Here is a 114,663-nt window from a genome sequence, read left to right as displayed (position 1 = left end):
CGCGGAGCAGAGTGGAAGAATTACTTCTCAGGTCTTGTTTACAACACTCCTGCTAATACATCCCAGAAGGATGTTCGTTTTTTTGAAACAGTGTTATACTGTTGACTCATATTTAGCTTGTGGTCCACTATGACCCCCAGATCCCTTTTCGCAGTGCTCCTTCCTAGGCAGTCATTTCCCATTTTGTATGTGTGCAACTGATTGTTCCTTCCTAAGTGGAGTGCTTTGCATTTGTCCTTATCGAATTTCATCCTATTTACTTCAGACCATTTCTCCAGTTTGTCCAGATCATTTTGAATTTTAATCCTATCCTCCAAAGCACTTGCAACCCTTCCCAGCTCGGTATCGTCCACAACTTTTTAAGTATACTCTCTATGCCATTATCTAAATCATTGCTGTAGATATTGAACAGAACCGGACCCAGAACTGATCACTGTGGGACCCCACTCGTTATTCCCTTCCAGCATGACTGTGATTATGGTCACTATTACCAAGCAGTCCAGCTATATTCACCTCTTGGACCAAATCCTGTGCTCAACTTAGGACTAAATCAAGAATTGCCTCTCCTCTTGTGGGGTCCAGGACTACCTGCTCCAAGAAGCAATCAAGTAAGGTGTCAAGAAACTTTACCTCTGCATCCTGTCCTGAGGTGACATGGACAGAGTCAATATGAGGATAGTTGAAATCTCTCAGACTCCCAGCTACACTAGAGGCTGGGTCCCTATTTACTGGGAGACGGGCTGAAACAAGCAACGTTTCACACAGACTAGTCTTCAGATGGTGGTGACTGAACACTGTTAATAATCTAGGTGGCATTTGAACCATGTGACCTAGAGACAAAATGCTCCACCCCTGTCCTGAGCCATCCAGTCCCCTTGGCCGACTTGACTTTGGTGACAATTCTGCAGTCACTTAACTCCTCATCAGGCATAACAAAAATCTATTCTAAAGCTTCCAAAAGATACCGATCCCTTTGCTTCACGGAGATCCTGTCTCCGGTTTGCTAGTAAGGGCATCGTGCGCCGGTGGTCGGTGGGGATTACGATGTCTTCTAAGGTCACGGATCCTTTATCCTCTAAACAATGCCCTGTCATGGCAAGTGCTCTCCAGCCACTGGAGGCCTGGAGTGAAGTTGTCCTTCCCGTGAATCAGAGTTATGTGCACCTAACAAGCGCTGGCAAGTGCTGTTGGCACTGTGCTGAATATCCAGAGTTAGTTTATGTTTATTAAAGTGCTCCCAGTAACAGACTCACATCTTTGTCTTAATCTTTATGTCTTGTTTTCTCTGCCAGGAGATGTTAGTGTAGTGAATTGGGAGGTTTATCTGTTCTCCCTGTAGCAGCTATGTCCTCTTGCTAAAAACCTACCACATAATTTAGCAGTGAATCGCAGCTGATATCCCTGAGCCTCCTACTTCAACTAGTACACTAGGGGGCGCTATTTCTCCCTCTTTCTCCAGCAGTGGGACGTCTGTGTTACAAACGCTCTCCTGGCATTAGGGTGCTCTGATATAGAAACCCCAACTCTCATGGAACGACTCCAGAGTTCTCATTCACAGAGAGCTGTAAGCACACACAGGGCTTTGCAAAACATTTAAAAGACCAGGTCCCTGTCCTGAACGGCTTGCAATCTAAATTCAGGTAAAACAGCAACCATGAGATCACCACCTCACTTTAGCGACACCAGGCAATTTTTTAAACTCACTTCAAATGGGGACTATTAACAGAATCTTGGGAATTAAAGAGGGAAAAGGAATCATCGGCCAAATTCAACCGGTGAGCATATACGATAAAGTCACTTGTCCAAACTCAAGTCCTGGCATAAATTGATGCATGCAACTGCCTGTGAAATCCTCCTCATATGCCCTTGGCTCTCACCAATACACCCTCTGATGCCATTGTCTTCCCCTTAGAACAGGACTCCGTTTGGCCCATTAGGTCACAAATATTCTACCTCCCCCAGATGGTTCATTAAAGCTTGTACAATGCTCTGAGAGCCTTAGATGGAAAGCACTGAACAAGTGCACAGTATTATTATTTATTCTGATTCACATTCTGTGATTTCTTAGTCTGGGTTGTAACTGTCACCAATGTGCTGTTCTGTTTCTTCTCCAGCCCCTCAAACTGTATCCTCCAGTTCTTTTCAGAAACAGCAGCATCTGGTAATCACCTGCAGACGTCTCCAGCTATGACTTGGCTCGCAGCGCTGACATTTCCAGTGCAGTTTTTGGGTGCTTCAGGGGTTAGAATCATCTGAGCGTTAATAGGGTGGGTTCCACTGGAACAAAAGATCATCTTACTGCTTCTCTGCCTGATTGAGATTCCTTATCAGCTTAATCTTGTGCCTGCCTCTCAGTCCCTGCGTTTTGCTGGCACTCCTGAGATTGCTGATTTTAGCTAAAAAAGGCCTTAGTGCAAAATTGGAAATGACTGAAGTGGCAACGTTTCAGAGAGAGACTGATGGAAGGACCTGTGCACTTTTCAGTTAAGTAGCCAGAGTGTTCCATAGAGTTAGACCAGACTCCATATTCTACAACTCAGGACATGTGTACGGACATATTTAATTGAGTAAGTTAGTCTGTGGCAGTATTATTTCAATTTCAGTGATAAAATGTTCCAGGGTGAGGAAAGAAACAAGATGCCGAGTGCACTGCATCAACATTTCCCCATTGTCAAGCAAATGTTGGGTGCATATTAACCCTAAAACTGCCAGTTGAAGGTCCAAATTACTCTGACAGATACAGGGTACAATTTTCAAAAGAGCCTATGTTCCATTTTCAAAAGTGATTTGGAATTGGCCATTTGGAATTTTGCAGCCACAGTGAGGATGTAACTTGAATTCTCTTATGCTACAAGCCAAATCCACTACCACCGGAGCTAAAGGAAAATCTCCATGAGCTGTTAGCAGTATAGGACCTATGACACACAGGCCAGCAGTTCCAGTCCTGCCCAGCAGAGGGCAGTAGTATAAAAACTAGTCACTTGACACCTAGTCACATTCTAATCATCAAACAAAACTCCTTTCCCAGTGTATATTGGTTCATTCTCACTGGCAAGTCACATAAATAAGGTGTTGGCTTGTTTCCACTGGGATATTTTTTCCCCCCAGCGTCAGTGCACTGTGCAGGCTTGAGTAAACTGCGCAAGTGAAGGAGGAATGTTATGGAGGAGAGAGAGAGAAAGAGTGTTTTGAGAGATTTCTCTGCCAGTATCAATGCAGAGATGTACCCCATCAGGTGCTGAGATCCCACAGAAAAAGAATGAGCACTAGCAGAAAACTCCTTACACCATGACCTTTTTTGACATGACATGACTTGACAAGAATACCATTGCAAATTTCAAATTTAGGGCCTGATGCATCCATCTGTTGAGTGCCTGTGACTCAGTGGGAGTTAAGGGCACCAAGCAATGCACAGGATCAGGCCATTGGAAAAGGGAAAACTTTAAGCAGCATCTGTGACGCTCAAATGATGTATAGAGATATCAATATAGGGTGTTTCTCACTACATGATAGCTGCTGTGGCAGACAAGAGGGAGTTCTGGTGGAGAGGACAGTGGTGTGGGTAGCAGGAGTCCTGGGTTCTTTTCTTGATCTGCCACTGACCTCCAGCGTGACCTTGGGCAAGTCACTTTGCCTCTCTGCGTGGCTCAGTTTTCCCCATTTGGAAAATGGGGATGTTTGATGCCTAGATTGTAAAGCACATTAAGATCATCTTGTCATAAGTACTAAGTATTGTTATTTATTGCTTCCACCAAGACACAGGCTCTTACACTGCTGTTCCAAGAGGCAACATTCAAAAGATGTAATCCATAGAACAGCTTGATTCAAATCCCGCTTGCCTTACTCACAAGAGTAGTCCCAGGGACCTCAGTGTAGGACATACATTGAATACCAGGGGCGTTTCAGAAAGTTAAATCAGACCTATTGAAGATGAGCAGGGTGAATAGGTAGAACCCTGCAAATCTGCAGATATTTGCTTTATATCCATCATGGACTATGTTTGTGGATTGGATGTGGATACAACTGTTCTAGAAATGTATAGTCAGTAGATCTTGTGCTTAAGTCACTATCATTGGACTCAGAAAACCTATGCTCTGCCACAGACTTCCTGTGTGACCCTGGGCAAATCATTGAACCTCTCTGATCCTTAGCTCCCCCATCTATAGATGGGATGATAATATTGCTTTGTCTGTCTTGTCTATTTAGATTGCAAGTTCTTTAAGGCAGGGTTGTCTCTGTGTGTTTGTAGAGTGTACAGCACAATGAAACCCTAATGAAGCTAGGAATTCCAAGTGCTACTGCAATAGAAATAATATAATACAGATAGTGTAGTAAGAATGCACTGACTTTTCCATGAGAAAACAGCAGACAGTTGTTTTGGTTCTCTCTGAGGTTTGCAAAAATGTATTTTTAATGTGACCCATTTCAAGTATGCATTTGATTTTGAAAAAAAGTCCCACGTTATAAATTGTTTCCTTTTAACTTGTTTTGCAAGCCCTAAGGTAAGTGAATAAACCTTTGAATTGTTTTCCCCAAGCTGAATATATACATGCAATGTATTTATACTTATACATAAGAGCTGATGCGGTATAATTAAAACTGACTTTCTCAGTGTTGATTGTTAATTGCATGGCATTTGGCTATCATCACAATCCTTATTGTTTATTTAAAGCATATTTTCCCCTTTGATTAAAAACTCTGCAGTAAAAAAAAGTTTGTTGTAAATCCCTTTGCATGATGTAAGTGATTTAAAACAATAATTAGAGTGCCATAAAAATGAAAACATATTTAGTTAATCTATTGTAGGCTGTAAAACATTTTTTTACCTTCCAGTTTTATTGGTATTCAATCTCTGATCTTCATTTAATTTCTGTCTTGGGGAAAAAAAACTAGTAAGAGACAAACTTTTCAATTTCCACTTTTTGTCGCTGTGGGAGTCCTGGTCACTTGGGAAGGAGGCAGTTGGAACGTTGAGGTTTGTGCAAAATTAGCAGAATGCTTTTTGGCGCAATGCCCCACCCCTATTGCATGCATTGCAAATGGTTCAGTGGTACCCATAGATGCTGTTGTCATTAAGGCTGATGTGGTATTTTCATCATAATGTTGTACTTTGGTGCTCAGCCCATGTCGGGGGCCTGTTATGTCATAGTCGCACACCTTTGCATACATTCAGACACTATGGTCATCACAGGGAGCTGAACCAGAATTTTTCAGTGCCAAAAGCACAGATTGCTGCTATCTGAGTTAGGGTCTAATTCTCATCTGGTCCAAGTCGGCTTAGTTACTTTGACTTTAATGGAGTAATGTGGATTTACACCAGCTGAGGATCTGGACTGAACCTAGTAAACAGCAGGTGCTTGTATCCACTGGGGCCAGCCGCTAAAGAAAGAGATGATCATATGCTCTAAGCCAGTGAGCAGAAATGTTCCTCTCTGGGTGAGCCAGGAGTGGTGTTCATGCACTGCAGAAGGAATGGCAATCAGCCCTTTGTGACACACTGTGGTGTTATCCAGACCGGGGGGAGCTGTGTCATCACCTTCCCCCTGTTAACTGGAGGGCCCTGCAATGTTTTACTGCTGGTTATCCCAACCTGGATCACTCATAAACAGGCACAAGCATGCAGGGGCCCCTAAGTGTCTAAGTGTCACTGCAGCCTGCAGGCCACGCTGGGGCTCTCATCAGCCTTGGTTACTACTGCAGGGTGACCCCAACACACTCCCAGTCCAAAACTGTATGTTCTGTACTATCCAGCCCACTCCTGGACAGTCCAGAGGTATTAGGTCCGTGGTCCCTCAATGGGAACAATACACAACAACTTGCCACCTTAAATGGAGTTACCCAGACAATTTAACTTAAACACACTGGATTGGATTAAACAATACAGCAAGTTTTATTAACAAAAGAAGAGAGGATTTTAAGTAATGAGGCATAAAAGTCATAAATGGTTACACAAAAAATAAAGACAAAACATTTCCTAGTGCCTAACTTAACAAACTATACTTGATTCAAGGCAAAGTCCGAATCACATCATTCAACAGCATTACTTACCAAAATTTTCAGGTCAGGACCCCTCCCCCAAAGTCTAATCACTGTTTGGTTTGTCTTCCTAGGTGCAGGGAGTGAGATCAACAGGGAGAGAGATACCTTGGGGGGGTTTGCCCCTCACTTTTATAGTTCAACCCCCCTCATAAAGTTCTATCTATCTGAGCAGAAGGAAATATGGAGTCTAGTGAGTAAAGATGCTTCATGTGGTTTTCTTTCACTTGTGTGTGCTAAGATGCAGATTTTCTTTCTCTCTTGCTGTCTGAGGACTCTGTTTACAGCTTATATACAAATTGAAGTAACTTTACACTCCTTTCTTCAAGACATGTTTGACTCATTGTGCCTTAATTTGTGCAGCCTGACTTGGAACATGTGCCTTTAACATTATGTACGGGGGATTTCATAACTTTACACCCAATGCTGCCGTATACATTTCACCATGATAGTGTTGACCAGCAAGTTATTCGTTTTCAAATGTTACCTCACAAGGCCTATTTTGTACGAAGATTATTATACTAGTGTGTAGGGTGTGAATACAGGTGTGGCTATTGCAGGGGGGAAGGAATGTGGCAAAGCCATATTTCCATAGCCCCTCAAGCACCTCCTGCTCCATGCTGGTTCTGACTAGGCGCCTTTTAATTTAACTCCCTGTGTTGCCTGGAAAATATGAATGGACAATAGCCTAAATTTTGGCTCTGTTATCCTACTAGGGATTTGTACTGGGAACTCTCTATTGAATTCAATGGAGAATTTCACACATGGATCAATAGCAGGTCTGAGCATTCATCCTGGAAGCTAATTTCCAGACTTAAGGAAGCAGCTTGGTTTAATTATTAGTGTAATAATTAATGTTGCATCTCTTTTAGGGTTCAATAATAATATCGTAAGAGTTTGCAATGTATTTATGCATTATTGGCAGAACTGGTAGCAACACTTAGAGAGAAGATTCCATTATAAAGACAGTTTTTCAGTTGCATATACCTTTGCAGAACTTTAACCATTTGGGTCAAAAATTTCCAAGCTGGGTGTCTGCCTCAGGCTGAATTTTTGGGGAAAGTTTTGAGCAAAGATGGTGTAGCCATTTCCAAGATGGGGGAAAACATGCTGTTTTGCCCCTGATAACTACTGTTACAAATGTTATCTTGAGAAACTCTAGCTCCTCTATGCTTTGGAGCAGGGAGGGGAAATTTGGCAGGGGATCACCATGGGAAATTGGGCAGGGGATCACCCTCTGCAAGCCACACAGATCTGTTCAAGTGATTAGCATGTGAAAATGGCCAGTTGCTCATACACAGCAGAGGTTTGTTACAGATTGTGGCAACAAAATTCGTTGAAAGATTCTGCCTGGTATTGAGCATGCTTCACTCCTACCCAGCTGACGGAGCATGCTCCCTGCCAGGGCTGCAGGGGCTGAGCCTGACTTTACCGCTTGTGCTCCTCCTGGCTGCCCGTGTCTCCTGTGGTGCCAGGTACTGGAACTGAGAACAATCTCAGACAGAGAAAACAGTTTTCCGTGGGCGCTCAGTGTCCCTCCTGCTGCTGCCCGAGTTGAATGCACAGGGGTGAGGAGGAGCAGAGGGGGTAGGCTGGAGTGATGGTCGGGGCAGAGTGCATCAGGCCGGGGTGTAGGAAAGGGGACGCCAGGTCTGTAAGCATCACTTGAACACACCCCACGGACCCAGGACCCCAGCCTCAATAGTCCTCTCTTGTCTAGGAAATAGCTGGCACATGGGGTTCCTCACCCCCACGCCTAGAGTCTGGTGCCTCGCCTGTCAAGACAAGGTGTGTTTTTAAATGGCTAAGGTGTCAGACTCCTAGTGTGGACAGGGCAGGGTGTAGATTTAACAGGTGCTAAACTGCTCAAGCCCCTAGGGTGACCAGCTGTCTCCATTTTATAGGGACAGTCCTGATTTTTGGGTCTTTTTCTTATATAGGCTCCTATTACCCCCCACCCCCTCCCCATTTTTCCCAGGTGCTGGCTGGTCACCCTAGCTCAAGGTAACGCCTAGGCTCCCCCATGAACGGTAACTCCCCCGGTTTCAAACGCTGCCTTGTGTGCTAGCTCACCCCCTCCCTCCCCGCCTAGCCCGGCCAGCGCCGGAGGGTGACATCCCGGATCCCCCGCCCCCGTCCCATGGACCTCACTGGAGTCGGGAGTTCATTCTCGGGGTCTGCCCCAGCAGGGACCGTGCGCATCCCGCAGCCGCAGCCCGGCACCCCCGCCCCTGGGGCCGCCCCCTGCTCCGGCTGAGTGGCGCGGGGGGGTGGGTGCGTGTCAAACTCCGCTCGCTCAGCCCGGCGCTTCGTTCGCAGGCGCATCCCGCAGCGCCCCAGGAGCCCGGCTGGCCCCTGCCTCCCGCCCCGCCGCTGCCCGCGCCGTCTCCAAAAGGGGAGGGACTTTGCCAACTCTCCGGCCCCTGTGCCCGGGTCAGGCACCCGCCGGGCTCCCCTGCCCCGCCCGGGACCGGCCGGCCGCGGACTCCGAGAGGGGACGAAGCAGCAGCAGCAGCTCCCGCCGCCTGCGCGCCTTTGCGGGGTGCGCTCGGGGCTCCCCGCGGCAGGAGCAGGGGACCCGCCCCCCCGCGGGACGGTGGCAGAGGAGGAGGAGGAGGAAGGCGACGGGCGCCGGCTCGGAGGTGGCTGCGCCGGTGCCCAGCGCTGGCCCCGGGACCGGGCGCTGCATCCTCCCGCGGCTGGGCAGCAGCCGGGGGGGCCCCGCTGTGCCGGGCTCGGCCGGGCCGGCGGGGAGGCGGCGGCGGCGGCCGCGGGGAGCATGTGCCGGCCGGGCGGCGCTGGCCGGCCCCCGGCAGCAGCAGCAGCAGCGGCGGCGCCCCATGGGAGGTAGCCGCGGCGGGCTGGCGGGGCAGCTGGGCGGGCTGGTGCGGGCGCAGCCCCGCGCCTCCCTCGGCCTCCCCATGCTGCTGCTCGGCACCTACTTCTTCTACTGCCTGACGGGCTCCTGCGAGCCGCTGCCGCCCGCCGCCCCCGAGCGGCCCGAGGAGCAGGCGGCGGCCGGGGGCCGGGCGGGGCCGGGCAGCCGGCGCTTCCCGCAGGCCATCATCGTGGGGGTGAAGAAGGGCGGCACCCGGGCGCTGCTGGAGTTCCTGCGGGCGCACCCCGCCGTGCGCGCCCTGGGCGCCGAGCCCCACTTCTTCGACCGCGGCTACGAGAAGGGGCTGCGCTGGTACAGGTGAGACCCGGGGCAGCCCGCCCCGTCCGCCCCGTCCCGCCCCGGGGATTCCTCCTCCGTGTACCCCGGGGCAGCCCCCTTCCCCCGCACCCGGCCCGGGGCAGTCCCGTGTAACCCGGGGCAGCCCGCCCGCCCCGTCCCGGGGATTCCACCTCCGTGTACCCCGGGTCACATCCCTTCCCCCGCACCCGCTCTGGGGCACTCCCGTGTAACCCGGGTCAGCCCCTTCCCCCGCACCCGGCCCGGGGCACTCCCGGGTAACCCGGGTTCGCTCCTGCTCAACCCGGGGCACTCCTGCGTTCTGGCTGGTTTCGCTCCTTCTCCCACCCCACTCCGTCCAAGCGACGCATCTGTAATATACACCGGGTTAGCCCCCTTTCCCTGCACTCAATCCAGGTCACTTCAGTGTAATCCGGGTTCACTCCTGCTCCCCCACCCAACCCGGATCACTCCAATGTAATCCTGGATCGCCCCTGCTCCCACTCCACTTCATCCAGGTTACTCCTCTATAATGTACTCCCGGTTACCCCCTTTCCCCACACTCAACCAGGGTCACTTGAGTGTAATGTGGGTTCACTCCTGCTCCCACCTCCACTCAATCCAGGTGACTCCTTTTTAGTGTAGTCCAGGTTAGTCCCCTTTCCCTGCACTCAATCCAGGTCACTAATCCGGGTTCACTCCTGCTCCCACCCAACTCCATCCAGGTTACTCTGTTGTAATCCGGGTTACCCCCTTTCTATGCACTCAGTCCAGGTCATGCCAATGTAATCTGGATTCACTCTTTCTCCCCCCCACCTCAATCCAGATCACTTCTCTTTATTGTAATTCAGGTTCACTCCTGTGCCCACCTCACTCAATCCAGGTTACTCTATAGTAATCTTGGTTAGCCCCTGGTCCCTCCACTTACTGCAGGTTACTCTTCTTAAATGTAATCTGGGTTCACTCCTGCTCTCCCCACTTAATCCAGATTACTCCAGTATAATCTGTGCTCACCCCTGCTCACATCCACTCAATCCAGGTTACTCCTCTTTAATATAATTCAGGTTAGCCCTTGCTCCCAACAATTCAATCCAGACTAACCACCCCCCAATCCATGCAATTCAGGTTGCCCTCTTGCTCCCATTCAACTCAATCCAGGTTGCCCCTCTAAAATTAATTACTCTCTCTTTAAAATTTTTCTCTGGACACTTTTTGAAGGGGTTGTGGTGTAGAAAAATGACCTGGGTTGCACTGGTTTTTTCCCATCCCTCCTCCCATTAGAAAAAGGCAATAAAAACCTTTCGAGGCATGAATGGGCTGTTAGTTTAAAAAAAAAAATCGTGGCAGGGAGTGTGTATGTGGGAACCCCGTGCTTAGTTTTTATTAGCGGAGTGACTAAAATGCCACTGGTAAATCTACCGGTTGGGTGGGGGCAGATTATTTACTTTGTGTATGGCCTTTATAGAAGCGGGCCCAGCCTTTCCCAATCTCTCCCTCCTTGGGAAATCATTCACCTCTTTGGGTCTCTGCGGATGCTGCTTTTTCATAGCACAGCAGGACTGAATGCCCCATGTGCATAATAAATCGTGAGCCGCTTCTCTGCAGCATCAGACAGTTTAAAGTGTGCCATCCTGTGTCAGGCCAATGGTGGGGTATCTGGCAGTGCCTTGGTCTCTGCTCTCGTGCGAAAGCAACAGGTTTACTGTGATCAGACTTTCAGGCGCAGACTGTGCCGTCCTGTGTGCTTCGAAAGCTCTTAGCACATGCTGGGTGCTCTCTGCTTAAATAATAATAATCAGTCTATTTTTTTAATTCTTAACTCTTAAAAACAACCTTTTGTTGACAGAAGGAGGTTGACAGAAGTTCCAGAACTAAACAATATTTAAAATGACCTTTCATGCCTGCTAGTTGCAAGGCTGGCTTTCTCCGCAAACATGTTTATCAGAACAAAACCTGTCTTTGTGTTGCAAATCCGATGACTTCTTGTTTCCTGAGTCTGAGTGTTATTTCAGGGATTCAGAGGCCAGTGATCAACAAATCAGTGTTCTTAATAAAAACAAAAATTAAATTGCAGGCGTTGATGGGAACACACCATTGCAAGTTTGTTGGTTAATGTCAGCATTAACCCAGTGAATCATACATGATAGGAAGCCCTGGGTCTATTTTTCAGAGGAGCTGATCACCAGCCGTCCTTACTGCCTTCAGCTGGAGTTGTGAGCGCTCGGTAACTGTGAAAATCAGGCCCTCTGTTCTTAACACACCACACTGTACCTATATGTGACAGGCTTAGTTGGTTCTGGGACAGATGGCAGAGTCTAAGGAAAGACTGATGAATCTAGGATAAAGCTGGAGACTTGGCTTCTGAATTACCTGGGATTTATGGTTTGAACCCTTAATATTTTATCCTTGATACACCTGCAATTTTTCCCCATTTCCTTTTACAGTATTTCATTTAGGGAGTTTAGAAAAGACTGAGTAACCATTAGCATTGCATGACATGGTTGAATCTATCAAAGGAATCACTTATTTACAGTGGGTTGGAAATATTGTCACAGTGGAGAGAAGAGGGGGGAAAAACCTATTGTCTGAATTCCCTGATACGTTACGGTTGCCCCGTTGTGTCAAAGGGCAGAACCATATTGATTCAAGGGAGTTTTTTGGTTTCAAGGGTTTCAATGGAGTTGAATTTTTCGGGCGATAAAATATTTGGAAGAGCAGCTACTGTGCATGTGGTGTCTATTAAACGTCCATGTCTTGGCCAACTGAAAGTGTCTGGGCCAAAGTCACTCACGGTGTAAGTCCCCTGAAGTCAGTGAATGAATCTAGCCTGTTAGTTTGAAGAAAGCCAACATGTGCAGATTGATAAAGTGTCACTATTTTATTCAAACATCTGAAAGTAATAAAATGGGGAGCCCCGTCTGTCTTTCTGTCGGTCTGTCTGTTCAGCTATTGTTTGCTCTTTTAAACCAAAACAAAAAAAGATTTTTTTCTTTTCAATTACTTCATCTTTCTTCACATTTCTTTCCGTTGCGGGGAAGGTTTAAGGTAATAATTCTCCCTGAAACACAAACCCTTGAAAATCAGGGCTTTAAACGGAAAGTGAGGTAACGTTAGCCCCACAGTTACAGCTCTGTAATGTCACATCTGGATTGTAAAGTTGTTGTCTTAGTGCACCTTCAAGTACAGTCAGCAGCTAAGTTATTTTTATGATTGTATTAATGTTACAATGATTTATGATTTCATTTCTAAGTTCCATATAGTCCTATGGGGTTGACAATAATCAGTAGTCTCTCATTTTTGTTGAAAACTAATAGATGGACCTAACCAGCCAGAAAAACATTTTAATGACAATTATACACATTATTAAACCCAGTATAGAAGTTAGAATATTCTTATATTGTTAGTAGTGGAGCCAAGAAAAAGTTGCAGCGTATGCCGCAGAGGTATAAAATGAATAAATACTATGCTTAGTACAACATTAGTTGTGAATTTTGAGGGATATAAATGTTTGCAGGGAGTTTAGGTGATACCAACGAAATGTTTTAAAATGGTTCTGAGCATTGTGGAGTCAGTGGAAGTACAAGTAGAGAACATTTTTATATCATTAACTGAATCACAGAAATGAGTGCAATATTCTAGAAAGATGTGACCATTTTCTCTCTGGTAAAGAAGAGTCTTTAAAGAGACTTCACGGTGATTCAGAGTAGAGCAAGTCTGCATTCAAAACAATGTGCATAAGAATATTTTGTCTATTACTCTTTGCTCTTCCAGTTTTATTTTCTTATAAAAATGTATTTTCATTGTTATTTCTTCATCAGACTGAGCTAAAGTTGAGGTGTGCCTGTGTGAAAAGAAACGGTGGATGAAAGTTTCAACTTTTCCTAGGACTATCTCAAAGTGGTGTAAACATTTTTTAAATATTTGAATGAGCCAAGAAACTAAAATTACACCAAAGCTTTTAATGCCAAGACATTGGGCCCTGGGGCACCTGTAGAGTTGTTGCTTGTCTTAAGTAAATTTAAAAAAATTCCTCTAAAATATGGACAATCCCAGATTCCCTTTCTTCATAATCACAGTTCAGTCTCTCATGCTCGGAACAATTGCTGTACTGAAATGAGCAGTATTTAGTTGTAGTTATGGAGTAGTTTATATTATATTACCCACTTAAAGCATTGTTTAGTTAATTGATTACAAACATTCATTCTAGGTTAGTCTTTCACTGTGTATTTAAATTTAATTTATCTGCTCTCCCTTTTTGAAAAGGGTAGGGTGGGGTGGGGGTCTTTGTTAATGACTCGAAAGCCTTCAGCATAAACCAACCAAATATCTAATGTGACGGTTTTCTGGTTACTATAGCTTTAACTCATAATATGAGAATAAACAGCTTTCCTTTCTGGATTATAACATAAATAACCTAATGGACAATCCAAGCATGAAGTGAATTTTTATCCTAAAGCAAAACCACTTTTTTCTTTTTTTTTTCTTTTTTTCGCTGCACTTAACACTGTGTAAACTAAACCTAAATGGAAAGCAAAGCTGATGTTTGTAGTTAGCTTGGCTACTGGGGGAAAAGTGCACTGTCTTTCAAAGGAGAAGGAGTCCTTTTTTTTATTTAAATATTAGCACTTTATTGTCTCTCTGTGTAGTTATTTCTCTGCTTTATGGAAAAAAAGAAAAGGGAAAATGTAAGTTGCATGAAGATGTAAGTCGACAAGTGATTTTTAGAATTCTAGCAGGAATATTTTTAGGGATGCTAACAAACCATGAAGACATGGGGGCAGTTCTGCACTCATTTGGATTGGTGCATATATCCACTAACTCTACTGAAGTACAGGGCCAGATCCTCAGCTACTGGAATAAATTGACAGAAATCCTTCATTTCACTGGAGCTGTGTCTATTTACACCAGCAGAATATCTGGCCCAATGCAGTTACTCTGTATTTGCCATGTAAATGAGATCAGAATCAGAGCCACAACCTGTATTGGAAGGGTCTGGATAGAAATAACCATAGAATATTTCAATTCAATACAACTTTTATGTGGAGAGTTTCTAGTTTTAAAAGGCCGTGGCTGATTTAACATACAGCAGAAATTGCTCATCTCTGATTGTATAACTGGGGATTGTTTGGGGAGAAAATCTATTTAAAATGTTGCATTTGATTTTTTTGTTTGTTTGGTTTTGTTACTAGTGCTGAGATTTTTCTTTCAGATTGTTAGATCTTAGTTTGTCCTCATCGCAGCTATAACTTAAATGGATTCTCTAAAATCTCCCAGTTCCTTGCGTCACAGCACGGCCTCAACGATTCTAGTGTCATGGGGAGAATATGGAAAAGTTTGGAATATGGGGATTTGGGGTAACTTAGGGAAGTTTCAATGGAATGACTAGATCTTTAGAGACATTGTTAGATAGCAGGGAGCTCTGGGTAGTTAAGGTTTTTAAAATCAGCTGATGCAAAGGGCAGTTTCCCTGCACTGAAGCACTGCAGAATGCAACAGTGCAGACTAGCCAGTTCATTGTCAACTGAATAACTAGAAGTGCATTTTCTACTTCCTCATCTTATTTACGATCCTCTTCGTCCCGCAGCCTGTACTTTGCTACCTAAAGGAACAGAGTTTTATAGATGCAGGATAAGTGCGGTGCTGCGCCGAAGCACTAGATAACTGATCACATCTTTGTTGCCTCTGACAAACACTGAAAGTGCAGCTGCTGAAAGATTAGCCTCTTGCACCACAAAATTTCACACTGCGGATGTTGGCCCACATCAGATTTTTATAGGAACTTAAAACAAATGCATACCTCATTAATTTTTTGGGGGCATAAATAACAAAGCCACACAATCATGGCTGCGTGTATGCAATGGTAACAGCTGGCAGGCCCTTGTGTATGAATATCAATGCTTGATCTGTGGACCGTGCTATAGCAGAGAGGTTATGCATAGTAGCTGTGCCCTTAGGCCTCCATCAATTTAATAAAACAATTTCAACCTGCTGAATTTCTTTGAGCCTCTCCCCCCAAACTTTGTATTTCTTAATTTTTCCCTTGTTCAAGAACAGTGCCCAAAGGCCAAAAGGAGGAGCTAATTATTAATATTGTTCCTGCACACACCTGTGTGTGCATATGTGTGTATAGAATGGCACTAGAGACAGTTAAACCTTGCCATCTGCAAGCGTTTCTTCTGTCTCACTGGTGGAGGCAAGTGACAATCTTATAAGGGAGCTGGGAGACAGGATTTCTTGGGGCAGGCTTTCTGATCTGTAAATCTTGTCCTTAAGTCTTTGCGCAGCAGCCGGAAAAGATACTCAAAAAGACACTCTGATCCCAGTGTTGCTCTTTTGACATTAGCTGAGAATGTTATTGGCACTTGAAAAGCAGAGTTAAGTGGATGCCTCAAGGGTTTTTGTGTGTGTTGTGATTTGTGCAGCCAGATCAAGACATCCTACAGCAGGATCCGTTCAATAAATGGACAGTTTAGCTTCCTAGTGATCGTCAAGATGCATTTTGGCATGAAACTCACGTCCTTGCTTGAGGAAAGCTTTTCTTAGAAGCATTTAAGTAATATATAGGTAGGGAGAGACAAAGAAATGGTACAAAATAAACATGGAATCAGCTGACAAAACATCCAAGGAGCTTGGCTTTAATTCATTATCTTTATTCGTTGACAAAGGCTAATCTGCTTTCCTAATGAACTAACTTCCAAATCCTCAAAGTTTGAGAGCAGCCTGCCTTTCACAGTGTCTTTCTACAAATTGAGTTCTGGAGCACATTTCTTATTTATCATTTTATTATCTCATTTTTTAAAATGTCAGAAGTAGAGCCCATCTTCACCACCTCCAAACCCCTCACATCAGGTCATGACAATCCAATAAATAAATATAAAACACAAACAAAAAGACAGAAAAGCCAGTCAGGCTAGCCCCTCGTTAAGAAATATTAAGCTTTGCACCTTAAATTATCTGGGTCTGTAGAATAACAATTTAACTTTCTTTCAGCTGAAATAGTAAAATTAACTCACCTGAATAGCAACCCTTTTGTGTTCTTAGCATGCTGTTAGTTACATAACATTTAGCCTTGAGCTCTGCAGATACCAAGCCAAATGATCCTCATATGCATAAGTGTTTGCAGGATTGGGCCCTCTCTGGGTGCTATGCCCATATTTTGCTGCTTCACAATATTTGGTCTAGACAGTAATTCTGAAGCAATCCGTTGGGATGCAGAACATGCAGATTTTGGCATTTTGCAAACTGCTTTCAAATGGGATTAAAAATAGCTTTTATTGCTGCTACGATGGGGAAGAAACATTTGAAAATGTTTAAGATGATCACAGGGCGGGCATTATTCATGATGACCGAGACGGGCTATGCTGTTGCTGTTTAGAAAACTCTTTGCAACTAAAGCATAATCAGCTCTGAGGCAAAGAGCCTGATTCTGATCTCACGTACATCAATTTCACACAAGCGTGATGCTGTTGACTTTAATGGGGTGGCTTCTGGTTTTGGCCCCAGTCCAAACCCCATAGAAGTCAATGAAATTCTCTTCACTCACTTCAACAGACTTTAGATCAAACCCTTAGACTGGTGCAACTGCAAAGGAATTAGGCCTGTTTATTCTCTGTGTTGTTAAATGGACACCATCAGGTTAAAACTGATTAAGGCTGCATGTTGCTATTAGCTATGGTCTTCCTGATAAAAGCTATGTTCTTTGTAATCAGCTGCGCAAGACTTTTAATTAATTTTTTTAAACAAATTTGCAATGTAGTGAAGCCTTGGGGAGTGACATGGGTTTTTACATGGTTTAAAACAGTGCTGCCGACCCTAAGCATTCAAAAACCATGAGGCAGGCCCCAAGAAATCATGTGATTGTGTTAAAAATCACGAGATTTAACAAATAATACACTTGGAATTCTTTTTATATTTGCTTTCTGACTTTTGAACCTTTGGAATTCAGGTTTTCAAGCTTCTCTCTGCAACCACAAGGATTAAAACTTACTGTTTTTATACAAAAACTCAGATTCTTGTGTATTCACATGACTTCAGGGTCTGAAGTTTTAAGAAGAACCTCAAACATTGTGAAACTCGACTAAAAAAATAGCAAAAGCTGCAGCACTGCTGTTAGTTTAATTATTATAGAACAGTTTTAAATAATTGTCATTGTAAAATAAATTACATTCAACACAAAACGATGTGCCTCCGTGACATTTGTTCATATTTTCTGTGCATTTGTGAATTTTGATTTTGTGATGTGTCATGATTTTTCTGCTATGACAATCAAATCAATGTTACAGTTAATATATTTATTAAAATCTTACCTATGTTACAGATAACTTCCTAGATTAATAAAACTGAAAGAACTTAAAAAAAAATCCAATTTACTCTTTGCACTTTATGCTGTTTGTTTACTTGGTGCATTTCTCTATTTGGACAATGAAAATAAACTAGTCAGTTTCACATTTGTTTCTAGTCATTTTCTCTTTCTAACTTTCATGATTTCATGCAGTGCTGCATTGTCTGAATTGCAAACACTACCTTTATTTATAAACTGTTTTCATTAGCATAAAGGCCATCACGGAAATATTGGGGTCTTCAACTTTTTGAAAGCTTTTTTTAATACAAAATATTAATTCTGGATCAAATTTGTCCTGGGTCCCTTTAAGAAAAAGGACTCTTTAAAAGTAGCATTAAAGGAAAAGTTGGGGTTGGTTATCAGAAGTTCTGAGCACCTGCAGCTCCCGTTGAACTTCTTAATTGTAACATGGATAGATACAATGCAACATTGCTTCTGTAAATGGGGATGGTACATTGCAAAGTATTCTTCTTGTCTTGATGATTTTAAATTGATCTATCCAGTGTATGATCATGCACATTGTATCAGATAACATGAAGTAATTGCGATTGTCCAGAAAGACAATAACGCCTTTCTTAGCAGCAACACTATTTATTCTTGAAAATATCGTGTTTTTTTTTCTCTCTCTAGACAGCTTCTACAAGTAAATAATGACAGGAAAGTGGAAAAGGCTAATGGATTTAGATGCTGCCTAAATGCAAATGGAATCTGTTACTTCAGACTGTTCAAAGATTTTTAAAATAGTAATTATAGTCACTCTGCGAAGGAAGTGGGCTGCTCAGAGGAAGTTGTGGAGGGAAGCACAAAAGTTAATTGGAGAACATGCTTAAAAGCTTATTCCTGACCCTTTCAAAAACTCTTCACTGTATTAAGCTTGGGTGGGGATTGAAAACTTGGCTAATGAAAGGCCTGGTTTAATACCGGATTTAGCTCTAAATGGCTTTTCAAAGAGCTTTCAAAATCCATCTGCTTACAAAGCTCATCAGCAAGGGACTGAGTCTCTGCCCCCTTCTGCAAAATGGTGGCCTGCCCAAAGCAGAAGCTGCTGCATAAGAGTTGTCTCTGATGGCAAATGCTTTAACGAGTCAAGGGGTTAACTTCAGATCAGCTACCCCACCCCCTTGCACGGGTGCTCAGGGGAAAGGCTATAAGCTGACAGCTTGGGAGGCCGTGGGGAGAAGGGAGTTTGGGTTTCACGCCTGGGGTCTAAGGGTCATGCTGAGCCCCAAGCAGGAGAGTTTCCCCTTTTCACTTCCATTGCTTACTGACCCTACAAGGTACTGATCATTCTGGCCCCGATTCCAGCAAAGAACTTAAGCATGTGCTTAACCTTAAGAATACGATTAGATCCCCATGAAGTCAAGGGGAATTTACTCACATGCTTAACATTAAGCAGTGTGGAGCGCCACTTGTCCTCGAGGGAGGGACTTGGGAGACCTGGCCTGCTGGGTAACCTTGGGCAAGTCACTTCACCGCTCTGTGCCTCAGTTTATTCATCTGTAAAATGGGGATAATGATACTGCCCTCTTTTGTTAAAGCCCTTTGAGATCTACTGATAAAATGCACTATAGAAGAGCTAGGGATTGTTGTTGTTGTTCTTTTATTATAACACATACTGAAAAACAGACCTTTCTGCTTGCATCTGAATATTTCTGCTGCGTTTCTCCAGTCAGTCTCTATGTGCCACACAAAGCAACAGTATCAAATCCCAATCCCTCCTTCCCCTTTTTTCCCTTCACAGTCTCCTAAAATGAAACCAAAACCGGGGGTTACACAAGGGAAGGGATTTTTAAGAAATGCCCCCAACTTGCTTATAGTTCCAAAGCTACTTTGATTCTTTAACTTTCCTTCCTGCAAGTCCCTCCCTAACTTTTGCAGCTCCATTTGCGGTTGCTGTTGTGAAATGGTGACGTGCATTAATCCAACAGGAAGGTCTCTTGGTTCTAAAGCACATCAGGCTAGGGATAAAAGGGAACTATAGATGGTGAATGTCAAAATCTCTTTAGAATTCACTTCCTTTGTTAGATATTTGACTTGTGGGAGAAGGAAGTGAGATGGGAATGAGAGGGAGAAGGGGCCAGGGGAGGCAGCCGTCAAACAGGTTTAGGGTTTTAATTTTGAAAGCTTCAAAACTTGCAGAGATTATGGACCAAATCCTGCTCTCTCTTAGGGTGTAAATCTGGAGTAACTCCAGTGAAGTCAGTGGTGAGAGTCTAGCCTCTTGTCTCAGGTTCCTAGGTCAGGTTTTAATGCCGTGATCTTATTTTCAAGTGAGCCTTTATTTTCTAAAAGATCTATGGACGTGCTCCAGGAAATATTCACCACCAGGCACAGGCTTTACTACCACAAACAGTTGCATTGGCTTCAGTGGGACACCTTGCGATACTCTCCTGAGTAGGGGTTTGCTGGATCATGCCCTATTTCTGCTGCATGTAACAGTTACATCCAGCTCATGCCCAACAGAGGGTTTTACAATAGCGGTACCCAAACTTTGTTCCGCTTGTGGCAGGGGGCGTCGCGGTGGCACTGAGGGCTGCACTGTAGTTTCAGGAAATAGATTGCAGCTTTCCTCAACTTCAGTTTGGGACTCATATCTACTGCGGGTCTCAACGTGCAGTGCCCTGCCAGTCTGTGGCTCTGATGGCATGAGCCTTGCAGACTGGGCTCCGAGGGGTCTGTGGGCCAGAACCCTTGTGTTAGGGTCCCGCAAGCAGAGAAGTGTTCAAGAGCTGCGATTTCCCCATTCGTTTCACTTTAGCCGCCACCCCCATCTATGTCTCTGTGGTCCCCAAAGTGTCCATGTTGGAAGGTACAATGTGCTCACCCATTACTCAAAAGTTGCAAACCCTCATTTTGGGTGAATAATTCACATCAAATAATGCGGTTTGACAAATTGTGGCATGTTTTTCCCCCGGTAATTAATTGCTTATGAACACACACATCTGAAAGGTGTCAGCAATTCCGAATTATTCACAACTCCCCTTGGTAAATAGTTCTTGGGCTGCAGATTGTCCGAAATGCAAACGGGGACTGCTACAATTCAGCGTACGGTTTGCTCTGTAACTTCAGCACCTAACTCCTGCCGGGTGTCTGACTAACTTACTCTGAAGGCTTCAGTGGGCCTTTAAAGGGGTGTGTGGAATGGGATGTCAGGCCGCACATTTCAAATAGTAAATTGCACGTCGTGGCTGTCAATTAAATAATAATTATTTATGATTTGTGTTACCGTCACACCCAGGTACCCCGTGCTATGGACCAGGACCTCACTGTGTTGGTTGCTGTATAAACACTGCACAGGAAGACTAGCCCTGCTGTGTAATCTTCCATTTGTGTGGTGTGTGTTGTTCCGCTAAATCGTCCAATCAGGGAACAAGGCACAATACCATGTGACTGATATAACTAATCAAGACGGCCCGAATTTTGCATTTTGAATAGTGTAATCAAATATACAAAATTTGCTTCCTGCAAATATTCTCATTGCTCGTTTGCCTTTTGTGAGTAGCGGGGCTAGGAAAGCCTCAATACACAAATGACAGGGCCGCAAACATCTTGTAATCAAAGCACACTGTCAAATTCGATTAAATATTCACTGCAAATATTTGCCTCTCTTTATCAAGCTGTAGTATTGAAGATGTTCCAAAATGAAGAAATCGCGGCACCAACAGGACATCATAAGTGTAAAATTCTTTATTTGAAACAGCTGATCTAAAGGAGCTGGTGTGGGGGGAGGGAGGGAGAGACAAGTGATTTCAGGCCTCAAAATAGCTGTGAATTTTAACACAGAACATTGATTACAAGCAGGAGAGAATTACATTAATGTAGTCACTTGTCACTGGGGTCTTATTAGTAATCTTCACTCATTAGTCTGGAGAGAATAAGAATGTGACCTTGTTAAGCGTCCTTGCTGTTGGAAGTACTGACCATTCTGGTATTGATTTACCACTTAGATTCATAAATATGCCGCGTTCTTGCATGCATATGCAGCAGGTGTATTTGCAGCTATAATGAAGAATTAGCAATCTCCTAACCTGCCACCATTTGTACTCATTTGGTAGTTCAGCTGGCGAATTAGCAGGTGTTTTGGACGTGTACCATATTGTGCAAAAAGGAGTCTCTGGTGATTGATGGGAAGGCACAAGAAATCTGACAGATATGGTCCCCGGAGACCAAATCATCTTTCCTTCTCTCCCCAGCTTCTTGTGTTCTGTGTAGGGACCTGGATGCAGCAGGCCTGCTGCTGCTGCTGCTGCTGCTGCCAGGGGGTAGGCAGCATTCTGGGAGCCCCTCCATGGTGTCTGAACTCTGCATGTGCAGCAGAGCTGTGAGAGCTCCCTAAACCCCGTATTGCCAACGATGGAGCCCTTAGCACTGGGGCTGGGGTGGTTGATCCACTGGTCACTCCCCACCCTGGATTCCTTCTGACCCTTGTGGATTTCACCATCACACAACCTGCTCACGTGAGCTGTGGGCTGAGGGCAGAATCGACCCCTACGTGACTTTAACATTCAGCCTTCCCTGGCCCCTTGCACCAGAGGTGACCCTTATCTCAGAACACTCCACAAACGTTCACTCAGTCTGGCAGTCCCCGTGTGAGGTTGGTACATATTCTCCCCTTTCACAGATAGAGGTAAATAGAAGCACAAAGAAGCTAAAGTGACTTGCCCAAGGTCACATGCAGAGTCAGTGGCGGACCTGGGACTAGCAAACCAAGATTCTTGTTTTCCAAGCTCTGTTTTAACCACGGGGCAGTGCTGCGCCAATAGAGAGCTTACAGCTTTGGATTTGTGATTACTCTTACCTTTCCCCTCGTGCTTCTCCCTTATGCCCTCTCCCCTGGTTGGCAGGGTTACCTGGCTCTAAACAGACTCTGTCCTGGCTATAAGGTGACGCAAGCCACGTGCACCGTGATGTAGTTTTTAACTTCCTTGAGCAACTGGTAGGCTCATTTTGTTTTCCTTCAGTCTTTTAGCAACATGCCACCTTATCTAACATGCATCTCTCTCTAAGTGCATCTGCTGGGGAGATTGTAGGGGTGCGGAAGTCAGCCTGTTGTCCTTCTGTCCAGGTGTATAAATGTGCACTTTTCAAATGGCTGATTGCACCCCAACAGATGTGCTGGTTTTTTTGAACACCTAAATGCCGAGTCGTCGTTGCTAATCTTGCCCTGTGCCTTGAAGTCGCACTGTAATTCCTAGTGACAAGTCGTGTGTCAACGCCCGATGGAGGAATTGTCAGTAATGATGGCAGTGAAAGCAGCCCTCCGATTACCGGGTGCACAGAGCCGGCTGTTAAAGGAATATGAAGAAGGCTCAATACGTGTCATTGATCAGGTGCTCGACTAGGAGCTCTCCAGCACATCCGTACACAGTCCCTCATTACTTACACTTGTCAATTGATGCTTGGGGTTTGGGAGGGAGCCATTGGCAAGGGACTGAATAGGCTGCCAATAAAATGCTGTCCATCGCCGCCGCCTGCTCAACGAGAGTGGCATGCTGAGGTCTCCTGGGTTATTGATGGCAACGCAAACCTTTTCATGGACTGTCCTAACCTTGCTCGCGTTTGCCTGCCAAGTCCCTTCCCTGAAGTGACAACTCAGTGGGGTGTGTGTGCTGGGGCTGCATCGGAGACACTGAGCTTTTGGCATAACCGGAGGAGGTTATTCTCTCCATTGAGCGCGTACGCTGCTTCCTCTGGCCGCTTTTATATTTCAGAAAGTCATGTTCCAAAGCCACACAAACGGTGAGAAAAATGCAAGGGCCGCTGCCAAGTCAGTTAGGGTCAGAATTTTGGTTTTGTTGAAGGAAAGAAATGTTCATTTCAATGAAAAGCTTTTTGGGGGGTAGATTTAAACATTCGCCTGCCATGTTGGAGACCCAAACATGAGGAAAAACCTATGTCTGCTTGGGCTAATATTCGGAAGTGAAATTGGTTCCACTTTGCCTGGCTAGTCAATCGATTTTTATTTTGTGTCCAAGTGAATGAAATGCAGCAAGTGAACAGGCAGGATGCGGAATGGTTATTGGTTTCTAAAAAGGAAATGAAAGTTCGTCATAGGGGGCCTGGTTCTCCTCCGACTTCCACATGGTTTTGTCACTTATGCCTGTGCAACAGGGGTGTAAAATGTTACTAGATCAGAATGTGCCCATGTTGTACAAGCACAAATTATTATTCATTTCGGCTACGGTAGAATCTAGGTACAGTAGAAGCTCAGAGTTAAGAACACCACAGGAATGGAGGCTGTTTGTAACTCTGAACAAAACGTTATGGTTCTTTCTAAAGCTGAACATTGACTTAATACAGCTTTGAAACTTTACTATGCAGAAGGAAACGCCGCTTTCCCCTGGGTTTTGTTAGTAGTTTACGTTTAACACAGTGCTGTACTGTACTTGCCTTTTTTCTTTTTTGTCTCTGCTGCTGTCTGATTCTGGTTCCAAATGAGGTGTGTGGTTAACGGGTCAGTCTCTTCACTCTGGTGTTCATAACTCTGATGTTCTACTGTACTTCAGTCCAGGATCAGGGCCCATGGTCTAGGCAGACAAGTAATGAAGAAGACAGTGTCTGCCCTGAGAGCATATGTGGTGACCACAGTTGCAGGTGAGAATCATGCTCAACTTCTCTAGCACTATATTATGTTGACTAGAATGAGCCATATTTGGATTTCAGCTACATTGGTGTCACTGTCAATCCTCTTGGCAAGTTGTACTGCTTATTTAAAGTAGTACAACTAAGAGCAGAATTTGGCCCCGGGTGTTTCACTAACGAGGTCTGACCTGTTTGTCAGGATTTACTGTGAACCTGCTGGGACTTTTTAGTCTGAGGTAGCTACTGAAGTTGTTACTTATTTAATATTTACAAAGCATCATTAATGTATATGGGATTTCACAGAAATAAAAGACACACATTACCCAGTGTGGACCTGCATGTTTTTACCCACTCAGATATTTATTTGCTTTCTGCAATATGGCTTGGATTGAGGGGAGGTCAATCTTCTTGGCTGCTAGACAGGCTTTGTTACAGAATGAGGCACGGTTTGGTACTAATTGACGGTATTGCTCACCTCCTTTTCCTGTCTCTTCCTCTGTGACACTGTCTATAGACACTTTGGGTACAACATTGGAGGACAAACACAGAGATCCAGTCTCCCAGCTACCGCACTGCCGAATGGGTGTTGGAAATATTCTGCCAGTGTAGACGGTATCACTTGCATTGAGTCCCATTCTAAGGAACTGTGCTTGACCCCACAGTTTAAACAGGGGCTGATCATATTTTCCACCCTGGGGGTTAAATAGTTTGTTCCCTGCATATACCAGCACCCAATCCAATTCAACCAGTCGACGGTCCTGTACTGCTGACAACTTCCTGCTGTGACTTCAGGTTCCACCCAGGTCACATCGTTTTTTGTTACAACCAGAACTGCTTAAAAGGGCACAGAAGATTCTGAGGTCGAGTGGAACACTGGACATGCCTATTCATTTGCATATTGTTACCCACAATGCTTTGCAAGCTCGCCATTAATCTTGCAGCAGATGCTGGTGGTAAATCTCTGTTCACTTTTGTATAGCACATTTCCCCCCCTCCTGATTTTCTTTAATCAGTGCAGAGCATCTCAGGTCTCCAATTTTACCTCTTTTACATTATTAGTTAAAAGTGACTCTTGCACTCAATGAAAAGCCATTGTTGGCTGATTCAGCATTTCCTGCTTTTTAATGAATTGGCAGGTCTTTTTTAAATGCAAGCTTTTTTCCTGCCCTAGTTCTGTCTCTGGCCTCACTCATTTCAGAACCTGCCTGGGCTCCTTTAAACCAAGTAATGGGAGAACCTCCAGAGACCTCTGTTTGGATGATTAGCCAAACCTCTTCTGAACCTCCTGCATCTGATAATCGAAGAAGGTGGTCTCCTGAGATATGAGGTGTTCTGGAGAGATTTCTGGTGTTTCCAGCTTCTGATCCATCTAGAAATACCAAAAAAAACCCCATGCTTTTATTTTTTTGTGGTATTTCAGCACATCTGTTCCTGGTCCCAGCCTCATCATGAAAATGCAGAGGCCCCAGGAACAGACTGAACAAGTATTTGTCTGAAAGGCTTCAAACCTCAAAATAGGAGATGGCTGTTGAGGTTGGTTTTGAGTCAATTCCTGTGTTACCTGAACACAGTCTCCTTGCAGCTTGCTTTCATAGTCGGAACTCTTCCATCCCTATTTCTACAGCCCCGAGTTTGTTCCTTAAATAGGAAGTAACCAGTGCTCTGGTCATTGCTTAATCCTCATTGAGAAGCCAACATCGCCCATCCCAGATTTTAAGGGTTCAGTCCAAGCCTATTGTATGACCCTGGCGGCATGGGCAGCAGCTAAGGCCAGCTAAGCACAGGTACGTCCTCCAGCAGCCAGCCCAACTCCCCGTGGTGCTGGGACCATGTTCAAGCAGAGCAAGTGTGTGTGTGTCTATCCTTGCTGGGAATTACACCTCCCACCTGCCATGTAGACAAACACTAAGGGACCAGATTCTGTTCTCATTTACACTGGTGTATATCTGGAGTAACACCACTGATTTCAGTGGATTAACACCAGAACAACTGGAATGAGACTCTGGCACAAAGTCAATAATAATAATAATAATAATAAAAGATAATACCACAGCTGATTTGGCAAAGCAAAGCAAAGAAGCAGCTGCCAAAGTTGTTTGAAACTACAGAGTCCCAATGGGTTGTCATAATCAGTCTGGACAGAGTCTTGGAGTTTGGTGCTCTGGCTAATTTCCTAACATACAAATGCAAGAGAAACTTAGTGGTCCAACATAATCCAGATCTCTCTTCATCTAGGGAGATTCTATATAGGGACTTGATTCTGATCTTGTTATAAGGCAGATACAAGGGCTATGTGTTTATAACTTCAAATTCATTTGGTTTTGAGTGTCCTAAGAAACTAATTAAGGGCCAGCTTCTGCAGCCTTTATTCATGTGACTTAACAGAGTAAGGACTAATCATAGGAGTAAGACTTTGTAAGATCAGAGTCCTACATGCAAAGAGTGAGTTATTGAATGTGTAACATGACCAAATATGTCAGTGACTCAATTCCACGTTTAACGTTGAACCTCCCGATAGCTCTACTAAACCGTTTTTCTAGTGACATGTTAATTGAAAATAACTGAAAATTTAGGTCCCAGTTTATCTCCCAGCAACGTCTGTAATTGGCAGCTAGCTGATTTCAATTCTGGGTTTTTAACATTCGTGACCCAATTGAGGAACCCTTACATGCACCCTCGCTCACTCATCAGCTTGGGTAAGGGGTAGAGACAACCTGCCCCCGCTGATAGTGAGGGGCGGGGGCAGCGGGACGGCAGAGTGTGGGCAGCTGGCTTCAGCAGTGTTACTGAGCATGCTCAGTACAAGCCAAGCAGCAAATCTGGGGAGGCATGTGATCCCCCCACATGCCCTGTCCCATGCGTTGCCACTGGTAAAGGGTTCTACAATCTGACCATGATGTTCAGATATGGAGCTGATGTTACCTGGTCTCTAATAGGCATGACATTCCTGGCCAGTGCATTAGACAGATGATAGTGTGTAATGCACCTTGTGTTTACCGGAGTGAAAAATACATTTCTGTTTAAATGAAATGAGGGAGCCATATTCATTTCCAAAAAAGAGAGAAGTAAAAACCATGCTCTTTGGGAAGGATTCTGAGCATAAAAGTTCAGCTTGGATTGTTTAAGCAAAAGATACTTCTCTTAATGTCACAATTAGATTATAGTTTGAACATTAATTCTATGTGACATGCAGCGGTGCAAACTCCTGCAATTGTATTATGAGTCTCATGATATTTGTTAAAAGAACTCTGAAACATGATACACCTCTACCCCGATAGAACATGAATTCGGATATAACGTGGTAAAGCAGTGCTCCGGGGGGGCTAGGGTGACCAGACAGCAAATGTGAAAAATTGGGACAGGGGGTGTGGGGTAATAGGAGGCCTATATGAGAAAAAGACCCCAAAATCGGGACTGTCCCTATAAAATCGGGACATCTGGTCACCCGGGGGGGGGGGAGTGGGGGCTGCGCACTCCGGCGGATCAAAGCAAGTTTGATATAACGGTTTCACCTATAATGCAGTAAGATTTTTTGGCTCCCGAGGATAGTGCTACATCAGGGTAGAGGTGTATTTGTTGTTTTTCTTAAAGCCCGAGGTCCTGGAGTCATGTTATAATGGGAGAATCTCCACTGTCACTTAAAAAAAAAAGTTTCCTTAAAAGCGTCAACCCTAAAGGCTCAGAAATAAGGAGACTCAGACAAAAATTTAAAAAAATACTCCGTGATTTTTAAGCCAGTCTCATGGTCTTTTTGGGGCCTGGCCCCTGACTGGGTCGGCAAAACTCAAAACGTTCTGTGCCAAAAAACGCTGTTGACAGTTGGGGCAGTCGAGCATAAATGGGAGCTGCGTGACGTCCTAACGGGTACGACTATTGCAGCCCGCCTAGACAGACACGTGCGTTAGCTCTGCTTGAGCGACTGGGCTCAAAGTAGCCGTGTGCATGTGGCTTAGGCAACCCAAGTACAAGCCTGCCTGACCTGCCGGCCCATCCTCGGATGGCTACTCTGTGCCACTGCCTGGGCTGCTGGCCTGCCCCTGTCCTTGTAGTTTCTTGGTTACCAGGTGGGAAAGGCAAGAACGCGCTAAAGCACAGGTAAAAACTGTCGTCTCAGGAACTGTCTCAGAATTGATGCCAGACTAGTGATGGTCCTTTACTCTCCTTTGAAAGCAGCAGAGAGTCCTGTGGCACCTTATAGACTAACAGACATTTTGGAGCATGAGCTTTTGTGAGTGAATACCCACTTCGTATTCACCCACGAAAGCTCATGCTCCAAAACGTCTGTTAGTCTATAAGGTGCCACAGGACTCTTTGCTGCTTTTACAGATCCAGACTAACACGGCTCCCCCTCTGATACTATTCTCTTTTGAGTTGATTTCTTTGTCTCTATCTGAGCATCCTGTTAAATTCCCAGCTGCAATCCGAACACTGCAAGCAGCAAGGCACACATTAGGAATAGACTGCTCCAGCCGTCTTTAACCTTCCCGTATCAGTTACTTGTGTTTCTCTTGCCCTGCTATAACACATCTGAAGCGTGCTGGTGTAATGTGGAGATCGGTTGTTGGTTTTTGTTTTGTTTTTCCGTATGAAGTATGGTGTATGCAAACTCTCAGACTCGGAGTTCTCAGCAGGCAGGTCTATTGTCCCGACAGCTTCGTACGGTGGCGTAGAAAAAGGGCCCCGATAAACCTGTTTAAATACACCAATGAGTAATGTGTACAGCCACCTGAGAAGTGCCTGATGATATATGCTGTTATTAAAAAGCTATCGGAAGAGGAGAAAAGATTTGTCACATCTGCATATGAAATCCAGCCCTGACCCTAACACCCAAGGTACTGACCTATGAAATATCCAAACAGGCACTCAGGCGTGCAGCTCCCTTGGAGAGATCCCTACACATCTGGTAACACTTGGTCTGAGACGTAAGACCGTGAACAGTGTGTAATTAAGTGTAATACACTCCCTGTCCCATTGTGGAGCTGCGCTGACGCTCCAGGCTCCCAGTTCTCTTTGAAGCAAGGTTCCACAGGCCTCATGAAAATTGAATGAGAGGCCGTGTCAATCCCAGCGTTAAGTGTCCAGCTGGGCGTCTGACACAAGCGCTTTACCAGGGATGGCTAAGAGGAGAGAGTCATTTTGCAGAGAAGCTGCGATCGCTGGGCTGGGAAAGGATTCAAGACCCGTGTTTTCAAACCCGGGGGTCTAAATTTAGGGACCTAAATATCCCTAGATAGCTGAGCTGATTTTTCAGAGATGCTGAGCACCTGTATCTTCCTGTTGGCCTAGTGTATTGGGGCGAACGTAGATGTGAAGCAAAATCCTTAGCTCTTAACTCTCTTCCCTAGATGCCGTCACCTTGTTCTGTGTAACATGGATGTGTCAATACTTGTCACTGCTGTCCACTCGCTCTTGTCAGCCTCTAGAGACCTGCAAAGAGGATATGAGCAATCGGTTCTTAGCACCTAAAGTAGATGTCTGTTAACTTTGGCGGCAGAAGCCTGTGTCTTTGGAGCAGAAGGTTCCTGGGTTGCCTGTGTAGAGTTTAGCTAGTCACCTTTGCATCTGTTGTTTGCCACTATAGGTTCATGGCACCATCAAACTGCTTAGCTGACCAGACAGCAAATGTGAAAATCAGGACGGGGTGGGGGGTAATAGGAGCCTGTATAAGAAAAAGACCCAAGAATCGGTACTGTCCCTATAAAATCGGGACATCTGGTCACCCTAGTTCTGCTAGAGAAAAATTCACAGCAGGAAACAAGACCAGTGAGGAAAGGAGAGAGAGAGAGAAGAATAACCATAGTAGAATGGTGCTGAAGCAAGGCCTGGCCTTATTACCATTATCCAAGGCACTGGTGAGACCTCCTCTGGAGTAGCGTGTGCAGTTCTGGCCTCCCACGTTTAAGAAAGATGAATTCAAACAGGAACACGTGCAGAGAAGGGCCACTAGGATGATTGGGGAATGGAGAACCTACCTTGTGAGAGGGGAATTAAGGAGCTTGGTTTGTTTAGCCCTAACCAAGTGAAGGCTGAGGGGACATATGATTGCTCTTTCTAAATACATCAGAGGGATAAACACCTGGGAGGGAGAGGAGTTATTTAAGATAAGGGCCAATACCGGCACAAGAACAAATGAATATAAACTGTCCATCAATAAGCATAGGCTTGAAATTGGACTACGGTTTCTAACCAAAGAGGAGTGAAGTTCTGGAACAGCTTTCCAAGGGGAACAGCAGGGGCAAAAAACTTCATTTGTTTTAAGACTGAGCTTGATAAGTTTACGGAGGGGACGGTGTGATGAGGTGACCTACAATGACATGTGGCCTGTCTGCAACTGCTAGTAGCAAAGATCTCCAACATCTGGAGATGCGACGCTAGAGTGGAAGGCTCTGAGTTATTACGGTGAATTGTTTTCTTGGTGTCTGGCTGGTGGGTTTTGTCCACATGCTCAGGATCTGACTGATCATCATATATGGGGTCGGGAAGGAATTTTCCTCCAGGTCATATTGGAAGAGACCCTTGTGGGAGAGAGGAGGGTTTGCCTTCTGCAGCATGGGGCACGGGTCACTTGCCGAGTAAATGGTGGATTCTCTGTAACTTGAAGTCTTTAAATCAAGATTTGAAGATTTCAGTAACTCAGCTAGGGGCTACAAATACACTCCTACCTCAGGAGTGGGTGAGTGAGGTTCTGTGGCTTGCGATGTGCGAGAGGTCAGACAAGATGGTCCCTTTTGGTCTTAAAGTCTATGAGTCTTTGAGGTCTGACTGATCCTTGGGGTAGGAATTGTGGGTCTTTTGAATAGTGCTTCGTGCTCGGAAGTTGGTCTGTGATATTCTGAGTGCTTCTTAACAGTGTTTTGGGAAAGGGTCTGCTTGCCTTGATGTGTATGTCCAGCAACTACCATGAACAGAACTGTAGGAAAACAGACTCAACTTGAGTGGACATCTAGGCATGGACCCTCTGTGATGTAAACTGACAAAGCTCCCTTGGCTTCAATGGAGTTATGCTGATTTACACCGGTGGAGGATCTGGTCCTCAGTGTGTCTGACTCAAAAATTCCACCACGGGCCAACAAGAGCAGCCTTATTTCTTAGCAAAGACCCTTTTCCTCTTTGTCACCAACGCTGGAAAACTGCCCTTGTTGGTGAGAACCACTAGAGCAAGTGGGTGCATTTGTCACAAAGGCTAAAATGTGCCCAACACTTTACAGGATTAGCACGGAGCAGGTTCTGAGAGGGAGGGTGGAAGGGGTGACGCGCATGTGTTCAGAGAACAGCGGGGAAGCTGGGGGTGGTGAGCGGGGATAAAAGCAACATACGTTGAATCATGTAGCTGGCGAAATGCAGGCCAGATGGCTACAAATACAGAGAATTTGTTTAACAATTTGTAAGATATTCGCTTTATGGAGCAAGATCACAGGGACCCACACTCTGTTCCTCAGTACTTGGGTTGGGCTCCTGGCTTGTTAGCATTAAGCTTTTGGCTGCTAGGTAGAGATCTTAGTAGGGATTTTTCATCAGCTTCAGAAATTTGAGGCATTGTCAATGTATACAAAGCTCAGCATCCTCTGGGAAGCAGGAGATGGATTCTAGTAAGAACGGCACCTACATTGTCAAGTGAGGGGCGCTTTTGAAGTGCCACTGAGAAACTGGCATCTTTTGTGGAGTCAACATTCCCATATGGCATGCACTGATTATAGCCAGAGGCAATGTTCTGTAGTGTCACCCTGAGCAATCGTCTGCAAGGCCTAGACCCACTCGGTTAGGTTCTGATCTCACTTGGCCTGCTACCTCTGATTGATGCTGGTGAAAGTGAGATTGGGACCAGGAGAAATGGAGTCATGCCATTGAAATCAATGTAGGCTCCTCAGTGTAAAACCGGAGTAAGCGTGATCAGAATCTGGCCACTTGAACCTGCGTTCTTTGAATCTACAGTACCTAGCCTGAGTGCTAAGCCACTGGGCCTGTGGTTGAGTCTCTTCTGTGTGAGTACTTCAAAACGGAGGACCTGTCTGTTGGCTACCCCCTCCGCTCGAGAGACGGCTGGATTTCTGGGTTATATCGGGATATATATTTCGTGAAGCACTTTGGGATGAAGGCAAGGGCACTACATTACAGAAATGTAAATGATGATTAGACTCGTGATGGATCTAGAGCATATTGCAGCCCGTGCGGTTCATCCTGCTGAACGCACCAGACCAACAGGTTCTGTTAAGAGCCCAAGGTACTTTGAAATATGAGTTCATGCTTATGCAAGGGGGCTGCTTGGTAAGTCTGGAATCTGTCCCCAGAACTCTGTGGTGTTATCCATAGAATAGCTACAGCATGGGCTGCTGTATTGCCAGCTTCCCGCCCTCTGCCAATGTCCCTCCATCTTGGCCTGAAAGAAGGCCCGTTAAGGAAGAAGGGATATTCTAGCTTCCATGCCAATGCGTTCATGGAGATTGCCCCAAAAGGCTAATTACGGAGCTGGCTGTTGTGAGATGGACACCTGTCCAGTCCATAATGAAGCCAAAGTCACCACCTCCTGTCACAGAGCTCTGCACAAAGAAGTGTTTTTCCTTTTATTAGTCTAATGTGTGTATTGTCCTAGCTATGTCCCAGAAATTTTAATTTTCCCTGCAGTCGATAGGAATGTATTTTATTTAACCAAATATTCCACCTGAGTTATGGAAAGGCAAGGATCTTGTGCAAACGCGCTGCAAAGCACAGTGAGATGCTAGTAACTGCCAACTCTGGCGAAATGTGTTATTCCAAAGTATAAAAGGAGAACATGGGGTGTAGCAAGCCTGCAGCAGCGTAGCACCTCGGGATGCGATCTTGTCAGTTGTCACAAGCTGAGCAAGTTTTTGCATGGTCTGAAATAGGTTTGGGCAAATTGATTTGGATTAAAAGAAAAATAGCCCCACCCTCTGACCTTGCACCTGTTTGTTAAGAACCAACCCGCACAAAACCGGGGAGGCTCTGAAATGTTTGGAGAAGCCGGTTTTCTCTTTAAGTTTCCAAGATCAGCTGGAAGTGCCAAAATACCCTGGACTCTAGGTGAACTGGAAGTGGAGATGTTAGAAATCCTGTTCTCATAAGATTTCCCAGACCAGTTCTGCACACTTGGGAGGCTCGGATCATTCAGAAAACCATCAGATTCATCCTTTAGCCTAACTAAACTTGAATTCTGACCCTTTGGAGGTTCCCCCGGCCCCAGCCTGTCCTCCAAAGAGTACCCAGTTTGTTGAGGGAAGTAGTGTTGATGACTCATTTGAACTCCAATTCAGGACAGCATCTTTATTCAGGGCAGCATTTAAGCACAATCTAAAGCCCTACTGAAGTCATTGAGATTCAAGTGCATGGTTAAAGGTAACCGTGTGTTACATACTGTCCTGAATATAGATATAGACTTAAGCATTTACTTGAATTCTTTCCTGGGCTGGGAATGGACTGGAGGATGCTGGCCATAGCATACTGTGAGGGGCTAGTCTCCTGCAGGAGTATATATAATAATTAATAATACCTAGCTCTCATATAGTGTTTGTCATCCACAGATCTCAAAGTGCTTTACAATCTTTAATATATTTATCCTTGCCACCCACCCGTGAGAGATAGGAAAGTATTATCCTCATTGGACAGCTGGGGAACTGAGGCACAGAACGACTAAGTGTCCTGCCCAAGGTTACACAGGATGCTCTGTGGCAGAGCAGGGAAGTGCTCCTTGCTATTAGTGGAGGTGCAAAACTATTTTGGTGAAGCGTCGTGCAATAGTGTATGCATTTTCATTCCATTTTAAGCCCCGCACGTTTTGGTTTTTGTGAACTGTCCACTTTTGCATTGAAACATGGGGAGACACCGATTTTTTGTTTGATGCAGAAATGGATCTTTATTCAGATGAGATTTTGAATATCGTGAGTGTTGGTGGTTCTGCTTGAAAACAGGGCAGTTTTTGAGCAGGACACCTATAATTTGGGGCGGGTTTGGGGCAATGTGGGATTGTTTTTTGTGAATAAACACCAAAATGTAAAGTCCTTAATTTCATTGTGAATATTTCACTAATTCTTAGAAACAGAAACTATTATTACATGAGACTTTCTGTAAGATGTTAGCTGTTTTGTCCTGGCCAAATTCCATTTGGGGTGATAACATTCTGCTGCTTAAGGGATCCCTCTTGTCAACACTAATGGATATGGTAAAGGTCTGCAGGATTGGCTCCTGCTTATGTGCTGTTAAAAAGAGCTGCCATTTTTCACTCTAGAGGTGGCTGCACTTGAGAATCGAACAAAGTATTTTCTGTATATAATGTTGATAAAAGTCTGTAGCTTCCTTCAAGATGAAAGGCGCTATAAAAATGTAAGTTCTTATTCCAGTACACTGGAAATCCCCAGCATGGATAAAAATAAACAAACTTCAGATTTGGAAGGGCTAGCTTTCTGTTCGCACTCAGTTTAGCACCTCTCCTCATGTATAACATTTATTCTGTGGGACATGAAATGGCAAATAAGAAAAATAAATTCAAATATTCAGATTCATTCTTGTATTCCGAGCACAACTCCAGGTAGCATTCTAAACATCGAGGGATTCAGGGAACGGGAGACACTGTCAGTGTTCTTTTTGGTAACAAGTATAAAGTGTAGTGAGTTAGAAAATGTGAGAACCTGTTTCTGATTAATTTCTCTTCTTTTGACAACTTTGTTTTTTCTTTTCAGAAAAGAGAGGGAAAGTTTTTTTTGTAACATAGCTGGGTTAAAGAGGAAAAATCAGTTTAAAATATGCAGGGAACTGAAAAAGTCTTGAGTGAAGAATAAATTTAACTGACCTTAAAATATCCCGTTGCCATAAGGGATTGGAAAGTAATACTTCACGTGGATTTTGATGAGGCATTTAAGGCTGTGAGGAAGAGAATATTTTACTCAAAATATTTTCTGATCTAAATTTTTTTTAGGATATCTATGAAAAAAACCCAACCCTGACATGCATTAAATGTTAAAAAAAAAAATTACTGACAGAGGAGAAAAAAGCAATTTTCCTTAAAGTGATTTTTTTCCGATCTCGGTTCCTAAAGCACAACACAGTCAAACTGTGTGGTGTGTGTGTGTGTGTGTGTGTGTGTGTACAGATCCTCAGTTGACATAGTTGTATTGTACTGGATCTCTGCTGATAGCAGTTTGGGACTAGTGCAGCACTAATGTTAATCAAACATTCTGGTAAATATTCCCACCTGCTTCCTTCACCAAGAGCTCGCCACTGCTGGTCAACCGCGAGAGCTTCTGCAAAGTCCATGCTAAAACTTACTGCCCCAGGACTGCAGTGCATGCTCTGCGTGCTGTGTGGAGCTGCAGTTTGCCAATTCGATCTGATAAGTACAGTCTCTTCCCTTGGCATGCACATAACTCACCTGGGTTACGAGCGTAGCTTGGTGCTGCGAACATGCCCTGAGAGATCAGACCCGCTGACAGCCTAACAGCGTTCTGCTCGGTGATGGAAAATAAGGGTCTATCAGTATTTCCATTGTAGGGCTGGGGTTATGATCCATAGGCCAGTAAACCAGTAGGAGGTGAAGGTTTTCCACACCTAGCAGGATCGAGCACTAGAGGAGCAGGCACTGGACTAGAGTCACGAGATCCTGGTTTTCTCTTCCCAACTCTGCCACTGACGTGCTATATGGCCTGGTCAAGTCCCTTTGCCTTGTCTGCCTCATCTGTAAGCTTTTCAGTGCAGCAACTGTCTCTCCCTGTGTGTCCGTACAGTGCCTAACACAACAGGGACTTCATCTCAGTTGGTGCATCTAGGTGCTACCATATTGCAAATAATGAATAGCAGTAGCGCTTGTGCAGGAGACAGGGAGTCTGCCACTGACTTCCCGTCACGTAGCCGCTCTGTGCCTCGGTTTCCCCAGCTATAACTACCCAGATATAATTCCCTCCCTCCCAGGAGTGGCAGGATGGTTCAGCAGTTAAGGTTTGGAGAGTGCTTTGAAATCCTTGGTGAAAGGTGCTTGAGGAGGTAAAGCATTAGTATCGGTAGTGCAGAGAGGGATGCTATAACGCAGTAACCACCCATGCCCTGTAATGGCTCTTTCAAATTAGGTCACCTTCCTCCCATCTGAGAGCCCAGATTCAATTTAAAACAAAAAGAAAAATGTCTGGCTTCCACAATGGCTGGCAGAAGCCCTGAGCAATGGATTTCGATAGGTTTCCGGTGTGGGGGGAAGCCCAGTGGATTGTTTTCATTCGATCCAGCCCACATCACATTCCCTCCCCCTTTAAAAAAACCCACCAACATAAAACAGCATTTACACCCCCCCACCACCACTAAATCCAACCCTCTGATCCCAAGTCTGTTTTGGACCAATCCCCAGATTCAGGAGTGAAACTCCAAAGCTCTGCCACTGTAAACACGAGTTGGTATTTGGGGCTCAGTGGTGAGTGCTATTCAATTGCAACTCCCATGAATTACGGACACATTATTGTCATCAAAATACTGGGAAGCTTTCACAGTGTGTGTGTGTCTTTTGCCTTTGAAATGGTTCTGACGTGCGTACTCTGGATTCCAGTTGGCTGCCATTAAAAATGGGAGCTTTATATTCTTCTGGCACCCGTTTATACACAAGTGCTGCTCAGCTCCTGACTGTGTGCAGTGGATGTGGGTTGGATTTTTTTAAACACTGAAATCATTTCCTTATGCTGTGCCTATGGCTAGGCCAACTGGAAATGCTGAGATTTCAACTCCTGGCTGGAAAACCAATGGACGGATCAGCTCTAACTGCCTCGCCTTGGAACCGTCTGCTAGGTCTGTTTGGGGAAGAGCCTGGATGAGATTTGGAAGGGAGCCGACTGTCCTGTTCCAAAAGCCATGATTAGGAAAACGTGCTCGGTGAATGTCAGCGGCGTGAACGCCCTGCTACCGCCCGGAGATAAAAATGGATCCACTGAATCCGCGAATAGAGTGTGAGTGGTGGAGTGAAGGAGTGGAAGGGATGAGTTCAGCAAACTGAGCAAGTGTCCTTGTTAAGAGCTGAGACATCGCCCATCTCCTCTCTTCTCTTAAAGGGCAGCATTTCCGGGTGGGCGACTGGACGGGTATTTAAGGTGGAGTAGAGCAAAAAGTTAACTGCCCGGTGCAAGCCTCATTTAATTCCTTCTCGTACCCTACGCCAGTGCTCCCATGTCCTCCTGCAATGTTCTTATGACTTGTTTTACAGTTGCCTTGAGGCCCCAACTGAGATCAGAACGGCGACGTGCGAGGCGCGGTACCCGCGCACAGAAGAGATGCTCCCTGCCCCAGAGAGCTTGCAAGCTAAACAGACAAAGCGTGGGAGGGAAAGCAAAGCTATGGAGGGGGAAGGGACTTGCTCAGGGTCATCCAGCAGGTCAGTGGCCGAGCCAGGAATTGAATCCAGTCTCTGATGTCCAATCCAATGCCCCCCGGACTAGAGAATGATGCCTTGCTGAGTTTAAGGTGAGAAGGGACATGACCATCTGCACATCACAGGCCTCCTGCGTTTCTCCTGCACTGAGCCCAGACGCTTGGATTTGGACTGAAGCATTACAGCGCTCCGGAGACTAAAGCGCTGTGTGCCATGGCAGAGAAGAGGAGAGAGGTGCACCGGTGCCCGAGGCCCCTGAAATGGCAGGGAGTTGGTTAGGTGAGCTGTGCCCAGATGATGCTAGAAAGTGAGCTGCTCTCCGTGCTGCAGCAGAAGGTGAAAAAACGCCAAAGTCTCTGCCAATCTGATATGGGGGCAGGAGGGGGAATCCTTCCTGACCTGGAGAATGGCAAGACCTACCAGCCAAGCATCTGGGAAGGAGACGTCTCTATAGCTCCTACCAAAGCTCCTTGATATCAGTGATACGCCCAGCATGAAATCTTGGGGCTAGAGGAATATCCTTGAACTTTTAGAGATGGGCAAAAATCAGCGGTGGATTTTGCCTGTCAAAACTAAGACCGGGCAAGTTTCAGATCTGGGTCACAGTTCATCAGACCCCATTGTTGAGGAGTTGTTGGATTGATGGCTCCATCTCTAAAAAGAGTATATGCGGCGGAGCTAGCAAAAAATTTTGTCTGAAACTTTTTTGGCAAATAAATAAATAAAATGCAGACTCGGCAACACTGAAACAGTTTGTGAATTCATGTTGATTTCTCTGAAATATTTGTTTAAAAAAACCCCCTCAAATCCTGAAAAGATCTAAATGTTTTGATTTCTGGGTCTAAGCGAGTTTTAGTTTAAAAATGTCCTTTAATTTTATTTAAAAAAAAATAAAAAATGTTTAAAAATGGCCAAAATCAAAATGAAATGTTTGTTCGACCCAAAACAATTTTTTTGTTTACTTTTCGAAATCGCAAAACATCTGTTACTCCCTGGCTCTAATTTGCAAACTGTTTTACTTGTGTTCCCCTCCAGGGGTTAAGTCTCCTCTTGCTACAACAGGTACTCTGTCATCCTGCCTGTGTGTGTCTAACCTTCGCTGTTTAGATCACGCTGCAGGTTAAGAGCCATTTAAAATGCAATTTGCTATGCTCTGCATTGCACGCAGGAAAGGCTGAAATCTAGAATCCTGCCTGCGAGTTCCTATCATAGTTTTTGCAAACTCTGATGAAAATCAACCCTGGATTAATTTGACATATGCTCTCAATTTCCTCAGTATGCAGTTTGGTGGAGATCCAGAACTGTGCTGGTTTCTTGAATGTAAAAAGCACCATTTCCACTATCTGTGGGATTTTCTCACTGTAAACACCTGAGTCTGCAGGCCTGGCACAGATGTGTCCTAACGTCAGATGCCGTGTATCCGTTGCTGACTGATTTACCCTCCCTGAAAGCATGAGGGCAAAACCAAATTCACCAAAGACTCCGGCTGTCACAGTTGTGGCCACTGGGAACTTAGCAGCAGCTGGGAGAGAACTCTGATCCCTCCCCTCCCCTCCAAAAGCCTCCCCCTCCATCACTTGGGCTAAAGAAGAATCTTTTTAAATTGCCCTCCAGGATTTCCCATTAAAAAAGAGGGAGACTTGCTGTCCGAAAGAGAAGAGTTCCTGCCTTTCCCATGGGGACTGTAAGAAGATCCCACAAGTAATATAAAATGGGGCTCTTGGAAATATTTGTACTCAGTTGTAACTCACCACCCCGCCTAATGTACAGAGCAAGCTCCCACCATACTTAGTGTTTTAAAACCCCAGATGAAATTCCCAGGCTTGCTGGACAGCTTTATAATTAGCTGCGTGCGCATTACAAGGAGACCCGCTCCGTGACCGACCATTTAATACTCTCCAAACGTCCCAAGATGTTGCTTTTATTATCCACACATGAAAAGAAAGAACATTGTGGTCCCAAGGCAAACTCCCTGTGCTCAGAGAAGAATTTCCTTGGCTCCTTCCTATGAGACGCAGGGGCTAGCTAGACCCTGATAGCTGAGGGCTGATCCCTGAAACACTGAATTTGTGGCGTGTGCTGGATGAAAACTGTGTGAAAACCCTTCCGTTTCCCATTGTTTGTGCTGTTGTTGTGAAAGAGAACCAGGACCAAACAGATCAGTGTTATGTGAGTGTATAAACACAGGGGTCTGTCTGGGCTTGTGCCGCTTATGAATACAAGGTCATATTTTCAGCTGCTATAAATCTGTGCAGCTTCGTTAATTTCAAGGGAGCAATGCTGATTTACCCGAGCTGGGGATCTGGCCCATGAGAAGGCCTTGTCTGCACGGTTTTTGTGCCGATTTAACTGTTCTGGTGAGAGGTGGGATGTTATAGGGATATGATAAAGTAAGTACAACCCCACAGTTACAACGACAAAAAAGTGCTTATGCCAGGACATAGGAATAATTTATAAGGGGGACCTTCATATTGGCGCTAGGGAGCTGCACTGCTTTAACTAAACCTGTCTCTCAACAGTTTTCAGGAGAGTGGGAAATTTTCAGGGGAAAGTGGTGGCGGTTTTGTTCTTTCCTTCAAAATCTCCGAGAGCCTCCTAATGTATGGTCCTGGGCACCAGCTAGGGTGACCAGACAGCAAGTGTGAAAAATCAGGACGGGGGTGGAGGGTAATAGGTCCCTATATAAAAAAAAGCCCTGAATATCGGGACTGTCGCTATCTGGTCACCTAGCACCAGTTCCTCTGCTGGCTTAAATCAGCACAGCTGCATTGACTTTGTAGGAACTGTACTGACTGACGCCTGCTGAGAATCTGGCCCTGTATGTGAAATGGCACCATCTGAGCAGAACTGATGCTCAGCAGTGAAATGTTTGGAGAGATGCATGGGGCCACGTTCTTCCCTGTTCTCTGTCACTCTCTCCTTCTCTTCTCCGTTGCGCTAAGGTGTCTGCATTCATAGCCCGTTTGTCAGCATTTCCAGCCTCACTCCGGTGGGTAAGGCGGGCAGCACTATTTCTGCAGTGGCAGCAGGTCAGTCTGTGGTTTTTTTTCTCTGTAAGCCACATCTGTTTGCAAGCCGGCAGGAGGCTGGCATGTTAGCTGCTTTGTGGGGATGCAGGAAGGCAGCACCGGTTGCTGCATCTGCCAATGACAACTAGACGCTTCCAACTGCACAACATTGCACAGTTGGCCTTGTGCATAATTGCCTTTCCAGGAATCATGGGTGTTAGCCACTGCCAGGAACTGTGTCCCGGGCTTGATGGAACTACGGGCTAACCTGGTCTGACAAAACCTGCTTCTGTGCTTTCCTTTATAGGATACAGCATATTTCCCTCCTATTGTGTTCCATGGGCCAGTCCCAAAGTCTTGCTACCTGTCTTCACTTCCTGCTGCCCCCACCCCACCCCTGGGATGATCTGCATCCCAGAACAGTCCTGAGTGTGCCTCTTGTGCCCTCGCAGAAGACTTTGTCAGAATCGGGGCTTGACACCCGCTGAAGTTAATGGAAAAGCTTCCATTGATTTCACTGGAGCCAGACTGGACCCACGAGAGGCAGTCACAGTGATTTGCCAGCATGACCCACCCCAGCCTGGAGAGAGGCACCACCAGTGAGGTCAGTCTCCATGGTCCATTCAATGCCTCTCTCTATTGAGATTCTAGCAAAGGGGCCGTTGCATTTTTTAAAATGTCTTTAGCTTTAAACGACAATGGGAAGAAGTCCACCTGAAGAGTTCTAGGCACCGTAATTGCAGTGGTGCAATGACTTAACAATACCATGGCGATGAGCAGCTGACAGCATTAAGTACTTGTGTGCAGGTAACACACATACTCGAATAGCCACTGTAGTGGAGGAGGGTTTGTTGGGTGCGCATCTGACTTCTAGACACCAGATCAGAAACACCAACTTTTTCCACCAAGGTCACAAAAGAGTCATTGGACAGTAATGACTTTAGGTCAGCTTAGAAACCTGGGCTGGATTCATACCAGCAGCCTAGAAATGAAAGACACCGTCTCCTAGAGCCAGCTGCCTGAACTATCTCCTCGCCTGGCATCTTGTTACTCTGAAATGCACCAAGAGCAGTAGGTATGAAGTGGCGGGACGGAGGGGTCACGTTTCTCTAAGGGAAGGTTGATTAATAGATCCAGGAAGGGAAGCTGGTTTAAAAAAGCAGGTTTAATTGAAAAAATATTCCTTTGTTCAGAAAAATGCAGAGAAAACAGACAGTCTCGAAGGCAGTGAGAGTTTTAGGGAGTTACCTTAATTAAGAAGGTAACTCCCCAAAACTCTCACTAAGTCCCTTGTTATACCCAGTGAGACCTATGAGTTTCTGTGACTTCTCTTTGTTGCTGAATTCAGTGGCTGGGTATTAGTGGAGAGCAGGCCAAGTCGCACTGTTATGCTTTGTGTATCCAAAACTGTGGTCTCTCGAGTGCTTTTCCATCTCGACGACCCTTCATTACGCTTGTTCTTAGGGAAACCATCAACCACTGCCCGCGTGAGCCAGGAGGGACGATAAAATCCCCCTATGGGAGCAAAGAATTATTGCAAGTGTCCTAGCTGGGTGTTCAGATTTGGGATTAAAGTCACTCGGCCTGGTAATACCTGTGACCTGTGTATGGAGACTTGGTAATCTAGAGATAAAATATTTCCAAGAGGTCCCAGTCCTAGGGGACTTTCTACTTTCAGTGCTTTACGTTTAGGCAAATTCCAGGTCATTTTTTTATGAGTAAAAACTGGAGGTTTTTAGCATTGTTTTAAGAAGGATCTTTGGAGCTGCTGGCCCCTTCCAAACCTTGCAAAAATGGCCAATTTGGGGGATTTCTTCAAGTTCTAGGGTGGCTTCTATTTTGGTTGACCCACTTCACCCCTCTTTAGTGCAGCCTAGCTATTTCTGACTCGAGCTGTGGTTCGGAAGCTCACCCTAAAATCCTGATGGTCAAGCCTTCTCCGTCCCACTTCTGTTTCTTGGCCGCTGATCAGATGCTGCCAGCTGGAACTGGTGACTCCTCCTAAAGAATCCAAATGGGGTTTGGTGTGGCTTCTTTCTGCCATGCAAGGAGTGATGGGACTACTGGGCTATATGGAGCTGAGAGGGGTTTCCCTTTCAGTGGAATGAAACTGACCAGAAGTGGCTGTACTGTTCGAGCAGGAAACAGGAATCTCTCTGTTTAATTTCCAGCATCAGTTGCAGGGATTCTTTGCCATGTTTGTACAAAATAAGAAGACCTGATCTCCACTCCCCTCGCCAGCATACGGTAACCTAATAGTAAAGCGGAAAAATCCGCCTGCTACGTTTATTACCGGAGAGGGCAGGGAATATATATAAAGTGTCTTTTGTGCCGTTGTTCAGCCTGTATTCTGAGGCAGGGGGTGGGGTGGCCGCCTCCAACGTCATCTGCAGTTTGATGATCTAATGATTAAATAGAATTGATTTTTCTGCCATGTTTGAGTGGCTCTCGAGTGTTGATCTGTTGGAATGTGTCCGTTTAATCATAGCCATGCTGTGCCTCCAGTCTGTCTGGCACAGTTTGCGCTCGGCTCTGGAGATTTATGATTGCTTGTGTTTTCTTGTCACACTGCTCTGTTTCTTTACGCTGGGCTGTTTCGATCTCGCGGTACCCTGAGCTGGCAAGGCAGGGCTTTATACAACAGAGGTTTCCTTCGGTATTCCCCCACCTCTGCATTCTCCTTTCCTTTTTTATTTGCTCCCGTACCTGGGTGTGAGCTTGGATCAGCATGTCCTCAACCTGCCTCTGGGTCCCTCCTCCCCAAAATGAGCTTAACCACCACTTAACCACCATTCCAGAGCAACTTCTCTAGCTCTTACAAAGCAGCCATGTCTTCCCTGGAACGGTCTCAGGCCAGGAGTGGCATCAGTTTGTGGCTCCGCTGCCAGACAATGAGTGGATTGATCTGTTTGTCTGTCTAGCTCCATCCATCCATCCATCCATCCACCCCTGTAGTGTCCAAGTATTTAGTTAAAGATGCTAAGACAAGACAGTAGTATGCAGGAAATATTTTCAAATTAGTGTCTGGTGGTTTAATTTTACTCACACATGTACATAAACACACACACACTTACTCATATGCAGTGGGATGTGTGGCGCTAAATCACTGGGCACTCGGTTTCATTCTGAGTCCACACCGCGGTGTGCGGGGATGGTTTGTGGCTGACACGGTTCTCTCCAGATCTGATGACAATCCCAGACCGGCGAGATGTTTCCGTTAAAGTCATCAGCACTGAAATAGTTAACGAAAGATAACGCTTTTCCTGTCATCGTTCGGCTCCAGTGCAAATGTCCCATAAAGACAAATGGGCCCAGTTCACAGTGAGACTTTGGCCAGATCTGCGCTATGAATGTACATCGGCGTAACTGTGTCACTCGGGTGTGAAAATCCACCCCCCTCGAGCAATGTAGTTATACCGACCTAATCCCGCGTGTGGAGAGCTTCTTCCGCCAGTATAGCTACCGCCTCTCAGGGAGGTGGATTAATACGCTGATGGGCGAAGCTGTCCTGTCGGCATAGAAGCATCTTCACGTAAGTGCTACGGCAGTGCAGCTGCATTGATGCAGCATTTGAAGTGTAGCCCTGCCCTCTGTCTCTGTCACCCCAAGGGCTAGAAACTTGGTTTTTTAAAATAACAAATAAAATTCTGCAGCAGCTGCTGGGATCCCCAGAGAAGTGCTCGCAACGCTCACCAGCCTTTCACAGTGCAGTCCAACCTCAGCTGGGCCCCTCTGTCTCCCCGAAGATTCATTTCATTCCCGCCCAGGTGGATTAGCTTGCATTTCCCCACCCAAGCCAAACAGCACTTTGTTATTTCATGCCCATGTCTCTGGGTCACTCTGTGTTACCTCTGGGGCCTCACTGGTTTTTGCAGTTCCTCCCAGTGTGCCACCATCAGCCTGTTGCGTGGTCGTGCTGTTTGCTCCTGTGATGGGATACACGGACCCCAAACCAGGCGGCATGGGGTTAATGAGCTAACACGTGCTCCAGTGGCCCTGCCCCATCTCACCTGTGAGAGATGTCGGCATTGCAGGCAGGAGCTTAAAAGGGAGAAAACCAGCTCAGCTGCTGGCAGGCCAGGAAGGAGAGCAGGTCCCCAGTGCTCAGCTCCTGGTGAGAGGGAGACAGGAGCTCCTGCACACCCCCTGCCCGATGGCCAGAAGGAAGGGAGGGCCCAGCGGAGACTCACCTTGAGGGGACTATTCCTCTCTATTGACATGTGGACGCCATTTAGTGACCCAGCCTGACGAATGCCCTCTGAAGGCAGAGAGCCTTCACCCAGCTTTGGGATGGGTTTTCTGTTCATTGACAACCCCAGAAGGGGTGGACTGTCAGGGGAGGACTGGAACTGGAGTGGGAAAACCACCCGGACATCACAGCGCAGGGTCTGGGTGAGTGCTGGAGCCATTCCCAGAGCCCCTGGGATGCCCAGGGGGAAGGAAGCATAGGGGACGCCTAAGGCGAGGGAACCCTGGAGACATCTTCATCTTCTATAAGTTGATGAAGATGTTAAATAAGGCTGGACCTGACCCCGCCTGCTAGCACGGCCGGACGTGTGATTACCCACCAAAGAGCCACGTTCCACTTTACTCGCTGCAGTTGTTTTTAGCAGGGAGCCCTAACCTCAAACATGCCCATTTTCCTTTGCCAGCCAAAGCCTGCAGCTTGTCCCTGGCAGCCCCAGGACACGTCCATCCTCGCAGCCGTCCTGCTCTGCCCATGAGCGTGCTGCTGCTGGGTGAGACAGCCTTGTAGCCAACCCTTCGGAGAGGCTGAGTCTCGCCTCATCTGTGTGATCCAGGAATGCACCAACTCAGCCCTTTGCGCTGCCGTGCCAGTCACCACCCCGCTGGTGGTTCTTGGTTTAATACCATGATTGTAGATCTCGAGGGCAGCTCAGAGTTATCAGTGAAATGTTTTCCCATCAGAAAAGGCCGATTCATTGCAGCCAAACAATTTTTGAAGACATTTATTGATTTAGCCAAAACTTTTGTCAGGAAGGTTTCTTGGGTCCATGTAATTTCTGGTCAAAATAAGGGCGAGAGATGCCAGTAGTTAGCACGCCCCTGGGACGTGGGAAACCTTGGTTCAAGTAAGTCCCTGCTCCAAATAAGGCAGGGCCTGGGTCTTCCACCTCCCACTGGGCTAGTGGGTGTTCTAGTGTGGGTGGGGGTCTCTTCGCTAATTTTCCATGGGAAGTTTCAACAGGGCTCGTTTTTGTTCTGATGCGGAATGAAAACATCTTTTGCATAATGGAATTCTTGTTTTCCAACCAGTCCTCGCGCTGAGCGGTCAGGGGAGATGGGTGTCTTTGGATCGGTTGTGAGCTAAGGGCTTGTCTACACTACAGCAGCACATCTCCATTGCTGCTTCTGCTCTGCTGCAGCGCTTCTGGTGAAGACGCTCTGTGCTGATGGGAGCGAGCTCTCCTGTTGGCATGAGAGGCGGTCGCTGTGTTGGCGGGAGAGACAAAGCACTGTCCACACCGGTGCGTAGGTCGGTGTAACTTACGTTGCTCAGGGGGTGGCTTATTCACACCCCTGAGTGACATAAATTATGCCGACATAAACTGTAGTGTAGTCATAGCCTAAATCTGAATGATTCTGGAACCGCAAGGCCTTGCAAGGTGACTATATGGCATATGCCCCAAGATGGAGAAATTCTGTCATCTGAATAAAGGTGTCACCTTGAAAAGAATTTGCCAGCAGGGCAAGTCCCTTTGCTAAGAAAGGTGCAGTACCTTAGCATGCCACATATTTGGGTGTGAAGTATCAGAGGGGTAGCCGTGTTAGTCTGGTTCTGTAGAAGCAGCAAAGAATCCTGTGGCACCTTATAGAGTAACAGACGTTTTGCAGCATGAGCTTTCGTGGGTGAATACCCACTTCTTCGGATGCAAGTGGTGGAAATTTCCAGGGGCAGGTATATATAAGCAAGCGAGAAGCAAGCTAGAGATAACGAGGTTAGATCAATCAGGGAGGATGAGGCCCTGTTCTAGCAGTTGAGGTGTGAAAACCAAGGGAGGAGAAACTGGTTCTGTAGTTGGCAAGCCATTCACAGTCTTTGTTTAATCCTGAGCTGATGGTGTCAAATTTGCAGATGAACTGGAGCTCAGCAGTTTCTCTTTGAAGTCTGGACCTGAAGTTTTTTTGCTGCAGGATGGCCACCTTAAGATCTGCTATTGTGTGGCCAGGGAGGTTGAAGTGTTCTCCTACAGGTTTTTGTATATTGCCATTCCTAATGTCTGATTTGTGTCCATTTATCCTTTTCCTTAGAGACTGTCCAGTTTGGCTGATGTACATAGCAGAGGGGCATTGCTGGCATATGATGGCGTATATTACATTGGTGGACATGCAGGTGAATGAACCCGTGATGGTGTGGCTGCTCTGGTTAGGTCCTGTGATGGTGTTGCTGGTGTAGATATGTGGGTACATATTTGGGTGTGGTATCACTTGATGAGCATTGGCTACAGGTTCTCGTGCACTGATCGTTGTCTCTTCATGCCCAGCACAATTAAAAAGTAAAGGAAAAGGTGCAACTGTGTTTGCTTTTGTAAGTTGTAACCATTTCTACTCCTCCCCTATGTTTTCTGGACCAGATCCTGAGCAGGTGTAAACTGACGTCATTCCTTTGAGTTCAACGATGCAGATGTTCTGAAAGCCCCTTCCTCCTTCCATAATTCCGCATGGGATCCAGTGTCTGAGAAGCAGTTAGCAGGAGGGAAAGGAAAGACAAGGGATGGGAGCCAGCCAGGGGAGGGGGCTTGGGACCAAATGTCATCACCCCATCTGGATGTTCGTGGCCTTTGTGACACGAGTCAGTGGCCTCAGGTTATTTCTCAGAGACATGGTTGTGGGCTTCACAATTCTCTCCAGTCCACTCCCTTGCTGGGCAGGCTGAGCGAAGACTGAATGGGCCGTGGAGAGGGAACTCCTCATGCTTTTCTTGTGGGCGTCCCGGGGTGAATTGGCAGTGGTGGGTGTGGGGAGTTTGCATTGCCTGAAGTGCCTCCGTCCGGTAGCTAGACAAAGGAATTCAGTCTAGGGCAGCTAGTCTGGCTCCTTTCACCAGCACTGTGTTCACTCTGATAAATAAAACAGAGCAACCCCTGGGTGTACAAATACCGACGCACGATGCACCATCAGGAGGAAGAGTGGGGCTGGGGATAAAGGCTGCAGGAGATGTAGGGTCAATTCCAGCTCTGCCCTGTATAACCTGGAGCAAATCACGTAATCTCGCCGTGCCTCCGCTCTCCTTCATTTGCAGCACTGGGATGATAATCCTGCGGTGTTTTAGACATTAGAAAATTTAATTCAGGCATCAGTCATCATCCCGCTCCAGCACGCTGGTGGGTGCGCTGGGGTTGTTCTCCCTTGTTTGTGTGGATGCTTGCACCACAAGTAACAAATTATACACTCTAATTCCAGCACCTCCTCCGGCTGCTGCAGTCAGGATCGAGGACACCTCTAGGGACCTGCATGAGCCGAGGCGGGGTTATTTTCTTTCTTGGCCCGGCCATTCGTCTGGATCTATTAGTATTTCTCCTGGCATACTTCTCCCAAGCCCATCCCAGAGCCTATAACCTAAAGCAGGGACCAAACCACAAACATCATCCAAATCACCGGCTGTAATTTACTCTCTGTGCTTGCCGAGTCGGCGTGGACTAACACATGGAAACGTTTTACTGCTGATAAATTTAGGAGCGAAAACTACAAGGTTCTTGGGAATGGCTCGGGGTGGGAGAGATGGAAAAAGGGGGACCCATTCATCTCACAGGAGAGAGAGGAAGGATGTTGCTTTTCAAAGGCGTGCAGTTCCTGGCATTGCTGCTGTGGCGGGGCTTTGGTGCAAATAGATCGATGGCGACTTGGTGGCAATCAGCGAATGAGAGGCAGAGTCCGTGTGTGCTTACCTGCTTTGCTCTGGCTTTTGCTGGGAAAGGAACAATGGAGGATGAAGCTGAAATTCTTTTCCCTGTTGGATGCCTAGAAACAGCCCAATTCCAGTGTGAACTGTTCGGATAGAACTATACTAGCTGGGTGAACCTGCTGGGAGGAAGAGTGGGCTTGTGGGTAAAGCACTGGGCCGGGACTCCGGAGATGTACACTTAATTCCCTGTTCTGCTGCTCTTGCATATAATCTTGTGCAAGTCACTTAGAATCATAGAATCTCAGGGTTGGAAGGGACCTCAGGAGTTCATCTAGTCCAACCCCCTGCTCAAAGCAGGACCAACACCAACTAAATCATCCCAGCCAGGGCTTTGTCAAGCCGGGCCTTAAAAACCTCTAAGGAAGGAGATTCTACCACCTTCCCAGGTAACCCATTCCAGTGCTTAATCTCTCTGTGCCTCAGTTCTCTTCCATCTGTAACATGGGGATAATTCTGTCTTGTCTGTTTTAGATTTGCAAGCTGTTTGGGGTAAGAACCCTTCCTTACTATGTGTCTGTAGTGCCTAGAACAATGGGGTCCTGATCCCCGTTGGAGTTTGGGAGAGGGACCATCTTTCAATTTTGTGTTTGCGTTCAGCTTCCAGCACGCTGAGGTCCTGGCCCATGACTCAGGATCCTGGTTGTTACCATAATTCAAGTACATAACAACAAATACTACCAGCTACAAATGATGAAGTCAATTAATTTACACAATAAAATACTGGAATACAATTTTGTATGTTGCATCTTACATAAAAATGTTACTCCAAACCATAGCAGTGTAATCCAAGACACGTCGCGGGGTTCTGGGAGCTTGCAGAACTGAATAACCACAGAGAATGTCGCCTGACCATTAGGGCCAGATTATTTAAAAAGTAGGCTGTGCAAGCAAGTGTGCAAAATGTTTGCCCAGCTTGCTAACACAGTTCCTGGGGTTGTGCTTGCACAGTTCCTGGGGTTGTGCTTGCACAGTTCCTGGGGTTGTGCTAACACAGTTCCTGGGGTTGTGCTTGCACAGTTCCTGGGGTTGGATTTTCCGCACAGATGGCTGATGATGGGCACTGCATGTATTCCGTTTGCAGGTACACTCACGGGAGGTGTACAGTTACAGCCTCATTTTATGCATGCAGTTTCCCAACTTGACCCTCCCTCCCTCCCCCACAAAAAACAAACCCCAGCCCTTACTGTGTATCCGTATCCTCTTAGGGTTTTGTACTTTTAAACTCAGTCGAGGTTCATTTTCATGCTCCCTTGCGTTTTATTATCTGTTTAAAAATGAATTTAGTACTAATGAAACACGCCTCCTCGAGAGTGCCACCGGCTGAAGCCCTCTGTCTGTAGAACAGTACAGTTTCTCCCATGGAGGGTGACCAGATGTCCCGATTTTATAGGGACAGTCCCGATATTCAGGGCTTTGTCTTATATAGGCGCCTATTAGCCCCATCCCGATTTTTCACACTTGCTATCTGGTCACCCTACTGCCACGCTGCCTAGTCAGTGTGTCTCCACCCTGGTGAGAGGCTCATTCATTGTCCAATGCCCATTCAGGCCTTGATGTGTCTGGGCTTGGGGACGTGGGGTCAGTGCAGTTGGTGTTTTTTGTGAGGTGGACCTGTCTCCTCCAGACATTAGACTGGAGCTACCTTGACCTCTTCACAGAGAGACCTCTCTGAAGCTAACTCTCCTGCTGTCCTTCCGCTGAGATGTCAAGCCAGGTCATCGTATCATCTGGGTGCACATTTTCAAAAGTGCCTAAGTGACTTAGGAACCTAAGTCCACATTGACTTTTAAGGCACTTAGGCTTTTAGGTCCATTACGTGCTTTTGAAAATTTGACCCCATGTCTTTTGAAGATCCTGTCATGTTTTTTAAATACCAGAAGCTGGAGTGTCAGTCCAGCCTGATCAAATTCTAATTCTGGTCACACATCATGGTTCTCGATAGTTTCATTTTTGCAAGGTGTTCATTTTGTATTCTTCTTGGCCCTGAATTGATGTGCCCTATTAAATAGCTGCTCTGGTCCCCTCCAGAGGTGGTTGTATGTCAGCAGCGGGTGAAGTGATTTTTGTGTACAGTATACACAGGCTTGGTAGAATTCAATTGGTTTTATCATTTTGATGGATAATATAGGTGCTTGTGTTAAAGGGTTTCTTAAAAATTTTTTATTGATTTAAAATTTTCACTATTGCAGGAAGTTATGGGGGGAACAGACAATAACGAACGTCAGTCAGGGCCGGCTCCAGCTTTTTTGCCACCCCGTGTGGCAAAGGGAAAAAAAAAAGATCAAGCCGCGATCGGCGGCACTTCGGCGGCGGCTCTACCGCCGCCGCTTCATTCTTCGGCGGCAATGTGGCGGCTGGTCCTTCCCTCCGAGAGGGACTGAGGGACCCACCGCTGAATTGCCACCAAAGACCCGGACGTGCCGCCCCTTTCCATTGGCCGCCCCAAGCACCTGCTTCCTGCGCTGGTGCCTGGAGCCGGCCCTGATGTCAGTAGATGTTGAGATTCAAAAAGTTAAAGCTTGGTAACCACTAAAACACAAATTGTCAATATCACATGTCAAAATATACCAAGTAAATACCTTTAAATCAAACTGTATTAAGTTCTCATAAAAGCATTTTTCTTACTTTGCCTCTCTGTACATTTTGATTACTATCAATGGAAATATTTTTTTCGTCTGCTTGTGTCAGGATGGTGAAATTGATGTTTACCGATTTAAATTTAATCCTTCCAAGCCGAAGTATCCGGTTCCTTGGGGGCCTCGTTGCTTTTGCATTAAATACTCAGTACTAATCCCCAGCATTTATGGAGTGAGTCTCCCACTTAAAAGAGTAAGTGATTCTTGAGGGCAGACAAACATTTCTTTCCAGTTCCTTGGTGGTCTCAGGATTAACACAGGAGTCTCTGACTTCTCAGGAGCCACCTCCCTAGTAAAAGCAGAGTAGGTCTCCATCCTGATATTGAAATGACGGCAATTAATGGACCTTGTGAGCAATTTTACATCAGGGGCCAAATTCAACCATGGTGTAATTTCATTGGCACTAAGGAAGATGGACTGAAGATGTTGCTGGCACATGAGGTTTAGGGGTAGGAGGGTAGTGGAATCATTCAGTTAAAATTCTATGATATCGGGCATTAAAGCGCAAAAAAACAACAAACAAAAAAACCCAAACCCCAACAACACCCAAATCTTATTTATGTGCCTGGGCTTTTAGTAGCAATGGAGGAACCTCAGGACCTTCAGGCTTGTGGTTCTGAAGACCCTCAGAAGTTCAGCTGCTTTTCTGACACAACCTCCTCCCCCCTCTCTGGCACCACCACTGCCTTGAGTCTGCAGACTTCCGCTTGAAACTTCAGCTAACAGGCTCTCTCGCAAAGGACAGCCAGTGAACACGCCCAGGTGGAATCTGGTGGGCAGAGCCTGCAGCAAACATGAAAAATAAGAAAAGACAAAAAATTAACCTGACTATTTGAACCTGAAGAAAAGGTTTTGCTTGGGTATAGTCACGGCTGGAATCAGTTTGTCCTTCACTGTCTTTTAATTAGATCCTGAAGGGTTTTTTTCAGAGGCTAAGGAGACTTGCACAGAGATTCTGGGAGATCCTGCACAGAGATCCAATGTTTAGAGATGGCTCAAACCTGGAAAATTCAAACCCCGCTCTGCATTTGGAACAACTGCAAAGTCTGAATGTACTTGGGATCCAGTGTTGTGGTCTGGCCCATTACCAAGACAGGAGTCATGTGGAAAATTCCGTTCCAGGTCCTGATTTCATACTGCCAGGACATGGGGTGGCTGAGAACGGATGTTCTGGTGTGGTCCTGTATCCGGCTGATCTGCCTCGCTAGTATTAGATCATGCCCATCAGCTCCTGCGTTTGAGCCAGACTGCCACCCTTTCTCATATTGGTGAGTAGTTACTCACAGGACTAGTTCCATTGACTTCAGGGTGACTTGTGTGAGTGAATGCTCACCAGTGCAAGAGAGGTTTGCAAATCTGGCTTTTTGTTTACATCTTAGATTGTAAACTCTTTGGGGCCAGGGACTGTCCTTTTGTTCTGTGCCTGTACAGCACCTAGTGCAGTACACATAAATAATAATACATCAGTTGGAAACACCTTTCTGAGGTGCTCTTCTTTCTGGCCATTTCATAAGACAAAGTGACTGGTCGGTTAATTTCCCACATACATTTCCTCTTTGCAGAAAATGCAGAGTCATCCCAAAATAAAAAGTGGGACCATTAATTAGCTACGCAAGAAAAGGTGGAAGCCTTCCAAATGCTGATGGCCTTTGAAAAGTGTTTCAAACGTAGACATTAAAGTAATTATATTTTCTTCTAAGCAGACTCTAAAAGCTGATGACCATAAACAGCACAAATTAAATTAAATATGTTAAATATCATCGCTGCATTGGTGGAAAATGCCATGCAAGATTTACTTCTCGCCTGGGTGGGGACAAAATGAATAGCAACTTTCTACTTCGGACAGCACTCTGTGCTTTAACCTTAGCCGCTCTGCTGGCTTCTGACTTCCAAAGGCTTAAGACATTGCCTGGAATATATGGGTTGACACACAAGAACTTGGGAGCAAATACTGGATGCTTTGAATTCCTATTTCTTTGATGTTTTCTTTTTCTCTGAAACCCTCAGACTGGGACTTTGAAATAGCGCCGTGTCCAGATTTCCAGGGAAATGAGTTGGTGGGTGTTTTGCTGTTACTGTTTTGGGATAGAGAGTTATTCTTGATTGGAGAACTTTCACCCCAGGTGAGCTGCCCCGACCAGCCCTGGAAGGAGGAGGGGACACCTGGCCCTTTTTATGCCTCTGCTTTGCTTCTCTTGAATGGCTTATCCTGAGATAAGATATTGGGCCTTTCAGGAGGCGGAGCTCTGTTGCTGTCCCTAATGGGAGGAGCTAGTTTGGAGCAGCAATTGTGCTGGTGAGGCGGGAGGAGCAGTTGTGCGGCAGATGAAACACGCTCTGTGCCTTGTGTCCTGATCACATTCATCATCAACACACATTGTCCACTGAGGACTGTTGCACCAGTCAGAGTGCCCCAGTTGATGGTGTCGCACCAGGCATTGTGTAGTGAAGCTCCCAGATCTGGCTCAATCCTGCAAATCCACAAATCTCTGGGCTGACCCCATAGCTAGAGCCAGGTAGGGTCAGTGCGGGCACCCTTTGATGTGTCAATTGGAGAGTTTGAAAGCATGGTGTGCTGGGCTGTTTTTGTCCATCCTGACAGCGTGGCCGAAGAGCATGCAACGCCGCTTTTGAATATAATAAGCAATTGAAGGAAACCAGATTTCTATGAGATTGTGACATTTTGCACAAAGTCAAACCACATTATGCTCAGGATTTGATGCTGACAGCATATGTGGAATGCCTCTAGCCACCCCAACTCTGCTTGTACGAGAGTCCAGGTTTCTGAACCATATAGCAAGGCAGGTCGTACAGAGGTTCAGTAGATCCTGAACATTGTCTCTATGCAAAGACATTTTTGTGTCCGTAAGTGAGACGTGGCCTTTCTACAGGAGTGGGCGAGACCTATTCATTGTCCAACGTCTGGTTTGCTGCGGCCATCTGAACTCTGCTTTCAGCCTAGGTAGGTGAACTAGTCAGTGTTCTTCACGGTACTTGACTCTACCTGCATCCAGGGTTCTGGTAGCCCAGCTCCAAGGTTCTGGACCTTGGTCTTCTGCCCGGAGACATTCAATCCCAGAGCATAGGCAGTGTCTTGGAGACCTTGGAGGACAGGTCTGAAATTCTCTTACTTCTTCACAAGCAAGGCAGTGTTGTTGGCACAGTCTTGGTCGGTAAACACTTGTTGACCAACCTTGATTCTGACATGTGGAGCGGCAAGTCCTGATATCCAGTCAATGGCTCAAGAGAATAGCACTGGGGAGGAAATACATCCCTGACGCACACCTGAGGTTGTGTAGAAATGCAGCAAAAGCTGTGAATCGACAAGCACACTTGCACTGGTACTGATGTGAAGGTTGTGCATCAATTTAGCAAAGATTGTGGGACTCCAGCTCCTTTAAGTGTGAGCCAGAGGGCTGGCCTGTTGACTGGCTCAGAAGCTGCTTTTATGTTGGTATTTGCCACATGAAACAGGTGGTTAAATTCTCAGTGTGGCTCAGCCAAAAGCTGGGGAGTGAGGAGAACGTCCATTGTTGACCGCCCAACAGTGAAACCTGATTGCTGTAGATGTCAGTGTCTGTTAAACAGTGGCTGCATCTTACCAAGCAGAACATGAGAAAAGACATCTCTGGGGACTGATTACAATGAACCATAGGACTGGAAGGGACCTCAACAGGTCTCTAGTCCAGTCCCCTGCACTCATGGCAGGGCTAAGTATTATCTAGACCATCTCTGACTGACAGGTGTTTGTCCAACCTGCTCTTAAAAATCTCCAGCGATGGAGCTTCCACAACCTCCCTAGGCAATTTATTCCAGCGCTTAACCACCCTGACAGGAAGTTTTTCCTAATGTCCAAACTAAACCTCCCTTGCTGCTATTTAAGCCCATTGCTTCTTGTCCTATCCTCAGAGGGTAAGAACAAATTTTCTCCCTCCTCCTTGTAACAACCTTTTATCTACTTGAAAACTGTTATATTCCCCTCAGTCTTCTCTTTTCCAGACTAAACAAACCCAATTTTTTCAATCTGCCCTCACAGGTCGTGTTTTCTAGACCTTTAATCATTTCTGTTGCCCTTCTCTGGACTTTCTCCAATTTGTCCACATCTTTCCTGAAATGTGGCACCTAGAACTGGACACAATACTCCAGTTGAGGCCTATTCAAGGCAGAGTAGAGCGGAAGAATTACTTCTCATGTCTTGCTTACAACACTCCTGCTAATACATCCCAGAATGATGTTTGCTTTTTTTGCAACTGTCTTACATATTTAGCTTGTGGTCCACTTTGTCCCCCAGGTCGCTTTCCTCAGTACTTCTTCCTAGGCAGTCATTTCCCATTTTTTATGTGAGCAACTAAGTGGAGCACTTCGCTTTTGTCCTTAATGAATTTCATCCTATTTACTTCAGACCATTTCTCCAGTTTGTCCAGATCATTTTGAATTTTAATCCTATCCTCCAAAGCACTTGCAACCCCTCCCAGCTTGGTATCATCTGCCAACTTTATAAGTGTACTCTCTGTACCATTATCGAAATCACTGCTGAAGATATTGAACAGAACCGGACCCGGAACCAATCCCTGCAGGACCCCACTCATTATGCCCTTCCAGCCTGACTGTGAACCACTGAAAACTACTCTCTGGGAACGGTTTTCCAACCAGTTTTGCACCCACCTTATAGTAGCTCCATCTAGGTTGCATTTCCCTAGTTTATTTATGAGAAGGTCATGCGAGACAGTATCAAAAGTTTTACTAAAGTCAAGATATACCATGTCTACCACTTCCCTCCATCCACAAGGCTTGTTACCCCGTCAAGATTGACCTGTAGTTGCCACACACAGTTTGAGATCCTTTGCCCTTGTTCAGGGACACTATGATACCATCTTTCTGTTCTGCTTGTACTCTGCCTGATGCCCATGCTCTTAAGAACAGCGGATGCAGGCTGATGCCTTGGAATAGTGAGCACCTTTTGAGCAGCTCAGGTGGAATACCATCAAGTCCAGCAGCATGTCCATTCCATAACTTTTGGGTGGTCTTATACTTCCTTTGATCTCAATGGAGATGGTATTATATGTGGAGACCAAGTGAAGAGAGATTCAGGCAGGGTTTCGGGTAGAGCTCCTCATCCCACCCCTCTCAAGAGGCAGAGTGGAATTAGGAGATGGTCACAGTGGAAACCCAGTAGCATAAATGGTGGTGTAGGCAATTGTAATTGGGATAAGCTAGTTTCCCATGATGTGTCTGTACATCATATCATGTTGCCTCTCTATAAATCCATGGAGATGGAGCGGCTGTGCCAGCCAGCGAGGGAACTGGAGTCCGGATGTTCTTGTTAAGGGCTCCTTGCCGGTGGGACTAGCTTCACCAAAGCTAAGGAGCATTGCCCACCAGGCCTTATTGTGCGGCCGAATTGTCCTTCCAAGCCTGCAAGGGATGACGTGAGAGAGCTGGTTGTGGAGAGAGCTCGGGAAGGTTCAGTTTGTTGGATGTTGGTCCTTGCTGTTTTATATCGTGCTCAGAACGTTGGCTAGAACTGGCCAGCTCCTGTTCCCCCATCCCCTTTTCCTAGCCCTCATTGCAGATGCCAGGCAGATAGACTGATGACCGTTTGTTTGAATCCCCACTAACGACATGTGGCTGGAACGTGCTTTGATGCCGACGGCCGTTTGATGATTTCCTTCTGAAGAAGGTGGTTTGGGGGAAGCATAGCCACCGAGTTTCCTCAAAGGCTAATATTACACGGAGAGGCTCGGCCCAGAGTTCACAGGGGGGAGAACTGTAGCATCGGGGCTTTGGGGTCCTTTCAAACCCTTGCTGTGTCTGCCCAGGCTGTAATTACTTGTTGGTGCTTAAGATCTGGGCAGAAGGAAGGACAAACCACACTAAGTCCTCTGGAAAGCAGGTGCGTCTCTTTCCTTTGTCTCCCTCCCCCACTTTTTCTTTTCTAGCAGGAGGGTCAGTGGCTTGCGGCATGTCCATCGACTGTTTTCTATTGTAACCAGCTGCCAAAGGAAATAAGCCAAAGGAGAGCACATGGAAAGTTTCCTAGAATTATTTCTGACATGCCAGGGGGCTGCTCACCAAGCCCCAGAAGAAGCTGGGTGGTCCTGGCTGAGATGGTCAGTTTCCCATCCTGACTTAGCAAGTCCAGGGCAGCTGCAGAGAGAAGCTTTGAGACGTGATTTAATAATCACAGGACCTTGTGTTTCCATAGTACACTCACCCTGAAGGGCTTCACAGCCGTGAGGGGCTGATCTAAAGCCCATTGAAGTAAATAAAAACTATTCAAAAGGTGCTGGATCATCCCCTTAAACCAAAGAAACTACTCATCTGCTACTGAAATGCAGTCACTCTCTGGGGTGCAGTGTGGCAGCTGTTTAAAGGGCCATTGCCTGGTGGATTTCGGTTCTGGAAAAAGGGAGTTCAGTTCAATAGAAAGGTTTTTGTGGGTTTATGTTTAAAATTTCAGTGAATTATATTTTAATTGGAACTGGAACAATCCCCATTCTGCTGCATTTGCAGGTCAAACATTGCTGGTGTCTGAGAGCTTGAAAGTGAAACTGACCAGAAACAAAACTTGATGTCATCCTCCCAGCTGAGTGAAATGCCAAAAGTGCCTAGTGTATTTAGGAGCATATGTCCTGCTGACTTGTGCTCCTAAATCTTTTAGGCACTTTGGAAAATCTTCCCCTAAACATTTAATAAGCTGAGGCCATGTCTACACTATTGATTTGGTTTTTTGCACCAGTGCAGCTGATGTAAATGCCTAGTGTGGATGTGCTGTGCTCTGCAAGTCATGGTTTAAACTGATGCAGGGAGTCCACCCTAGGAGCATGTATTGGGGTGTCATGCTGACAAAAAAACCACCACCACCACTAATAACATAGGGAAGCTTAGTGTTTTTAATAAGCCCTGTATGAAACAATTTCCTGCCCCCTGACTTGTTAAATATGTTTATAAAAGTGACAGTGTCTAACAGCTCAGGGCAACACAGCACAAATTTAGGACAGGAAGTGAAGACTCCCACATAAGGGTGGGTGAGTGGCAGGGTGCACGGATGCATGGGAGTGGGGATGAGGGGCAGTGGGGAGAGAGACAGATTATTTTCCTCCATTGACCACTTCCAAGCAACCAAGAGACATTAATTAACTGGAAAACTACCCTCTGCAGAAATGTGGAATCCATAAAAACCGACCCGGAGAGCCATGGCCTTTGAAAAAGAATTGTCTAATAGAAGCTTTGGGAGTTGTTAGCAGCAAATGACTCTGACTTAGCTGGAGCCACTGTGGCCAGAATGGTGCCAGATATGGAAACATGCCCCAGATCTGACAAAAGCTACCGAGCGTCTCTGCTCTGTTTCTCTGTGCAGGAATCAGAGGAATGGCTTTGTGAATGGGTGGATGTGTCAAGCCTGCTCCCTTCTGCATTGTATGGGCTCCATGTGGGGGCCAGCTGGGTCTGATTTTAGGGCTTCAGGGACAGTGGGCGAGATGACCTCTGACATCCCTGAAAGAGACACATGCGTGTTCGGAGGCGTCCAAAAAATCATGATAGTGCAGGAAGTTGTATTAAGTTCATGAGCTCGATCTGGACAGATTTCTGACCATTTAGCATTCTCTGTCTGCAGGGAAGTTTTTATCAGCTAATACTGAAGTGCAATGGTCTTCTATAGTACAATGGTATGGGAATGGCTGGACAGGTTGTCAAAAAAAATAACCATGTGGCAACCACACGTCAGCAATAATCTGCCTTGGAAATACATGAGGGTGCTCGTTGGCGTTTTCTCATCTCCCTTTACAGCAGCTCCCGTGAGAGCCCGTTGTTGCAGGCCTGGTGCTGGGTGGTACTGTTGCCGCTGGCTGGTAAGCTGGGGAGAGCATAAGACTCTGAAACCAGCCGTTTTTTATCCATGTGACTGCGTCACCACTGTGGCCCCAGGTGGAATGTTATTGTGCTTTCTGCCTGCAAATGAGATTTTTTGTTGTTTTTTTATGGTAAAGAGACTGAAATTTGTTCCTTATCTTCCCCCAGGCAAAACTGCAAATTTGACACAGATGGGAATTTTTCCATTTTTGTGGGAAATGTGATGCCATTTCCATCTCACAGAGAGCCTTGCCATGGGGAGGTGCCTGCAAAAAACCCAGCTTTCGTGGCCAAGCGGCAGAGGAGACAAAGGGAGATTCTCTTCCCTAACTCCCAGAAGCCCCGGTGTGCCTTAGAACATCGATTCAGCCACGTGTGCCTGGTGTCAGCCCTTGAGATGCCTGGTCCCAGGCAAGCTGCTGTTTCTGAGTGTTAGGAGGAGGTGCGGAAAGGAATCTAGACCAGGGGTTACACAGGGTGGCAATGAAAAGAGACTTTTTAAATTCAAAACTTCCCCGGCAGTCTTGGAAAATGAAACCCAAGGGCATTGCGCTAGGGCCTGAGAAGCTGAAAGTGATGAAAAACCAGGCGCCAGAGTCTCATCTCACAGAGGGTAGATCTAGATGGCTGACTCCACATGTGTCCAGAGCGTGACAGTGCCCGACACTCCCCTTGTCCACACACAAGCACGTATCTCAGGACAAGTAGGTGCCAAGCTAGGGGTGGGTATGTCCTCGGGTGAGCTGTGTCCAGCTCCCTTACCCAGGCCTCGTTGCAGTGCGGCTGTGGTGGTAGAGTGCTGCTGTGACTCTGGGTGTCAGGAGAGCTGCACCAGGATAAGTGAGGTAGAATCAAGCCCAGAAAGTGAAGCTGACCAGTGTGCTTTCACTAAAGGAAACACAGCATAAACAATGCCAAGTGAACCAAGTTTTCGGTGGTGTTAATCCCAGGCAAGGGGATTAATACCACCAAAAAATGTTTTGCTTTAAAGCATTGTTCTTATCTCATTAACAGGCAAGACCAGCCTCAATTACCAGGGACATTCTTATCACGTGGGTCATTTTTAAGAGTTTGCAAAATAGGATATGGGCCCGATTTGGTCCTTCCAGTGCACTGGATGCTTCAGTGGCTTAATTCATCCCCAGCTGCTAATTGGAGGCCTTGGTGGGCCGGAGTGTTATGTGGGGCTCCGTTGTGTCCTGGGACACTGCGAAATTTGAATTCCTCGGGGGTTACATCTTCTACAGACTCAAGTCCACACAACCCCTCCCATTCTGCACAGCCCTAGGGAGTGTAGTTAAGCCCCCTTCAGCAACGGGGAAATGGAAGTTAAGGGAATTACTTATGGTCACACAGCCAGGACATAACTGTGCCGGGACTAGAACCAGGAACGCTGGCTCCTCCTGCTAGGCAAAATTTCCCCTTTTAAAGCAGTGTTATTGCCTCCCCTGACAGCCCAGGCCTGGAGAAGAGCTGCCACGGAGAGGGGGTCTGCACACTGTTCTGTGGGGTCCCCTCGCCCCCAGCCATCCCCTAGCAAAGCGAGCAGAACGAGCTTCCAGTGACCTCCCTGAGTCATTGCTGGCTGTCGGAACGAGGGTTTTCAGCCTTCTTTGTCCAGCATCTCACTTCGTCTGGAGAGCCCCATTGCCCAGGAGGCTGGTGCCTCAGGAGGGTGCAGGCTTGGTCACATCTGCTTCGTTTTCTTGCTAACTCCCTTTCCAAGTCTCTTCAGGCACACCCAGTGCCAGGAGGACGTGGGTTGCCTATGGGAAGCAGAGCCAAATCCCCGTGTCCTCCTGTGTGGCCACAGTGCAGGACAGGCTCTCTGGGAGCTCAGCTCGTTCCCTGGAGCTGCTGTCTCGTCAACCTGTTATCCTGGACGGGCTGATACAGCGTGTGCGACCAAGAGGACCCGGAGCCAGGGGGAGACACTACAACAGGCAGCACGTTCCACCCAGGGCCAAGTGGGCAGTGTCCCAGGAATCAGTAACTTGAGTCCTGTCAAAAGGAATCTCAGGGAAAAGGGAAGACAGGGTCACTTCATTCCCGCCTCCAGCATGGAGCTGGCGACAGGATCCAGGGAGGTTTGCAAACACGGATGAGCTTGTCTCCCTGTTCTAAATGCACTAGTGGATTTATCCTCCGAGACCCCTAGGTTTTGCACAGCTGAGACCACAGCCGTGGTTTTCCTCTCTCTCCCCCGGCTCCCTCCTTGAGCATTGGAACATCCTAATTGCTGCTGCCTCCAACCACACCTGCAGGGGCAAGATGGCCTTCTGCTCTTCATGCTGTTCACATGCAAGACATCTGCTCCTTACTCAGAACCATGCCGGGGCTCGGTGTCAGGTCCCCCGGCCCCCCCAAGCCAAGCGCTAATGATACAGATGACACCACTCACCTGCTGGCTATTAAATCTGGCACGAGGGTTGTCAGGTCGGCTACCATCAGAGTTCCGCTGAGCTCAGATTATACGGCCAAATCAGCACTCACCAATGTGTGGCCAAGTCCTGCAGCCTTTACTCAGTTTTCGTACTGCTTTCCAAAGGCAAACGCCCCCTGACTTCCGGGCTACGGAACCTGTGCATTTGGGTCTGTTTTGCTGGGTGCTTCCTCATAGGTCTGTGCTGCAGCAAAGCCACCTAAAGCCCCTAGCACAAAAATATTAAATAATATCGCATCTTTTAAATGCAGTTTAGGAGCCTGCGCGGTCTGTGTGTCAGACTCAGTTATCCTGGATGTTAACATGCTGAAAACTTAACATTCAAATGCAGCCGCTTGATTTTCTAGGGGGCAGGAGGGATTCTAATGAGGGATTCAGTTAGGCTGAGAAATGCCAAGTGACCTGTGATCCGTGGCACGGATTTGTATTGGAATCCTCCTCTTCTTCCTTATTCACCCCCAAGGCTTAATACTCTTCCCTGGGTCATATTGGTGACAGTCCGCATATGGCCTGCTGCCCAGGTACCCTTTAGCAGATGGACGTGTGACTATCACAAGGGGGTTTTCTTTCCTGTTGAATCCCAGTCAGTTATTTCCTGTCCTACCCAGCCTGCGGTTATGTCATTTACAGTCGATGGAAATTGTGCAAAGCAGAGTATTTCTGAGCTCTCTCTCCCTCTTCAGGCCCAGCCTGCCTGCCCACCCTCAGCCATTCACACAGTCAATAGGAAGAATGACAAGTAGAACCAAATTAAAGATCTGGAAACCCATCTGTCATCGTCCTCAAACGAAGCCGCTTGAACCGGACGACGGCTCACCTCGCGGGATGGCGAGTGGGGCTGGCGCGAGGGTTAAAGGAGGAAACGAGATTTGATTCTAACGTACCATCTGCAGCTTGGACTCATTTGCAGAATGTGATGTCAACATCTAATTTAAATAGCTGGCTAAAGCGGGACGAGAGGGAGCTGCTGGCGGCAAAGCAAGGAGCCCACTTAGCGCTCCCGTCTTCATTACAAACAGAAGAAGAATTTGTGGTGTGGATGCAGAAATGTTCTCGGAAAGGTTAATTCCCCTGAAGGGCTCGGGGCTCTCTTTGCGGCTGTGGAAAGCAGTTTAAAAGGATTGTTGACTCTCCCTGAATCGGCGTCTCTCCCACGGCTGTTCTCCTTCTCTGTCTGTACAAGACACAGGTCTGGAGAAGAATTAGTCATCCCTTCAGCTTCCAGGGCCTGAGCCGAAGCCTGCTGAAGTCAATGGGGGTCTGTCTTCATTGCAGCTGGGAGCGCACCTCGTAGCCTGGGTAGACAGACTAGTGCTAGTGCCACTCGAGATAAGTAGCATGTTGCTGCATGGGCGGTGGCTCGGGCTAGGGGGTCCGTCGGGCTTGGAGGACGGCGAGCTGACGCCTTTGCCTGTGCCATGACGTCCACACTTCTGTTTTTAATGCGCTAGGTCAAGAGGAGCCGGCGCGAGTCTGTCTATACTCCTCCAGCTGTAGTGTAGACGTAGCCTGGGACACTTTCCATTGACTCCCCTAGGCTTTGGATCCAGCCCCACATCGGCTATGGAGCCTGAGCGTTCACATCTCCAGAAGGGAGGTGAGGATCCAGTCATGGGTGCTGCCGCTACTTCCCTTCCACATGAGTTTATCGAGGGTTATTTCTACTGTGTTTGTGGTCAGAGGTCCCAGTCAGGACCATGGCCCCATTGTGCTAGGTGCTGTACAAAGGCATAGGAAGACACAGTCCCTGCTCCAGAGAGCATACAGTTGACATGGGAAATTTTCCTGATGGAACCCAAAGACTTTATTACAGACCCCAAACGTGGCTCAGGCTCACAAGCTGGGACTGATTTGTGGGTTTTAGGTGGAAACCAGGCGGCTTTGGAGGAGTTTGAACCTGAAATTCAAATCCCGGGGTGTTACCATAGGTGAAGCCAAACCGGAAAAGAGTTTGCGCAAATGCCCTTGAAATGCAACTGCCAGACTTCACAACAGCTCCACTTAATACCTGTGAGCCTTCACCCGTGAGTGTGGAAATCACCGACTAGTGATGCAAGAACCAATTATGCTAATTGTTAACGCCAGCCTCTTGCCTTGTTAAAGGTTACGGTTGCCTCCCGGGCCATGGTTGACTGTGACCTGCTAGCCCTCTTTTAAATACTGCCTGCTCTGTCTACACTAAGTGCAGGGTCCTGTTTCAAAGCACGTTAGTCAAAACACATTTGCTAGCGTGTTCAAAATGCAACCTAGTATAGACATAGCCTTTATTATTCTGTGGTATCAAACCCCCTTGTGTTAGGGGCTGTACAAACCCAGTTAAAAAAGATGGACCCTGCCCTAGAGAACATCCAATCTAAGTAAATGTAGCTTCTCAAGATCTTTGTGTGATGTTCTGTACATGAACTTGACTTTTGCAGGCACTGAAAGTTGATTTTTTTTAAGCAATGGCTTAGTGCAGGGGTCGGCAGCCTTTCAGAAGTGCTGTGCCGAATCGTCATTTATTCACTCTAACTTAAGGTTTCGCGTGCCAGTAATACATTTTAATGTTTTTAGAAGGTCTCTTTCTATAAGTCTATAATATATAACTAAACTATTGTTGTATGTAAAGTAAATAAGGTTTTTTAAATGCTTAAGAAGCTTCATTTAAAATTAAATTAAAATGCAGAGCCCCCCCGGACCGGTGGTCAGGACCCGGGCAGTGTGAGTGCCACTGAAAATCAGCTCGCGTGCCGCCTTCGGCACCAGTGCCATAGGTTGCCTACCCCTGGCTTAGTGCTTTTTAAACTGGTTCCATCATAATTTGCTCCTCTATATCATCTTTCACTGGAAAATCTAAACATGCTTTACAAACACTGGGTCATGTTATTAATTAATTAATGAATTATGGTGATTACTCCGTGTAAGTCAGTGTAATTCCACTGCAGTCAAAGGGGCTGTATCAGTTTACACCAGGAAAGGATCTGGCTCACTTAAGCCTCACGGTAGCCCTTGGGGTGGGTAAATATCATTAGCCCCACTTTTAAAGGTGGGGAAACTGACATGTCTATGTTAAGTGACTGGCCTAAGATCACACTGCGTGTCAGTGAGTGAGCTGTGAATTCAAACCAGCTCTAAGCACTAGGCCCCACTTCTTCTCTGTAAATAAATTGTACTGAGTGTGAAAATCAGCAATGTGCAATGATTCTTTCATTGGGTATTAGATGACTAGAGGCTTTGGTCTGTTTGTACCAGACTGCATTCATACTGCTCCGATCACTGCACTCTAAGAGAGGGACTTGGGGCTTCTGAATCAGAGGCAGGAGTCTGCCTGGGCTTGTGGCATGTGTTACCCTCTTTTAAAATTTAATAGCGTAAAACTCCCTCTGCAGAACAGTTCCTACGTTTTCAGGGAATCTAGGCAAAAATGTAGGTCTGGATTCAAAGTCCAGGGGCAGCCGAATGTGGAAGTGTTGGATAGACATTAACATCCTCCGAGACCTCCGATACTCTTTCACAGAGAACATCTGTTATCTTGTAACTTAGCTGGGAATCAAAGCTTTTGTGCTGCACAGTTGTTTAAAGAATTTTAAATGGGGACAGATCAGCTGGTTAAAGCCCTCAACTCACCTGGGAGCCATTCTTCAACCAGCTGGGAGCAGTTCCCTAATTCACAGCACTCGCCGTCACGTGACCTGCTCAGTGACAGTGAGAAACTGGTGTGGTACTAATCAGTAGCACCCTGTGAGCGAGACGGGACCCTCCTCTTCCCCTGGCGTTGGGCGTGGACAGGTTGTATCTCTATGGAAACGCAGCATCAGTCTGCTCCATATCAGATGGCAGGTGGCTAAGGACCAAGGCTGGATTCTGATCTCAGTTGCACCAAGGTAAGTACAGAGTAAATCAACTGATCTCATTCTGCTCACGGCAGGAACGCCACCTATTGTAGCGGAGGCAAGTGTCTGGATCAGTTTCCTTAGCTAAGCACACTCGCCCACTCAGTTTCTCTTTGCTTTTCATGGTCAGTTTCACTCTCTGATTCTCCAGCCCTGGCATGAGGATGCGGTCGACCTGCTAGAACTGAAGATCCAAGTAACTAGCTGAACTGTTTTGGGAATATAACTGTACCCTGAACAGACTCTCATAGCAGAGGGGGAGAGCTCCATGAACCCAGGGCTGTGTTCCGGCTGCCTGTCGCAAGCGGTGTGTGTGTGTGTGTGTGTGTGTGTGTGTGTGTGTGTGTGTGTGTGTGTGTGTGTGTGAGAGAGAGAGAGAGAGAGAGAGAGAGGGCGACGGGAGAATACAAGAACACTCTCCGTGCCCCACACCCACCATTGCAGGAGCTAGCCCAAAGCCCTGTGGAGAGTATAGTCCTACTGTCCTAGTACCTACATGGGCACTAGCTGCGCATACCAGGCATGGATGGGTGCTGCCCTGTCCCCATTCGTTTCAGCCCATGAAGCAGCCGGGTGGGAAGCACATGGCATCCTTTAGGCTTGTGCTTATGCCAGGAGAGCTCTGAGTCAGCCAGGATCCCACCTGGAGGGCTGCAGCTGCAACACGTCTCCTGTGCGCTGGGCAGAACCCTGCCCTCAGAGTAGGGGAAATTCACCCCAGGCCGGGGGTTTCTGTAGCACTTAGCCCTATGTTTGGGGTTCTGTGAGACTCTTGTGCAGCGCTGAATTTCATGGTGCTGTTCTGCAAGCGACTGAGCATCTCTTCAGATTCCTGCCCCGTCAGGTGTTTTGCTCCGATGCATTATTGTTCCCTCCTGGTTGGAGGCCATTTCCTATAAGGCAGTAACACGGGCCTGACTGGCTGCTGGTTACGCCCGTAGAGTGACTCTCCTGAAGTTACTCCAGCTCCGGGCCAGTGTAAGGCAGTGGTGAATGAAGCCCTATTTGACTTGGTGGTGAATTCCCTGCAGTCTAACCTCCAAACCTAATAGAAAAGCCGCTGTGAACTCCATGGCTCCTCCCCAGCTCAGAGCTGGAGCAAGCCCATCCCCCATCCTTGCTGCAAAGGTTTACGACGTGCTATTGATCCCATTTGGCTAGTCCCACCTTCTGCAGCCACAACCGATTATGCGATATGAAGGGGATGTGTAATTATCATCCTCGCAGCAATTTCCCATGAATCACAAACCGGCCTGTTGAAATCTCTGCAGCCAGGTAGGGCAGGCCGCCCTATTCGGAGTTTACAGCCAAATGCGAACGCTGGCCTGGCTCAGGCTTTCAGCTCGTGCTGCTGACAAAAGGCAGATGGCGGCTCCTGATCTGGTTTGAATTACAGTGGCTGTGAGTCAAAGGCATGGGTTTCCTCTGCTGCTGTGGGTTTCCTCACCACGCCGATCGAACGTGGAACAGAAGTACGAAGCGACTGAACGCGCTGTGTTCGCAGAACCTGCTGGAGCGGGGCCGACACTGAAAGTGTCTTCAGCTGTGTGGGGGGCAAGTCACCCCTATGGGGTGTGAGCCCAGGACAGGGTCTTGTGCCTTCTTACCCAGAGGCTCCCTGGTTCAGCCCCTGGCATGGATTAGAGCAGCTCTAAGGGCTGCTCTAACTTGCACCCTCCCTGCAGTGGCAACGCTGGGCTGTTGCGGGCATTGGAACACACCCCAGGCCACCCTGCTCCTCCTGGACCAGGGGCTCCTGTACAGGGCTACTCCCTGGAAAGGCTTCATGGATTCCCCTGCGGCCAGTTCTGAGGCATTTCCTTCCAAGCTCAGTCAGGGTTAAGAGCTGAGTTCTGCATCACTTGCTTGTCCCTAGCAAACCCCATCAGCTCCTGCTGTTGTCTAGACACTCTCACTAGAAACACCTGTTCTGCACACTTCCCTGTCCAAGTACTACTGAATTAATTGCCCAGCTTCTTAACTCCAGCATCCCCTTCCTGCCAAGTGCCCAGAAGCCACCCTGGGCTCGGAGCTTTTCTTTTGGCAGGCCGTGGGGATGCCAGGCACGTGGGGGATCCCAGCATGGTTGCAAGGTCAGGTGCTAGGGCAGGAATCTAACCTCTGTGCTATATTGTAGCATCATTTTACATCAAGCCACATTGGCTGGAAACAGCACCTGGCTTTAATTCCCATGGGAGACTAGCCCAGCCCCTGGCGTGCGTAGTAGCTGCTGTGGGAGGACCGTGTCCCCAAAGCCAGCACAATCGGTGTTGTAGAGACTGCTCCACCACCCCAAATTCCTGCTGCCCCCCTGCCCCCCTTCATCCAGCTGGTCCCTAGCCCTTGTGTGAACCTCTGAGTGTTTAGCATGATGCCAGGGGACGATCCAGAGTTGGGTGAGTGCAAAGGCCGCCTTTGCTGTCCCTTGCCTGAGCGGCTCTCCTCAGCCCTAGCAGAGGGGCTGGGTCTCTGGCCCCACACCGCTCTCCCTCCCACTCCTGTTGGAGTCAACTGACTCTGGTGCTGAATGTGTCTGAGCGAGCAGCGAGGTGACGTGCGCTCCCCTACAGAGCACTGGGGGACCGATCGGGCTCCGGTTGAAGCCTCTGGGAGTTCTGCCTTGGAAAGGGCTTTCAGGGTCGTGCCTAGGGTGACCAGATGTCCCGATTTTATAGGGACAGTCCTGATGTTTGGGTCTTTTTCTTATATAGGCTCCTATTACCCCCCACCCCATCCCGATTTTTCACATTTGCTGTCTGGTCGCCCTAGTTGTGCCTGTTAAAAGAAGCTCAGGATAACCACAAACACACCCCAGGCCTGCTAGAAGATGAATTCCTCCACCCAGCGCTGCCCCTGCCAATTCTGGAGCCCCGGGCGTATTCAGCCCAGCACCATGAAAAGACTAGACAGAATTATCAAGGGCCAAGACATTCTTTCCTTTAGTCCTTATTACTTCTCTCCTTGTATTACCACTGATTCCAAAGACACGCCCACCGAAGGGTGGTTTTAATCAATGACCCAGCAGCAGCCGTGCTGTGCTGAACGGTGCTCCTGGATAGATACAAGAGAAACTGCGGCCGGTGCCAGCTCAAGACAGAGATGATTAGGGCAGAGCTTGGCTCTTCTGGTTTCGTGATGTCTGCTCTCTGCTGGAGCCAGACAGTAGCTGGGACCAGCTAATACATTTTCCATAGCTCAGCACATGAGGTTTATCGTAGGTCGACGCTGTTTGTTGTTCTGAGCTTTACGCCCAAGGCAGGCACAGGGGTAGAGAAAGGAAAGTTGTACTTAGCGCTTCGGCGGTGAGCACTGAGCTACAGGAGCTCGATGAGAGGAGACGAGGGTGGTGAATAATTACATAGTTACATCGAAGCCCCATTACATTAGTTTTGGCCCTACATCAAATAATGATGGCGGTTGGAAACAGGATGGGAATATCCTCGGCTGATGGGCTCTTGAAACCTTTTCAAATAGCGGAATATATTTTCCACCCCTTTGCCATACTGCGCTTTGGTTTCAGTTCCCAGATCTGACCATACCGAGACACCGCAGGGTCAGGGTCCAAACATACGTGAGAAATATTAATAGACTTGTTTTTCTCTCTTATTAAAATACCCTGATCCAACTATGCAGAGACCTGTCTTATGGCCAGCTCCGCAGTGCTTGTGACTCACTGTAGCGCCAGTTGCTGCAGTGGCGTGAGGCTGAGGCATAGTGGCTGATGATTTGGCCTATGCAGTGCACTGTTCATGCAGTGCAGCGAAACTCACAAATCTCTCTGCATTATCAATAAATCGGAGAGTTTCGCAGTCTGCTCGTGAGCACAGAAAGTGGTGGAAGCTCTGACTAATTGGGTTACAAATGAATCCACTCAGCTCCAGTAATTACCCGGCTTGGAATGTGGCCACGATCCAGGGCCTAACTCCCCTAGGCTTGCAAAAAGTGCCTGGGGAAAGGTAATGACCGCAAGTAATCAGGAGCCGTGTTTCACGTTTCATCAGCACACGTTCACACTGATCCTCTGCCACGGACATGCGCTTAGCTATTCTTATAAAGAGTTATTACTGCTGGGAGGAGTTCTTTCATAGCATTCCCTTATAATCGCCTAGACTCGCGTTGTGATACTGCACTATTTCATCAGCCGATGGTAAAGCTCACGACTCCTGTGCAGCACCCAACCTTTGAACTTGCGTTCGCCTCAAAGTTTGTAACAAGAAATGCCGCAGTTTGACGCACACACTAAACTCTCCCTCTTTATGGGAGACCTGATCCAGCTCAGGGAAATTCATAGCATGGGAAACATCTGAGGCTATAAAAAAGAAAACCCTCTAATGTTAACTAAAACTGGGGTGGGGGAGGCGTAGCCTCAGATGAAATACTGCGCTGGGAAAAGCAGCTAGTAAATAACCACTTAAAAGAAGGAAGGAAAATAGGGCTGGAACCTAAGCCAGAGTCTTGCAAACCAGTTAATAACAACAGTAATAAAACAACAACTGGAATTTTCTGCAGGAGGCTTGTTTGGGCAGCTAACGAGTCTTGTTCCCGTGAACTCTGCAAGCTCCATCATGCACTGGGTGATGATAATATTTAGCACAGTATGTAGCACACATTCAGCCATGGAGCTTGAAGCATTCCCATTTAAAATATAGGGGTAAACTGAGGCACAGAGTGGGGAAGTGACTGGCCCAAGCAGGAAAGTGGCAGAGCTAGGAGTAGAATCCAGGTCTCCTGGTTCCAGGTCTGTTGCCTATACACTAGAACAGGGGTTGGCAACCTCTGGCACGCGGCTCGCCAGGGTAAGCACCCTGGCAGGCCGGGCCAGTTTGTTTACCTGCTGCATCGGCAGGTTTGGGCGATTGCGACTCCCACTGGCTGCGGTTTGCCATCCCAGGCCAATGGGGGCAGCGGGAAGTGGCACGGGCGAGGGATGTGCTGGCCACGGCTTCCCGCCACCCCCATTGGCCTGGGACGGCGAACCGCGGCCAGTGAGAGCCACGATCAGCCGAACCTGTGGACGTGGGAGGTAAACAAACTGGTCCGGCCAGCCAGGGTGCTTACCCTGGCGAGCTGCGTGCCAGAGGTTGCCAACCCCTTCACTAGAACACACTGCTTTTCCCATAAACCGTATGCAGCTGGATACCTTCCCAAAGGTACAAAGAAGGTCCCTTGTCCTCAGCCTACCTCCACTGGCTCCCCATCTGTTCGATATTGACCTTTTACGGCTGAAACCCCAGAAGCGGAACCTTCTTTGCTGCTGTGCAGCCTGGTAGATCCGCACGGTTAGCAGATCTCCTAGCCGTGGGACAGCCAGTCACCTGACCAGGTCCACCGTGTCCCTCTCCAGACTGCCTCACTCACCACCTCTAGTGCCAGCCTCTCTCCAATCCCTTCACTCACTCTCACCGCATTTGATAGCATAGTTCCTGGCACCGAGAAGAGCCCGCCTCATCCACTCTCCATCCCATTCCAAATCTAAGCTGATAACGGCCTTTCCCTTTTGCTTTTAACCTCCCTCCTTCTGTTTAACTTTGCAAAGCGGTTGGGGACGCAGGTCTGATGATATGAAATCGTATTGTAGCAAACAGCGCTCTCCTTTCTTCTCCGCAGAAGCTTGCTCCGTTTCAATCTGATGAGAATAACTGAGATTGGTTTTGTGCTATGTGGTGGCCATCCTATATAATACGGGCACAGCCCTATGCCTGACCACAAAGCCGTCCCAGATTTCTGCTTCTTCGAAACCATCCTCGCTGTTCTCTCACACATGGTGGTGATTTGCTTTGAGGGTTTCTTATTCCCCAGCGCCTCGGAATTGGAGCTGAAGTTCCTCTCAGCTTCCCTTCAAGCAATAAAAGAAACTGCTGAAGGAAGAGGCTTTTAACCCTTAATTCAATCAAGCATCCAGTTGCCCCCCTCCACACCAAAAAGGCCTCATTGGTTGACCAAACTTGACAGCTTTTCCACACCAGATTAGTTATCCCATCTCTGGAGCCTGCTCTTATTTCATGGAGCAGACTCATCCCGCAGAGCCAGATATCCCAGTCAGATGTTCCTCTGCCATTGTGACCCATAGATAACAGGGAGCTCCAGCAGCTGCTTCCATTTTGTACCACTGGAAAGAAATCTGTATAGGGGCCACGTGTGCGGATTATCGCAGCCTTTGAATGAGGCCAAGCTTAGAATTTGTTGTTGCTGCTGCTGTCTAGGATATTGTTTATTGGTGAAATGTGGCTGCGTGAGGCCTCCTCTCACCTTGTTCGCTTTGGGGAGATCCCTCTGGCACTGCAAGGTGGCCAATAGCAAAGGGCTCTTAGCATTTTGTGTCTATTGCACGTTGAGTCACGTGAAATTCCCTGTTGCCACAGGAATATGAGGAGAGCTGGGCAGGAAATGGCTTTCCCGTCCTGCGTGAATTTTCCCCAGTTTTGAAATGTTTTCCCGTCCTGAATTGGGACAAAAAGTGAGAATCTGTAACATGTTTGTGAATCGACAGACTGAAATTTTTTTTGATTTGGGTCAATCAAAACATTTAGTTTTGATCCTTTCAAACCGCGTTGTTCCAATTTCACCCCCTTTTGAAACTCTTTTCAAATATAAATTAAGTTAAATTTCTAACCAGAAAGTCGTTTTGGAATGAAAAGCCAAACCGGATTGTTCGGACGGGGTTGAGACAGGCTATGCGACTCTTCCTTTCCTCCACGTCTTTGTCAGGAGACTTGTCGAAAGCGATCCAGGCCTGCCAGCCATTCTGGTTTCGACCAATTGGTGGTTTTCGGGGTGGTGGGGGGAAGTTTTTAGTAAAAAAATTCCCAAGCAGCTCTAAGTCTGGGGCTTCTTGTTTCCTGCCTGGGTTTGGTCCAGCACCCTGGGAGTTGAGTGACGCTGTATGTGCAGAGGTGAGTCTGTTTCATGACATGCTCCCTTCCCCTTGACCCCACAGAAAACCCCTCTGTAAGGCGGTATCCAGGTGTAAAGAAGGGGGGTATGGGTGGGCTCCTCCACACTGTCCCTCTCCCAGACCCGTGGAGGGGAAAGCAATGTACGTTAATACAGCCTGAGTTCTGGGTTCACATCCTCTTGACAAACTACATGGCCTCATCATCACAGCCCTGATGGGTGTGCAGGTCCGTGCGTGGGATTTTCTCGCTTAACTCAGGTTGACGTGTGTGGCAGCCTCTGCTGCAGTGAAACTAAGGGGTGAAAGTGGCAGGAGTGCTGCAAGTCCGAATTGAGGGGCATCCGCAGAGCTGGGGAAGGGGCAGCGAGCCCAGGACTGGAATACCAGTGGGAGAGTGGGTGCTGCAGCTCAAGACTCGGCTGCTTTGAAGAGCTGGGGATGGGGCACCCAGGACTGGACTAGGGGAGAAGGTCAGGGGCGAGGTGTCTTACAAAGGGGGCTGGGGCTATGACTGGGCTGCATTGCAGGAGTTAGGTAGACGTGATTCTCCCCTGTCTGGGTGAGTGCACGTGGCCGGCTGTCATGGTGGAGATTCCAGAAAATAGCCATGCTAGCCTAGGCTTCCATTGGCTGCGGTGCCAGGTGTTGAAGGCTGGGCTTTGTAAGAGCTGCTGATCAAAAGTCGAGCAGGGGTAGCCTCAACTGAGATCAAATAAAGTGAAATTATTCATAGCTCTGGGGACTCATCCAGAGGCTTTCGCAGCATCTGCTACTTGAGAAATGGGCAGAAATCAAAGGCCCTGTCAATTCCTAGGCAAACGGGAAAGGTCTCGAGACATGTGTGAATCCTTCCTTCCGTTTGTTCTTCGTTATCATACGCCTAAATGGTGACTGCGCTGGGTTGGGATTGTCAACTGCGCGTCTTGCAGGGGGGGCGGGTTCAACATTTACCAGCCTGCTGGAGAGATCCCTTTGCAAAGATGGCCCAAATTGTGTATCTAGAGATCATCTGTTCACTGGGCTTAATTGTCTCACTTTCTGTTTTCCCTCTGGCAAGATGGAGCATGGGAATCCAACACAACAGTCGTTCCTAGGAACATCCCAACTTTCTAAGCATTTCAGTTTGCCTGGGGGGGTTACCTTGGCCCGTCAGGTTGTCGTATGCAAGTTAGGGAGCTGCTCAAGGAGAGGAACATAGAGAATGTAAAGCAATGATTTACCCCCAGTGTTGGTAGTTACTTTTGTATGATATATGTACTGCATTTGTCATATTCAGTAACTCAGCCTTTTATATGCAAATAAGATCAAGCCTTAATATTTTGGAATGCTCCAGATCTAGGGTTTTATTTACCCTCTGTGATTTCTGCCTTTAGGATTGAAAGATTTTGTGGGTGGGTGATCTGAGGACTTCCTGTTGTGTAAAAAAGGAAAATAAATGTGTCCCCTCTGTGGCTTTCCAAAACCCATTTGTCGGTCATTTTGCAGGGAAGGTGAGAACCAAAACACCATGAGAGTTTTGTGGTTTCATTTGTATTTTATAATCTGTGAGCCGAGCCCTCCATCTTCCACGGGTTAGGTGTGAGAGCCCAGTGTAGGAAGTAATTTCGTCAGCCGGTGATCTTCCACGTAGGGGCCACTAGAGCCAACGAGAGTCTTTTTTACTGACTTCAGGGGGAGTTGGACCATGCGCTAAGTCAGTTAAGAACCAGTGTGCCAGCACAGTGTTTGGAGATCTGTGCTGTTAGAGGCGCCAATTCCTAGATTAAATGTAGTTCCTCATTATACCAGATCTTGAATATCTTCTATAAAATGCCATGAGGAAACACCTGCAAATGCCCCAGCGTCTTGGCCAAATTCCACTTGGAGTAACTAAAGTGCCTAGCTAAAGTGCTTGCTGCATTTACACCTGGAGAGAATATTCTATTTCAGGTGTGTCCTGAGCTGTTTTCTGCTGTTAGAACTCTTATGTTCCACCCCAGCAGTAGCTACATTTCAGTGGCGAGTAAAGCAATCTCTATGTACAGGGTTTGTACAGCATTTGGGGGTTCTTTAGTGGGGAAGATGCAAGATGTGTAGATGCAATTCTGAAATTCTAACGGCAGAGATATACTCTGAAACTGTCCGCTGCAGATTTGGCTGAGCATTTGACTCTTAGTGTTTCATAGGATGGACTCTTGTAGGCAGAGAAGAGAATGTTCTGAGTGATGTAGGCTTGATGTACTTGTGTTAAGGAGTGAGATGCCCTCTGTGTGTGTGATAGGTGTGTAATATAAATATCCCTTTGGTGTTCATTACAAATAACACTTTAGATTATTAAAAATGAAAACTGTTAAATATCGCGTCCTCTTCATTTCATTCCTCATTTAGGTTGTTTGTTTATGGCTTTTATTCCTCTCAGCTTGGGCAATGAAACAAAGAGTGGTCAGGTTTCAGAGTGGTAGCCGTGTTAATCTGTATCAGCAAAAACACCGAATACTTGTGTCACCTGAGAGACTAACAAATTTATTTGAGCATAAGCTTTCATGGGCTAAAACCCACTTCATCGGATGCATGCAGTGGAAAATACAGTAGGAAGATATATATATACACACAGAGAATGTGAAAAAATGGGTGTTGCCATAGCAACTCCCCTTGCCCAGGAATTGAAAAAAGTTCATAGAAATGTTTATCCTGGTCTGAGGGTTTTTTTTTTAGCAGAACCTAAGTTTGGGCCTAAATTGCCTTGATTGAAAATATACTGTCTGCGCTCTGTATGAAATATTCAAACTGGGATCATCATTTTTTTTTAAATGGCCAGTAGTTAACCAAATTAATGGAGGCTCATATGCTTGTACGGCTGTAGGAGGGTGGTCACACCTGGGCTGGTATCCCATTTGCCTAGTTCAGTTTGGTGGCCTAACCTGCAATGATAGGCCTAGAGTCTGCTCCTTTCCCCACACTTGTCATAATGCAGTGATTCAAAGCCCCAAACGTGGCAGCCCAGTAGAGTTTTAAAAGCAAATTTTCCTTATTTATTGGCATGCTCAAGAAACCCCAGTTACCAGAGGTATAAAATTTGTCACTGGTGCTCCTCTGTGTTTGCAGAAGGACGTAACTTTTTGTTTTACCACTTGCAGAAGTCAAGTGTCTTCAGCTGGTCATAAAACACAAGATGCCGGCTTAGGAAGTACATGTTTAAAAGGCTGATCCCTCTGAAAGGTGTAATAATCTGCTGGATTACTAGCTGGGTAGCTACTGGCAAATTTACTGCTCTGGGAATAGATAATTAGCAGCTGCTGTAGCCAGCAGATTTCTTTCTGTGTTATAAAAGAAAAGGAACCTTTGGATTGAGTGTGTGCTGTTTATCTCCATAACCAGTGTTTTCACTCCAACAGTAAAACTGATCATCTCAGTTTTAATAACCCAGAAGAACAAAGCAGCTAAGAGCCCAAGCTTTGCACTTATTCACTCTAAGGCCCTGATTTGACAAAGTACTTGTATATGTGCTTAACTTTAAGTCTGGGCTTTCAGTTAAGCACGTGATCAAGTGCATTTTTGAGTTGGAGACTTAAGCACCCATCCTGCAGTTGGTTCTCTGTGGGTATTGCAAGACCAGGCCCACTGGGTCTGGAACTATCAGGTGCTGAGTACCTCCTGAGTGATACTGAGCACCCTCAACTCCCCTTGGCTTCTTCTGGGGATAAAGGGACTCAGCACCTCACCGGATTGGGCCCCTACCTCTCTGCATTCCCTTGTTGAGCACAGTGGCTCAAACTGATGTGCATGTAAGTCTCAGTCCAAAGCCTGATGAAGTTAATGGGGAATCTTGCCCCTAATGGGCACTGGATCAGGCCCCTAGGTTCGGATGAGAGGCCAGGAGTTAATGCTGGAGCTGAGTGATATGAACGGTTCAACAATAGTTGCTAGAAAGGAACCAGTCCTTTATATTTAGAGATCTTAGAGATTAGAATCACAGGACTGGAAGGGACCTGGACAGGTCTCTAGTCCAGTCCCCTGCATTCATGGCAGGACTAAGTATTATCTAGACCATCCCTGACAGGTGTTTGTCTAACCTGCTCTTAAAAATCCCCAATGTTGGAGCTCCCACAACCTCCCTGGGCAATTTATTCCAGTGCTTAACCACCCTGAGAGTTTTAGGAAGTTTTTCCTAATGTCCAACCTAAACTGCCCTTGCTGCAATTTAAGCCCATTGCTTCTTGTCCTATTCTCAGAGGTTAAGAAGATCAATTTTTCTCCCTCCTTCTTGTAACAACCTTTTATGTACTTGAAAACTGTTATCATGTCCCCCCCCCTGTAACATTTAATTTTTACTGGTGTGTATTTGTGTGTGGGGGGGGAGGGAAGTGGGGCATGGGGTGTTTCCCTTTCGTGGACTTGCAGAGTAGAAGCAGACTAGTCAGCACACATTCGTTCCTAGTCAGTTTCGCTTTCTGACTAATGCCATGTTGCAAGGGCTTGTGAGCTGGTTTAAATCTAGACAAAGACTATTTTCCATGACGTGTTGTTTTTCAAGGCATGATTTAATAAAACAAAACAAAACAAAACCTTGTGTTTTCAAACACAACCTCCCCCCCGCCCCCCCCCATGGTTTTGGACCCAACCTCCCCATGAGCGTCCCTTTTTAAAAAGTACCCAGGTGCCAGGAATGCTCTTTTGTCCGATTGTAGAGCGGGACGGGACTGTCTTCCCCGCGGGCTAAGTGAAAAACTTCCTTTAGTAGAAACCGCGACCCAGGCCAAGCCCTTCTGCAGAAAAAATCTGGGAGAGGTGAGAAAATCTCCACAGAGATGCTCTTGCCCAGCCCCACGGAGGGGGGCAAGGGTTGGCTTTGCCTCAGGTGGAAAACTTATGAGAGCCCTAAACAATGAGCCCCGGTCATGTTGCTGCCGTTCTGAGCAGTTATGATGGGATGAGCCCCTCTTTTAGGCACCAAACTGTATGTTAGAGGAATTGGGGGTGGGAGGTGTTTTTTGTTCTCATTTAAGGGAGAGGGGTAATGGCAGACCCCTTTAATTGTGTGCAATGAAGGCTGACAGTGTTGAGGATCAGTCTTTAAGAGGGGTAGTGAACCTTTAATTCCTGAATAAATCATCTCCAGTCTGTTGCCCCTTCATCTGCAAGCTGTTTGAGCGCTGTACATATTCACTGATGGAAAGGGTCATTTGGAGATCAGAGCCCTCAATTGACCCGGGTCACAGGCAAGACACCTGTCACAGAGTCTCCTCTCCGCCCCCGATGGCAACAAGGACTTGTGAATCAAAGAGACACTGGGGAGAGAATATCAATAAAAGGATTTCTAATTGCTGCTTTGCAGACACATTTCATTCCAGGAGGATAGGAAGGGGTTGTTTGTCCCATTCGCTTCTCACTCCAGCCACCCCATCTCTCCCTCTCGTAAACATAATCATTCTTTTATGGTTTGAGTTTTGCAAGTCCTTAGAAATCTCCCTTTGTAAACGTGAAAGAGAGAGGAAACTAGAGTCCCTATCTATGTCTCCCTCCTTTGAGCGCTGAGCTTGCATGCAATATTAATAACAATCTAACAATGAATTAATAGTGGTTATTAAAACATCTGCAGGTGTTTTAATAGGAAGGTCTGCTTTGCTTGCTTCCTGTAACTCTGCAATGGTACAGAGTGTTATAGTGGGGTCCATCTATTGTGGTTTATCTCGTCGTAGAATGTCTCCAATCTGCCGATCCTTAGCTGTGAACTTAATAATGAACTACCGGTGGTCTCCCACCTCCTGTCAGCAAAGGGTTAATATTACTGCTGTGGTGAGGCCTCTTTGTACCCCACTTTCCTTAATTCTAAGACTTGGGCCTGCACTTTCACTAGGATTCTGGGGGGTATTTCCCTTAAAAAAAACCCTCAATTGCTGTTTGCAAATCAAATGAATAAAGATATGGAGATACATCTGCCTTGCTGTTTTGGGGATGACCATTCCCCAATCCAGCAAAATGTTTAAATATGTGCTTAAAGTTAAGCATGTGCTTAACTATAGATCTGGTCAAAAATTGTAAGTTTTCAATTTAAAAAAACCCCACCCTATGTTTTTCCATTGGTCAGGTTTTTTGTTTTTAACTCTAGCACTCCCCTTCCCGCTCCACACCATTCCTCTTTCAATGACAAAATCAGAAAAAGGGTGAGGGAGGAAAAAATCGGAAAATGGAAAATTGTTTGATTTGTCTTTTATTGGAGAATTTTGAAAAAATGAATTTTTTTCCAAAGGCCAATTTTTAATGTTAAAAGAGTTTTCAGATGGAAAAAAAAATATGATCAACTCTTCTTAAGTAGGTTCATCCATAATGGATCCATAATGGGCTAAATTTACTGGCTAAACTTGTAACATATTGTCATTCTCCCAGTCATCAGTGTGAATTAATGATGTTAATTACTTTTAGTGTGGCCATCACCGTGGTATCTTGATACCAAAATACCAGAATGAAAAGTTTTCCATGATGCCCTCATAAGAATGATCTTCTCTGTTCTTTTTTATATTTCATTCCATTGTTTCTCCTTCTGCAGAAAGCAGATGATAGTAGTTTTGCTGACAAACCATGTTTTGTAAACCATTTTTTGTTGTTACAAGAATTAATTGAGCTGTTTTGTGTATCACACCAGCTTTCCCAGAAAAATTGGGTTTGGCTGCTTTTTCATTAATGTAACTTTTTAAAATATCTTTAAATTAACGAAGTGAAATGCTGCAGTCTGAGTATCCGGTTGAATTTCCTAATGATCTCACTAGTTAAGTGGCATTTTTCTCACTGTATTGATTCATTGTATTACAATAGTTCTAGATGGCACGGACCAGCTGTGGGTTTTTCTTTGCTGTGTATGTAATACCGACAGACCTCCATTGTCAGCAGGCAGGATTGAACCTGTGGCCTCTGGAGCTTAGTGCATGAGCTTTTATTTGTTAATCTCTCTCTAAGTGGTCTCAGTGCCACTAAATGGGACAGAACACCACACCCGGAAGGTGCGTGGGTTACGTGTAGACACACCCTGAGTGACTTAGACCCTGATCCTCAAAATTATTTAGTCACCTAACTTCCATTGAAACCAATGAGAATTAGGCACCTAAATACCTTTGAGGATCTGGGCCTTTATCTCCCCCTGGCTTCTGTGGTTGTTGAGGGTGCACAGCACCGTTCAGGATCAGAACTCTCTTGTGGAAAGGGTGGCTCTGGCTGACTATAAGTTGGATTCTTCTTTCCTACCTACAATACTAAATAGCGCCAGGCTGAGGAGGTGGAAGTCCTGGAATCCATGACTTCCATGACAGACTCGCAGCCTGATTTAGTCATTAATCATTGGAACAATTTACCAAGGGTCATGGTGGATTCTTCTCCATCACTGACAATTTTTAAATCAAGATTGGATGTTTTTCTGGAAGATCTGCTCTAGGGGTTATTGTGGGGCAGGTCTCTGGGCTGTGCAATACAGGGGGTCAGACTAGATGGTCACAGTGGTCCCTTCTGGGCTTGGAATCTGTGAGCGGCTGGGGGCTTGTGTGAAATGAGTTGGTGGGTTGCAGTCCAGTTCCTTCCAGAACTAGGTGTCCATGTCACAGGAAACCATACTCAAATTGACACAAATTGACACCCTGATTGGCAAGGTCAGCAAAGAGCCCGGGGAACGTATGGGATATGTCCCCTACTGCCCCATCGGCGGTCTCTCCAGACCGGGAATGAGGCACATGGATAAACAGAGGACTCCAGTCTCCGGGGCTGTCACCTTTCCACTTAGTTAATGTCTTCTAAGAAGAAAAGAAACGGCCCCTTTAATTGTCTCTTATATCCCACTGTACATAATCATATGCTGTTATGTGCATTCACCAGTAACCCTCTGGCCTTAACGATCCTATGGAAATGAGCGTGACTGCCGGCCTTGGAAAGAAAACACCTTAATCCTCCCAAAGGAGTGAAATGTTATTACTATTGACTATCCCCCGTGCTCTCCAGAGACAAGGCTCTGAACCCACACAGCCGTTTGGGAATAAAGGCTTCCTTGTCTTCACAACCTGAGATTAAAAGGCAGCCCTTGCAGGCTTGGCTCACAGGCCTGTGGCGTTCAGAGTTGGAGGAGGACTCAGCCAGCCGTATTGGATTTTCCAAAGTATTTGGTTCAGAAGGAAAATCGTGTGTTAGTCACTTACAAACCTGCAGGGCGTTGAACTGCCCATAATTACACAACCTGGGTCATAAAAATTAGCATGATCTTAATGTAAATCAAATGCTGAGTGAAGGGGGGTAGGTTATGTCTCAAAGGAGAGGAGGGTCACTTAGAAAGGGTTGTAGCCAACCACATGGAGTGGGGTGACCCCTTTATCTCCCCTTTCTGTGACTGTTTTGAGGTTCAGTCTCTGCAGTGTGTCTCTGGGACACGTTCTGATCTCATTCACATGGGTGAAAATCCAGACTAACTCCATTGACTTCAGCGGATTCACTCTGGATTTACACACCTGTGGAAATGAGCTTGGGATCTGACCCTCCATTGGATCCAATTCTGCAGATGCTTTGGGGCTTCAGTGCTTATTGAAATGAGGGGCTGACTACAGAGCCAGGCAGAGCATGGGCAGATGGTGTACACGGTTACTCCACACAGCTGTGCCAGTGCATCCTGGTCTCCGTGTACAAACCCTTTGTGCTCCGTTCTAGCTGCTTTTCCATTCCTTGGAACCCACCCAGCTCGTCCAGACCTGGTCTTGTGATCTCACTCAGTCATGCCAATGCACCTCATGCCTGACCGCCCCATTTCAGTTCTTGGTGGAGGGGTCTCCCCTGCCTACCCCCAAACCTGAGCTGTATTACTTCTCTTCCTGCACACCCCTCTGCTAGTGCCCCTCAATACTGACCTGCAGCGTCCCTCACTCTCCCAGTCCTGGGCGTGTCTGCCAGTAAAGCCAAACTGCTCCTGCCGTGTGCACAAATGGGCTCTGAGACAATACCACGCAAACCAGCATCCAAATTCAGGTCTGCTGGAGCTGCCAGCTAATGTGCTCATCTCCCTGCTCTGGGATAATCGCTTCAGGCCGTGCTGTCGTGTTTGGCAGATGACACCAATTAACTTTTTGAAAATCCAAAGTGACTGCGGCGGTGTCAGAAATCGGCTCAGCTCTTATCTAAGGTTAATAACTGGGCGTCAGAGAACTGATTAAAGTGGAAATTACTCCAAATGGAAATGTTAATATTGGCTCTGAGTCGGGATTCTGTCCTCTCCGTCACTCCAAATCCCTCCAGGTCTTAAAGGTAAATAGACGGCAAAGGGAGACGGGGAGCTTTCTGGCCCACAACCCCTGCCTGAACGCTCTGAACAGTGAGTTACTAGAGGCAGCTTCCGGGTCATGACCCCCGCTGGGCTCATGGTGAACACTGCAGGCCAAACTCGCTTAACTCTGCGTCCAGGAGGGATGAGTCTGTACTGGGCTACACCCTGGTGTTTGCAAGACCAAAGGAAGCCAGGGAACCAGTTTGACTCCTTTGTGCCTTGCAGCAGAACCAGGGTTTAGACTGGGAGAGTTCAGTTTCCATGGTCCAGCCGTTGCTGCTGCCAGTTGGCAGGGATGTGTTTTGGGTGCCAGGCAGCCATTCGCCCACTAGTCTCAGACCCTGCTGCTCCATTTCACACACACCACCAGGCCTGACCACTGACTGCCCAACCAGATTCAAACCGGTGACCTCAAGAGCGAAAGGCTCCATGTCTCCGCACCAATCCCTGGCCCGTCCGCTCCTTGCGTTGGAGACAGCAGGAGGTGCTTTGTGCTGTCAAGGTTCCGGAGCATGGACCATGTTCCTTCAAGTAGCAAATATATGGGGGGGGGGATCGTTCCCCCACCCAGACCTTGGATATTCTTGTATCAAACTGTAATTAGGCGCAAAGGGCGGCGTACCTGTGCGGGGAAAGAGCATTAATAAATTGTCCTCGTTGTTAATTGATGGGTCTCAAAGTCAGCGGATTGTTGAGCCGAGGGGCTGGCTTTCATTCCAGGGGCATCAGCGCTTCGTTATTGCCTCCATTAGCATATTCAGGTTTCCCTTCTTAAAGGCAATTAGCTCATGGCCAGGCCTGATTGGAAACCCACAGCCTCATTTGCACGCTTTTTGAATCAAAAATAATAGATGGAGGAATGGACGTGCCCGGAGGGCCCAGTGGCTGCCTTTGTGAGTCACTTGAAGAGAAATGCTGGATTCTCTGAACCAGGGAGCGGGGGAGAAAGAAGGGTGAAGATTAAACTAATTAGAAGTAAAAAGGTTTCCTGTTGCCAAAAGGAACTTGGCCTAATTTGCTCCCGGGCAGCTTGCTGGAGCACTAATGCTCCCCTGCCTTGCGTGTGGGAAGGCAAGGAGGGACATTAGAGATTCAGCAGAAGCTCTTGACGTGCATCTGCAATAGGCGCTTCTGGGGGTGGGGGGCTGGCGCAACCGCTGAACATTTGGAAGTGGCTCCAGCAAGCTGCAGGGTCTTGGTGGGAACGGGGGCTGTGGACAGAGGTGGCATTTCTGCTTCCGGAGACCGGCCACGTCGTTGTGAACCAGGATTTTCAAGTGCCTCTTTCCATCTGTTCCCAAGTTGGGAACAAAACCACCCCATTTGGGCCATGCTCATCTGCCACGTAACTCCATCTGCGATAGCATGGGGTTACCCCAGCCCGGGTCTGGCCCCTTATTTTCAGTCTAGGTGCTGCTATTTCGGTGCTCCCTCAAACCACCCCCTCCAAAAAAAGAAAAGGCTGGTGTATCTTCAATGTGATAACTTCGTAGCAGTGGCTTTCCGCTCTCACAAAGGCTGCCTTGTCTCGACTTTGCTGCAGATAAGCCTGTTATTGTGATTCCTATGCAGAGATGGGTGGTACTGTATGTCTGGTGTGAGCGGATAAATCTGTACCAGCCCTCGCCCCCTTTCCTGGTTCCAAACTGTTTTACATTTACACAAAAAAGGTCCTGTCCCCGTTAAGCTCCGTTCCTGGGGCAGCCTGTCACGCTGCCTTTGAAAGAGGCACTCCCAGCCTCAATTCAGAGCATCGCCCCTGCTATTCTATGGGCCGCCCGAGTGAACTGGGGAGGGGAGGGGGAGGGGCGCAAAGGAAAGGGGAAATTAATCTGTGTTGGCCTTGCTGGGAGTCTTGTCCCCACAGTGATGCCGTCGGCTTCCCAGCTCACTGGCTTAAAAGGGTGACTCTTTAGCACTGGAGAAATCTTTCAACCATATCGGCCCCCAGGATAAATCCCATTGCCTCGCGCTTGCTTTTGTGGCGTTTTTATAAAGAGACACAGTTTCTGCCCTGGTTTCCTAACAACTTGGGGTACGTCTACACTGCAGCTGGGAGCGTGCGTCGCGGCTCGGGCGGACAGGTGCACACTCCAGCTCGAGCACTACCAATAGCAGTGTAGCTGGGGGTGGCCTCGCTGCCTGAGTACAAACCCACCTGGGCTCGCTAGGTCCGTAGCCTGGCGGCTAGCCTCAGCTGCCATGGCCACGCTGCTGTTTTTAGCATGCTAGCTCCAGAGCCAGCGCGCCTGTCTGCCCAAGCGGGAAAGCATCTCCCAGCTGCTGAGGCAGGTGTGGGCTGAGGTGGAGGGTATCCTTTGTTTATGGTTGTGATTTTAATCTAGGCACCTGGAGCACTGGGTGGCCGCCTACGGCTGTATTTTTAAAGAGGTGAAGAAATAAATAATCTAACGAATGGGCTTACTGGCAGTAACGGTCATGGGAAACACTGGATTTAAATGGGGACTATGGCACACACAGCATATTTTGAATTTATAACCCTGTGTGCCTGCACCTTCATTTATTATTATTTGTATTTGGGTGGCATCTGTAGGCCCTGACGTGCTGGGAGCTGTACACGCCCAGGGTATGTCTACACTGCAGTTAGACACCTGGATCAGGCTAAGGGGCTCTAAGATCCGGTGGGGGGGGGAGGGTCCCAGAACTCGGGCCACAGGCTGAGCCTGAATGTCTACACTGCAATTAAACAGCCCTGCAGCCTGAGCCCCGTGAGCCGGAGTCAGCGGCAGTGTAGACATAACTACAGAGTGCTAGACAGCTTCTGCCCCAAGGAGCTTACAGCATGAATGGAGAGAGGGGAAAGACACACAGGAAGGGACTTGCTCAGGGACACGCAGTAGGTCAGTGGCAGGGCTGGGGTTAGAACTCAAGTCTCTTAAATTCTGGTCTAGTGCCCTCTGCTAGACCACGCTGCCTCCTGCACATTGGAGGCTAACGGTTGTGCTCACCCAAGCGGGGAACAGAAACCGGCCATGTGACTTACATGTGCCATCCCAGGGGTGCTTGTTCAGGGCTGTTTGTGAGCCCTGTGAAGGTTCCTCATTGGAGTAAATTCAGATCTGTTTGCAGGAAATTTGCAAGTAGGAAAAGAGGTCACATTCCCTGCAGAAATGAATTGCGAATGACTCACCCAGTTCTACAGTTCTCAAAGAAGTTTGCCCTTCTAGTGAGGAATTGGCTTAATCTTTCTTCACTTACATCTGACCTGTGGCATGAGATTGCTGCTTCGGATTTAAAGAGCTCCATAAATCGAGACACTTGAGAGCAGATTGTGCAGATACACCTTGCACCACATCCCAAGAGCTACCAAACCTGGCCCGAGAGAGAACGCTAGTGCCGCGGCCCCAGCACAATGAATGGCCTTTCATCCTGGTCTCTGCCTGATAGGGTGCACTCCGGCCACACTCCCAAGCGGTTCTCCACCACTGCAAAGGCTGGAAACTTACTCTCTGTTAAATGAAAGCTGCAAATCCCCTGTATCCACCTGACTCCAGGAACTGGAGCTTTGAGAAACACACTGAGCGGTGTGACCAGTGGTTAGGGCGGTAGTATGGGACTCAAGAGATCCCCATTCAGTTCTCTGCTCTGGCAGGGGCTTCCTGGATGTCTTTGGGCTAGTCACTTAGACTCTCTGGCCCAGATCCTCGAAGGTATTTAGGCTCCTAACTCCCATTGCAATCAATATCTTTGAGGATTTGGGCCTCAGTTTCCCATCAGTAAAATGAAGATAGTAGCACTGTCTTTCCTCCTGGGGGCACCGTGAGGATAAATACATTAGAGATTCTGAGCTGCTCCGATACTACGGCGATGGGGTTCCTTAAAGTGCTTGGATGCGTGGTTTTGTTGTGGCCCAGTTTAGGGATCGGAGACTTTTGGGAAACTCTGCATCCGTCTCTGGGAGCCAGCGACTTGTGTAGAAGCTCTTACCGTCTGGCAGTGTTTTCGTTTTAATTCAAACTCCCTGGAATTCTCTCTTCTGAGTTCCCCCTCCCCCGCTCCAAATCGTAGCTCTCAATAATGAGTCTGATTTTCAGAGGTGCTGAGCACCTGCGGCTCCCAGTGAGTGTAATAAAGTCCTCGGCCAGATGCCCAGGACTTCTGAAAATGCCCCGTGTTGTGCTGTAGGTCGTGTTTTGCTGATCCTGTGGGAAGTCGGCAATGGAGCTGCCTGCCAACTTTGTCCCATGACAGTTTCGTAGGAAGCCTGCTGAGTCTTTCATGCCTCTCCCCCCAGGAGCACACTGCTATTGGTCCTGAACATTGGGCAGCCTCGCTCCCCTTGAACAGCACCTTTACATTAGGGACGTGTTTTACGCAGCTTCCTACCCCGTAACTTCTTTGGATGAGAGCAAGAAACTCCCCATATTAAGTCCATATAATACCATTAATGGTGCTGTCCATTTCTCCTGCCCCTTCCATCCAGTAGGAATGCAAACGGCCAGAAGCTAGATTTTCAAAGGTGTTTAGGCACCTAAAGATACAGATAGGTGCCTAGCCGATTAGGTACCTAACTCCCTTTGGTATCAGTGGCAGTTAAGCACCAAGTGGATTAGGTTCATATTTGCATCTTTAGGTGCCTAAATAACTTTGGCCCTAAATCCTGGGGAATAGCGCAGGACATAGGCACATACCTCCAGACAAGTTAACCTGGAAATCAGCCCTCTTTTCCTCACTTTCCCGGTCCCTAAATGGGCACTTTATTTCCATTTTGCAGCTACTGTGGGGATTGCTTAACTTGCTCTGAGATCCTCAGACGGAGAGGCGCTGCTATGGTGTAGTTATAATAATTTCACGTACATGTGCAGAAGTATTTTTAAGATCAGACTCTGGCCTTTGGTGCTTCTAATACAACCGTTGTGTCCTCCATCAGCAAACCAGCATTGCACAGATGCTGTTAGAAACGGCCTTGCTCTTCATTAAAACCTTCTGACGCAGAGGTGCTTGTGACAGCTCTTGAACAGCAGTATGGTCATTGGAAGAGGATATATCTCAGATCCCAACCAGATAGCTTACAAGGCAGTGAGGAGAACAGTTTGGTAGAGGCAGGGCAGATTTCCCTAGGTGACAGAGGGGGAGGACGACACCTGTGGATTGGGGAGATCTTCTCTTATCTCCGGTATCTGGTGATGAGGCAGGTCCTAGGACACTTGCAGTTGTCAGATCTGCTCAGGAAGAGATGCGGCTAATGGAAGATGCCTCCAGCACACCAATTAATGGTTGTGCTCTATAGTGGGGAAAGAGAGATTCTTTAGCAGCTGCTGGGGATCGAGCTTCCGTGGCTAAGGAAGAACAGGGGCAGCATCTCCGATGGAACTTTCTAGACATATCCCAGGTGCTTGTTAAATGATTGAGTGCTGTCGTGGGGCTTGCCGGAGACCGTGCGGCCTCTAAGGATCATGGGAGCTGCCTCCTCCATGCCTGTCAGACATGCCCTCAGGGGGATTCTGGGTAAACGTTTGGGGCCGTGGTGAACGCCGCGTGCAATGCTTAGGATAACGTTTGTCAAGTAAAGAGGCAGCCCCAGCTGGGAAGGTGTCTGTCTTCCACCTGGCATTTGGGTTTCTATCCTGGAGTGTTGCAAGGTGATGGCTGAAAAGGGATTTCAGGGAAGAGCAATGGGAATGGTTAGAGCCTGATTTATGAGGCGAGATATTAAGAGCTAAATATGTCCAGCTTGGCTAAGCCGTGATTAAGCAGGGGCCGGGGAAGGAGTGAGACGGGATAACTGTCTGTCTGCAAGTATTTGAAGGGTATGAACACCCGAGGAGGGAGAGCAATTATGAGCATAATAAAAGGGAGTTTAACTGAGAGGGAGGGGAAATCTAGTCAGAATATTCTGTAAAACTTCCTGACAGGCCTGTTAATCTTCCCCAGGGAAGTGGTGGCCGCGCCATTGCGTGGCACCTTTAAAACGAGACGGGTCCATTCACTAATACACAAAATTCCCATTGCCTGAGTGAGGGCTGCACTCAGGAGCTGGACAGTAGGTTTGTATTGGGATTGGTCAGTGTGTAATCTCCTTCCCATATATCTGCAACCCTCATTTCTCTGTAAAACATAACCCACACCTGGATCGTCAGCCAGGTTAGTAATGGGCCCCATGCATTTAACCAGCTCCTGCTAAGGAGAGAGAGAGCTGGCGGGCTCCCTCAGATAGGTGAATCTCAAAGAGTTCATGCTGGTTTTTTTTATTTTTGCAGGGCAGTGTTTTGTGCCTATGTCCTGCGAGGCCGGCTGCCGTACTAGTGCCAAGACGGGTAAAGATGGTAGCCAGGTTCACTGAGCTCAGGCCAGTCTCGTAGCAGTTCAGCAAACTAGTTCTGCTAACCCTGCCTCCCATCTCATTCCCCTCCCGCGTCCACCAAGACATCTACGGTAAGAAAGGTTCTGGGCCTTGTTGGATAGCAGGAGGCGGCTCAGCCAGTTTGACTTTCCAGGTGAACCAGCAGGAGTTGGTTCAGTTCACAAGGGCTAGAAGAGGAACAATGGGTGGGCAGATGGACCAGATTCCTGGTGCATTGGGTTACGAATTAGGCTGCGGGAACCCCATAGGGTCAGTTTACAAAGGGAGCTGGTGAATGGAACTAGGAGGGTCAAGTTGGATGAGCCATCTCCTCCCATCCAGCGAGGCCCAAAGCCCTTCGTACTGTAGATGTCCTGTTGGAAGAAGAAAGATGATCCTGGGGGGTGGAGGGGAATGAGATGGGAGGGAAGGTTACCAGCTTACCAGCTGTGCCAACCACCTCAGCCCTTGTTTGCCAAACTACTATGAGACAGGCTGAGATTAGCTAACCCATCGAGCACCTTGATCTGTTATTTATTTGTGTGTTACAGTAGCTCCTAGGAGCCTCCGTCAGGGACACGAAGCCCATGCGCTAGGGGCTGTACAAACTCAATCAAAAGGTGATTACCGCTTCAAAGAGCTTACAGTCCAGGCACGTTAGTGGTGGAGAGCCTCCTTAGCTGGTATAAATCAGTGTGGCTCCTGTGGCTTCAGTGAAGTGACGCTGCTTTAGACCAGCTGAGGATCTCACCTTCTGGGAAAATGTCTTTGAACTCTGGTGACGAGGTCCCCTTGTGCTGGGCGGGGCATGCACAAACAATAACCCTCGCTAGAGCTTAGTGCACTGGGGTTGGAAGAGCAGAGGGCTGGAGCTGCAAACTTCTCTGTCCCCTTATTGTGCCATTAGGATGTTTGTTAGTGCCCCAGGCGGGCTGGGCACTTTCCAGCCAAATGACATTTTCACTTTTCAGGGGAAGGCGGGAGATCCATGCTTACGCTCTTTAATGGAGCATGCTCCGAGAAAGCCGTCCCAACCAGCAACATGCATTCTCGCTGTAATGAGCCTTGGTGATGTAAAATCAATCCCGCCTCATAATGAAGCTGGACCTCTGGCCTCCCTAAAGCTATTTCCTGACATTTTTAAAGGAATAAATTGTGCTTCCCCCCATTTTAAATAGTAAATCAGCTCACGGGACCTCTGCCACAAAGGCACCTGCAGACAAACAAGCAAAGAGCATGAGGCTTATTTTATATGAATCTGCCTCCAATGGGCTGGACTGAGGGGAATTTTGGATCACGTGGTGCCAGTTCTGACACATAGGCATCATTTAAACCCATGTAGATCGGATTGCCTCATCTGCGTTCTGTTCAGGTTCTTACACCTCATCCATCACCGTGGTATCGGAGTGCGTACAGCTCCTGATGTTTGGGGGGGTGAGGGGGAAGAGAGAGAGAACAATACAATGGCTGGAAGCCCTTTACCACCAAGGAGAAAGGAACCTCAGATCATGGACTGTCAACCTGGGGGAGGCAACAGGGGTTTGGAATTGTGACCAGCGTGCCCTTCCCATGTTGCTAAATGTCTCTGCGTGGCACCCAGCTCAATGGGACGAAGGGTTTTCCCCTGCTTTGTGTCAAATAATAATTCTATTTTGCTCTTCTATCAGACGTTTCATTCCAGAACCTGAAAACACTGTGCAAATATTAGTTGATAAAATCTCCTTTGAAAGTCACTGCCCTTTGGGATGGCAAATAACAGCCATGTAAACCACATGCAGCAAGCCCACATTGCAGGCTAGGATGGGGAGAGAATCAGGAGATTAACAGCAGTTTAAATTGCACTTTGGAAGGAGTCATAAACTAGAGGTCCCGGGATATTTCCCATCAGCAGGGCCTTAGCCCCAGTCTACTGGCCAGATTCTAATTGGGTCTTTATTGGTCTCACTGCTTATAAGATGCTGACAGTCCAAGTAGGCCCTCAGTCACTGGTGTTGTGAGAACTGCTTTCTGACTTCTAGATGTGCTGTATTTTGCTCTGTATGTCCTATCAGGTAGGAGGCTCTGTCTCTGTCAGTGAGTTCATCCTCCCTTAAACAGCTGCTTCCATTACGTGATGGTCTCAGTGTGTTATCAGGGGAACTCCTTCCTCTGTGTGACGGGATTTGACTCATCACCGCAGCGCCTCCTGCTGGCCGTCCGGGGAATTAGCTCTCATTTCGCCAGAGCACCCTCGTCTAGTGGTGTCTCGCGCGTCGTCACTCTCGCCTCCACCTCTGGGACCCACGCTGCTCCCCGGACCGCGGCGTCCTCTTCTGGACACAGCCCTCCACTGTGCCCCACTCGGTTCTTTTCCCCGCTTCCAGGGGACCCGACAGTCCTCAGTCCAGCCACTTGCCTCGGTGGCAAACTGCAGTCCATGCACTGGCCACTCCCCTCAGTGGCAAGTGGGGGGGGTCAAAGATGGGGGACCCAGACCCGTCCGCTTCTCCGGGTGCCAGCCCAGGGACCCTATAGCTGGCAGCCACATACTGTCCCTCCCCCTGCTCTGCCATCTGTTTCCCTGGGCCACTTCCCTGCAGTCCTAGCACCTTCTCTGCCCTTGTATCAGGGTCTCAGTCTGGCAGCCCTCAGGCTGGAGCTCCCTCTTGCTCCCCTGCTCCTGCCCCAGCACTGCTCTGTCCATGGTGCTGTCTCGCTCAACCCTCCTACAGGGCAACCAGTCCTCCTCCCTTGGCCTCCAGGGAGAGACTCCCTCTGTTCTGTTCAGCAGCCCTTCTTATATGGGCCAGCCTGGCCCTGATTGGCTGCTCCACTAAGCCTTCTGCCTATTGACTGGCTCAGTAAGCCCTCTTCTGATTGGCTGGGTTCTGTGCAGCCTCCCCCAGGAGGCTTTAACCCTTCTTCTGCCTGTGTGGAGAAGCCGCCCCACCACATTCTGCAACAAAATCATCCTAGATTCCAGGAATCATGAACCAATTAACACTGGACAGTTATCTCTAACCAGGCTTTTGAATTCTGCTGTGGTGACCTATCAGCCATAGCTGGTGATTTGTATTTAATGTCACTATGCACGCATTTGTATTGGTGTTAGACTTATTACACTTCATTACCTAAACGCAAGAAGTAATTAATCTTGCAAGGCATTTTGGAAGTGCAGTCTTCATCTGAAATTTCTGTTTTTTAATCCAATATATGTGCCCTCCGAAATGACCAGCAAGGTGAATCTTTGCTGGGCCTCCGAAACACTTCTCAGCCAATAGCAATTAGAGACAGTTAAAGACATGAGCTTGTTAGCTCCACCTCTCAGTGACTAATAATTGAAATCCAGGGTCATGTTTCATTTCACATGCAGAGGCTGACATGGTACGGGAGCAATTATGCAGCCTGAAAGTGAACAAGCATGTTCTGAACGTACAAGAGCGTTTACATGGAGATGGCCCTGGCTTTCCATTGTCTACATTTATGTTCCTCCTTCTGGACCGTTGGTGACTCCTTTTTAGCACTTTGAATACTGGTATTTCCCAGATGCCAGACAAATAAATACTTAGCTGAACTCATGAGTGCTTTCCCTCTATACTGATAGCCTGACAGGATTTGGATTAGGATGTTTGGGTTGTTGGAGAGATAGGGAACTTCTTATACTGTGGTAGCGCCTAGACGGCACTAGACAAGGGCTCCATTGGGCTGGGCACTGAGAGCAGGTTTAGCTCAGTAAATTAGATCGAAATGGACACTGAAATGGTAGAACCTGGTTGTCATTTGGATGTACTGGAGCCAATACATCTTTCACTAAGTCATGGGTGACCCTCAGAGGGTTTGATGTTCTGGTTCAGAGGTTCATCCCATCCTTCTGAGTCTGCACAATCAGTCTGGAACTCTCCTGAGGACTGGCGTTCTCTCATGGCTTCTGCGCGTCCTGATTTGGGGCATCTTCGAAAGGGCTGCTGCTCCCAAGATACTTCTGCTGCCATCCAGACGTGCCTGAATGTATAAAACAATGGAGAAAGGAGAAGGTGATCCTGCCATTTTTCCTCCAGCAACGGCTTGGATTCACTCTGACTTCATGGCCAAGCTCTGAGGAGTCTTTCGTTTGATCCTAACCACTTCCTCCTCCCCACCCCCTCTCGCCAGCAGACGCAGGCACAGTCCTGTTTTGTGCATGTCAGGCACCTGCTCCCGTGCTCCCATGTGGGAGGGAAAACATGAGGAGTGAGTTTGAAGAATGAAAGGCAGACTTGGAGAAGCAGTCGCTGAAACTCCTCTCCTGGGCTGGGACCAGTTAGACTGAAGTCCATTGAAGCACAAACAATGCAGACGTGCCAGATTTCCGTTGCTCTCCCCAGGTGTGGTAGCACCAGGACAGTGCAGAGGCCTGTAGCTTCCAGTGTTCAATGCTTAAGGCTGTTTAGGGGGATGGTATTTTACTCTTGGGTGGGGGGCAACGATGAAGAGAGTGGTAGAAATCTGGATGTTTCTTATTAGTCTTTCATTTAATGAAGCACAAAAAAAAGAAGCAGGGGGTTTGGGCCCCAAATCTTAAGGATCCCTCTCCCAAGATCCACTCTGATCATAGATCAGACACATGGCCACCAGAACGGGGCCACTCTCTCGCGCCAGTAATGCTGGGTCCCTGGGACCCGCTATGGGGGATGGTTTCCCCATGATGCAGTGTGTGTTCTACTCCCACTGGTCCTTCCCACCCCCTAACACAGATCCACTGGCCCATCTGGAGAGCCCTCTGCCCCTGCAGGAACAGGCTGGAGGATGCCACGAAGGGTGTGGAGATCCATGCACAGAGGTTCCCCTCCATACACAGAGCCCGGAAGAGGAGTAAGGATCTTTGGCCCAGATTTGCTGCGGAATTGCGATGGCTGGTATATAAGCCATTTGTGGCTCTGACCCAGGCTTGCTGGGGAATGGAGGGAGCAGCGAAATGAGCTCCCTGCTCACGGGGGCTGCGCATGTTTCTGTTTTGGGGTTGGGAGCACAAGATTCAGAATCGTCACTCGCCAGGAACAGAAAACGTGGAGCCAGGGAACCTAGAGGCCTGGATCCCCTCACTGAGCCAACGGGACGAAACCTGTGGCCTGTAAGCAACTGCCATGAACAGTCGTGCCGCAAGGGGGGGACAAGGGAAGCAGGTTAGGTCACCAAAGGCACATGGAAAGGAAAACTTTAGAGAACAAAAAGATAAATAACTCCTGGGAGATCACAGGGCCAGTGACATTTTCCATAGCTCTGAGGTTTACTAAACGTTAGCAGCTTGATGTGTTGAATGCCGCCACCTAGGATATCCCGTCTCTGATGCCCAGCCAATGCCAGTCACTTTAATATTGATTAACGATCAAAATGTATCAGCTTAATAGAGAGGCAAAAATGTTTTATTCGCCCTCCCAGGCATTAGCTCTCCACTTGAAATAGAAATCCTTTCGAAGCCTGCCTGCGCGCCGTCATTTGCATCTCTCACCTTGTACCTGTAGGCCAGGCTTAGCATTCCAAAGAGAGCCTCTTAAGGTCAATAAGAATTAACTGTAAATTTAATTAAAAGTTTCCAGTGCTTTCGCTAAAGTGGAGCCTGGCCTTTCATTTGCCAGTTTCATCTAGACATGGAGGGAGAGCGGGGTTGTCAATAATTAACGGACATAATTTAGGAGAAAGTATTAGGGAGTTAATGAACATGTGAAATAGTGTCATTATCTCGCAGTAGCTGGGAATTTGTGTGCTGGAGCCACAGAGAAGATGATGCGTCTCACAATTAACTAGGGAGGCGGTGGGAGGTGTTTCCAACGTGATCCCAAAATGGGAGCGCCACCGGACACTGAAAATAATGGCAAGAATATATTCTTCCATCTGTGACCTGGTCTGGGCCAGTGGTGGCTCTGGATTAACTAAAGGAGCGACTTTAAACTGAGTTAGTTAAATTGGTGCATCATTGTACATTGACACTCATTTCAGTGTAAACCCGGCTTACGTCGGTTTTGCCTGGTGCAAGCCAACCTTGTATAAGTCAGGGGTTTGCACTGGTTTCACTAGCTCGCTTTTGGAACTGGTGCAGCTTGCGAGCACAGTTAAGCTCTTGGATGCAAGACTACACAAACAATTGGAAAAGTGTCCAGTGCCTTTGGCTCATTGAAGATCTTGATTTCCCCAGGGATTGTGCTTTGTGGAACAGTCCTCTCTCTGCTAGTGAGAGAGGGGTGCCAGGCGCTGCTGGGTCCCTGCCTTGTGGGGTGCAGAATGGTTGGGGAACTGGTTCACCTTGGCCCTGTCCCCTATATGCTCCCTACCTGTGGCCCACGTCCACTCTGCCCTGCCTCTGCGCCCGGGGCTACTATCAACCTGGCTCTGAGCAGGAACCAGAGTGGTGGTGATTGTCTGCAATGGCAGCTATTCTTTGGGATCTCTTCTCCCTTGCTGATAGCCCCTTACCCTGCTGTCATTCCCACCTATGCAAAGTGGGTATAAAATGCTTTAAAGTCAAAATACTTCACTCACGTTGGTAGCAGCATTTTATACCCACTTTGCGCTGGTGGAAATGGCTTCGAGCAGGGGACTCCAGCATGGAGGGGACCCTTTCAGTTCACTTCACTGGGATTTGGGTCCATACATCCAGTAGGCCCTTGGGTAGAGGTTGTGCCTTCTGTTCCTTGCTGCAAAGGAAAATGCACTTGTTTGCGGAGTGAATGTTTTAAATGTGAGTCCATAAACCTTTCCGACCACCCACGTCCAATGTGCTGTAAAAGGTGGGAAATTTGGATCTCTTTTACAGTGTTTGGTCTCCAGTGCATTTGTGGACGAAGTATTTTTTTATTTGCACTTCACCTGCTATAAGAAGTTTTTAAAATAAGATTTTTACAGTTCCAGATGGTCAAACCATTCCTCCATTTGCATGGCCAGCTTTAAAGAAACGAGTGCTAATGCACGGTTATTACCCACCACCTCTGCTTGTTACCAACTCTTATGGGTTTCCTCTCGAGTTTATTTTTAAGGAGCACAGTTAAAGCACATAAAATAAATTTGAACCATTACGTTTTAGACTCTTGAGTTCCTGTGCTCAGGTCACTGAAATGCCATTCTGTGATGCAGGGATTTAGAAAAGCGGTGTTTCGGTTTAGCATGGTCCCTTCCGAGATGACATAATCACCAGCCTTTTCTGCTTGATGATAAACATTTTATTGCACGTTAAGCAGAGGGATTAATTTAGCTCTTAAGTCTGTGTCTGCTGAGTGATATTTTTATGTTTGTTAGCAGCACATGGAAAGAATCATTTTCCTGTACAAAAATATCAATGAGATCCCAGGAAAGCACTGGAGAACAGCATAAATTCTTCAGCAAGTCTGTGCAGAGCAGCTCTGTAAAACAGCTTGGCAAATCTTATGACGGATTTCTGAATGTAATTAAACGTATATTGCCTGCTTATCTTATTGAGCAAAAACAGCAGCAGGCTTAAGGTGTGCTAATGGGTTCTGTAATAGAGGTGTGGAGCTTCAAAGACATTTTGGCTTCCTTCTGCAACGCAGACCATCACTTAACCAACAGTCTGCTGCTCAAAGGGTAGATGAAAACGGTGCTGCAAGCAGGCTGCAAGGGCCTCTTCCAATTCTTATTAAAGTTAATGGAAACTTTCCCCAAATATCAGGCCCTGGGTGCATATTAGAAATAGAAACATCCTGGGCCACTTGTGTTCTCACTGAGATTGGCACAGCAGAATCTGGCTTGCTGCTTTTGCCCGAGTCAGTCTCCAGATCCAAGTGGAATGGAATGAAGGGTGTGGCCCCATGACCAAAAAGCCTCCCGTGAAAGAACCCAGCTCTGGTTCTGTTTCATGCAATGCCCTCCAGGAAGGATAAAATTCAGCCCTCTGCAGAGGCCAGCACAAGTAACCCACTGGTGAGTGTGTGTTACAGGTTCCTCTCTGAGCCAAACTGCAGAGGATCTGAGTGTTACTGGCCCAGTGAGGAGCTTTAGCTCAAGCTGGAGCAGCCCATGCTTTGAGCTCTGGAGATGCCTGGCTTGATCCCTGAGCAGTTGGCCAAGATGGCGACTGATACACATACCCCTCTTAGTTTGGGGATTCCCAAATCTATGCAGGAGCTGTAGGCTTCCAGGAGGCACCCTGCGTTTCCCAGGTACAGAGAGGGAATGCCCCCATTGTGCCTTCCCACCCACTTTGGTGACCTTAGTGGGAGTTTTGCTCTGAACGAAGACCTAGCCCTGTTCAGAGGGAACTTAGGAGTTAGTGGGGACCATGGGCAGAGCTACTTGTGCAACGTGTAATGAGTGCGTGGGGCTAAACTGATCACCAGTGCAAGTCAGCACAGCTCCACCAAAGTCAGTTCTCCCTTTGCACCCTAGAACATTTGTGGGGAGAGCAATGTGAAGCAGACGGGTGTGTCCCCCACATACATAGCTAACTCCCTTAGTACTGAGACTGCATGGCACATTCTCGCAATCACCCTGTGCCCAACTGGGGGTGCCTGGCTTTACGCTGCAGGAAAGGAGAGCCATGGACCCTTCTCCGCACAGAGGTGGCTGTGCTAAACTGTAAGCGGAGCTGGGTCTCCTTAGGGAGCTCATGCATAGCTGAAAAGAAGCACCTAAGGCTTAGATCTGAGACACATTGGAAATATTCTCTTGAGGGGCAGCAGGATGGCTGAAAGAGAATAACCAGCGCCTTTCCACACTGCATGCTGCTGCATATAGGTCTTTGCAAACTAAGGCTAATCCCTGGGGCAAAGGCAAACATTCCCCAAACAAGGGGACAAATGCAAGGTTAATTTAGGGAGGGGGAGTATTAGAAAGGCTTGGGAAGGAACCCAATCTCTTCCTCTTTCGGAGCTCCCCGCTTGCAGGCATGCAGGAAAACTTGATATCTGAAAGCAGCTCTCTTGTGCCAAGCTGGAACAGGAGCATGCTAGACACTCATACCAGCTGCGCTCCTGGCACTCCAAATGTATGGAAACTGCATGTGCTCTGCCAGTTACTTCAGAGTGGCAGCAAAGCCGGGAATGAATAGCCGGCACTGTAAATGCTGGCCCAATAAAAAGCCACAATCGCTCTCACATGGCGTTCCAGGGGAGTGTGTGAGGAATAACCTCGCGAATGCTTTTAATAAAATGTTCTTTCCTTCATTCAGAACCCCCCCAACCTCCCGTCCTCTTCCCAAGGAGCCAGCTCTGCTGGGTGGAGAGCTAGCATTGAGAAAGCACATCCTCTTCTAACTGTGAGGGTCCCTAGACCGTGGGCTAGCTTTCCAGGCAGAGGAAAGGAATTGCTTTGGGGATATGGAGCATGGGGTGTGCTGTGCTCTGTCCTGGGGCTGGGGGTGGGGTGTCTCATTTGTCATTCCCACCAGACATTGGGAGAAATATTCCGAATCCCCCAAACTTTGCACAGGTTTTAGCACGGATGAATCTCCGGTGGAAAATTCATCCCAGAAAGTGAGCTCTTTGTCAGTAACATTTAGCTGTGTGATACCCTCTTGATCGATGGATTCTTGCTATCCATCGGGGAACACAGAATCACGGGTTAGTGTGCAGGGGACCCTAGCAACATCCCAGTGTGAGAAGGCGAGGGGCTCACTGACATCTGGTAGTGAGTTTCAGCTGGCCTGACCAGTTCAGAGTATCTCAATTTATTAATGTCATAAACTGTATCCAATACGTATCATGTAAGGTTAAGGTATCACTAGAAAACTAACAACACATGGGTCATTAATATTCTTGTGTGGTGTGTGTCTGATAAACACCCCAGGGACCATACAAATATGAAGGAAATATAGAACTAATGTGTGTTTATCAGACAAGTCCAGGGAATGGGTAAACAGGTTTCTCCCGGATAAAGGACAGGCCAATGCCTCCAGCCTGGTGTCATCAGAGTTAATTAGCAATCACATGCCAAGTGGCCATTCATTTGCATTGGCGAGGACAGGAACAACTCAACTTGCATTTTAGCAAACACCAGCAGGGAAAGAAACCTGCATGGAACTTCTTTCCCCACCAGACTCACAGCTTGAATGAACGTTATTTGGGTGGCTAAGCTTCAGAGGTACCTTTGCTGAGATTCAGTGGAGTATAAAAGAAAGGGGCAAAGAACCCCAAGTTATCTTTCAGCTAGGACAGGACAAGGGGAACCAGCAGCCTGGGGTTCTGTGAAATGTCCTGACTAAGAGCAAGTCAGCCATGCTGGGCAGCGTGGTTGGGGAGAGACATTGTCTTAAACAAAGGCTGTTCCTTGCTAGATTAAGTTTCAGACCTTTAGATGGGTATTTTTCACTTGGTGCTTGTAACCGTTTCCACCTTTATTTCTTTTACGTGGCATCACTTAACCTATGTCCTGCGGTTAATAAATAAACCCGGTGCTGTGTTCGAACTGAAGTGGTTGTTAACTCCGGTTCATGTGGCAAGCTGCTGGGTATTGGCTCGTTAAAGGAGCAAACAAACCTCATTATTCCTCTGCAAGGTGCAGGGAGGGGCTGGACATAGTAGAACACACAGTTTGGGGGGAATTTGGGGCTGGGAGTGCCTGGGGTCATTTGGCTGGTGGTAACCAAGGCTGGTGGAGAGCAGCATGTCACAAACAGGCTGCTGCAATCAGAACGCCGACCCAGAGCTGCTTACCGCACAGGCACTCAGTGCATGCTTGTCTGGTGTCCGGGCTGTGAGCCACAACAGCCAAGCCCTGAAGGCACCCCGGGTTACAGAGCAGGCAGGACACAACCCCTCCCTGGTCTGGATTGCATCCCCAGAAAGGGACAACCTCAAGTCATCCCTTAGGATGATTCAGCCTGGTGCCCCTCGGTACTTTCAAACCAGTAATAATCTGTGTTAGGTCAGTGCAGAGCTGGGGCAGGATTGTGGTCCCATCTCCTCCCTAACTGTTCTCTAGCCTTTCAACCTCCCATCTGGAACAGGCCTGTCAGATTTGTTATCTAGCTTTCCACACCGGGCCTGCAACTCTTGGACTCTGGCTTGTTCCCCTTCTCTCTGCAGCAGATCGCTGGCAATCTCATGGCTTAGACAATGCCCCATTCTGTAGCCGCCAGTAACACATTTATACCCATCCTTGGGGTGATCCCCTCATACAGCTCCTTGGCTACGTGTATTCTCCACCTGTCACAGAGGTGGTGAGTTTGCCCAATGCAATGTAGGAACTTTCCTCAGTCCTCTTTTGCCCTTTAGATTGAGTTAGAGAGAGATGCTTGGAACAAATGTAAGCCTGCAGCTAAATACAAGGGGTGAAGTCCCTTCTCAGTTACATGAGTGTCAATATCAACAGCCTGTCATGCTGACTAATATTCCCTGGTGCTCCCCTCTCTGTCTGTCTCTGTCTATTTGTCTCTTGTCTTATGCTTAGACTGTAAGCCATTTGGGGCAGGGGCTATCTTTTTGTTCTGTGTCTGTACAGCTCCTAGCACGGTGACTGGGATGCCTAGACCCTATGGCAATACAAACAAGAAGTAATATTAATAGTCATTGTTCTGCATTGATCTCCCAGCTAGGGTGACCAATGTCCCGATTTTATAGGGACAGTCCCGATTTTTGGGTCTTTTTCTTATATAGGCTCCTATTACCCCCCTCCCCCCATCCCGATTTTTCATATTTGCTGTCTGGTCACCCTCCTCCCAGCCCAACTGGAAGCCTGGGACAGAGATGAATTATGTTGATTATTTGGCCGTCTTTTGGTCTGGTAGCTGCAGACACATATGCATCCACCCTGATTGAGAGTGCTGGCTTTGCAGTCTAAGACGCCTCGGTCTGCAGGAGCCAACCCTAATGTACTGCGCGTACAGGTGGCAGGACTAGCTAAGAAAACGTAGCAGTTAAACTTCTGGAAACCTGGCTTCTATTCATCCTTTTTCCTTCATTCCAGGCTAGTTGAATGCGATGCTGTTTAATATATTTAGTGAGGAAAACCCTGGTGTTGCATTTGGAAAGGCCAGTCTCACACTAAATAATATTTCTGGGGGCCCTGTGGGTTTGGGCACCAGTCCCTTCTCCAACGCTCCAGATGGGGAGAGGCTGGGAGGTACTTTTAACTCAGCAGTTTTAACTCAGCAGTCTCACCTCTCTTCCTTGGCTGCTAAAAATAGCTGGGCGTTGACACTAGATGGCTCACCGTTTGTCTGCAGGATACAGAACTATTGGCTAAGGCCGAGCTTGTTCAGCCTGGGACGTACACACGCAGCTGGCTGATGCACTTCTTCTGAACCTGCCAAAGGTTGCCAAGCCACAGGATCAATTTATTTTCCTATAAAACTCAGTTTCCTGCACCAGGCTCCCTGTTTCAGCCTGCTGGGGCTTGTTCTACCACATACCTGTCCAAGCTCTGAAGGCGTCAGTGGCTTAACTGACTGGGCTGGATTGTCACTGGTGAGCAGCTACTCTCCACTAAACAAGTGGGATTCCCCATGTGAAGAACTGCCCGCCGGTGGGGGTCGGAGGGCTCACAGTCCGGCCCTAAGACAGGAGTTGGAACTGGAGGAGATTGGAAGTCTCTGATCACTTCTCAGTCCACTTGTAGGGGTCTCCCCTTAATACTTTCCCCACTGCTAAGTGCAGTCCTGAAGAAACCGCCTGGTGAGATTAGGGCTTGTCTGGGCATGGCAGAGAGCTCCAGATGAGTGCCAAGTCTGGCGACTGCATTGTGTTTCTGTATTTGTTGGGAGTGGAAGAGATTCTGCAGTGAGGACTCTGTTAGCACAGGGGGTTAGTGTGATGTGTGGGTCTAGGTACGTTCAGGGTGGTTTCCTCCACAGGCCATTTCCTTGTTTCTCCATGTTTGCATTGGGCAGCTTTGCATTTAAGCAGCCCTACCGATTAACCAACCAAATCTTTGTTGGTGGGGACGTACGTCAGAACCATTCCCAGCTGCCCTTCTCTGGGGGGTCGGAATGAAAAAATGAGCTCACAAGGCATGTGCCAATCATCACACTGATGGCTCTGCTTCTTTGTGTTGTGTCTTTCCTCTCCCACCTTTCATCTCTTGTTTAGATGGCAAGCTTTATGGGCCAGGGACTGTCTCTTTGCATGTGAGTGTAAAGCGAGTAGCCCTTTTGGGTTGCTACTGCAATATTAATCAAAATGACCTAAACATGCTTGATTTGAGTTCTCCATGATCTGTGACTGCATTGGCTGGAGTCATCTTTACTTTATAGAAGTTTTATACTAGTCTGGACTTGTTAATTTCATATGTCCCGTGTAGTTGCTGAGTATAAAAAGGAACAACACTCTCAGTTAGGAAACTCATCAAAGAGAAGCTTAAGCAATTGGTTTAAAAAAAATTCCCCAAGCTAGGGCATGTGGCTGAGCTTGTTTTCAATCATGCAGTGTAAAAATTGCTGCCATAAACTGAATTAAAAAAGCATAAAGGTGCACATTTGGTGGTGCAGGGTTGGTCTAATCCTTTCCAAATACCCTCAATGAGCATCCATCATTACGCCTCCCTTTGAAAATCCAGGAGGAAATCTGTGGAGTAGATCTGAAACGTGGAATTTTCATTCCATGGGAAATTTTGACATTTCACATTTTTTTTATATTGCGAATTGGAACAAAAAGTCAAAATTTCCTGCAAAACAAAATTCCCTGAAAGAAAAATTATTTAGGCTCAATCAACATTTCATTTTCATTTAGACTTATATATATATTTTCCTCTTTCCTCTTTGTATTTTAAAATTAGGATTTAATCATTTAAAAATTATCATGTAGAATCATGAAAAATTAAATAGATTTCAAAATGCAAAGTCAGTCAGAGAAAAAACCAAAATGTTCCGTTCTCAGAAGGACCTAATCAGAACATTTTGAGTGGTTTTTTAGAACAAAATTTTATTGAAATTTACGTTTTCACGTGTAATATTTCTAGTTTGACAAATTGGCATTTTCTGATGGAAAAACATTCCATTGGAACACTTTCTACCGGCTCCACTCTGGAGAATTTCAGCCATTGAGATGTGCTAGCCAGCAGTTTATGTCCTACAGAGTAAACACAGAACTGATGCCTTGGTGTGATGTTATTGGGATCTGTGCTGCCGCAGGAGACATCTTTCCAGAGTTTATAATCACTGAAGATTAATGGCAATTTTGGCATGAGGGATTAGGCAGGAAAGATGTTCTCATGGTTAGCGAGCTAGCTTGGGACGTGGAAGACAGATTCGGATTCAATTCCTGGCTCTGCCACAGGCTTCTTATGTGGGGAAGTCACTTAACCTCTCTGTACGTCAGTTACCCATCTGTACAATGGGGATAAGGGCACTAGTCTTTCTTGCAGGGGTGTTGTGGGGATAAATATACGAAACATCGAGAGGTGCTCAGATACTGTGGTGACAGGAAGCATAGAAATACCCAAGATATCTAGCTGCATCCTAGCCAAATTATCACTTTGTTTTCTACATTTGCAGTGTCTTTTTATTATGGGTTTGTAAATAAATTTGGCAATTTTTAGCCCCAACATTTATTGGTCCAAAAATGTGTCCCAAAAGTGCATTATTCAGCATTCCTTAGACACCAGTCTCATCCTCAAAAAATGTTTATTTCATCGGGAAGCAGAAACAATATGTGACTTTAGGGGACCAATTGCATACCGTGAACAACAAATAGTAGAAGTGAACAGCTTGCGAACGACCCCAGGGGCTGAAATTTGTTTGCATAAGAGCTATGGTGTAAATATTTGTGAATAACAAATACGTCCTTAGAATTCAGGATCATGACTGCTTTGCAATGAGTAATAATGGTATATTTCCTACAGTGGTTACATAGGATCCTTTCTCTTTAACAAAGTTGCCATTGGACTTTTTTTTTCCTTGAGGAGTCTCAGAGCCAAAACGTTGTGCTTGCTTATGGAAATAAGCTGGGTAGAAAAGAAATTCCAAAGTGAACTTTTCCCTATTTTGCTAATGCATCAGGAAACCCCAGTGTGAGTGATTGTTTTTAAAAATATTACATTTGGCTGCAAAAGTGCCCACTTATTTCTCCGCTGGCTTATGCATTATTAAAACCCATGCCTTATGGCAATTTTCAAAGCCAAAGGATCGTTGTATTTTTTTTTAATTTAAACAAAATGGATCTTATCTTAGAAATTAAAAAATCTGTTTCAAAGCTCAGTGCTGAATGAGCTAATGGTAGAGGGTGGGAATGCATAGCTAGCTCGCAGGCCAGTGATGAGTGTTCATCAGAGCCATCTGCATTAGTGCTAATGTAATGTTACTGTTTGGCAATGCTGTGGCCTAGTGGTTAGATCAAAGTGTTCTGAGGCAGGGGGAAGTCATTCAGACCAAGCCACTGAATTGCGCTGGGGCCTGGGGTGAGTTACTTAATTTCCTTGTGGTGTAGTCAGATGAGCTGTGAGAGTAAAGCAGATCTTGAGTGCACATTTCCCCACATGTAGGGTTTCAGTTCTTGTTGATGGCAGTTTCTCAATCTGCAGACAGAACAGGAGTCAAATGGGCAGTCAGGGATTGGGATCCATTTTTGCTGTAGATCAGAGAGGAAACTTCTCCCCTAATTCTGGAACAGGCTGCGCATCAGGTAGCGTCGCTTTCTACATTTGGTTAATACTGATAATACTTTGCACTTCTATAATGTTTTCCGTTGGAAGAATTCAAAGTGCTTTAAAAGAACAAATTAATCCAGCTCCACAGCTGCTGGGAGGGAGAGGAATTATTATCATCACCATCTCACAGATGGGGAACTGATGCACAGAACAGTGCAGCCAGGGCCCTCCAGAGCTAAAGGCATGAGCTAACGAGGACAGTTTGAGAACTGTGTTGAATTACAGATGTGAGTAAAGTTACTCACATGCTTAAGTGTTTCCAGCCTGAAGCCCTTTGGATGGGAGCTCTGTAGGCCAGGAAATATGTCAATCTGTGCTAACAAACTGCTGTGTACGACAGCCAGGTGAAAACTTTTGGCTGAAACTTTTTTTCAGCAAGAAACACAGATTTAGCAACACCAAAAGGTTTCACAAATTTGTGTCGATTTTGCTGAATTTAAAAAAAATTCTGGAAAAAAAATTGAAATGTTAATTTTTGACATTTTCAAAATGAAATGTTTCAATTTTTGGTTCAAAATGACTTTTTGTTTGCAAATTTCCTTTAAGGTTATTAACCCCTCCAAGAAAATGTTTAAAAATGGATAAAGCCAAAAAGAAACATTTTAGATTTTGTCATAACAAAACATTTCATTTGACCCCCCTCAGCGTAACTTCCTAAGCGTGTCTCCAAACCACCAAACATCAAAGCGTTGCATATATTGCATTTAGCAAATGTAACACGAGATGCTGGATCAAAATCAAACTGCTGCCATAAAGTCATCAAACATATTTGTATTACTCCTTGAAAGCCATAACTCACCATTAGCAAATGCCCCCAGGCTTGTGCTGCCATTTCCACTTCCGCTTCCTGGCTTCAGCCCAATAAAGCAGCAGGTCAGCAGTTTTTTAGAAGTTGGTTGGAATGTACTTTCCTTCTGGCTCGAACCAATACGATGGAGGCTAAAGCAAAAGAGGTTCAGGTTAAATAATTTGTCCAAGCAAAAGCAAATCCATTCCCAATGGAAATCCCCCACGCTACGGGGAGCATGTGTAATGGAAGCCATTGGAATGTTTGGCTGACTTCAAACAAGGGAGGAATTTAAGGAATTGCATTACAGAGCTGCCCAAACAAGCAAGGTATTGAGAGGCAATGTAATCTAGTGGATTGGGCACTGGATAAGGAATCAGTTGATCTGGGTTTGATCTCAACTCTGCTACTGACTTGCTGTGCAACCTTGGGCAAGTCTCTTTACCTTTCTGAGCCTGGGTGCCTTCCCACTGTCTGTATTTATGTAGATAATACATACCCTGCAGAGTTTACAGTCTCTCACTAGGTCTAGCACAGTGGGACTCAGCACTTGGTCAGGATGTCCAGGCATTACTGTAATAAAAACACACACACACACTCTTCCAGTTTGGCCTTTTTTCTGTTCAGGAATAATCTTTGGTAAGACCTGGATTTTTATGGCTCTGTTGTTATCTGTACTTGTTCACAGAATAGGCTCTATTAACATAGTTGGACAGACAGGTTTATCTGCAAACAGTTCAGATCGATCACTCCATCTGGTATTTTAATATTTGGAATCCACTGTTCCAGGTGCATGATTAGCCACTTGATGATTCCCTGTTCTGTTCATTCCTTCTGAAGCACCTGGCATTGGTCACTGTCGGTAGACAGGATACTGGGCTAGATGGACCTTTGGTCTGACCCAGTATGGCCGCTCTTATGTTCTTAATATCAATGTTTATTTTTAAGCATTTTTTATTTTTCTCTAAAGTGATAAAATTTAAAATTATTTTTACAATTGTGAGAAATTGGTGGGGGGTCCAACACTGAGGGGGGAAGACAATTATTTAATGATAGTAGACACTGACATTCAAAAAGGCTTACAACTATTAAATTACCTTGTAACCATTGTCAACATCACATGTCAAAATATCCTTAAATCAAACTCTGATAAGTTCTCATGCAGCACTTTTCTCAAATTGCTTATGTGTAAATTTTTATTATTACTGATGGAAATATTTTTCTGTCAGTTGTTGTGTGTTTGGTGAAATCAATGTTCACAGATACTTGCCGATAAAAATCGAATCTTCCCAAACCTAAATAGAAAAGGATCCTGCAGAGTAACTGCCCCCACCCCTGACACAAACAGCAACTCCTCAGAATAATGGAAGGGAAAGAGAACAATTGCTGATTGTAGCTAGGAACTGCCCCTCATAAATGCACTGCTCACAGAGCCACTTCAGTGGCTGGCAAATCATTTCGGATGAGCTCCCTGCCTAGCAAAGCTACGGATGGAGCGGTCAGAGTCAGATTTAAAAAAAACCAATATGTTCTGATTGCTCAGACGTTCTCATTCCGTAGCTTCTTTCCTTTATTTGATTACCCACTTCATAATCTTTCTGTTTTGTTCACTTGAGAGGCGAAGACGTTTTTGAGGAGGATCTGCTGACAATGTATGTCTCATAGAACAGCTGTTAGTAAAGGTTACCTTTTGGATACTGGCTGCTAATGCACCATAGAAATTGAATCACTTCTCTTTATTTCCATGTTGCTTTTTAAGCTGTGTAGAAGATTTCATTCACTTTAAGGTACTTTAATTTGGGGAGTAGATGACACAAAAGCCACCACCTCTAAATAACACTAATTGGGCAGGTTCAGCAGTAGAGTTGATTGGAAGTCAAAATTTCCTTCCCACCAAAATTCCAATATTTCGATACTTAGTTTTGTCCTGAATCTGGGCGAAAAGTCAAAATAGTGAAACTTTTCACGGAGCAGAAAGTTCCAGTAAAATTCTGTTTGAAAAAGTTGAAATGTTTCGTTTCAATTTATCAGTTTATGAAATGTTGACATTACTCTCCCTGTCCTTCAGCCACTGCAGTGCATTGTGGGGCCCCTAGGAGACCCTGTGACAGCTTCCCTGGTCGCAGAGCTTGCTGCGTTATGGGGCTGTTCTATGATGTAAACACCCCCCCCCCCACTTGGGAACCCTCATGTCAGTTCTGCTCTAAAGTGAGTCTGACCTTAATTCCCATGGGATGAAAGTTGAACACATTAGCTCCCTTGGCCACTTGGCATGTGGCCCCCTTTGTAAAGAAAAATAAGGGTTGTGCTGAGGCAGGACGCTGAAAGTTTGTAGAGTAGGTGTTTAATCACTGGTGTCTCCCCATGCCTACCCACTGAATAACCTGACACCAAAGCGAAAGTCAGGGGATAGATGGTTGCGTCAGTGTAGCATACCAGAAACTATGTATGTCAGTGAATTGCATGAGCTGCAGTAGTATTGCAGCCAGTGCGAACTGCAAAGATAGAGCGTTAGGTACAAATGAAATGGCTGCAGACAGGGAAAAACCCAGCACTAATCTTAACAATGAATAAACAACTCTGGAAAGGAAACTACAAAATACACAAATCATAAAAAATGCACAAACACGCGTGCACACGCAAACACACAATCTCTGACCCTCACTCCCACTCATGCACCAAATCACTCCTAATTCCACGCAGCTGCTTACCTGCACACGATCCCATGCATTGCAGCCACAGGCACTGGCAGAACTGGGACTATGAGGACTCTGGTGGTGGCATGTGCCAGGGAAGCAGCTACCCTCAGTTTCATGGGGGCACTTGGTTACAGGTTCAAGCAGGATGTTTTAAAACTGTGCTCCCACCGATCCATCTGGAAGACCGGGTGTGATGGAGGAGTCAGAAGGTAACTCCAGGAGCTGGACTAGATGATCCCTTGAGGTCCTTTCCAGCCTTACCTTTTTATTATTCCATGATTCACCAAGGGGAAAGTGTGGAGCTTTCTGGGAGATTGGGGCCAGCCCTGATGGTGATGAGCAGGGACCAGCTGGAGGCTAGTGCACCAGGGCCCTATTGCTGACAGGGGCCATTGTGCTGCTAGAGTAACATAAATGATAAATATAATAATAATAATATCCCTTAATTAGCTCAGCTAATTTGGGGGCAGATCCTGAAGTCTGACTCAGGAACACTCCGGTTCAATTTTGTTGGAGTAAGATCTCAGGATCTGGCCCTTTTGCTATTAGCAAATCACTCAGATTCTTTTGTCCTTATTGCTAGATTTAGGGGGCCTTCCTGAGTTCATCTGTATCCTGCCTGCCAGGGAATGGCTGAGCAATCCCCCCACAGGCTGGCCCGTTGTTTGTTGGTAGGAGAACAGCACTTCACTAGTGCATGAGACAGCCTGGTGCTATGAAATGATCACAACTGTGAGTCCCGTGGTTGGGACAGTGTCCCCGTTGCATGGGACAAGAGACTGATGTTCACGGGGAGGAAGTATACGTGCTTCCAAATCGCTTTCCTTCCTCTCGCTGCACCCCCTTTGGCATTACACCTCACATCTAGCAGATGTGGACAGAAGACGACTTTGGGGGTCATCAAAGGGTTGGGTTAGGTTGTAGGGAGCAGGTTATTTTGCAGCACATCCCAGCTAGGCAGGGTAAGGGGTAGAGTCACATGAAGCTCAGTGGGATTTGCTCCCAGGGGTTCCCAGATATCGCTTCACCTGGGTTCCCCAAGCCATCCCCGTGCTGCTTCTGTTTCCTAGACAGCTGCAGCTTTTGGACCATTGGAGAAGTCTCACAGGCCTGGGAAACTGGCATTGTGTGACTCCAGACCAAAGTGGAATTGAGCAAATTTTGGTGACAGGTAGCCAGTCTGGACTGTAATAATATATATTGGGAGAGTGATAAAATACCATTCAGTGGGGATATTCTCACTGGGTAGGAATTGCCGTGCTCTGTCAGAGCAGGGTCCATCTACTCCAATATCCTGTCTCTAGCAATGGTTTCAGAGAAAGGTGAAGGAAACCCTGCAGCAGGTAGTTATGGGGTAACCTGCTCCCAGGGAAGGCATCTTCCTGCCCCCCGTCAGTTAATATAGTAACAACAGCTCGCGGTCATACAGCACTGTCCATCTGTCGATCTCAACACACCTGCCAAAGGAGGGCGCTCTCAGGGCTGGATTAACACATAGGCAAACTAGGCACGTACCTAAGGCCCAAATTCATGAGGGGCCCAACCTGAGGGACATTGCGACCCCCTGTGCCCCAGCACAGTGCTACCTGCTCAGATTTGGCCCGGCCTCCCCACTGTCATCACGCAGGGCCCCGGGGTCAAACCTGAATGGCCAGTGGGGTGGCCCATGCTGCTCCTCACTGCTGCCATGGGGCTGGCTCCTGCACCAGGGATCCCCACTGGGGGCCTTCCTGGCCATGTCCCACTTCCAGCAGCCACTGACCCCTCTGCTCTGCCCACTGAGCGACAGCCTCGGGACTTGTTAGAAGTACAGGGAGCTGCCATGAATGCCCACATGGGGAAACTGGCCCAAGGAGCCTGGTGGGTGGGACATGTGGGGCAGTGTCTGGGCAGCAGGAGCCAGTCACTGACTGACCTGGACAAAAGAGGGTTAACTAAGCAACATCTGTGTGGTGGGAGCCGGATTTAATAGATCACTAGTGCAACTGTGCTGGTTAATATAAATATGTCCACACCATGGGAGCATCTAGTTTAGCTGGCCAGCAGAGGGCCCCAGAAGTGTATGTTTGTACAAGGCCTGTGATGGGTTAATCCAGCCCCGGTTGCTATCATTATTCCCATTTTACAGATGGGGAAACCGAGGCACGAGGACTGGAAGTAACTTGCCCAAGGTCACTCAACAAACCAGTGGCAGAGGCAGGAATTGAACCCAGGGGTTCCTGAGTCTCAAGCCAGTTTGGCTTATGCTCTGAGCAGGGGTTTTATATCCCTTCCAAAATTCTGCTTTGTTTTTAATCCTTACAATTGTAACTCCATTTTCTGCTGTTATGACATTAGCCGGGTGTTAGAACAAACAAAACTTTCCCCCTCTCCAACCAAATTTGCATGCTGCCCTAAAAATAGAAACAGGGCCAGATTCTCAGCTGTGTAAATTGGCATAGCTCCTACACCAGTTCATACCAGCTATTTAGCCCGGGTTGTTTATCATCATCTATACGTTTCAGTTCCCCCATAGCACATTTCAGAGAGGCAACAGGATGCGCTAAAAGCACATTTGAATTTTTAAACAATGGCCAGGGTCTTATGTTGTCGAAAAAACATCTTGGGGTGTTTACTGGACAAGCTCAATGAAATGCTGCGTATTCCATGTGTTTCCTGCCTTCCTGGGGGACGCGCTGGTCAGGGGAGTGGGTGGCAGGAGAATTAGCAAAGGAATGCGCAGGACTCAGTCTGGCGTTTTATTTGCATTTTTGCTCCCACCTTTTGTGTGCGAAATTGGGAACTGAACAGTTTTTAATAGCTGGAGTTCACTGTGCTGTTGGCAAGTCCCCCAGCATCCCAGCTGGCCTCTGTACAGCGATTGATTAAACAGTAACGTTGCCAGGACTTCTCCATCCGTCACTGTGATGGGAACTCCAGGCATGAAAACGCAAGGGCGAGAAAAAAGAAGCCTTTACAATTACAACCTGCAGCTCGCTAAATGAAGAATAAAAAACCGTTGAACACCCTATAAATATTTATTGGCGCAGCAGTAAGAGAAGTTTGCTTTTGTGTTAAAAGACTGGAGACTGGATTTGTTGAGGAGTGAGTCAGAGAGAGAGAGAGAGAAACCGTCTCCAGTAAGAGAGAAAGTGAACTGAAAACGCTTTGGCGGTTGGATTGTGATAGGGCAAGGTTAGGTGAGAGATTTTACCTTAGTCTCTTCTTTAGTAAAGTGAATTTGATTGGGCTGCTGATGGTGCGTAGTGGGCGTGGGCCAGATTCTTCTCTCTGACACCAATGAAATAGACTTTCATGGGGTTTTTGCACATCAGTGGCCTCAGTACACCTGCTGCAGGGACTTGTAAGTGAGCAAGTTCAGCCTGTCAGAAAACAAAATGCTCATTAGAGTCTAAATGGACCCCCATTTCCCAGGTCTCATTAGCTGGCAGGCAGTATAAAATGAACAAACTGGTGTGTCAAGGCCTGGTAAAAGGAGGAAAAAGGGGTTCTTTTTGTGGGGGGGGTGAGACTCTTCGAGTTCTCCTAGGAGCAACAATCTGGGCTGTTTTTTTATTATGCTTCTAGTAGAGCGATCTCATAAACTGAGGTTAGAACGTGGTGCTAGACCAAAGTCTCAGGTTCACAGGTTTGCCCTTTAAAGGCATAGCTGGGACTGGGGTGTATTCTGATCTCTGCAGGACGTCCTGTCTGTGCAGATCCCATGGCTATTAACGTCAGGGAGGTGGTAAAATCCAGCTGGGTTTGTAATGTTCTCACGAGCCCAAGAGGGCATTTGGATTTTCAAGGTTTGAAGAAAATTCAGGTCTTGTGAAGGGACCTGGAGTCACACACCAGGCTGTCCCCACCACCACACACCAGCCCTGACCTGTGGCCACTGTTTCTGGGGGTCAGAGAGTAGCTTAGTCTCCCCAGCCATTTCAACCTTTCCTCGGCTTTTTTGCTGATGATGCCAACAATGGTGCCCATTAGTATCAACAACCACAATGACTTTGGTGCTGTGGACAATTGGACAGTCTGAACTCGAATTGGGCTCTCCACCCATTCAAGAGAAGGCCCAGACAGCCCTCAGATGGCAACGTCGTAGCTCGCTATTATTATTTAACTTTTTTCCGGTAGAGCCCACAATGTGCCAGGTGCTGTACAAATGGAAGGGAAGGCGCGGTCATTGCTGACCCATTCTGGAGTCCCACCAGCTAATTAGAAAAGATAATCTTCTACTAATCATCTGTTGCCACCCATCCACGTTGGTCACTGTTCTGTAATTCTGGAGTCAGAGTGACTCCAGATCTTATACCAAGGTCATTGACACCAGAACCTTGAACTGTGTGCTTAATTCAGGAGAAGACAAGTACTGTGATTGTCGTGCTGTACTTTGCCTCTTGTCTGCACTATTACAGACTAAAGCCAGTTCCTGCTCTGACTTTCCTTCCATGCAGCCCCACTGTAGTCAATGGGGTTGCACTCGGTGTGTCTGTCTGTACTGCGGTAGCATCTAGCAACCCCAGACAAGGATCAGGACCCCATTGTGCTAAGCACTGTGTAGACTAGTACCAAGGACAGTCCTTGCCCAAGGCGGCTACCATGCCACAGGTGGACAAAACAGAGACGTAAGGTAGGGGTCTGTTGGAGAGGGAGGTAACAAAAGAAACAGAGTTTGGCAAAAAAATAGAAGTCACAACCCTAGTCAGGGCCTGATGGGAATGCGTTGTAGGCAGCACAACACAATAGGGCTTAAGAAGGGATTTTAAAGCGTTTTGATGAGGGATTTTCCCAGAGCATTGGGCTTGGCATGTCGGGGCTGACGGCTTGATATTATCAGCTCGTTCTTACCCTGGTGCCCATCCCTGAAGATGTTAATGGGTCAAAGCTGGACAGATCCACCTGAGTCATTACTGTTGTCCTTTCCTTTCCACAGGAACCTGATGCCGCGGACTCTAGAGGGGCAGATCACGATGGAGAAAACCCCGAGTTACTTTGTGACCAAGGAGGCCCCCAAACGTATTTACAACATGTCCAGGGACACCAAGCTGATTGTGGTGGTGAGGAACCCAGTCACCAGGGCCATCTCGGACTACACACAGACACTGTCCAAAAACCCCACCATCCCCAGCTTCCAGGCGCTGGCCTTCAAGAACGTCAGTACGGGCCTCATCGACACCACCTGGAGTGCGGTGCGGATCGGCATCTACGCCAAGCACCTGGACAACTGGTTACAGTACTTCCCCCTTTCGAAATTCCTCTTTGTCAGCGGGGAAAGACTCGTGAGTGACCCGGCTGGGGAGATGGGCCGAGTGCAAGACTTCTTGGGTCTCAAGAGAGTCGTGACGGACAAACACTTCTATTTCAACGAGACCAAGGGCTTCCCTTGCCTGAAGAAGCCGGAAGGAAGCAGCCGGCCCCGCTGTTTGGGGAAGTCCAAAGGGCGGCCTCATCCAAAAATCCATGGGCAGGTGATCCAGCGCCTGCAGGAGTTTTATAGACCCTTCAACATGAAGTTCTATCAGATGACTGGGCAGGACTTTGGGTGGGACTGAGATCTCACCAGGCCATTGGCTTTCTAAGCCACAGTGGGGAGAGGGCAGCTAGTCCCCTTAGCAGACCTACAGGGCCTTTGCACATTGTGTACCAAGCTGCCCAGGGACTCTAGCATAGGTGTGTCCAAGGCAAACTTTTGGAAGACATTTCCCATGTTCTAATTTATAATGGACCTGTTCCCGGAGAGAAATGTACACTGACTGAGTAGAGAGAAATATTTAAGAAAGAAAAACAAACAAACAAAACCCCCAACCCCAGATCAGATTAAATATTCTTCCATATGAATCTTGCTAATCTATATTAACCAGAATGGTTTTCAGATGGTGTGTGTGTGTGTGTGCGCGTGCGCGTGCAGTTACAAAGGTACTAAGACTCACAATAAAGCTTTGCAAATCAGATTTGGCCTCCTAATGCTGCTCTTTCTCTGACCATATTGAGAGTGCTGTAATATTCACAATCAGCCATCCCGACCCTTTTAATTAGCAGGGAGAGGGCTCCAGACATCAGTGCTGTGTTTAGTTCTTGGATGCCTTTCTTACAAAGATAACAACTGCAGCCAGGTTCGAAGCTGCTGTACAGCAATGTAGGTCCATTGACTTCAAAGGAGCTAGGTTGGTTTACATCAGCCGAGGCTCTGGCCCGGTATATTAAAAACACAAATGACTTATGATAATAACATGTTAGGAGCCTGATCTTGCTCCTCCCATTGGAGTCAATGGAATTTTGACTTTATTGGAGCCGGTAGCGTGCCCCAATTTAAAAAAAAATCTTATTTATCTATTACTTTGTGTGTGTGTGTGTGTGTGTGTGTGTGTGTGTGTGTGTGTGCGTGCGTGCGCTTCACTCCGTTGGGCCAGTGAATTTTGGCCTAGCTCCTCAAAGGCACCTAACGCCCCTCCACCTACCTTTGAGGACCTTGGCCTTTGTGTTTCTAGTCAATTTCACTTTCCAGCTCTTGGGCCTACGCCCAGCAAGTTTGGTTTTCAGTTTCCTATGCTTCAAGAGGACATGGTCGCCCTCCTCTTCCCAAAGCTCTTTTTCATTAAAATGTTCAATAAATAAAATAAAGCAGCGTGTTTATTAGAGTTTTGTAAAAGCCCTTTTTAAAAAGACAAGCTGAATTTTGGACCTAAGTCACGTTCGGTGTCCTTAGAAACAGTTACCTGGTTTGATAGTTTCTGCCAGATCTGCAAAAAACAGGACACGATGAATCTGCAAAAATAATACAAACTGTCTGTGGGTGATTTATTGTTATTTAAAGGCTTGATTCTGCCTCAGAAGTCAGTGGGAGTTTTGTCATTGACTTCAGGGAGGGCAGAATTGTGTCTTAAATGCACAGGGTGGAATCTTGGCCCTCTCTGAAGTTAACGGCAAAAGTCCCATTGACTTCAACTGGCCAGGATTTTACCCACAGTTCTTCTCCGGCTAAACTGTTTGCACTAAAAATTCTATTTTGGTGCCGTTTCAGGAACATACAATACTGACAGAGTGGAAAAATCTCCCATTCTTAATTGCGACAAAAGTCGCAGTTCTACAAAATTGTTATAAAAATGTACTAGGCCACAAAAGCTGCTTGCTAGTTCTTTTCCCCACGAGCATACAAAATTATCGATACTTTGTCAGTCCAAATATTATTTGTCTTGGTGAGTGATCACGTAGCATATGACAGGGTTGGACAAAAGAACTGTAAATTGGCAAAGTTTGAAATGAAAGGAAATATTAATTCTGTGCCTAATAAGCAAAATCGTCTTAAGCACATAGTCAGCTTTAAATTGGTACTTGCATCTAATTGACCTCAATGGGAGTTAAGCACCTGCTTAAAGCTAAGCAGGTGCTTAAATGCTTTGTTGAATCAGAGCCTTAACAGCTGAGTCAAAACACTCATTGAAAAGAATGGGACCATTCACCTGCTTAAAGCTTAGACACATGCTCAAGTACCTTGCAGGATTGAGGCCCTGAAATTTCAGAATGGCACTTTGATCATTTTCTCTTTCCCATTTTGCAGCTGGCTCTGCATCTCACATGTTGATTTTTACTGAGGCAAGTTTCCTTTCTGAGACTGGGCAGTGACTGGTGTATTTTTCCTGATTTAAAATAGTCTGAAAGAATAAAAACAATTAGCGGCAGTAGTTCTGAATATATTCCAGATCCGGTTGCATTGTGTATCACATGTAACACAGGTGATAAAGTTGGAGACCTCCAAGAGTAATGACAAAAATCCCCCCCTCCCAGAAACAGTTTTGCTGAAGAACATATAGCAAAAAAAGTCTGATCTTTAGCCCAGTGCCTACCAGTTGGTTTCCAGATTTGCAGCCACAAAGGGCAGTCATCGGAGGCCGGTGGAATGAGTTCAAGTGTTCTCATAATTAAAGAGGGGCAAAAAAACCTTCGTTAACCTTTC

At 46.9% G+C, this 114,663-nt stretch overlaps 1 protein-coding gene across 1 annotated transcript; it reads left to right on the top strand.

Annotated features, from left to right (window-relative positions):
- Positions 1 to 8,059: 8,059 nt before the first annotated feature.
- HS3ST6 (heparan sulfate-glucosamine 3-sulfotransferase 6) lies at positions 8,060 to 112,511 on the top strand. Its single transcript, XM_044981085.1, has 3 exons — positions 8,060 to 8,066; positions 8,356 to 9,232; positions 111,643 to 112,511. Exons 1-3 carry the CDS (start codon positions 8,060 to 8,062, stop codon positions 112,259 to 112,261), a joined length of 1,503 nt encoding a protein of 500 aa, XP_044837020.1. The 3' UTR covers positions 112,262 to 112,511.
- The last annotated feature ends 2,152 nt before the right edge of the window (positions 112,512 to 114,663 follow it).

The sequence above is a fragment of the Mauremys mutica genome, chromosome 11 (genome assembly GCF_020497125.1).
Source record: "Mauremys mutica isolate MM-2020 ecotype Southern chromosome 11, ASM2049712v1, whole genome shotgun sequence".
Classification (NCBI taxonomy): Eukaryota; Metazoa; Chordata; order Testudines; family Geoemydidae; genus Mauremys; species Mauremys mutica.
The sequence above is the reverse complement of the archived record's forward strand: the minus strand, read 5'-3'. Positions and strand labels throughout refer to the sequence as shown.

Coding starts and splice junctions, on each gene's coding strand:
- HS3ST6 (XM_044981085.1), top strand. Junction 9,233..111,642: donor AAGGGGCTGCGCTGGTACAG/GTGAGACCCGGG, acceptor TCCTTTCCACAG/GAACCTGATGCCGCGGACTC.